This window comes from Hemitrygon akajei, chromosome 20 (genome assembly GCF_048418815.1).
Source record: "Hemitrygon akajei chromosome 20, sHemAka1.3, whole genome shotgun sequence".
NCBI classification, from domain to species: Eukaryota; Metazoa; Chordata; class Chondrichthyes; order Myliobatiformes; family Dasyatidae; genus Hemitrygon; species Hemitrygon akajei.
The window spans coordinates 56,357,343-56,501,521 of record NC_133143.1 but is presented as its reverse complement, the minus strand read 5'-3'; the positions used below and the strand labels follow the sequence as shown (position 1 = coordinate 56,501,521).

At 39.7% G+C, this 144,179-nt stretch overlaps 1 long non-coding RNA gene across 1 annotated transcript; it reads right to left on the bottom strand.

The window, feature by feature from the left end:
* Window positions 1-48,398: 48,398 nt before the first annotated feature.
* Window positions 48,399-139,478, bottom strand: LOC140713985 (uncharacterized). Its single transcript, XR_012095797.1, has 7 exons — window positions 139,366-139,478; window positions 107,988-108,142; window positions 91,500-91,561; window positions 73,001-73,122; window positions 68,082-68,177; window positions 52,195-52,291; window positions 48,399-48,925 (listed from the first exon to the last, which is right to left on the bottom strand). It is a non-coding gene; the product is annotated as an uncharacterized lncRNA (long non-coding RNA).
* Window positions 139,479-144,179: the final 4,701 nt, after the last annotated feature.

Below are 144,179 nucleotides of genomic sequence, written 5' to 3'. Positions count from 1 at the left end.
GAGTTGATTAAGACCCAGCTGTAATTTTTTAATAATCTTTTTGATTGTTTATGATACCACATTGTTTGGTGTGCTCTGCCACCATGCCTTTTGCATTTTCATCCAAATCGTTTATATAAATGTTAAATAGCACTACCCCCTCTGACCCACAACCAGTCACAGTGTTCCGCTCCAAGAAGTTGATGTCAGATCATTCACTGCAAGCCACCTGCATCTACTTTCTATAGTAATCATCAACATCACGGTTTCTGCTGTTCACTGAAGTTTTATAAACCAGAGGTGTGAAAGCATTTGATGAGATCCATGTCATGGGGCCAAACTGAGCAGGATGTGGCCAGCAATCAGCCATTTCCAGAGAAGTGAGTTAGGACCTTTGTAGACCTGCTGTACATTGGTCTTATGTTTGAGTAGCTGATGCTAATTCATCTGTCACGAGGCTCCATGTTGGTGGAAGTAGGGTGAGCTAGGCACCTCAGAATTCTGCTGGGGAATATGGGCCTCTGATTCCAAGACAACCCAGACCAGTAACCTTCAATAAGGTTCTTCATCTTGGGGACTGGAAGGGAAGTCTTATTGAAACAAATAATGTCTTTAATTATTTTTCATTCAGATTCATTTATCACGTGCACATCGAAGTACAAAGTGAAATGTGTCGCTTGCACTAGCATCCAACGGAACCAAAGGATGTGCTGGGGTCAGCCAGCAAATGTTGCCATACATCTCGGCACCAACATTAGCAGAATAACAGCAGCAAAAGAACAACAGCAAAACAATCCCCTTTTCCTCCCTCCCCCCCCCCCCCCCTCACCCAATCGCACACACAGACTGTTCTCCAAACCCAGGACAGGCCACCTCCAGGTTTCCAGCCTCCACTGGACTCACAGACATCGGACCTCCAATTTCCCCCGCAGACTCACAGATCCAGCACTATGGCCATCATGCTTCGTCCTCCAGACTGCATACTACAAGCTTTATGCACTTTTGTTACTTTATTTGCTTGCTATTTTTATTTATTTCAATATTGAAAGATATTAAAAATCTTCCAGCTTTGATTAGAGTGGGCCTGTGCTGTCTGCTTTTCTTTGTATCAAAGGTTGTTGAGGAGCATTGAGAACAGGTCATCAGGACCACGCGACTAAAGCCACTGTTGTGGTTTCATAAATGACTAGATTTGAGGAAGGAGAGTTTGTACCCAATCTTTACTGAGCAGCAGGACTTTCTTAACCATTAATGTCCTGGATCCAGATACCAGGACATACTTTCAAAGCTTGCAGATGATAGAGCATGTTCGCATAAAGAAGAAAAACAGGGATGTCAAAGTTTGGGAATATTGAGTGACAAAAGATGTTGCAAATATAGTCAAAAAGAAAAGGGAAGCTTCTTTAAGTTCAAAAAACTGAAAATGGACAGGGCTTTTGAAGATCATAAAGGAAGCAGGAAATTATATAAGCCAGATTCAGAGGAGTTAAAAGGATCCAGACAGACAGACAGACATACTTTATTGATTCCGGGGGAAATTGGGTTTCATTACAGTCGCACCAACCAAGAATAGTGTAGAAATATAGCAATATCAAACCATAAATAATTAAATAATAATAAGTAAATTATGACAAGTGGAAATAAGTCCAGGACCAGCCTATTGGCTCAGGGTGTCTGACCCTCCGAGGGAGGAGTTGTAAAGTTTGATGGCCACAGGCAGGAATGACTTCCTATGACGCTCAGTGTTACATCTCGGTGGAATGAGTCTCTGACTGAATGTACTCCTGTGCCTAACCAGTACATTATGGAGTGGATGGGAGACATTGTCCAAGATGGCAAGCAACTTGGACAGCATCCTCTTTTCCAACACCACCGTCAGAGAGTCCAGTTCCACACCCACAACATCACTGGCCTTACGAATGAGTCTGTTGATTCTGTTGGTGTCTGCTACCCTCAGCCTGCTGCCCCAGCACACAACAGCAAACATGATAGCACTGACCACCACAGAATCGTAGAACATCCTCAGCATCGTCCGGCAGATGTTAAAGGACCTCAGTCTCCTCAGGAAGTAGAGACGGCTCTGACTCTTCTTGTAGACAGCCTCAGTGTTCTTTGACCAGTCCAGTTTATTGTCAGTTGGTATCCCCAGGTATTTGTAATCCTCCACCATGTCCACACTGACCCCTTGGATGGAAACAGGGGTCACCGGTGCCTTGGCCCTCCTCAGGTCCACCATCAGCTCCTTAGTCTTTTTCACATTAAGCTGCAGATGATTCTGCTCACACCATGTGACAAAGTTTCCCACCGTAGCCCTGTACTCCACCTCATCTCCCTTGCTGATTCCATTAAATGACACCTTGCCCTACTGTCCTGTTTATTATTTATTGAAATGCCTGCACTGTTTTTGTGCACTTTATGTAGTCCAGTGTAGGTCTGTAGTCTAGTATAGCTTCCTCTGTATTTTTTTTAATTACATAGTTCAGTCTAGTTTTTTGTACTGTGTCATGTAAACCATGGTCCTGAAAAACGTTGTCTCATTTTTACTATGCACTGTACCAGCAGTTATGGTCGAAATGACAATAAAAGTTGACTTGACTTGACTAAAATGCTCTAGGTGTCCCAAGGTATTTCATGCATGCATTTAAAGAAAATGCTAACAAGGGAGATGAGAAAATCTGCAGATGCTGGAAATCCAAGCACAACACACAAAATGCTGGAGGAATCAGCAGACCAGGCAGAATCAACAGAAAAGTGTGAGCAGTTGACTTTTCGGGCTGAGAACCTTCATCAAGGCTGGAAAAAAAAGTTCTAGGGAGAGGGCTGGACCACTAATGACAAAGGAGGGAGCCAGAGCAAGTGTGCAAGGTACTAAATGAGTACTTTGCATTATTATTTATTATGAAAAAGAACATAGAGGATAGTGAGAACAGGGAAGGGCTCTGCTAATATTCTAGTCATGTTGATATCAAGAAGGAGGAGGCGTTGGTTCAGCTGAAGAACAATAAAGTAGATTAATTCCCAGCGCCTGATGGGACCTACCTCAGGTTATTGAGAGAAGATTGTTCTGCCTTGGCACAGATCCTCAGTAGCCACAGGCAAGGTCTCAGATGACTGGAAAATAGCCAGTGTTGTTGCTCTGTTTAACAAAGGCAACAGGAACAAACTTCCAGCCATAGGAGAGAAATTAATTGAGAAGATTCATAGAGACAGGATTTACTCACATCGGAAAAAAAATCATTGACTTGCTAGAAAAAAGTCGGTATGGCTTTGTGAGTGGGAGGCCATGTCTTACAACTTAATCGTGTTTTTTGCAGATTGATAAGGATAGGACTGTGGATGTTGCATTTATGGATTTTTGTAAAGCATTCAACAAGGTTACTCGTAGTAGGCTAAACCAGATTAAAGCATATGGAGTCTATGCTTTGGATTCAAAATTGGATAGGGATGGAAATGTGTTACTCTGACAGGGAGGTCAAACATAAAAGAAAAGTAAATGGTATATTTCATCTGTGCACTTCTCCCAATCTTCATATACAAATATGTGAAGAGCAAGAGGATGAGCCGTGTGAGAATAGGACCAATCAGGTGCGCTAGTGGAAACGTGCGTATGGAGTCGGATTAGGTAGTGGAGGTACTTAATTAATACTTTGCTTCAGTATTCACCAGGGAAAAGGGCCTTTCAGTTGTGGTGATGACTTACAGCTCACTGAAACGTTAGAACATATAGACATTATGAAAGAGGATATGCTGGAGCTTTTGAAAAGCAGTAAGTTAAATAAGTCGCCAGGACCGGACCAGATATACTCCAGATCACTGTGGGAAGCAAGGGAGGAGATTGTTAAGCCTCTGGAAATGATCTTTGCATCATCAATAGAGATGGGTGAAGTACCAGAGGAATGGAGGGATGCAAATGTTGTTCTCTTGTTCAAGAAAGGGAGTAGAGATAACCCAGGAAATTATAGACCTGTGAGCCTTACTTCAGTGGTGGGCAAGTTGTTGGAGAAGATCCTGGGGGGCATGATTTATGAGCGTTTGGAGAAACATATCTGATCAGGGATAGTCAGCATGGCTTTGTCAAAGGCAGGTTGTGCCTAACAAACCTGGCTGAATTATTTGAGGATGTAACGAAACACATTGCTGAAGGTAGAGCAGTGGATGTAGTGTATGTAGATTTCAGTAAGGCGTTTGATAGTGTTCACCTTGCAAGGCTCATTCAGAAAGTAAGGAGGAATGGGATCCAAAGAGACCTTGCTTCGTGGATCCAGAATTGACCTACCCACAGAAGGTAAAGTGTGGTTGTAAATGATTCATATTCTGCATGGAGATCAGTGACCAGTGTGTTCCGCAGGGATCTGTTCTGGGAACCACCCACCACCTCCCCCCCTCCCCCCCCCCCCCCCACGCCTTTGTGATTTTTATAAATGACCTGAATGAGGAAGTAGAAGGGTAGGTTAGTAAGTTTGCTGATGACATAAAATTTGGGAGTGTTGTGGATAGTCGGGAGGGTTGTCAGAGGTTACAGCAGGACGTTGATAGGATGCAGAACTGGGCTGAGAAGTGGCAGATGGAGTTCAACCCGGATAAGTATGAAGTGGTTCATTTTGGTAGGTCAAATGTGAAGACAGAATATAGTATTAATGGTAAGACTCTTGGCAGTGTGGAGGATTGGAGAGATCTTGGGGTCCATGTCAATAGGACATCTGAAGCTGCTGTGTAGGTTGACAGTGTTGTTAAGAAGGCATATGGTATGTTGGCATTCATCAACCCTGGGATTGATTTCAGGAACCGTGAGGTAATTTTACAGCTATATAAAACCTTGGTCAGACGCCACTTGTGCTACTGTGTTCAGCTCTGGTCACCTCACTAATGGAAAGATGTGGATACTACAGAAAGAGAGCAGAGGAAATTTACAAGGATGTTGCCTGGATTGGAGAGCGTGCCTTGTGGGAAAGCTAAGTGAACTTGGCCTTTTTCTCCTTGGAACAACGGAGGATGAGAGGTAACCTAATAGAGGTGTATAAGATGATGAGAGGCATTGATTGTGTAGATAGCCTGAGGCTTTTTCCCAGGGCCGAAATGTCTAACACGAGGGGGCATAGTTTTAAGGTGCTTGGAAATAGGTACTGAGGGGATGTCAGGGGTAAGTTTTTCACACAAAGAGTGGTGAGTGCATGGAATGCCCTGCTGGCAACAGTGCTGGAGACGGATACAACAGGGTCTTTTAAGAGACTCTTAGATAGATACATGGAGCTAAGAAAAATAGAGGGCTATGCGGTAGGGTAATTCTAGGCAGTTTCTAGAGTAGGTTGCATGTTTGGAACAACATTGTGGGCTGAAGGGCCTGTAATGTGCTGTAGATTTCTGTGTCTGTGTTCAGTAAATGGTAGCACCATTAAAAGCTCTGATGTACAGAAGAATCTTGGGATGCAAGTCCATAGCTCTCAGAAAGTGGCAACACAAGTAGATAAGAGCAAAGCAGTGGCAGATAGCAAACAATCAATAGAAAATCTGCAGGCATTGGAAAGTTAATACACACAAAATGCTGGAGGAACTCAGAAGGCCAGGCAGCATCTATGGAAAAGAGTACTCAAAACTGATGAAGGGTCTCAGCCTGAAATGTCAACTGTTTACTCTTTTCCACAGATGATGCAAGGCCTGCTGATTTCCTCCAGCATGTTCTGTGCATTAGATGGAATACAATGTCAGGAAGTGTATGGTCATGCACTTTGGTAGAAGAAATGAAAGCAAAGAATATTTTCAAAATGGAGAGAAAATTTAAAACATCTGAGGTGCGAAGGAACTTGGGAGTCCTTGTGCAGAATTCTCCAAAGGTTAATTTGAAGATTGAATTGGTGGTGAGGAAGGCAAATACAATGTTAGTATTCATTTCAAGAGGACTAGAATATAAAAGCAAGGATGTAATACTGAGGCTTTATGAGGCACTGGTGAGGTCTCACTTGGAGTATTGTGAGTAGTTTTGGGCCGCTTATTGAAGAAAGGATGTGCTGATATTGGAGAGGGTTCAAAGGAGGATCATGAAAATTATTCCGGGATTGTAAGACTTATCATTTGAGAAACATTTGATGGCTCTGGGCCCGTATTCACTGGCATTCAGAAGAATGAGGGAAGACTATAAGATATAGGGGCATAATTAAGTTATTTGGCCCATCAAGTCTGCTCTGCCATTCAATCATGTCCGATCCTTTTATCTCTCCCTCCTCAGCCGCACTCCCCGGTCTTCTCCTTGGAATATTTGATGCTGTGGCCAGTCAAGAACCTATCAATCTCTGCCTTAAATCCACCCAACGACATGGCCTCAACAGCTGCCTTTTCACACATTCACCACCCTCTGGCTAAAGAAATTTCTCTGCATCTCTGTTTTAAATGGACACCCCCTCTATCTTGGGGCTGTGTGCTCTTGCCCTAGACTCCCCTACCATGGGAAACATCTTTTCCACATCAACTCTTCCTAGACCTTTCAACATTCAAAAGATGTCAATGAGTCCCCACCCCCTCCACCATCCTTCTAAATTCCAGTGAGTACAGGCCCAGAACCATCAAACATACCTCATAAGATAACCCTTTCATTCCCAGAATTATCCTTGTGAACTTCCTCTGAACCCTCACCAATGCCAGAAGATCTTTTCTTAGATAAGGAGCCCAAAAACTGTTCACAATGTTCAAGATGAGGCCTCACTGGTGTCTTATAAAGTCTCAGTATTACATCCCTGCTCTTGTATTCTAGATCTCTTGAAATGAATGCCAACATTACATTTGCCTTCCTCACCATTGACTCAACCTGCCAGTTAACCTTTAGGGCTTTCTGCACAAGGACTCCCAAGGCCTTTGCATCTCAGATTTTTGGTTTTCTCCCCATTTAGAAAATGGTCTGCATATTTATTTATTCTACCAAAGTGCATGATCATGCATTTTCCAACATTATATTTCTTGCCCATTCTCTTGATCTGCTAATTCCTTCTGCAGCCTACCTGTTTCCTCAAACTACCTAACAATCTATGTATCATCTGCAAACCTATGAACAAAGCCATCTATTCCATCATCTAAACACATCTAGACAATTGCGCTAATGACACCACAATTGTAGGCCGTATCTTGGGTAATGATGAGTCTGAGTACAGAGAGGAAATTAAGAACCTGGTGGCATGGTGCAAAGACAATAACCTATCCCTCAACGCCAGCAAGACGAAGGAATTGGTTGTTGACTTCAAAAGGAGTAGCGGACCGCACGACCCCATCTACATCGGTGGTACACAGGTGGAAAAGGTCAAAAGCTTTAAGTTCCTTGGGGTGAATATCACAAATGACCTGACTTGATCTAACCAAGCAGAGTCCACTGCCAAGAAGGCCCATCAGTGCCTTTACTTCCTGAGAAAGCTGAAGAAATTTGGCCTGTCCCCTAAACCCCTCACTAATTTTTATAGATGCACTGTAGAAAGCATCCTTCTAGGGTGCATCACAACCTGGTATGGAAGTTGTCCTGTCCAAGACCAGAAGAAGCTGCAGAAGATCATGAACATAGCCCAGCACATCACACAAACCAATCTTCCATCCTTGGACTCACTTTACACCGCACGCTGTCGGAGCAGTGCTGCCAGGATAATCAAGGACACGACCCACCCAGCCAACACACTTTTTATCCCTCTTCCCTCTGGGAGAAGGTTCAGGAGCATGAAGATGCGTACGGCCAGATTTGGGAACAGCTTTTTTCCAACTGTGATAAGACTGCTGAACGGATCCTGACCCGGATCTGGGCCGTACCTTCCAAATATCCGGACCTGACTTACACTACCTTACTTTCCCTTTTCTATTTTCTAATTATGATTTATAATTTAAATTTTTATTATACTTACTTCGATTTGTACTTCAGGGAGCGCAAAGCGCAGAATCAAATATCGCTGTGATGATTGTACGCTCTAGAATCAATTGTTTGGTGACAATAAAGTAAAGTGAAGTAAGTAAATCACTGACCTACAGCATAAAAAGAAGTGGTCCCAAGACCGACCCCTGCAGAACACCACTGGTCACTGGCAGCCAACCAGAAAAGGATCCTTTTATTCCCACTTCCTGCCTCCTACCAATCAGCCAGTGCTCTAACCATGCTAGTAACTTTCCTGTAATACCATAGGCTCTTAACTTGGTAAGCACCCTCATGTGTGGCATCTTGTCAAAGACTCTTAGAAAATCCAAAAATACAACATCCACTGCATCTCCTTTATCTATCCTACTTGTAATCTCCTCAAAGAATCCTAACAGGTTCATCAGGCAAGATTTTTTCTTAAGGAAACTATGCTGACCTTGGTCTGTCTTCTCCTGTAGCACCAAGTATTCCATAACTTCACCCTTAACAATTGACTCCAACATCTTCCCAACCACTGAGGTCAGGCTAAATGGTCTATAATTTCTTTTCTGCTGCTTCCCTCCTTTCTTAAAGAGTGGAGTGACATTTGCAATTCCCCAGTCCTCTGGAACCATGCCAGGGTCCAATGATTCTTGAAAGATCATTACTAATGCCACTACAATGTCCACAGTCAAATGCCTCCATCACTGGCACAGCACCAATCCAGCAATTATTACCCTGGATGTCCTACTTCTCTGTTTTCTGCCTAATTCTCTAAATTCTCTCTTCAGGACCTCTTTGCTTTTCCTTGGTACCAATATGTACCAAAACATCTGGCTGCTCCCTCTCCCCCTGCAAAATGCTCCGGATGCGATCTAAGGCATTCCTAACCCTGACATCTGGGGGCAATATACCATCTGGGTGTCCCGTTCATGTCCACAGAATCTCCTGCCTGGTCCTCTGACTATTGAGTCCCCTAAAACTACCGCATCCCTCTTCTCCCTCTTCCCCTTCTGTTCTGCGGACCCATGCTCAGTGCCAGTAACATGGTCTCTGTGGCATTCCCTTGGGAGATAATCCCTCATAACAGTACCCAAAACAATCTACTTATTATTGGGGAGAACGTCCACACAGATGCTCTGCACTAACTGCCTATTCACCTTCCCATTCCTTCTCCTGACAGTCACCCAGCTACCTGCCTCCTGTAACTTAGGGGTGCTACTACCCTGTAACTCAGATCAATGATCTCCTCGTTCTCCCGTACAAGCTGAAGGCCATCCAGCTGCTGCTCCTGATCCCTAACACGGTCTTCAAGGAGTTGCAGCTAATTCCTCATTGCTGCAGCTTAGGTGTGGGCTGTGAGGGTTGATAGCTGGAGACGGAGAGACAGTAATGGTGTGCAGCAATGTTTCGTTCCACCCAGAGGCTCCTGAGCAGTTAGCAAAGTCACCCGAGCAGTTTCTGAAACGTGCGTGATGTGCACAAGTCATGTAATAGACAATAGACAATAGGTTCAGGAGTAGGCCATTCAGCCCTTCGACCCAGCACTGCCATTCACTGTGATCATAGCTGATCATCCACAATCAGTACCCCGTTCCTGCCCTCTCCCCATATGCCTTGACTCCACTATCTTTAAGAGCTCTATCTAACTCTTTCTTGAAAGCATCCAGAGAATTGGCCTCCACTGCCTTCTGAGGCAGAGCATTCCATATTTCCATAACTCTCTGAGTGAAAAAGTTTTTCCTCAACTCTGTTCTAAATGGCCTACCCCATATTCTTGAACTGTGGCCTCTGGTTCTGGACTCCCCCAACATCGGGATCATTTTTCCTGCCTCTAGCGTGTCCAATCCCTTAATAATCTTATATGTTTCAATCAGATCCCCTCTCATCCTTCTAAATTCCAGTGTATACAAGCCCAGTTGCTCTAATCTTTCAACATATGTGAGTCCCACCATCCCGGGAATTAACCTTGTGAACCTACGCTGCACTCCCTCAATAGCAAGAATGTCCTTCCTCAAATTTGGAGACCAAAACTGCACACAATACTCCAGGTGTGGTCTCGCCAGGGCCCTGTACAGCTGCAGAAGGGCCTCTTTGCTTCTTTGCTCCTATACTCAACTCCCCTTGCTATGAAGGCCAACATGCCATTAGCTTTCTTCACTGCCTGCTGTACCTACATGCTTACTTTCAGTGACTGAAAGTAATCTTCACGGAACTGCTGCATTCCTAACCTGGAGAAAATCTGTGGACCTGTATCCAGTTGGTGCACTATTCATTAGGAATCGTTCCAAATATTTAAAGAGAATGCAAGGGAGATTTAATAATCCAATACTTAGGTGGAGCCATTCAGTTATGAGGAGTGTCTGGGGAGGCTGTTTCCTTGAGTCTAGGCATTCTCAGAGAAGGATAAGGGAAAATGTAATAGAGGCATTCAGATGGGATTTTACAGAGGAAGGAAAGGAATTCTGTTTCTAATAATGGAAATATTGGTAACCGGAGGATACAATCCTGAGGTAATTGGTTAAAGAACTGGAGGCAGATCGAGGAGGTTTTTAATGCTTCATTGTAATGTGTTAGAATACACTGCCAAAAAGAATCAATAAAGCAGGCACAATAAAGAGTTTCAAAACTCCACAGTTGACATACTTTAGAGCTGTTCCAAATAAAACCCTGTGCTCAGGCAAAGAAAAATTCATAGGTTTATTTTGGGCTTTGAACAATTTTGTTTTGATAAGGCACCAGGTTTGCCCTGAAAGGCAATGCTTTTCAGATGAATTTTCATGCACTCCCCTACTTAATTTGCGAATTGAAACAGAAATTTGCCTAAGCTAGCTATATGAATATTCCATTTCTGTTTCTTATACCTTTTTGTTGTCCTTCTTCTCATCCCTGCTGGAAGGTGTGCTTAACCATGATGACTTGTGTTGTCATAACATGTCAGCACAGAGCTTCGCTTCATACTCAGAAAGAAAGCCTCAAGATTGGCATGAAAATGGCCTCCTGTCATTTCAACAACTATGCCTCCAAAGAGATACCATACTCTCTTGTGGTGAAGGGTAGATCTAGAAGAAAAAAGATCAAGATAATCTTCACAGAAATGCTGGAAGAACAGCAGGTCAGGTGGCCGGGAGAGGAATAAGCAGTTGATGCTTTGGGCCAAGAGCATTCATCAGATCCTGAAGGCTCCCGGACCAAATGCTAATCGTTCATTTCCTCCAACCAGTGCTGCTTGACCTGCTTCCCCCAGTATTTTATGTGATACTCTGGATTTCCAGCATCTGCAGAATCTCTTGTGTTTATATTAAGGATACTGTTCACCTTTGTTTTTGCTGACCAATTAAATTTTATAGTGACCTTGAAGAAAGGTCACTGCTTACACTTGAAAAAAGTCTCTGCAATTCTGCACACTGTTAGAGCAAATTACATTTATGTATGACTTTCTATGGCCCAAAGTAATTCACCGAAGTGTAACCAAAAAAAAAATGACTATGCCAAAGATTAATACATTCGGTCAAGACCAATTATTTGGCCTAGAGAGTAAAATTTAAGGCAAGATATTTAAAGGTGGAGCAAGTGATAGAGAGAAAGATGTTTAAGAAAGGAATTCTGGATATCAAGATTAAAACTTCTGAAGGTGAAATTACCATACTTACATAACTGTAGTTGCATAAGGTAATTATGCCTTAGTTGTCATTTAATTGTTTAATGCAGTAATACTATAAACAGGCACCATAAACATTGGTCACTGTTAAAACTGTTGTGACAATTATTTTTCCAGCAGTGTTGTGTTCTGATTGAAACAAATATGTTTCAAATTATATGAGGCAAAGAAACAGAACACAAGTAATTGATTACAGATTTATAACAGAAGTAGATGCATATTAAAATTAAGTTGAACATATTAGAACATATAAATAGACCAGGACCTAAACAGAATCTTTGTTTTCACCATTATTCTCAGTATTTGCAGTATCTGGTATCACTAAAACACACCAGTGTGCTATATTTTTAGAACTATAAAGATTAATAGGTTATTATAGGAGAATGTGTCACTGTGTCCAATACAACATTGACCTAGCATATAAGTCAAGCTCTTGCTTTATATCTCCTTCTACAATAAAGTAAATAATTGGGTCCTTCTCTACGATGACAAGAGGTCGAGCAATAAATAAAGAAAATGATGGTTATGAAAATATTTCACAATATAACAGACTGGGGGGTGTGGTTAGACCTAGTTCTCAGACAATCATTAATTATTCCTCATAAGAACAGAATTTTAAATTAATTCATATTTTAAGCAAGTGCATCTATTATGTATTTTACTAGAAGACCGTGACACAAATAAGTTTTAAATTGGCTGTTTTCAAGAAAAAAAATGATTAAAAGCTTAATACAATCTGAAACGCATCTCAAATCAATTTCCAGTTTTCCTATAGACTGAGTTCTTACCAGCCTTTCAAAAGCTGCAATAACATTTCTACACTGAAATCAAAACTGTGGTAGGATTACTTTGTTGTTTTTTTTTTAATTTCATGAATACAGTGCTTTTTATGACATAGTGTTTGGATATACGTTTACATTAACAACTCTCACCACCGATCACAGTTGTGGCTTGTAGAAGGTTGGGGGCGAGTTGTGGTGAATCATAGAATCACCAATCCCTGGGGTGGAATAACAATGTTCAGACCAATTGGGATAACTCTCACACTGCTCTGAGCAGGAGCATCGAACAGTATCATCAAAATCCTGTAAGATGGTCACCTGATCTACCTTCTCAATCATAGGATGTTGCCCTTTTACATCTGACGTCTCCCAGTTTATTCTGAGGAATCCTGGATCATTTGACTTGGCTGCTGAAAATTCTCGCGATGTTCTGTCATGCCTCCTGACTATACTGCTTAAATGCATTGTATAAAATAGGGTAGTTTGGGAATCATTTTGCAAAGCTACAGTGCAGTGCAAAAGACTTGGGCACTCTAGCTATATATACTGTGTGTGCCTAAAACTTTTGCACAGTACTGTAGGTCTTGGAGGTTAACAATGGTGAGGAAGGACCTTTCATAAATAATATACTATTATTCCCATATTGATTCCAATTAGAGTCTTCAAAAACACAATTATTACAAATATTATTAAAGAAACTTTACTTAAGGTTCAAGCTTCAAGATTCAAGTTTACTTACATGTACACCAAAGCATACAGTGAAATGTGTTGTTTGCATTAACAACCAACACACCTGAGAGCGTACTGGGAGTAGCTTGCAAGTGTCGCTGCATATTCGGGTGCCAACATGGCATACCCACAATTCTCGGCAGAACAGCACAGAACACAAGTAACAAGACAACAAGGTTTAAAAGATACCAGGTTTTTTTAAAACATAAAATATTTTCTCTAAATTTACTACTCACAATACAGAAAGAACCCACTGTTCACTGTTTTGTCTTCAGCAAAACTAATCCAAACAGCATCCTGCTTACAACTCATAGTGCTATACTTTCCTTTGTTTGAAATAGTTATGAACTTCTCTGATAGACTCCCATGCTTTCTGCTTACAGAGGAATACTTCATGGTCCAGCAACTCTCTACTGGAATCCCTATTAATCACAATATTAAATAGATGGCTTTTAGTTGCTCATTCACTGACCAGAGTTAATAACCTTCTTCATTTTTTCTATCTTTTCTGTCAGGCGGTAAATTAATAAAACATATTTCTCATCCTACCCATGTTCATTGGTGATACAAATGTCATGTAAGGTAATTGTGGTATCTGTAGCCTCGCCCTGTGATTTTAGCTTTCTTTTAACTTCTGCTAGAGAACCAGATGGTCACGGTGAAGCTCTGATGTTGTTTGGAATCATGGAGAGTCACATGACATGGGCTAGTCAGGTGATTAATGCGGACGGTCCACCATCAGGACCTGATTCTGGATTATGTTTGCTTCCTTTATCAGGTACCACTTGTCAACAGCAGAGATTTGCAAGACTCTGAGAGTTCCAATGGATAACCAAAAAGTGCTTCTGGATTTTAAGTGCTTGATTGGGTGCTTCAGCAGATCCCCCTTAGTTTTGTGGATTTAAGCTTAATAGACCTGGCTGACTGATAGCCCTGAGAAGTGATGGGAAGAAGTGTGCAAAGACAGGGAGCTAGATTGCAGATCTTCTTGCATCGTTCCTGTTATGATGTCATTTCCCCCCAACAAATACTCAAGGAACTGTGCCAGAGAAAATCTCAATGTCTTAAAGCAACTACAATAAGACCTTAAGACATAGGAGCAGAATTAGGCCAGTTGTCCCATCGAGTCTGCTCCACTATTCCATCATGGCTGATTTATTGTCCCTCTCAACCACATTCTCCTGCTTGCTCCCCATGACCTTTGACACCCTTGCTGACCAAAAATCTATCTACCTTCGCTTTAAATATACCCAATGACTTTGTCTCCACAGCTATCTGTGGCAATGAATTTCATAGACTAAACACCCTCTGGCTAAAGAAATTCCTCCTCATCTCTGTTCCAAAGGGACTTCCTTTTATTCTGAGGCTGTGCCCTCTGATCCTAGGCTCACCCATAATAGGAAATTTCATCTCTATATCCACTCTATCTAGGCCTTCAATATTCAATAGATTTCAAGGAGATCCCTATCATTATTCACCAGTGTGTATAGGCCCAGGGCCATCAAACACTCCTCATACGTTAACTATTTAATTCCTGGGATCATTCTCATTAACCTCCTCTGGATCCTTTCCAATGCCAGCACACCCTTGGTCCCAAAAACTGGTCCCAAAACTGTCCCAAATTTTTGGTCCCAAAACTGCTCAAAATGGTCCAAGTGTGGTCCGACCAGTGCCTTATAAAGCCTCAGTTACCTAATTAAGGAAGAAAACGAAGTGAATGAGATGTGATAGGAACAAGGGGAAAAGTTGGGTTTGTGTAGTCAGAACAGACTTAGACCAGTATGTGGTGAGTAGCATGCAGAGCTGACTAGGAGATAAGGGCAAGACATAGAACATAAACTTGAGTATTGGATAGTGTAATTCAATGAGGTGATAGAGCAACAGATTGTGTTGGTACTATATGTTGCCCTTAAGGTGGGAAAATATCCCAAAGTGCATCACAGGATCATTAAAGCATAGAGCCACAAGAAGAGATTCTGGGCAAATCTCAGTGGCAGGCTTTGAAAGACACATAAAGATGGTAAGATAGAGACAGAAAAACTTAAGAAAGGAATTCCAGAGCTAAGCACCTTGACAAATCAAGACATGCCTCAAAGAGTTGATTTGATTACATTTGGGAATGATAAGCAGTCAGAAATTAAAGGGGGAAAACATAGGTATATCAGAAAGTTGTACAGTTGGAGAATCCAGAAATACAGAGCAACAAGATCAAAAAAAAGTCTGAAAACATGTCTGTGCATTTTAATGTTGAAGCATGGCCTTTCTAGGAGTCAATGTAGCAAGTGTGATTGCTGAAAGAGATATAGTGCTCATTATGATATCAGCATGAAAACTTTGGTTGCTCTCAAGTTTATGGTAGATAGATGAAGGGAAGTTGTCTAAAAGTAATTTGAAATAATTGAATGTAAAAGTAAAGGAATAGACAGGAGTTTCAGCTGCAGATGAATCAAGACAGAGACAGGGATTGTAGGTAATAAGGAGGTAGAAATAGACATACCTACAATTGCACAGATAGGAAACAGCCTAAATAAATCTTGAAGTCAAACCACTCCATCATTAGAAAAGCAAGAGTTTACCTGTTTAACAATGCCAATGACGTATTAATCAACAAATCAAGTAAAAAACACCGCAGATACTGGAGCAATGAAAAATAAATGGGTAATCTCCCTCGAAGGACTTATACAATGAACATGCTAGGACTATAACCTTTCAATGGAACCTTAAGCTCTGTTTTGCTCTTCATCATATCTTCGACCTATGGAGTATTCCCAACATTTTCTGCATTTGCACCATTGTTAAAATAGCTTGTGCAGAATTATTTTTCCCTTAGATCTCTTTTTAGTCCCATTTGCATGACAAAACTATTTTGGTCCTCCCATCAAATGGTTACTGCATGTCTTTAGAACAGCAGACATTTTGGGGATTTGTTTGTTCGTTTCTTTGTGCCATGTTGTATGACATGGGTGATCATGGTCTTCCATGACCATGATTGTTCCTGGCAAATTTTTCTACAGAAGTGGTTTGCCATTGCCATCTTCTTGGCCGCATCTTCACAAGATGGGTGACCCTAGCCATTATCAATACTCTTCAGAAATTGTCTGCCTGGCGTCAGCAGTTGCATAATCAGCACTTGTTGATATGCACCAGCTGCACAATCGGCCATCCACCTCCTGCTCCCATAGCTTCACGTGATCCTGTTATGGAGAGGGGGCACTTAGCAGGTGCTACATGATGCCCAAGGGTGACCTGAAGGCTAGGAGAGGGAAGGAGCGCCTTACACCTCCTTTGGTAGAGACATATCTCCACCCCACCACCGGAATTTTGGGTATTGGGACTGAATATTTGTTCTTCAGCTCGAGAAGCCCAGTTCCCCATTAGACTGCGATGCTAGAGAAGGCTTGAACTATTCTATAAGTTGTAATTTATGAGAATGACATGCACAGTGAAACAGAAACATTCTGAGAGTTGTAGTCTGCCAATATAACACACGTAGAGTAACAGCAATATATTTGTCTAATGTACTACCTTATCACAGCTCTTCTCTCTGATTCCTGCAATACAGCTGAATTGGATCTTCAGTCTTCACAGGCAGTGAAAATTTCACAGCATAAATATTTATGGAGATATCTAATATTGTAAAAGCCTTCTCCACTGAATGAATGCTGTGTTGGTGAATTTGTGGGCAAGCCCTTCATTAAGCTGAGTCAAGTACGTAAGACAGCTGATGGTAACTCCAAATTTCTTGGGTGTCAAGGTCTCCATGCTTCAGGAAATAAAGAAAGACTTGTATTACTCTGACAAATTTAATTCCCCCAAATCACTTTAAAGACTATTAAGTACAAGTTAAAGTAAATAATATAAATGTAAGAGGTATGATTAATAAGTTTGTAAAGCTTAATTAGATTTAATAAGTTTTTAGACACATTGAGAGTTGGTGGCATTGTAGAAAAGTGATAAATGTGATAATAAATCAAGTTCAACTGTCTCTGGAGCAATACACACAAAATACTGGAGGAACTCTGCAGATCAAGCAGCATCCATGGAGAGGAATAAACTGTCAATGTTTCAGGACACGACCCTGATCAGGATCCAAATCTATCTGTCTTTTACTTCTAAGACTTGGGCAACGTTGAAGCAAAGAATGATAAATGCCAAGCAACATTGAGCACCAGGTAAACATAAACAGGAGAAATTCTGCAGATGCTGGAGCTCCAAAGTAATACACACAAAGTACTGGAGGAACTCAGCAGGTCAGGAAGCATCCATGGAAATGAGAAGGAGAAACTTTGATGAGGCCAATCGTAAAATGGAGGACTGCTTGGTCAAGCACCTCTGCACCATCCATCAAAAGTAGAACTACCCGGAGGACAAACATTTTAATTTCAATTCCCTTTCCAGTTCCAACATGTCTGTCCGTGGCCTCTTCTTGTGCCATGATGAGGCCACCCTCAGGGTGAAGGAACAACATCTTATATTCCGTTTGAGGTAGCCTTCAATTCTACATTTGGTAAAAAAAAATTCCCTCTCCTTATGTTCTTCTATTTCCTACTCACCTCTCCTGGGTTCCCTCTTCCTTTCCTTTCTCCTATTGTCCACACTCCTCTCCTAGCAGATGCTTTCTTCTCCAACCCTTTATCTTTCCCATCCACCTGGCATCAGCTATCACATTCTAACTATTCTACTCCTTCCCCACTTTTTTATTGTATCATCTTTCCCCTTCCCTTCCAGTCCTGATGAACAGTTTCAGCCCGAAACATTGTCTGATTTTTTTTCATTTTCATAGAAACTGGCTGACCTGCTGAGTTCCTGCAGCTTTTTGTGTGAATGCCAGGCCTTGCCCATATACTACTGTACAGAGTCTCACTGTCTTCCTTTGCCCGTCAATCGTACAAGCAAGCTCATCATCAAGCAGATCAGCAAACAAAACACTGCTGTGATACCAACAAATCAAGCAACCGCTACTGTTGTCTCACCTTATAACTCTGCAAAGATTTTCCGCTAGTTATATTGTACAAAAGAGGAGATATTTGAAAAATCTACTGCTACTTGGATGAACGCACAGTAGCTTCAATAACTTTTAAGAAGTACAACAGAGTATAGCCCACTGCATCTATGTTCACCATCATGCTTATTCACACTGAATAGTTTCCTTTAATTCTAGATCCATCTTTGCCTTGTTCTTTCAAGTTCTTGTCCACATGCTCCTGGTCCTGTTTGCAACATCTCCTCTGGCAGCTCATTTCAAATACTAACCACTGCTTGTGTGAAATCGTCTTTAAACCCTACCCTTCTCACCTTAAACAACGGTTTCTAGTTTTAGACACCCCCATCGTGGAAAGCAATTTCTGGCTTTCTAGCCTATCTGTGCAACTCACATCACATTTATATACCTCTGTCATATCACTGCTCGGCCTCCTTCACTCTAGGTTAAACAAACCTACCCTATCCGATCTCTCCTTATATCTCGTATCCTCCAAATTGAGACAACCACCTTGTGAATCTTTTCTGTACATTCTCCAGCTTGCTCGCACCTTTCCTGCATTGTGATGACCACAACTGCACACAATATTCCAAATGAGGCCTAATGAACATTTTGCACAACTGTAACATGATGTCTCAACTCCTTAGCCAATAAAGTCAAGAGTGCTCAGTGCCTTCTTCCCATCATTCAGGATAAAGCAGTCTTTTGACTGAAATACTATCCACCACTCCAAATATACATTTTTTTCCAAAGCTAGTGCACCATGGCTCTGGTATCTATGGAAACTCAGAAAGGCCACATCCTCCTCCAGCTAGATGAGAAGCCTTAATAGATGTATGGGAGAGCCACATTTTGGAAATTCCCCTCCCGCCATATCTCACTCTGCCCTCACTAGGTTGTGACACTCCCTGTACAATTGAACTGTGGGAGCAACCTCACTAAAAAGACCACTGAAGGGTTAAGTAGGTGGCTCACCAACTCATACTTAGAGATGGTCATGGAATTCGTGCTGTTGCATACATAGGGTGTGAATGAAAGATAAGTTATTCATTTGCACTTGATAGATACTTTACTACATGTTAGGACCTCCAAGAGGACCACAGCCTTGCTGTGGTTTGGAGGCTTGTGTGCCTCAATGACCTGGAGAGATATGTTGGCTGGAGTCAAGGTGTTATGCTCTGGCTCTTGGTAGGGTCACCTATGTCAAACAAGTTAAAGGGTAGAGGCCAGACTAAGAGAGGGGTCCAATGGTCCATGGTCAGTGGTTCAACTCAGCTGAAACAAAATTGTTACAGAAACAGCAATGAAGAATCCTTCTACACCTGTGGGTGTGATGGTGCTCTTGAGTCTCCACCTGGAATCTGCGTGACTAACAGTAGTGAAAACCAAGAAGAAGCTACTGACATGATGGAAATCCTGAACACCACTGGAGACGGAGGTGGAGGACCTTCATTGCTGCCCTAAATGCCAGCAGCGTAAAGAGCAGTAACACACAGTTTGGGAATACAAAAGGAAAAAGATTTTAATGCATATGATTCTTTTACTTTCAATGATAGCTCCATTCCAATTTTCTTTAAATATTATCAAAAATTTAGTTGTACCACTCTCGAAGAAATATTGAAAACGTGGACATTATCAGGCTCTTTTTTTTGCCTGCCGTCCTCCTTTGATAATAGTGAAATACAAACCACCTGGTTTTAATGTTAAAAGAAATATAAGGTCAGCAGCACTTTGAGACTGTTAGTCACTGTGATGAAGGACTGCTGGTTCATCAGAGAGCATGTTTGCTTACTATTTCCCAAGTCCTGATACCCTGGAGGTGTGGAGAGAAAATAAGCACATCAGTTGTCATTATGACAGGATAAAAATGGACCCATCATATTTCAATAACACAATGCAGTGAGTAGCCCATAGAGTGATGAATTATATACTCTCTGTTTCACACTAGACTATAAGTTAATATTATCTCCCCAGGATAATTATAGTGAAGTTCAATTACTGTCCCAGAATTACAGTGTGGACCGCACTATGGGTTTTTGACATAGCATTTTACACATTTATCTTTTCACCTAACATGCTAAATCTACATTGTGGTGGTGATTAATCTTCCCAGGGCTGTCCAACTCATACCATTATTCTTTCATGGATTGGACAGTCCCAGGAGTCCCCTTGAGCATAATGTAAGCAGGTCTATTACACAGTGTTTTTCAACCAATTTGTGTCTTTGTCTCCACGCTTCTGTTTTATTCCTTCATGAGATTCAGAATAGATAGTACCAGTAACTAAAACCAGATAGATAGATTAACAGCTGCTGGTCAGTCAGCGTTATGGGAGCATTAAAGGATTGGGTCGGTCAAGATACACAAGCTGATTTGGAGTGAAGAATGGGGTATAGTCAGCCTACGATGATGAGATGTGAAAGGGGTGGGTGGGAGAGGGGCGATGTATAATTGATTGTGAAGATTAGTACACATAAAGTGCCCATCTCTTTATAAAGTTCGCAGGAAGTGTTTACTGTCATTGGCACAGCTCTGTAGTGGCTCTGCCATTAGCGTTTCACTGTTCACAGAAAAGCTGACAAGGTTTTCTTTATACTCAAACAATGAGAGCTCAGAAGACTGCTGCAAATTAAGTATTTCAAAAACAGATAGTAAGAAATGGAAGAATACATTGCAACTACATAAATATCTCCACTGGACAGATACAGTACACTACACCTGGACTATTTTCTACTGAGGCTGCAATAGGGTTTTTCATTTTTTGGTGTCACATATGATGCAATCCAAATATGACAAAAATATACATGTAGAATTATTATTTGGATATGACAGTACTCTCTGAGTCAGTAAATGAATGGATGAGGGGTGTTAATGTGAAATATCACAACAGGATAAATAAATTTGCTAAATGTTCAGCGTCTAGCGGTGTCAACAGTAACATCTTGATGTGTCCTGTAACCAATTAGCCTTAAATGTATACTTGCTGAACTGCTAACTGGAAGTTCAAATACTGCGACTCATCTGATCTTAAAAAAAATCTGCCTTTAAAAAAAGTCATCATCCAATAAATCACACATATAACAGATCTTGACTCCACAATATCAATATTTTGTTAGTCTTTTAAATATTGCATTGCAGAACTTCTTCAGTCCTGAAGAAGGGTCTCAGCCTGAAACTTAGTTTATTCATCTGCATAGATGCTGCCAGACCTGCTGATTTTCTCCGGCATTTTGTGTGTGTTGCTTCTATTTCAATTGCTCCTTAGTATAAAAGTCTGTCACTAATCTTTTCCTAGTCACCTGTTTCTAGAGAAAAGGAATACATCTAAAAAGATTGAACATATCTATATTTCTTTATAGGTGCCAACCTAACTCATGTCTGATATTAGAACTTCTGTTTATCTTTGTAATCACTTGCCACTTGCTGAACCTCTCTTGTCAAACTTGTTAAAGTCTGAACTTGTTCGGTGTTCCTGCCCCTTGATTTCTGAATCAAGATGCAGTTTAAAATAAAGATTTTTTTAAAAATCTACTTTCCTGAAAGGCATTCACGGATCGGTGAATCCCAGGAACATCCTTCAAGTAGTTTGTGCCTCTCTACTATTATTTAATCTTTTCAGCAAGGCTAAGGAGAGAGTGTACCGGTAACTAAAAATAAGATTGTAACTCTTTCTATTATTTTGAATGGCCTTTAATTGTAAAGAATGGGTAAACAAAGGAAGCTTTGCCATCTCTAAATAAAAAAAATTAGTCAATTGTACCATCATTAAGCGACCTAGATTGAATGTGGACTGTGAGCCTTTACATATCTACTTTCATTTGTAACAGTGGTTATTCCACAAATCTTAATAATTTGGATCAAAAATTATTAATATTATATATCGTGGATTTTTTTCTATGTCACTATTATGGATTAAGCCATCATTAACAAAAATACTAAGCCATCAACTATCATTAACAAGACATTAAATAATTGAACTACCAAAAGAAAGGTTCTACAACATGAAAACTATGTTAATAGAATCTGAATAGAATTAATTCATTTCCTCGAATGACAAAGAATTTGGAACGCTTTTATTTCAAGAGTAAAAAATACAATTTCACATGAATCCATACTGTGCCTGATCCATGTCTGCTTCCTTTTCTTCACCAAATATGAATCTGGTACATTATGACCTTCAGTCTGTGATTATATTTTTCAGGCTATTTCAGACTGACATGCAATAAGTTCCAGGGCACACATTCTGAATTTGATGCCATTTTGCTCTGTGAAGCAAATTCCTCTGCTGCCATATTGGATTTTATTGGGTTAACCAATGACCTAAAGGTCTGGTTTCACATTAACCTGGTATGTACACCTTTTGTTCTGCAAAACAATTGACGGAAAATTTGTAGTCTTCTTCTTTCATTGTACTTAGCTTTGTCATTAATCATCTCTATCATTCAGCGCATCTCTCCGACAACTGATGATTACAAAAAAATTTGTTACCATGTTGCAAAATATATCTGCAAAACGTACAACCTGCTATAAGATGTCACTCATTAGTAAAATTAAAACTAAAAATTTTACTTTGAGTTGAGATACAATGAATGGCAGCCTACTTTGTCATATTAAAATAGCAAATCTAATTCCATTTTTATGAAACATATGTTAAGAGGCCATACACTTTCAATAATTGTTCAAGGTTTATGCAGAAACTAACTAGATATTACATTTGTTTAAAACTCAATCATACAAAATGAAGACTTGATTTTAAAATTTTAATAAAGATAACTTGTGTATCATTAAATCTTCAAATGCTAATCGGTACTTTCATTCTTCAGCTGTAGATAATGTCATGCTTGCTGGAGGCTCTTTATTTTGCAATAAAACATTTACATTCTAATGATTTTATTAAAACTATAGTAGCTGTCAGCAGGCTGACGATTCCTGGCAAATTGTATCAGTTATCAGCTCATATTGCCTTTATCAAAACTACCCAGTGGCGAGCTAGGCCTGCCACAATGAGATGTCTACTGCTTGAAGAGTCAGTATTTAATCATTTTTTTTCAGTATTGTTCTGCTTACAGTGCATAAATAAGTGCCTCAAATAACCCAGAGTGCCACTGACAATGAAACAAAGTATCTGTCCTATTTATCTTTTCACATTCTTTGGTCCCCCTTTGCTGCAGGCACTGTTTATATTCAGTAACCTAACATCATTCAACAGCTCTGTATACCTCTATGATGAGCATTAGGCCTCTCAGGTAGTCATTTTCAAATGAAAGGCTGCGCGGCCAGTGATAATGTTGGCTCGGGGAAGTGACAAAATAAAATTGCCAAACTAGTGGTGCAAGCAATGAAAGTTGAACTGTAAAACAACCTTGACCTCTTCTGATGAGAAAAAAAGTATAAGCTGGCTTTTACCATTAACCCATCTTTCCTGATAGACACTTTCTGCAGGGCAGTCAGATCAGTCTTCTTGTTTTCCATTGTCTATAGTTATTTCCTTGCTCTTTGTTCTTTCAGATCTAATTCTTTGTTGGGTGCTTATTATTAGCCAAACATTTGCTAGAGGGGAAAGTAATACGTTGACTGTACAAAGGATTTTTCTAAGTCTCATGGCTTTATTCTTTTAACTGACTGTTACTGCGTGACATGTTCAAAGCCATCTTTTGCTAATGCTTTGTACTTTAGAAGATGCACGTGATTTATGAATTGATTACAAATGATGGCTTAACAATTTAGTGCGGTTAATTAATCTGTGTTTAAAACTTAATTGGTGGTGTTGGTGGACCCATCTGCAGCGCCCAGATGCAGTGTTAAATGTGGCTGAAAAAATGTTTCCATCATTTTTTATTCCGTCTCTCTTTGAACATTAGAACCTCGGCTAGTATTAATAGAAAGAAAGCAGTATATAAATTATAAAAACAAAGTTCCACATTAAAGTCGACATTTTAATGAACTGCTCGTAGTTGTGGCTGTCTCTCTTTAGTTTATTAGACAGAAGGAGTGGAGATTTATTGTTGCTGGACAATATGTAATTCTCCTTATGTGGAAACAGGACTAATTTGACTCTGCAGTTCTCAAATTAACAGAGATTGTCTTGGAACTGTTCAACATAAGAGTGCTGTGTTTAGTATCCCTTTTATTGCATCCCTCTGCACCATCCCTAAGGAGTGACTTTATTTAATCCATCTGGAGCCCCAGTAACTAAGTCCCCACTCTCTGCGACCCAGGCGATTTATGCTTCATATTTCATGCTGTGGTTGGTCTTTAACCACTTACATTTTTCCCCTTTGGTCACATTTTTAGAGAAAATATTTGACAAGTGGACTGTTTATCATGCAGGCCTAAACACTGTTATGGGGGTAATTCAATCTGCCAGCCTTGCCAAAGATAGATCATTGGCTGCTGAGAGACTGGGGGTTGTGTCACTCATAATTTTTCTACTGATACAAGTCTGTTATAGAATATGACATACATCTTTAGGTACTAAATCATCCCTGTATAATTCATCTGTCAGGCATTGGAGCTAAAGGAAATAATACCACTGTGGAGTCATATTGATAAGCTCTAGATTCCACTGTGACCATGCCAGCCATGAGTATTTCAGAAATCAGTTTATTGGAGGAAATTTACATTCACAACATCAGTCTTGCAATCATTTTTGCCTTCATTCATTACATTACCGATGCTGTGTTCATATGCTGCTTATCAGATTTCATGTTTTATGTATTCTTCGACTCGACACAATAGCAGTGATAAAATGAAGGCAAATTTCTTCTATTAGTGACAGCCAGCTATTTGAGCTAAATTAAGTTGTACCCTGATATTCTGAAATACAAGGTGCAAATAACCTACTTTGAATAATCACTGCAAATATCCCTCTGTCCATTTAAATTATATCTCCTTTATAATAGTGGCTAAAACCTTTGATATGATAATATTTAATACCCTTGCAAGCTCAAAAGGATTGAAAACAGCAATTATAGCGGTGTGACTTGGTGTCTGGTGTCTGTATATGTATTTTTATAAGTTCTGATTGCAGACTGATGGCTCTGTAACAACCCATTCTCCATTGTTAGAAAATTTGTTAATGAAGCAGGCTAATGATATTGTAACGTTAAAGGGAAGGAGTAAGAAAAATGTTACAATTGTTGTCAAAAGAAGCATTTACACAAGGGTTATGGAGATTATCGTGCTGCTTGTATTAATTATATTATGTATGTGTTAAACAACTCCTCTTGTATTATTGCGAACATGCTGCGTTGCACTAAGTTTCATAGGTCTTTGTCAAGTTTACGCTATGAGATTGCATTTGGCTAGAACGAGACAGATCTGAAGTGAAGGCACTCTTGCAACCCTTGCACTGCCTCCTACTCAAAGTCAATGTGTGCACAAGGTAGCATTAAATTGCCAAACTGACACACGCTCTGAGCGAGCGGCTTCTTTGCAGCACCACCGGCCAGGAGATTGACATCAGATCATAAACGGCAGCCTGATTTGAGTTTGATTATTTACTGTTTGACTTTTATCCAGTGCGTATAAGTTTATATTCCAAACAAGATACGTGCAAAAAAATACTTTCCAACAGTTCTGCTTTGCATTTGGCTGAGAAGCAGCTGTAAGAATGCAACAAAAAATCATTTAATCCAGATGTCAGACCTCAAGTAAAATGAGGGGGAAAATGGAGAGCCTCTTGAATGCTATTCAAACTTTATCCTTTGTAAAACAAATTGATCCTGCCAGACTTACTTCAGAAACTCTGAAATCAACCATTTTACAGTCTAACATAATGAGTTTGCCTGGAATAACAGAAGAGTCCTTAGCAGGATCTGTCATTTCAGAAACAGCCCCCAATAGCTTCTTCTTTCTGGAATCATGGTTAGCAATGTGCTCACAAGAACAATTCCCATTCTTTTTAATTCTTCTTCATTGTACTTGTTCTCCCTATCTCCTTCCCGGTTCACTTGTGAGGACAGTTACTCTCTCACTTGCCATGGTTACATGAGCACTGATCACAATGAAAGTGAGATTAAAATTAAAATAAGGCCAAAACTCTTCAACAAAACAGATCTCAGGCCACCCAATTCAAATATGTTGCCAATTTCTAAGAACGATTTATGAAGATAAAGGGAACGAATTTGATTGATTGAAATTGATTTATTTTCAAGTATCAGGAATGTTTAAACTTCGGGATTTTCATTTATGAAATCTAGAAAGTTTTATAGAAATTACTTAAGTATAAACTTTATCAATTATCATACCTGCAATTGCTTAATAAGGCTCCTCTAATGTTCTAATCTTTGTTAACTAAATTGCTTTGCTCTCTTACTCAAACATAACCACAGTATAGTAGCAGCATACATTCAAGTTTTGCTTCTTGTGTAGCCGTTAATCTGGTTAATTTCAATTGAACTCAGATAAGTACAATTGCATCATATAAACCATATTTCACTTTGTATATTATTAGCTTATCAATCTTTAAAAAAGTCAGGAGGATGTCATGAGAATTTATAGCATAATATATTGTCGATCTTATAAATCTTGTAGCATTAAGCTATATTAATTTGTGGCAAACATTACTGAAAATGAGGATAAATCCAAATTAAATATCACTAGCAATGTGGCTTACATCAAGATAACTGGATTCATGGTAATACAAAGAATTTGTGTAAGGCTGTCTTTCTTTAGTTCTGTCCTTAAATGTCTACCCAACTATATTTTTATGACAAAATATTGCAGATTTATTTTATTTGTATTGAACAATGGGTTTCAGTTGTTTTAGCACGTTGTAGCTTTACGACCAATTTTCAAAACTTTGAAAGGGAGATGTTTGTATGCCTTGACTATTATACTTCATCTCCAGTATCACAATACGCTTCAAGAGGATTGTTTGAAAATTATAGCAAATAGCTCTGTTAAAATGCAGTGCTCAAATGCTAAGCAATGCAAAAAAGAACAAAACTCTGTCTATATTTCTATACTTGCCAGTGCATTGCTTGAAGTAAAAGAATACAAGTTGCTTAACAAGATTTATCCTTAATGTGAGTTTAACAGTAAAGAAATAAGCTGAAACTATTTCCTTGTTTGTCGTTCTCCACTACTTAGTTAATTTTTCCTTCTAAATGATGAATCAATCTTACTAAAGTTCTTGTGAAGAGAGTAATTTTCCTTCTCTTTGGCTACACGGTGGGACCTTTCTGTGTATTATCATTCAGTAAAGTGGCAAGGAGGCCTCACATCTGTCTTTGTTAAATGCCTGCTGCAGACCGGGCCTCCCATTATAGGTTCTCATGAGCAGTGAATCATTGCTGGCTACCGAGATGAACTGAAACCATTTATTTTCTTTCCTTGTAATTTCTTTATCATTAGGCTTATTATCAAAGAAGTGGAGATTAATATTTGGTTTCTTTTGATGGATTTGAATTTGTTATGAAAAGGCTCATATTACCATAGGGCATGGACTTATTTGCCTCAGATTCCCCATCTCTTGCTTAAAAACAAATGCTAATTGTAGAGTTTGGAGCATTATAGTACCCTCCCCTCCCCCTCAGCATCTGATCAAATGCCCTTTTTGATGTTAATATTTATAAATAATGTTTAGCATTTTTCTGACATCAGTTTCTCATTTACTGCAGCAATATCAGCTAACAATACAAGGCTCAGCAGTACAGAAAGAAATAATCCCTTGTGACCTCAGGGTCAGACGGCATATCAAAAAAGATGAAATGAAATGAGTTGTGGCTTAGCTCTTCAATTTAATCACACAAGGTAAGAATTGCTAAAACCACTTAACAACTTAATTTTGTTGAAAGTTCATTCCCAAGTGTGTACCCAATACCAAGAAATATGAAGGACAAAATCATTGTTTATATAAAAGAAGTCGAGCTCACAGTGTGGGCTTCTAGAAGGTAAATAAAAAGGGGTGAAAGTGAATATCTACAGGGACCTTGCTAGCAATGACAATTCACGATGCAGCTCTGGTGGAAACGATGTGCTTTATTCTTTTCCATTCTCGGGATAACAAGCAAATATAGAAACACACAAAATTCTGGAGGAACTCAGCAGGTCAGACAGCATCTATGGAAATAAATAAACAGTCGATGCTTCAGGCCGAGATCCTTCTTCAGCACTGAAGATGAAGGGGGAGGCGCCAGAATAAAAAGTGGGGGCAGGAAAGAGGCCTGCTAGAAGGTGAGAAGTGAAGCCGGGTGGGTGGGAGGGTGGGATATGTAAAGGGTTAGAGAAGAAGGAGTCTCATCGGAGAGGAGAGTGGATCTTAGGAGGAAGGGAAGGAGGAGGTGACACAGGAGGAAGTCATTAGCAGGAAAGAAAAGGTAAAAAGGCCAGAGTGGGGAATAGAGGGGAGGGGGGAAATTTTACCAGAAGGAGAAATCGATATTCATGCTGTTACCAAGCAAATATAGTGAGTGAAAATCAGATTCAGGTTTACTTGTCACAGAAACACTGTCAATTATATTGAAAGAGTGCAGAGAAAATTTACTAGGATGCTGCCAGGACTTGAGGACCTGAGCTATAGGGAAAGACGGAATAGGCTGTAACTTTATAGCCCAGAGTATGGGAGAATGAGGGGAGATTTGATATATGAAACTATGAGGGGTACAGACAGGGTAAATGCAAGCAGGCTTTTTCTACTGAGATCAGCTAAGACTAGAACTATAGGCCATGGGTTAAGGATGAAAGGTGAAATTATTAAGGGGAATCTAGGGGTGAGCTTTTCACTCAGAAGGTAATGCAAGTGTGGAGTGAATTGGCAGAGCAAGTGGTGGATGCAGGTTTGATTGCAATACTTAAGAGAAATTTGGATAAGTTTGTGGAGGGGTATGGTCCACGTGACTAGGTCGATAAGAGTAGGCAGAACAATAGAACAAAGCATAGTCTAGATGGGCCAAAGGGCCTGTTTGTTCACTTTAACAACCAGCACAGCCAAGAAAAACAAGCCCCTTTCCCATCCCTTCAATCCTCACACTCACACATGCAGACAGGGCTTGCATAAAATTCTCTTATAGTTCCAATTTTCAAGCACTGCTGTAACAAAAAAAGTACTATTGATATTGGCCAAGATTTTCTTGTTTAGTGATGAAGCAAGTTCTACTGCTTTTAAATTTGAAGGAGTTCTCCCTGTTCCACAACAATGCAGAACTGATGGTCCATACTTATCACTGATGATCAAAAAATGTTTGAACCTATTAATAGGAACAACTTCAGTCTCTCGCTACAAAACCCCACACATTGACAGGAACTTCAGGAGTTTAGTAATAGCACATCATGCAGAATGGGAGATGCTGAACAAGTCCAGCCTACAAAAAAGCTAAACATTCTTTGATATCCAGGTAACCTTCTGGGGCCTCCGTCGAGGTCCTGGCTTAGACTTAGTATCTTGGGGTCTCGGGAATGGTTTTGGGAAGCAGAGCAGGGATTTGAAGGTCAGGATGGGGTTTAGGGGCAGGAATAGGGAGGAGTTAGGTGTCAGGCTGGAGCACTGTATGGACTGAAGGTCAGCATTTCCTGTGGATGGATGTCACTGTGGACAAAGACCAGCAAGGATGAGAGATAGTGATACCCCCCCCCCCCACCAGTTCTACAAGTCCCAGGATCAAAAGTCACAAGGGCTTGTCACCCCCTAAAACAGAGAGCTGGTGAGTCCAGAGTTCGAGGCCTGGAGTTCGGCCTCCCATCATCAAGGAGCCTTGGATTCAATACCGAAGATCAAAGCCCGAATGTCAAAATCCAAAGTCATCAAATCCAGAAATTGAGATCCTAAAGACAAAGTCCTGGGTCTGCAAGTCTACTGGAATAGTCAGAGACCCAATATCTACTGGAGGCTGGAGGCTGGAGCTTGTCCTTGTGTTTGGAAGCATATATGTGTGAGTGGGAGGGAAAAATAGGGGTTTGTTTTACTGTTGTGCTTTTGTCATTATTGTTGTATTGTTGTTGGTGTTGCTTCTATTGTTTTTCTGAATGTTGTGTGCAAAAAATATTGGCACTAGAACATGTGACAACAATTGTGGGTTCCCCCAGCACATCCTTAGGTTGTGTCGGTAGTTAATGCCAATGATGCATTTCACTGTATGTTTCGATTTATATGTGATAAATAAATGAAACTAAACTTTAAACCATGGCCCTAAGCTTAGTCAACTGTCAACTCTAACAACATTTATAAATGTTATTTTTCTCCTGTCATTCCAAGGCATACACAAATCTTAAATTTATACAAATAAGCAGTTTCAGAACAAATAAAATCATAAAATAAGAAGAAATTTACAACAACATTTTAAATGACATTTCTGAACATTTGAATATATTCATTGAATTGAAATTAAATGTAATTAATGAACTTACGGGTGTTTCCAGTCCTGCTGAAGGGTTTTGGCTTAAAAGGTTGATTGTACTCTTTTCTGTAGATGCTGCCTAGCCTGCTAAGTTCCTTCAGCATTTTGAGAGTGTTGCAGGTGTTCTGTTCAAGTTCAATCAATGGGATTATAGAACCACAGCTTGTACTAGATTTAGATTTGATTATCTTTATTTATCACATCTACAGCGTAACATCAAGATATACACTGAAACATGCCATTTTGCATCAATGACCAAAATAGTCCGAGGATTCGCAAGTGTCACCATGCTTCTGACACCAACGTAAGACACCTACAACTCACTAACCCTTTGGAATTTGGGAGAAAACTGGAGCACCTTCAATAAATTTACACTGTTATAGGGAGAACCTACAAATTCCTGACAGACAGTGTCTGGAATCGTACCCCAGCCTGTGCTTGCTGGCTCTGTAAAGTAATTGTGCTAACTGCCATGCTACCATGCCACCCCCATACTCTACTATGTGTACAAAACTAGGCACTGAATATTCATGGGAATTCCTCATGCAGGGAACATACAGAATGTTATGCTCCTTCACTGAAATGCATAACTTTGACATATTGCTGACTACAACTTTCAGACTTCTGCACTTGTGTGGAATCCTTAAACTGCAGACAAAATTGAAAGCTCAATTTTGGTTTCAACAGACCATAGAATCTTCTTCCAGCTGACTTCAAAGTCTCCCACACGCCTTTTGTCAAACTCTAGCCAAGATTGCATGCAAATTTTTTTTCAACAGTGACTTTCCCTTTGCTATTCTCCTATAAAGCTGCGACTGGTGAAGCACCCGGGCAACAGTTGTTGTTTGCGCAGTCTCTCCCACCTCAGCCACTGAAGCTTGTAACTCCTCCAGAGTTGCCAAGGGTCTCCTGGTGGCCTCCCTCACTAGTCCTCTTCTTGCATGGTCACTCAGTTTTTGAGGTCGACCTGCTCGAGGCAAATTTACAGCTGTGCCATATTCTTTCCATTTCATGATGATTGACTTAACTGTACTCCAAGGAATATTCAGTGACCTGGAATTTTTCTTGTATGCATCTCCTGATTTCATTGAGTTTCCTGGAGTGTTCTTTTGCCTTCATTGTGTAGTTTTTGCCAGGACACTGACTCACCAGCAGTTGGACCTTCCAGATACAGGTGTATTTTTACTACAATCAATCGAAACACCTTGTCTGCACACAGGTCTCCAAAAACAGATCCCCATTTAACTAATTATGTGACTTCTGAAACCAACTGGCTGCACCAGTGATGATTTGGTGTGTCACATTAAAGGGGGTGAATACTTATGAAATCAATTATTTTATGTTTTATATTTGCAATTAATTTAGATCACTTTGTAGAGATCTGTTTTCACTTTGACACAAAAGAGCCTTTTTCTGTTGATCAGAGTCAGAAAAGCCCAATTAAATCCTTTGGGATTCAATGTTGTAAAACAATAAAACATGAAAACATCCAAGGGGAGTGAATATATTTTATAGGCACTGTATACAGTGCTTTGCAGATACATGCTGACATTTCCCTGCAAAATCTAGACCATTCATTTATTTTTATGGACCAATTGTAGGGAATTTTTGTTACCAATAATAATAATGTCATCACCAAGGTTTAGCAGTAATCACACTGAAGAACTCTTGCAGATTGCAAACCAGGAACAAAGCAGCTGATTTTTAAATAACATTTCAAATGTTTTAAAAGAATAATATAATGATTGAAAGTTACCTTAGAGGTTAAGGTAGAAGCTGAACTCTTGTAAATAAAATAATATAAAATATATAATTTTAAATTTGAAAGTTACCTGAGGGCATTAGACTCAGCAAAATAAAGTTAATGCTTTCTTGGCTAGTGATCGTGGCTTTAGCTATTATAAAAGCTCATTATTGAAGAAGGCCTTACGATATTAGATCGCTATGTGATCATTATAGTTTGTAAGTCGTTTGAAATTCCCTGCAACTTACAATTCATGCATCCTTGCACTGGAGAAGGACAGATAGTGAACTTCATAAACATGAGAAAGTCTACAGGTACTGGAAGTCTAGAGCAACCCACACAAATTGCTGGAAGAACTCAGCAGGTCAGGCAGCATCTATGGAAATAAATAAACTTTTGATGCTTTGGGCTAAGGCCCCTTTTCAGGACTGAAAAGGAAGGGGGAAGATGCCAGAGTAAGAAGGTGGGGAAAGGGAAGCAGATTAGCAAGAAGGTGATAGGTGAAGCCAGGTGGGTAGGAAAGGTAAAGGGATGGAGAAGACATTGACTGATAGGAGAGAAGAGTGGACCATAAGAGAAAAAGGGAAAGAGGAGGGGACAGGGGTAATTAATAGGCAAGTGAGACGAGGTAAGAGGGCAGAATGGGGAATAGAAGAAGGGAAGGGGGATTTTTTTATTATCAGAAGGAGAAATCAACATTCATGCCATCAGTTTGGAGGCTTCCCAGATGGAATGCAAGATTGCTCCTCCATCCTGAGGGTGGCCTCATCGTGGCACAAAAGGAGGCCGTGGACCAACATGTAGGGATAGGAATGAGAATTAAAATGTTTGGCTGCTGGGAAGTTCTGCTTGTGGCAGATGGAGAGGGGGTGCTCGACAAAGCAGTGCCCCAATTTAGTGAACCTTTTGCAGAAACACAATTCTCTGGTACCAACTTCTATCTTGTTAATTATTGAGACCCATTTTTAGCTACAATTTTGTAGCTAATTGGCACCAAGATTTTTATATGCTTGGGGCATTAACGTAGAAGCCTGCATGGTAAGTGCTAAACATTAGCCTCCTCATAAACCATTCCAATGAAGGTACGCAGTACGCCAGTCGAAAAACAACAACAAATATTAGCATGAATCAGATCCTGAGGCAGGAAAGTTACAGGTTTGCAATATTCAAATAATCACATTAGTAGAAAATAATTCCACATTAAATATACAGACTCACTGCTATCTGCAGTCCATTATTTTGCATTGAGTTTCAATTATGTGCGCTTAATAGAATGATAAATATTAATCATATATATTAAAGTAATTACGAATTCAAATGATTAACTGTTTTATGAAATAAAAATGCAGACAACTGAAAAAGGCAACTTGGAATATACTTCTGAGGAAACTTTTCTATAACCAATATGATTTACAGTATTAAACTCTAGGGATAGAAAAGGGGGTTGTGCTTAAAATTTTACCGGAGGAATTAGACAGATTTTTGTTATCATTTTTACTTGTCCAGGTAATAAATCTTACACTCAGGCTTGTGGCATAATAAAGGTGTATATATCTCAGTGTAATGATGAAAAATTGAAAGACACCCTGAATTGTGGTTTGTGGCTTCATTAGAATAAAGTTCTATTGATGTGCAAGCCAGTAATTACGTGATCATTCTGAGATGCTCACTCTCTATCTTTACGTTGATTGATTTCAGTCTGGCAGAATAACATTATAATTCTGTTAAAATGACATCTGTAATGGGGTTTGTCAATTTTTGGCCAGCTTGTTGGCAGCATAGAACTGCTCTAGAAAGAGTACACACTAGCCATTGTTAGTCGAGGCATTGAGTTCAGAAGTCAGGAGGTTAAGTTGCAGCTTTGTAAAACCCTAGTTAGGCTGCATTTGGAGTATTGCATACAGTTCTTGTTGGCCCATTATAGGAAGGATGTTTTGGAGAGGCTGCCGAAGAGGTTTATCAGGATGTTGCCTGGATTTGAGGGCATATGCTATAATGAGAGGTTGGGAAAACTTGTTGGAAAGAAGATTGATTTCTCTGGAGCCATTGATTCTGAGGGAAGATCTGATAGAGATTTATAAGATTATGAGAGGCATAGATAGAAGAGACAGACAGTATCATTTTCCCAGGGTTGAAATGTCTGTTATCAGAAGGCATGCATACAAGGTGAAAGGGAGTAATTTCAAAGGAGATATGATGGGTAAAAGAGTGGTGGATGTTTGGAATGCACCGCCTGGTGTGGTGGTAGAGACATTAGAAACTTTAAAGGCTGTAAGACCATAAGATACAGGAGCAGAATTAGGCCATTTGGCCCATCAAGCCTGCTCTACCATTTCATAATACTGCCCATTTCCCTCTCAGCCCCAATCTCCTGCCTTCTCCCCAGAACCCTTCATGCTCTGACTAATCAAGAATCTATCTGCCTTCAATACACCCAATGACCTGAACTTCATAGCTGCGTGTGTCAACAAATCCCACAGATTCACCAATCTTTGGCTAAAGAAATTCCTCCTCATCGCCGTTCTTAATGGATGTTTAGATAGGCACATGAATGTGAGGAAAATGGAAGGATGTGGACATTGTGTAAGCAGAAGAGATTAGTTTGGTTGGCCATTTGATTACCAACTCAATCAGTTGGACACAACATTGTGGGCTGAAGTGCCTGTTCTTGTGCTGTAGTATTTATTCTATGCTCTATGTTCCACATCGTCTGTCTCACTGTGCCATGATCTCTTAGCTATTAGCCAAATTGATTCACATATTATTGGTAGTCTGCATTAAAATGCTCATAATGTATGCAGCCTCTGTGGAGAGAGGAGCTATTGGTATTTTATGTTTATGACATTTACTCTATAAAGGTAAATTACAGTTGATCAATGCTGCTCCAAAAAAAAGTCTTGTATCATTTTTGATGGGGGATCAGTCATGTTTCCATTGACTGGATATATCACTATATTTTGGAATTAACTTCCTGGTATATTCGTATAAAATCACCCTACTTCCCTTAAGAATACCATTAGTAGAATTCTGCAAAATGTTACATGTGTGCTCTTTGAGCTTTTTTAAAGAGGCATAAAATAAATTAAGAGGAACGGGGAGGGACGAGTGCATGCAACAAAACACAAACACACAATACACACGAGATGCTGGAAATCCAGAAGAACAGACACAAAATACCTAAGGAACTCAGCAAATCCAGCTGCATCTTTGGAGGGGAACAGCCAATAGTTTGGGTTGAGACTTTCCATCAGAATTCAATTCAATTAGAATTCTGACAATCAAATTAATTAATGTAAAATCTAATATAAAGAAAAAAAGCAGTAAACGCTTTTATAACACAGGAGTCCTGATGAAAGGGTCGGCCCAAAACGTCATTATTTTTTTCCTGACCTGCTGAGTTCCTCCAGTATTTTCTGTGTGTTACTCTGGAGTTCCAGCATTTGCAGAATTGCTGTTTAATAAACATATTAAGTTTGAGATAAAATTCCAATAGATCACTGAGTCTTTTTATGGTGGACTCCAGTTCCAACAGATACAATGGGCTGGAAAGCTGGCCTTCCAGATTTTAGGCAACAAGCAAAACATGACCCAATTACAAACACAAGGCAGTACTAAAATTGGGCCAAAAATGTTTGAAAATAATGTTGCTGAACTATTGGAGATGCATTTCAGACCACAAAAAGAGAAAATCTGCAGATGCTGGAAATCAAGGTAATACACGCAAAATGCTGGAGGAACCAAGCAGGACAGGCAACATCAATGGACACGTCAACTGATTTTTCCATAGATCCTGCCTGGCTTGCTGAGTTCCTCCAGCAGTCTGTGTGCATTACATGTATTTCAGACCATTTGCATTAGCAGTAATTGCCATAGTTTGAAAAATAGGAACAGGGAACATATTCCAGCCTCAGCTGGATGTACGCTTGACAACGATTACATAAAATTTGACCACGTAATGTTATCCTGAACTTTAAGAATTTGCCACATTTCTATTATTGTCTTACCACTGAATAGTTTTCTATCAATCTTCTTTCTCCTGAAGTTTGCCATTAAACTCCATCTGTACAGCTTCATCATCTCACTATCCATTATCAACAGGACTTTGACCTATGTTTAAGCTCCACCGTTGTCTGTTCATTTGCCACTATTCCAAGTCACGCAATCATCTTTAACAGCTTCAACTCACTGTTAAGTATTCAATTCTGGCTAACACATTGTATGACATGTCAGGCAGACCATTGGAGAAAGGTATCATGGGGCTGCCTATAGCAGTAAAGGTCAAGTGCGCCATCCAGAAACTGTGACAGAAATCATCATCAGTGAGGGGCAAAAGCTGTTCCTAAAATGTTGATTACATGTCTTCAGGCTCCTGTACCACCTGCCTGATGGTAACAGTGAGAAGTGGGCATGTCCCAGATGGTTCCTCTTCCCTTTCTTCCATAGTCTTCTACCCTCTCCTATCAGATTCCCCCCTCCATCCCTTTATCTCTTTCACCAAATTCCCAACTCTTTACTTCACCTTTCCCCCTCCCCTAGTTGCACTCTTCTTCTACTACCTTATACTTCTTCCTCCCCTCCCTCCACTTTCTTACTCTAACTTCTCATCTTTTTTTTCCAGTCCTGATGAAAGGACTCGACCCTGTTTACTCTTGTCCAAACAAGCTCCCTGGCCGACTAAGTTCTTGTAGCATTTAGTGCGTGTTCCCAGAAGGTGTGTGTGCTTAGTTATGGACACTACTTTCTTGAGGAACTGCCTCACTGGTGGGAATGCTTGTGCCCATGATGGTGCTGAATGAGGCTACTACCTTCTGCATCCTCTTTTGATCCTGTGCATTGGAGACTCCCTACCAGGCAGTGATGCTACTAGTCAAAATTTTCCCCATGAAATATCTGTAGAAATTTGCTACAGTCTTTGGTGACGTACAAAATCTCTTCAGTCTCCTAATGAAGTATAACTCTTGGTGTGCCTTCCTCATGATTTCATCAATACAACAGGCCCCAGATAAATCCCCTGAGATGCTGACCTCTAAGAACCATAGAACCATAGAACACTACAGCACAGTACAGGCCCTTCAGCCCTCCATGTTGTGCCGACCCATATAATCCTTTACAAAAAAGTACTAACCCCACACTACCCCATAACCTTCCATTTTTCTTTCATCCATGTGCCTGTCCAAGAGGCTCTTAAATACCCCTAATGTTTTAGCCTCCACCACCATCCCTGGCAAGTCATTCCAGGCACTCACAACCCTCTGTGTAAAAAACTTACCCCTGATGTCTCCCCTAAACTTCCCTCCCTTAATTTTGTACATATGCCCTCTGGTGTTTGCTATTGGTGCCCTGGGAAACAGGTACTGACTATCCACCCTATCTATGCCTCTCATAATCTTGTAGACCTCTATCAAGTCCCAGCTCTGCTAACCTTGCTTCATATGCCTTGTTCTCCAAACCAGGCAACATCCTGGTAAATCTCCTCTGCACCCTCTCCATAGCTTCCACATCCTTCCTATAATGAGGTGACCAGAATTGAACACAATACTCTAAGTGCAGTCTCACCAGAGATTTGTAGAGTTGCAACATGACCTCTCTACTCTTGAACTCAATCCTCCTGTTTATGAAGCCTAGCATCCCGTAGGCCTTCTTAACTACCTTATCAACCTGTGCAGCGACCTTGAGGGATGTATGGATTTGAACCCCAAGGTCCCTTTATTCATCCACACTCTTAAGTAACTGACCATTAATCCTGTACTCAGTCTTCTGGTTTGTCCTTCCAAAATGCATCACCTCACACTTGTCTGGATTGAACTCCATCTGCCATTTTTCTGCCCAACTCTGCAGCCTGTCTATATCCTCTTGTAACCTTCAACAACCCACAGCTCCATCCACAACTCTCCAATCTTTGTGTCATCCGCAAACTTACTCACCTATCCTTCCGCCTCTACATCCAGGTCATTTATAAAAATCACAAATAGCAGGGGTCCCAGGACAGATCCCTGCGGCACTCCACTAGTCACCAACCTCCAGGCAGAATACTTTCCTTCCACAACTACCCTCTGCTTTCTTCCTTTAAGCCAATTTTTTATCCAAACAGCCAAGGTTACACTTATCCCATGCCTCATGACTTTCTGGATGAGTCTCTCATGAGGGATCTTGTCAAATGCTTTGCCAAAGTCCATGTAGACCACATCCACTGCCCTGCCCTCATCAATTTCTTTTGTTACCTCTTCAAAAAACTCAATCAGGCTCGTGAGGCACAATCTTCCCTTCACAAAGCCATGTTGACTATCCATGAGTAGACTATACTTCTTGTACATGAGTAGAACTTGACGCTACTCACCCTTTCCACTTCTGATCAGTATGTGTTCTCCCAACTTCCCTTCCTGAAATCCACAATCAATTTCTTATAACTAACCTTCCTTCTCACATTCCACTTCCGGCTCTACACACGATCTCTGCTGATTCAAAGGGTACGCCTTGTATCTCCATCTTCTCAATACATCAATGCTATCTGGACTCCACCTTCTCCATACACTCTACATCACACTGTTTACTTGAAATGCCATTTCACATAACCCCACTTCTGAGCTTTCCTCCCTTCAGATAAGCAAAGTCTCCCGAATGATATATCTGAGCTGACTAAGCATAGCAACAGTGCGTAGAAAAATGGCATGGTATCTCTTGATCTTTCTCCTGCTCAAATAATGATCCCCCCAATGAATTAAAGGTTAGGTGGACTTAGAGATGATTCCCAAAGCCAGAACAGCTGTAAGGGAAAAGTTTAGCTCATATAACAGCTCCCTGGATAGCAAGATTGTTTATATGTTGTGCAAGAGAGAGCTCAAATGAGGACCACAATAAAACTGCAGCAGAAGCATGTTAGTGGCTATGTACAATAAAACTCTGGACACTTACACGGGCATAGACCGTGTAAGTCTCTTACACTAGGCGTGCAGAGAAGTTGAGCTCAAATCTAGAATAAGATTTGTTCACGTACTGGAAAGGAACATTGTCGATTTGGGGGTGATGGCTATCTCCTCCTCAATGTCTGCAGAACCAGCTCACTCTTCCGTGACATTTACTCCCCTCTCCGTGGCACTGAGGCTGCTCCAGACTTCGTGTCTGTGAGCTTTGCAATTGCCCCGCGACGTGATGAACTGAGACTGCTCCAGGCTCCGGGTCTATGGACTCAATTCGGTTTAGAATGCTGTAGTTTGCGTTTATCATTTACATGATTTGTGTGTTTTTTTTATTTTTCTGTCTCTATGCATTGGGGTGTTGGTCTTTTTTTTTTACTGGGTTCTTTTGGGTTTCTTGCTTCATGGCTGCCTCTAAGCAATGATTCAGAAAGTTGTATAGTTTATACATACTTTGGTAATAAATGCAAATGTACTTAGACCCAATGTGTAAGTCTTGAAGGCCAATGTTTCCATTTCTTTTACAAACCATTCTCCAATGCAAGGGAGCAGCTCTAGACCCAGGCTACAAGAACTCAATATTCTTCCTCAGGAAGAGAATGATAAGGGTCCCATCTCCTCTTACCCGGCAGGGGGAAACCTGCAATCCGAAGGCTCTCCCCAGGACCCTTGGTTAGGATCAAGTTTACCGCTTGCTCCTGAGAAATGAGTTTTTGCCTTGGTAATGGAATAACTAGCTTCATGACAAAGGTAGCTTTGCACACCTTCCTATGTCAAGTGAGAATGGTCAGAAGATTCAAGAGAGGCCATATGCAATAGGTCAAAGAAGAGGGAAAAGTGGGAAGAAAATTCTCATTTGGAGAGCTGTGAGCCAGTGAAGTCTGAGTGAGCTGAATAGTCTGCATCGTAGTTATAAACAAATTTTTCATTTCCATTTGGAAGCAAATTCCTTACATCAGCTTCAATAGGAACAAAGTCTAAGAGTTTAAAGAATCCCAGACTGGGCACAATTAACTACTGCGGCTGAACATCTTCCATATCAGTTCAAGAAGGCAAATGGATCCTTGAGTTACCATTATGCAAAAGACAGTTCAGCATTCTCTCAGTTTAGTACTAAAGTGTCGCCCAGGATAAGGTGGTCAAGTCTGTCAATTTTGCCTTGTCCCATGAATAAAGAATGCCACAACTGACATAAAACAGTCCATTTTATATAGGCCAAATAATGGTGAGTTTAAATACATGTCTGGCATTGAGATGATTTACAAAGCTGCAGTTTATTCAGACTGCACCCACCAGCAAGAACACAGCTTCTTCAATTAAAAATATGTATAGTTTTCAGACTTTGCTATTATTTAATAAATATATCATTAATCTGTGACATATTTTCTGTGTGTATTGCAGACTGCTAATGAAGAGAGCTTGGGATATTCCTTCAGGCTGAAAACCGAACATTGTAAATGGAGTACTTCAAGTGATGCTCTGTTGCAAAAAAAAATCTAAATTCTTACTGCCAGAAGGGGATTTGTCCTTTTTTTTTCAAGTTCTGTTTTATCATGGTCACACCAGACTGGATTTGTTCAAAGTCTGAAATTTCCAATTCCCTAAGCTGACTGAGAAATCCAAAAATAAATTCAGCTTCCATACATTACTGGGCTGCCGTTTCAGTTTCACCGGCAATTGCTGAAGATGTCGCAATAGTCAGGATTTTGTGTAGAAAAGGGATTTTGAATATTGATTCTTTGAAGGTTCATTAGCTATATGCTGACATCATAGATTGATGTCTCTTTAAACTGGGTCTCAGACTTAACTATCGGGGGAATCAGAACTATTGACTTTGGATGTTTGTGCTGTGCATTCACTGGAGGATTTTTGCTGCTTTTAATGGGATCCATCAATTCAGCTCTGTTTTAATTATTATTGTTATACTACTCACCAAAGGAAGGATACTCTGATGTCAAATTTTTTTGGTCTGTGTTCGTACAGATCTCTCAGCTGTTATATTAGAAAGCATTTTTTTTAAACTGAGTGAATGACCTCTCAAGACCATCATTTCACCTTGGAGAAGGACAAATGGTCTCAATGTTTCTAGGGCAGTATCTGTTTTAAAAAAAAAGACAAGAACATTAAATGATCTCTGTAGATGATGAAAAGGAATGCAAATGTTAAGAACATTGATCACTGCACGTCTGTGTTCAACCTTCTGCCCTCTGTTATATCAATACATTGAAAACATAATTTGTATCAGCAGTTGTTTCTTTAATTAAGATCTCTCAAAAATCTTTTCCATTGATTTATGCCATTAACTTATTGATCGATCCTGTTGTGCTGAGCATGTACTTTTCAGTGAGAAGTAGCTCAGAGCAAGATACACGTACTGTTGTTTCTGTTCTCGGCCAACTTCTTCATCTAAAGAGACTGCCTGAAGAGGGAAGCATCTCCCGTTGACCTGTGAAGGTTTTGTCAGTGTTGTGAATGAGCAGATAAAATAAATGGCCCTGATTCATAAATAAGCTCATGTAGGCTTAAAAGTCAAAATAAAGAAAAGACAAAATATGTAATACATTTGTGCAACTATCAGAGATGATAAAATCGTATTAGACTTTCAGATATTATATGGTTAAAATTGTAAATAGGCAATTGATCCCTCTGTGTTTCTATTCTTTTTGGGAATTTTCCTGAAGAGATAAAATTGTATTTTTCTAACCAAATCAAGGTAACAACTGCTGAGAGTAAACTCAATAATGACAAACAAGAAACTACAGTATGTTCAATTTTTATACACCACCACACTTTGAACCCGAGTCTTGAAATATTTGGGCCAGAATGTTACTAATGGCAATTGTACTGCAAGGGAATTTTCATTTGGAAGGCAATGAAGAATTTCAGGATTCATATGACTTACACCAACAGGAAAGATCAATAAACATAAAGAAGAAGGAAGGAATTATAGGCAGGTTTCAGTTGTAGACATTGGAGTCCTTTATTAAGGAAGAGTTTTTAGGACACTTGTAGGCAGATGATAAAGTAGGCCAAAGTTAGCATGGTCTCCTTAAGAGGAAATCTTACCTGACAAATCAGTTGGACTTCTTTGAGGGAATAACAGGCAGGATAGACAAAGGAGAATTGGTGGATGTTGTTTCCTTGGATTTTCAGAAGGCCTTTGACAAGGTGCCACACATGAGGATGCTTAACAAGATAAGGGCCCATAGTATTGCAGGAAATATACAAGCATGGATAGAAGATTGGCTGACTGGCAGGAAGCAGAGTCAGAATAAAGGGGGCCTCTCCTGGTTGGCTGCCAGTGGCTAGTGGTGTTCCACAAGGGTATCCATTGGGAACACTTCTTTCACGTTACATGTCAATGATTTGGATGATGGTATTGTTGGTTTTATGGTGCTGCAAAAACTGATGAAAAACAATGAGCAACGTCACAGAACAGCAGCTACAATTATTACAACAACGGACTTCCATTGCCCCCATTGTGCTAGAACCTGCACTTCCAGACTGGGACTGCAGAGCCACCTCCGTATTCACAGATGAACAGCACAACACTGTGTCTTCTTCGAATCTGAAGGACTACCACTATCACTGTATCTAAGAAAAGATGCACTGGCATAGGAGAAGTTCCAGAGGAGTTTCTCAAGAATGATCCTAGGAGTGAAAGGATATGAGGAATGTTTGATCCCTCTAGGATTGTACCTACAGGAGTTTACAAGAATGAGAGGGGATCTCATTGAAACTTATCAAATATTGAAAGACCTAGACGGAGTGGATGTGGAGATGATGTTTCCTACAGTGAGTGAGTCTAGGACCATAGAGCGTTGGGCTTCAGAGTTTTCTCGAGCATCTGTACTTACTAATTGGTGGCTTAACAGCCAGCCTCAGCATAGAGGGATGTCCATTTAGAACAGAGATGAAGAGAAATTCTTTAAGCCAAAAGGTGGCAAATCTGTGGAATTCCTTGCCATGAATAGTGCTGAGGCCAATTCATTGAGTAGATTTACAGTGGAGATTGATAGAATCTTGATTAGTCAGGGTGTTAAAGATTATGGGGAGAAAGTAGGTAATAAATCAGCCATTATTGAATGGTAGAGAAGACTCAAAGGCCAAATGGCCTAATTCAGCTCCTATGTTTTTTGTTATGTATATTTTAACCTACTTCTTGGCAAATTGAACCATTTGTCTGATGCTGAAAATTACAACTCTGCCTGTTCCCTGAATACAGCACATTCTCATTTCAAAGTTACTGAAGAAACAGACAACAGTTTGAAACTGGCAACAATTTCAAATAAATTTGGAGATAAAGCCTGTTTAACACAATTAAATCATTTATAATATTTTTATCTCACCGTATGAATAACGTGAGTTCTCCTTGTCTGTATTTACATACACAGGTAAAATTATTCAATAATGAATTGAAGATAAAGCTCTCTTTCAATGTTTCAGCTCTGTTATCATTAAACGAATTGTTTGCTTTCTAAACTCTGCATTCTTGAGTTTTCCCAGTTCCAAATTTCTTCATTGCAATGATTTCAGTTCCTTAATTGACGTAAAATTATTGTAATAATGACATGAAATTATAGGATTTCATTCAGTCATTAAGTCTGCACCAGACCTTTTGTTACAGAAATATGGTTATTCCCATTTCCACAAATTTTCCCCACCATCCTATATTTTTGTCTCCTTCAAGCATATTTCCTATATGCTTTAAAAAGCGTCTATTGACTCTTTATCTGCAATCCCATCAGGCAGTATATTTGTGATCCTAATCAGATTGGAATGGCTTACTACCCCTGACGTGATTAAGAACTTCCTCAGAAATTTCACATCAAAACTTTCTTTGTATAATGCTTAGTTCTTGGATATGTTCATACCTACATTCTTGCCATTCCTATGTTCCTATTAAGTGCGGATATTATAAATAATGAACAGGTTGTGTTACATAAAAAAATAATAATTATGGACTTCCTAATAAAAGCTAGTTGGATCAACACTGTTTGCTATATAGTCCCTTGCCATTTCCTTTGTGGTGGGGCAAGAAAGCAATATAAAACACAATCACAAGAGATTCTGCAGATGCTGAAAATCCAAAGTAACACACACACACAATGCTGGAGGAACTCGGCAGGTCAGGCAATGTCTAGGGAAATGAATAAACAATGATGAAGATTCCTGGCCCGAAACATTGACCATTTGTTCATTTCCATAGATGCTACATAAAACACAGTTCTGAATCATTGGTTACTTGAATGCTACAGTTATCATTTTGTTTAAGGAACAATGCCCAATTGGCATGATTTTCCCCAGCCTTCACTTTGTTGAGGGAGTGATAAAGTCTACAGAAGGTAATGGATACCGCCCAGTCCATTACAGGCAAAGCCCTCCCTACCATTGAGCACATTTAGAAAGGGCACTGCCACAAGAAAGCAGCATTCATCAAAGGCACTCCACCATCCAGGCCAAGCTCTCTTCTTGCTACTACCACTGAGCAAGAAGAGTTATTACTCTACAACCATTAGGCTCCTGAACTTTCATGGATAACTTCACTCACCACAATTCTGAACTGATTCCAGCATGCATTGTCCAGAAACTTACAACTCATGCTCTCGGTATTATTTGCTCAATTTGTATTCTTTTGCACATTAGTTGTTTTTCTGTCTTTATTTATGTATGTTTTTCATAAATTCCATTGTATTTCTTTATTTGCCTGTACATGCCGTCAAGAAAATGCATCTGAGGTTCGTATATTGCGACATATATGGACTTTGATAATAAATTTGGTTTGACTTTAATGTGGACCTAACATTGTATGCAATGCATACAGATTTGTGCTATCATTCCACATGTAATCTTGATCTGGTAACATTTGTTTTGAAGCACAAAACCTTAAGTAATATTTCCCTAATATCGCACAGCTGAATATGTGGTACGAGACAGGAAAACTTGTGTTTTCAAATGTGCACTGCTTAAAAGAATTATCAATGAACTTTAGTTGTTGATTAATTTATAGCACATTGGGTGCTGTCATGATTTTGCAATTTTTTAGATATTTCTAGACTTACAGTTGTAAAGTCAAAGAAGCTGTACATGTGGCCATTAAGGGAGGCTGTAATCTTGCCTGTAAATCTTCAGTGATCATAGCAAGAGATTCTGCAGATGTTGGAAATTCAGAGCAAGTCCCGAGTCCTGATGAAGGAACTCGGCCAGAAATGTTGAACCTTCACTCTTTTCCATAGATGCTGCCTGACCTGCCGAGTTCCTTCAGCATTTTGTGTGTGTTACCCTAAATTTCATTGATGTTAGTTACTCCCAGGTGTTAGTAGGCTTTTCCCTTGAGGCCAAACTTACTATAAGTAGGAGTAAGGCATACAGAGAGCAAGGAAAGTATTGTAAGGAGGGAGAAAATAGCTTTAGGAAGGAGGATGTGTAAGCTTGTGCTCAAAGAGTGACTTTCCGCATCTGTATCCTTGGAGTAAGTTGTTTTTTTTATCACTACATAAGATCGTTCCTCTTTGCTGGTTTCATAATAAAGGATCAAGCATATTTTTTTCAACTTGGAACTTGGAACCTATTTGGAAGTGTGTCATGCAGTGTCAATTCCCAAACTCAGTTTCTCAGTGGTGGTTGTTTGTTTTCAAGCAACCGCAACATCAACGATCAACTCGTGAAGCTGGAATACATCCTCACTTTGCCAATCAACGACCATATTTTTCATCTACGTCTTATTTTCCCTCAGCATTGTAGAGCTCCCAGCAAAACACTGTTATATTAAACCACACCGTAAAGTAAACCATCAAAATCAACTTCATAATCAAAGTATGCCAGAATCCACAAAAAATGAAGGTTGAAATCCCTGGTGCATCTCTTCAGCATTATATTTTCCTCTAACCATTAGTTCAACCGAGTCTGTCCATGTGCTCTCCCCTTGGTCAATATGTAGCTGGTGGAAGACTTCTCACTTGCAGTGGAGTCAACTACTGATGGTCTTGTGGGATGATCTCCAATAGTTCTATGCTTAAAAATGTGACATCTGACTGCTGCATCACCATGAATGGCAGGTGTCACATGTGCACTGACAGACACTGATCCCAGGTGCGGAGGAGCAACAAACTCCCATGTTGAGACAGAAACAAGAGCTTATTGATCGGAACTCCAACTGAACTTCAGTGGCTTGACCACAATAAAATGAATTATTCTCAAAACACAGACAAGGACCCTGCGATAAGTGCCAATTGGGAGCCCGCTTTATATAATCACACAATGTGGAAACCCAATGCCAGTAACAATTGCCTTGACAAGATTAAACAGAAAGCACAGGAGCTTAACAACTCTAGTAAAGGCACCATTTAGTAAGTACAGATGCTTGAGAAACCCAGAAGCCCAATGCTCTATGGCACACTGTAGAGACATGGGGAAGACCGGGTTGCAAGGCAGACAAGCACTGGAGCGGGAGCACAGATGCTTTCACCCTGAGAGTGAACAACAGGTTTGTGCCTCATGAGACTACTGCTATTCTCCCAGGAGCACACCTTGGCCCTTCTATTAATACAGTGAAGGACAGATTATTGGCATCCTGCAAAATCATTTCAAACACTGGTAGCTGGTGCCAATATGGAAGATCTCAAACGGCAGCAAACTGAATATGTATGAAGGAAATATGAGATGCCACTGTAGTGTGCAAACATTGAGGCAGAGTCTACTCTGTTTTTTTTTGGAATGTGTCATTGATAAGATTATATTAAGATTGACTTCACAATAGACCTTCCCATTATCTCTAAAGTAGATATCAGAATCAGAATCAGGTATATCATCACAGGCGTATGTCATGAAATTTATTGTTTGCGGCAGAATTACACTGTCAAACATTTAAAAAATTACTATAAGTCACAGTAAGAAATGAAGTATATACCGGTATATTAAAAGTACCCCAATAGTGCAAAAAGGGAGAAATGTAGTGAGGTAGTCTTTATGGATTCATTGACCACTTAGAGATCTGATGGCAGAGGGGGAAAAGCTGCTGCTGAAGTGTGCATCTTCAAGCTCTTGTATCTCCTCCCTGATGGCATTAATTAGAAGAAGGCCTGTCCCAAATAGGATAGCAAGGGTTCCAGGCTACACAGACACTCCCGTCCAAGATTGCTGCAGGATTCATCCAGGCAGATTGATGTTCCTGCCAAAAATCCCAGCAAGCCAGGAATGGCAGATGAAATTTAACTCAGACAAGTGTGAACTGATGCATTTTGGGAAGTTAAACCCATACAGGATTTACCCAATAAATTGCAGTGTCCTGGGAACATTGTAGAAGAGAGAGGCTTAGGGGGTGTAAATATATAATTCCCTGAATGGGACAGCACAGGTAGACTGGGCAGTAAAGAAGGAAGACGTGTATTGAATAAAAGAACTGGGATGCCATGTTATATCTGTAAAGGACCGCACTTGGAGTATTGTGTGTAGTTCTGCTTGCCTGTCTGCAGGAAGGATGAGATTAGGGTACGGTTAGACTACGTGAGTTGTGGGCATACTATATCGGAGCTGGAAGGGAGCGACACTTGCAGGCTGCCCCAAGATCAATACCCTGATCACTAATGCAAAATGATGCATTTCACTGTCTGTTTCAATGTATCGATGTCCATGTTATAAATAAAGTTATTCTCTGTCTTTTATTTAAGGTGACAGATGAAAAATTTAAGGACTAAGACTTTCACCTGAGGTGTGATTACTACAATGAAGGATCTGCCAGCTGAAATGGGTAGAGGCAGCGACAATTGCAACATTTAAAAGATGTTTGGTCGGCTAGAAGAATGGAGAAATCTTAGAGGGATACAGGCCAAATGCAAGCAAATGCAACTAGCTTAGGTAGGCACCTTGATTGACATAGAGGAGTTTGGCCTGAGGGCATGTTTCTATATTGTATAACTCCATGACTCTGGGAAGTCTCGCAGAATTTACTCTTGATAGTAGACCATCAGCTGTTCTAATACACATTTGTGTTGTTCAGCACAAACTTTGCCATATATAGCTTATGAGCTGTATCTAGGAGAATATCTGCCCTCTTAACCTTTGGATAATCTGATGTATGTATAAACTAATGACACAGTATATTATTAATTAAATTAAAATATGGCACATAAATGAACAACTGATTTTTTCCAACTTGGTTCCTGAATTAATGGCATAATTATTTGTCATATATATAATTGAGAGGAAATATTTCCCTGAAAGTATTATAAATATGCATATCTTATTTATAATGCACATAATTAAAATAAAGTGCCCTGTTTACAATCAATGTCATACAAATTACAGATTCAGTTACATTTTAGTACACTACTAACAAGGAATAATCTAATATTGATAGCATATCTCTTTATTTATTATTTGCAAATAAAAAATTTAAGCATTTCATTATGAATAACACAGAGTTACTTAAATTGCACAAAAATTATGTTTTTAACATCATGGTGACAGGTTATAGCTATACACAGCTGGAACAGGGATCGATGTTCCTTGAAATGAGCCCTAGTAGTTACCAAGAGTGTAAAAGATTTTTTTCTCTAATGGGGCACCAGTGGACAAGTCAGAAATGTCACACAGAAACTTTGCCTCTAGCATTCTGTGCTTCCTTTTTGAATTGATATTATGCTGTGGAGCATCTGCAGCTCTTGTGTTCCTGGCATAAGAACAGAGATCTGCCTTAAATGCTAACATTTTGTGGTGCTGATCTGGTCCTGATGTTGTAGAAGACTCGTGCCCAACCGCAAGTCTTTGATGTTGAAGAAAATGGACTCTGGCATGAAGTATTCCATCATTCATCAAGTCTGCTAATTTGCATGTCTTTGGACTGAACTGTATCCAAGTGCAAAAGCTATTTATTTTTATTCAGCTTGTTAAACAGGGCAAAAATATTCCATGACTGCCTGGTTGCAGGTTTTGAAGTTGCCTTTAGTAAGAGATAAACAAAAACTCTCAGCAATTTTTACATCACTGAAATAACTCATCTATTCTTCTTCTGCATTAAATATGCTTATTTTCACTCTTTCCAGTGAATATACCTGGTTATTTTTCATTTATTCTCTATTAATTTCATTAATATAATTGAATCATTTTTAAAAACAATATTTAACAAAACAGGCACCTTAACTGTCAACGTGCCTAAGTCAAGTCAAAAGGGAAGAATATCTAACAGTTGCTGTTATATAGGTCTAAAGTGTTCCTGGGTTTAATAAAATAATATTTGATAACAACTCAAGTCAATGGTTCAACATGATACAGCAGAAATGACCTTCCTCTAAAAGCCCACTATAGTTCATTCCTCATTAGGGTGCTGTTAATTTGACATTGTCTGCTGGTTACCAAGAGTGGTTCACCTTATTGCTAATTTCTTAAATGCATCTCTTTATGTGCTCTGATTCTTCCATCTCCAATTTGAACATTTACAGTATAGTAACAGATAATTCTTGTAGATATGGGACATTGTTTAAGCAGAACTGTCCTCAAGAAATATGCTAGCAGTTAGTTTTGTACCTGGTTTTATCGTGAAACAGCATTACAAGACAGAATATTCCAGAATGCTTAATATGTGAAGGTTGACATATTGTGAGACTTCATGTAAGCGGACCCAAACTGAAACATGGAGTATCACCCTTGCCTGTGGCAATGCCCAAAAAGTTGATCATTCCTCCCAAGGAACTCCAAGTCAATTTGGGAAGATGGGCAACCTCTAATTCAATGCAGAACCTGCACCTTCTGTGCCAAACAACTGTACAGAAATCTAAAGATCTCTCTGTCTCAGCACTCCCTCTGGTAAATGCATTAACATTATTTTTTTTTCATTTCCTCTTCCTTCTTGAGCCCAAACCAGCAAGGGGATCATTAGCAGTCTTATTACTGATTTTCAATCAAAGCTATAGCAGAATGAGACAGTTTGTATTGCTGCACTATATGCCTAGGTAAAATTTATTAAGGAAATCGTAAGAAGATGTAGCACAAGACCAATCCTGACTTTTCAACTAACCACTTCCCCTTAACTCCTTTACAGTTTCAGCTTTAAGGTCTGTAATTTCTCAACAGTTTTCTTGAAGGTACATATATAATTTGCTGGTTGAATACTGGGGAGTTTTGCTTCACCAGGTATTCACAGCAGAAAGTATTTTTTCTAGAATTTACGGTGGAAACAATTGTGAACAGTGTACAATCTGACTTTATGAGTACTGAGCTTGAAACAAGTAAATCTCTGTATTGATTGCCAACTCCTTTGTTTCTTTTTTTTTGCATTTGAAAATCACCCTCCTGAAATTTTTCATATTTTCCTTTAAAAGTCTCACTGATACTTCAAATTTTGGTTACTGTTTTGATGTTTGAGCAGTTCAACAAACAATTCAAATGCGTGGAACGTGCACAAAATCATGCAGGAACTCAGCAGATCAGGCAGCATCTATGGAGGGGGATAATCAATCGACATTTTAGGCCAAAACCCTGACAAATTTCAACTGCTAATTCCCCTCCATCGATGCCTGACCTGCTGAGTTCCTCCAAATTTTTCTGTGTATTTCTCAAGATTTCCAGCATCTGCTGCAATGCTTATGTCATTTCAAATACTGTACATAGATCAGATGACTAAACTTGTGCCTTGTGCTTTGACACAAATACATCAGATCATAAGACCATAAGACATAGGAGCAGAATTAATCCATATGGCCCATCAAATCTGCTCCGCCATTCAACCTTGGCTGATCTATTATCCCTCTCAGCCCTATTCTCCTGCCTTCTTAACCTTTGATGCCCTTACTAATGAAGAACCTATCAACCTCCACTTTAGATATACCTCATCACTTGGGCTCCACGGCTATCCATGACAATGAACTCCACAGATACACCACCCTCTGGCTAAAGAAATTTCTCCAAGGTGTGTTCTAAAGGGATGCCTTTCTCGTTTGAGGCTGTGCCCTCTGGTCCTCCACTCACCCACGTTAGGAAACACCCTCTCCACATCCACTCTATCTAGGCCTTTCAATACAGTCTCTCCTGATGGGGTCTGCTGGATGGCAGTCAGGAATGCAAGCCAAAAGCTGATATGGTTTTGTTACTTTGAGGGGCCAGGCAATCAGCCCCCATGTGGATATAGCCTCTGGTTAAAATGACCTTAAGCCACCCTTTAACCCAATGCACGTTCTGTATTACCTGCAATGTTCTTTCTTCTCCATTTCCAGAATAGCAGACTAAACAGTATTTTCAAAATGCTGGTTTACCAGGAAACAAATAAATAACATTCAGACTCAGTCCAAGCCTATTCTCATTGCTACCATCAGGTAGGAGGTACAGGAGCCTGAAGACACACATTCAACAGTTCAGGAACAGCTTCTTACCCTCTGCCATCTGATATTCTGAATGGACATTGAACCCATGAACACTACCTCACTACTTCTTAATTTTTTTTAATTTTTGCACTACTTATTTAATTTCTATTTAACATATATATACACACACACATACATATATATACACCTAATGTAATTCGTGTTTTTTTCTCTATCCAGGCCATGTTCTCTTCTCACTGTTGCTGTCAGGACAATGACACTGGAGGCTCCAGACCCACGCCATTAAGTTCAAGAACAGTTATTACCCCTCAACCAACAAGCTCTTGAACCCGTGGGGATGACTTCACTCACCCCATCACTGAAATGTCCCCACAACCTATGGACTCACTTTCAAGGACTCTTTATTTCATGTTCTCGATATTTATTGCTTATTTATTTATTATTAGTAGTAGTCAGAATGCCTGATGGAAGACTGCCCAGGGACATCTTGTACGGCCAACTGTCCAGTGGTACCCGAAAGCGAGGAGGCCAGTGACTACAGTACAAGGATGTTCTGCACAGGAGTCTCAAGAAAGCTGACGTTGCCCCATCAGCATGGGAGAATCTGGCTCAAGATCGCTCACAGTGGAGGGACGCAATCAGAAAAGGTGTGGACGCTGCTGAGAACAAGCTCAAAGAGGCAACAGAGGAAAGGCACAGGAAGTGCCACAACAGAGCTTCTGCCCCTGCTGCCCTTCCAGGCCTCACCTGCCAAGTACGTGGCAAGCAGTGCCTGCCAAGGATCGGCCTGTACAGCCACTCCAGGACGCACATATTAAACCCCACTAACTGACTGAAAGGAACCATCATCATCGCATGGGATGGATAGCCAGAAGAAGAAGAGTATTATTACTTCTTTTTTTTTGTCTTTGCAGATTGGTTGTTTGTCCATCCTGTTGGGTGTGGTCTTTCATTGATTCTGTTATTTTCCTTGGATTTACTGAGTATGCCTGCAAGAAAATGAATCTCAGGTTTGATTATGGTAACAAATATATACTTCGATAATAAATTTACTTTGAACTTTGAGTAAAACTATCCAAATGCAAAGAACAATTCCAGCTCAACTCGAACCACTGAGTCAGAAGCAAAATGCTTGCACTACTCTATTTTTTTTGCCACATTCCTTATTTAGGGTATGACAGCACTACTGGGGCTGAGACAGGAGTACATAACAGATGGACAATCCATGCGGAAAAGATTCATGAAAGTGCAGTCAAACTGCCTGGCTGTTAATGGGGGAGAGACCTTGTTGAATGGTAGATGGGTCCCTCTTTGCCTTTCACCCCGTGATAACTACAGTGTGTCCAACAGTCACAATCAATCAGCCCATCTGATAAGTTGTCAGAATCTCTGAAGTGTTAAATTCCCCTTCTCAGAAGACTTTAAATGGGTGAAAGGATAGAGAGAAAAGAGAATGTATTTAGTCTCCATGGGCTCTGGTCTAGGCCTGCTCCAGTCAGATTGTGCTACCGCTAACAAATCCAATAGCTTTTAATCTGATCATCTGTACTCCAGTTTTCATGCTGTGTTTTCTTCATAGTCACCCGTACTAGTTCCAGCCTGTGACTGTGTGATAAGATGCTGGAAATTTAGTCATCATCTGTGGCGTTAGAGAGCCCAGGGAACAGCTTATGATATTCCCATAACCTTAACATTAGATATGGACTGTTCCAACCACTATAACGATTACATCCTGGATATTGCTAGATTTTTTTTTTAAGAAAGGTTAGCTTTAAGAGATTATTTTAAATCAAGAGCATTGCAACTCGGTGATTTACAATGAGTTGCAAGATCCACACAGCTTGGATGAATCTAAGAATATACAAGCAGAAATAAGTTGAGTCACATTACAAACCTAGTTGATCTGTGGCTTGTACAGCAGTAAATAATGGAGCTGTGATTTTCTGAAATGGATGGGACTATCTGGATAACATAACATGTTATTACCTATTCTGTTCAGCAACACGGTTACTATTCATATAATGCTATGCCACAGATTCATTTTTTCACTTTGAAGTCCTAAGGTTAGCAGATGAGATTGTATTTAAATCCTCATACTTAATTGAACCCACAGACAATTTGAAACCTTTAAAATAGTTAATGCAATATACAGTATTGTGCAAAATTCTTAGGCACATATGTAGAGCTAAGGTGCCTAAGACTTTACACAGTACTGTAGTAATTTTATGTATTGCACAGTACCACTGCCTCAAAACAAAGAAACAGATTTCATGACATATGTGAGTGATGATAAACCTAATTCTGATATGGGTCTCTATTATGGATTTAGAGTGGGTAGGGGCAGGGAGAGGGGAATCATGGTTGGGAAAAGGAGAAGGGAGAAGGGAGGGGGTGAGAAGCACCAGAGCGACATTCTGTAATGATCACTAAACCAGTGGTTTGGAATCAAATTACCTTGCCTGGTGTCTGAGGGCTGGGTATGTCTGCACCTGCACCACCCCCAGCCTGATCCTGGCACTCCTTCGCTGCCACCTGTTCCACACTCTCCCGTGGCACTCCACCCTCACCATTCTCAACATCCTTTGCTCCTGCCAGATTTACAGACTCACTCTCCACTCCATGTTGACAAATACAGTACTGTGCAGAAGTCTTATTCACCCTAGCTATATATGTGTGCCGAAGACTTTTGCAAAGTAGTCTGAGCACTTTTATTTTCAACACTCATCCAAAATTTGAGACAGGCGGATATAAGGTCAGGTGACAAAAAGAGGTCAGTATTAAGGACTACACAAAAGGAGTAAAGAAAGGTGAAATGCTTTTTGAATGGGGGCAGAGAGGATAGGAGAATTCATAGTTAATGGCCTTGACAAAAGAAGGCACAGCCGCTTAAATTGCTTTGAACTTAAATGGTACCCTTAGCATAATGAAATGACCCATTGTATTTCCCATGCAACAACTACGAGGAAGAGTGCATCACAGTGAGAGAAGAAAATAACATCATAGAAGTTCATCTAAGTGAACACATTCTCCATGAGGGCCAATGAGGCTGCAACTACACAGATGGGGACAGGGTGGAACAAATGCATCACTACTCTTCCACCTCCAGATGCGAAGTCTCAGAGAAAACTATACCCCAAGATACACCCATAGGCGTATCAGTCTTTCACCATTCTAGCTTAGGCTTTGGCAATCTTTTACTTGGATGCGTCTACAAATGCCCTTGCTGAGCCCCGTGCAGAATCGGAGAGCTTGGTTACAGGCTGGATCAAGGCAGTGGTGTACTGGCTCCAGAGCGTATCAAAGCAAGTGAGTTTGATGTTTGGTCAAAGATTCAGGCACCAGGCCGGATTGAAAAGGTCAGGGTATCAGGTCCCGAGGCAAGGGGCAGGCCGGTTCACATTGCTGCTCCGTGACTCAGCTCTGTCGAACTATGGGGCTCCCTGGACTTCCGCTCAGAATGCTATTTGCTTGCGGTTATTGTTGGCGTAATGTTTTTTTCTCTCTCTGCACACTGTGTTCAATGGTCTTTTTATAATGAGTTATTTTATCTGTTAATGGATTCTTTTTTGATGGGCATGATATGTTTCTATTCTAGGCACATTTGACCGTCTTATATTTTATATTTCTTTTGGGTTTGTTTGTTTCGTTAGGAGACAAATCTTATACTGTATAATATATACCTACTTTGATAATAAATGTACTTTTTGAATTTTACAATCAAACTGTTCAGGCATAGTGTGATTATGTGGTGGCATCATGAGGTTGGATCCAACAGTATTTTTCATGCAAGTTACATTCTTTGGGAGGTAGACATTATCGTCGCTATGTGCCACGTCATATGATGTGGGTGATCATGGTCTTTCCATGACCATGATCGTTCTTGACAATTTTTTCTACAGAAGTGGTTTGCCACTGCCTTCTTCTGGGTTGTATCTTTACAAGATGGGTGACCCCAACCATAATCAATATTCTTCAGAGATTGTCTACCTGGCTTCAGTAGTCACATCACCAGGACTTGCAATATGCGACCATCTGCCACCTGCTCCCAGGGCTTCACATGACTCTGATTGGGGAGCTAAACACATGCTGCACCTCGTCTAAGGGTGACCAAGGGAGGTAATCTCAAAATAAATGCATCATATTTGTATAAATTTGCATGATCCTGTTTCAAAGATCAACCACATATTGAATGATTGGTAACCCTTACCAATTGTGCCTTGGTGATAGCAGTCAATAACAAAAAATCAACAACACCTGAAACAGTAAGGGAACCTGGTCTCCATGTTAAATTGTTGAACTTTATCTTCCTGGCTGTTGACCTCAGAAGGGAAGATTTTGGATTGATCACACGCGCGAAGAAGGTACTTGAAATCTGTCTCCTGGAGATGTGGGATGTAGACTATGAAATCCGTGTGGCCCATATTTGATCACTTGGAAGGGACTTCTGAGGCTTGTTATGGCTTTGACATCACTAGTTCAGATCTACTTGTGATAAGTATGATCTCCTATGACCAACTTTCCCATTATGCCTTGAGAGAAGCAATATTCTGTGAGGTCTATTTGAGTTGCTCAGTCCCCTAAAGCTCCTCTTACTCCAATTATTCATCCATGTGGAAATGACTGAAAATAATATCACCTTTAATGACAAGCGAAAGAATTCTGAGTTTCAATTGTTGCCCTTTTCGTATTTAATCAGAATAGTCTCACATGAATCAATATATTGAGGTGGTTGCAATCCAGAAGGTAGATGTCAGATGCATATCCTTTTACAGCATCCTAGGTCTGAGAGTCAAACATCTGCTTAGACATAACTGGTGGTTTCAGTGATTCTGGGCCTCCTCTTTCAATGGCTTAAAATGGTACTGCAGCACAAATATTGTGAATAGACTGCCCATGACAGAATGTCACTGTGGACAAATTATCACCATCTAAAATAGTTTCCAGTGAAAATGCACTGAGAATATGGCATGCATGCTCTTTATTAACAACTTGCCAGCTCAATTCACACCAATAGGCTGGATTGAAAAGGGCTGTAAGGGATAGATTAAAGAGTAACATTTGAAAAGAAAATCACTTGCCTAGGTTTCAAGGGGTACACAGAAGTTAACTACCATTGGAAGTAAGTGGTTAAATTTCTTTAGGGGTTCTCTGAGTTAACCACTGGATCTTCAGAAGATACATGGTAAAGGAGCTTCCTGTTGAAATTTTAGTGGCAAGACAGAAGAATGCTTGAAGAAGTTCACCCATTTTGTACAGAACCAGCAAGATGCAGACTGACAATTTTAATAGGTATCTTCATTCTCACTTTCTGCAAACTTTCAGTTCTCAATTTAAGCACACCTGCATTCATTTTGACATGATAATGCTACATTTTTATTACTCACTTTCGGTTATTCACATTTCCTTTCACTTCCACACACAAAAAAAATCTCTTTATTCTCAATTTCTTATCACTTTGTGTTAACTACAGATCAAAGAACATGAAAAGATAGGCAAACAGGAATTTTCTCAATCCATCAATTCTACTTAATTTCAAGGAAATACCCCATTTTATTGACCATTCAGAGATTCGGAAATCGTGCGATCAAGTAATATGCAAATGAAAAGGAGTAGCATTCAAAACAGTCCATATCAAAGAGTGTCAAAGATCTAAAAATGAGCATTTTTTTCTTAGTTTTCAAAGATTTCTTTCAATGTGTCATCATGTAAGTTGGCTCAGAAAGAAATTCAGTCTGATAAACAATGTTCAATTAAATAAATTATATTACTGAGGAAATGTTCCACTGAAATTAATATGAACAATATTTGCTTGTAGCACTGATGTGCAATCTCATTGGAATAAGGCTAATAGCTGTTAGCCATACAAACATGTAAAATTACAAAGGTTATGCAACAATTAGCTCAAGTCTGAGGAAGGTTGTCTAAGGCAGGGGTGTCAAACTCATTTTAGGTCACGGGCCGGATTGAGAAAATTGCAGCTTCATGCGGGCCGGATCAGTCGGACGCGTGCGAACACAGCTTTCGTTGCCTCCGTTTTTTCAGCTTGCTCTCATGTGTCTCAGTCTCTGCTATAACTACAAAGTGTTTCACTTTACAAATTCCGTTTCTTATGAAGAAGACTGCCGAATAAACACTAAAAACCCTGAAAACCTGGTACCTGAATAAACTCAGCATTAGCCATATCATACGCCATAGGCGCTTCGATTACTGGGGCCAGCTTTAATAGTAATTAGATATTATCTCGCGGGCCAAAGATAATTCCACCACGGGCCAGATTTGGCCCACGGGCCTTGAGTTTGACATATATGGTCTAAGGCAAAAGCAGGATCTAGATCAACCAGGAAATTGGACTACGAAATGCAGGTGGAGCTTAACTTGGACAAATCTGAAATGTGATGCAGAAATTAAACCAGTGCCAGACATATACAGTGAAAGGCAGAGCCTTTGGAGGTGGTGCAGAACAAAAAAACCTAGGGGTACAAATATATAGTTGCAATGCAGATAGACAAGGTGGAGAAAAAGTCATATAGCATGCTTACCTTTATTGGTCAGGACATTGGGTAGAAGAGCTAAAATGTCATATTACACCCATGCAAGACCAAACACTGGGAGGACCAAGGCCAATACTTTCAAATCCTGATTGAGAAGTCTGTACCTCCCTCTGCAATTGGATCCTGACTGGAAAACCACAATCTGTGTGGATTGGTGATAACATATCCTCCTCACTGATGATTAACACTGTCGCACCTCAGGGGTGTGTGCTTAGTCCACTAGCTACACATGACTGCATTTGCCTGCATAGTTCAAACACCATTTATAAATTTTCTGACAATACAATCATTGTTGGTAGAATCTCAGGTGGTGACAAGAGGGCGTACAGGAGTGAGATATGCCAACTAGTGGAGTGGTGCTGCAGCAACAACCTGGCACTCAACGTCAGTAAGACAAAAGAGCTGATTGTGGACTTCAGGAAGGGTAAGTCGAAGGAACACATACCAATCCCCATACAGGGATCAGAAGTGGAGAGAGTGAGCAGTTTCAAGTTCCTGGCTGTCAAGATCTCTGAGGATCTAACTTGGTCCCAACATATCGATGTAGTTATAAAGAAAGCAAGACAGTGGCTATACTTCATTAGGAATTTGAAGAGATTTGGCATGTCAACAAATACGCTCAAAAATGTCTATAGATGTACTGTGGAGAGCATTCTGACAGGCTGCATCACTATCTGGTATGGGGGGGTGGGGTGGCTACTGCACAGGACCGAAAGAAGCTGCAGAGGGTTGCAAATCTAGTCAGCTCCATCTTGGGTACTAGCCTACAAAGTATCCAAGACATCTTTAGGGAGCGGTGTCTCAGAAAGGTAGTGTCCATTATTAAAGACCTCCAGCACCCAGGGCATGCCCTTTTCTCACTGTTACCATCAGGTAGGAGGTACAGAAGCCAGAAGGCATGCACTCAGTGATTCAAGAACAGCTTCTTCCTCTCTGCCATCCGATTCGTTGGCCAGCTGGTGGCACAATAGCATCAGCGACGGACTCCGAAGTGAAGGCTCCCGAGTTTGAATCCAAGTCGGGCCACCCCCGAGCACGCTTTCCATCCGTGCCGGGTTGAGTGTCGAGCTAGCCACTCGGCCTCGTAAAAAAAACAAGGGTCAAGTCAGGAACGTTCATACTGTGACCCAGTTAGTCCGAAAGGAGACCAATCCTGACACCACGCACCTGACAAGAATAGCTGACTGTCTGGTGCGACACGCTAAAAAATGAAAAATCTGATTCCTAAATGGAAATTGAACCCTTGGACACTAACTCACTTTTTTAACAGACAGTATTTTTGATTTTTGCACGTTTTTTAATCTATTCAATATACGTATGCTGTAACTGATTTAGGGATTTTTTTTTGTCTTCTATATTATGTATTGCATTGAACTGCTGCTGCTAAGTTAACAAGTTTCACGTCCCATCCCAGTGATAATAAACCTGATTCCAATTCTGACCTCCTTCATTAACGCCATGAAAAGAATACCAGCTACTTCTTCCTTTCCAGCCAAAGGAAATCTCAGGTTGTATGAGAATGTGGTACTAATGCTCTTCCCAAAACAGGATAAACATAGTGAACATAAGGTCAAAAAGGGGGAATTACCTATAGTCGAAACAAATGTGGAAATATTGGGAAAGAACCAGGGGTTTCAAAATAACAGGACACATTGATGGGCAGAAGAAAAATTAAATGCCTTGAGAACATGTTTTGGAGAGATAGTCAAAAGAAATCATCCAAAGCAACACACAGAAAATGCAGAGGAACTCAGCAGGTCAGGCAGCATCCACGATAATGAGTAATTAGTTGGCATTTCAGGCCCAGATGTTTCTTCAGGTCTGGAAAGGAGGGGGGAATATGGCAGAATAAAAAGATGGGATACTGACTGACCTGCTGAGTTCCTCCAGCATTTTGTTTGTGTTACTTTGGATATCCAACATCTGCAAACTTCCATGTGCTTAAGAAATGATTATGTCCAATATCTAGAATTTCTAACAAGAGCACCAAAATTATTTAATTGGTTACTTGCATTACATCACAATCTGTGACCTTAGGCTTACATTCATTAGCTGATAACTCTGCCTTCGTTACAATGGGAACTTTATTTCAAAATATTTTTTTGCTAATTACACTTAAAAAAAAATCTGTGGAAATAAAGGCAGTATGTTAAATTCATCTTCTTCCCTTTCTTATAAAAACACTGGGGGCTGGAATACCCCTTAAAATAAGATTGAGTTAATTCTCCTGCTTGCTTCTCTCTTTTTCCATTCTCCACTTTGATGCCCTCTCCAACTCTTCTCCTCTCATTATCTGCCCATCACCTCTATCTGGTTCCCCTTCTCCTTCCCTTTCTTCCATGATCCACTGTCCCCTCCCATGAGATTCCTACTTCTTCTTCCACCTATCCCCTCCCAGTTTCTTACTTCATCCACCCCCCAACTACCATCCTCCCCTTCAACTGATCTCATCTATCCTCTGCCAGCTTGTATTCCAGCCCAACCCCTACCACTACTACCACCAATGTCTCATTCTGGCTTCTGCCCCTTTCCTTTTCAGTCTCGTTGAAGCATCTTGGACTGAGTCATTGACTGTTTATTCCCCTCCGTTAATGCTGCCTGACTTGCTGAGTGTCTCCAGCATTTTGAGTGTGTTGTTGTAGTATATTTTTAGCATTCACTGAATCTCTTGAAGTCAAGAGATTGAAGTTTATGAAGTCAATTCTTTTTCATATAGAGTATCAAGCTCCAGTGTGCCAAGTCCTCCACCTTGTGCTCCTTTCCCTGAGCGAGATGCAAAATACCTCAAAGTGAAACACACAATTCTATGACAGGTAGAAATCTCTATTTTCATGTTTATATATATTCCAGATGCCAAAGGCAAGTATATTCTCACTGAGGAAATTAAGCACTGAGTCAGTGTCAGCTGTGTGGTCCCTCTACAGCATCTTAGTTATTATAGCTCATATGCCTTGATGCAAGTTAGTCCAAACTAAAAACATACAAAATATGTCTTCTAGTATTAAGTACAGTATATAGTCAGCATAATTTTTAAAAAATGATAAATCTACTAAAATACATATGTGCCGCAGGTAAGGATTCCTAAGGGGAACTCCCTACCTAGCTTCACCATTATTGAGTCAGATGAGAATTGCTAGAAACAAATAAGCTACATGTGTCAATCTGTCAATACATCAGAAATATCTGTCAATCTGGCTGGGAAGACTAGGATCCATGAGTGAGTCAATTCAAGTCAATTAAATCAAGTTCTTTCATTTACGTAGACCATTAATTGAAACACATTTAGGTTTTAGGCTATAACACTATAAGACAGAATTGGGCTAATCAGCCCAACAAGTCTGCTCCACCTTCTGTCATAATAGTTCATTTATTAGCCCTCGTCAACCACATTCTCCTAGCTTCTCCCCATACCCTTTGACACCCTTACTAATGAAGAACCTATCAACTTCTGCTTTAAATATAACCAATGACTTGGCCTCCACAACCATCTGCAATGAGTTCCACAGATTGACCACCTCCTGGCTAAGAAACCTCTCCTCACCTCTGTTCTCAAGGAACATCTTATTCTGGGGCTCTACCATCTTATCCAAGAATCCCCCACTACAGGAAACATCCTCGCCAAGTCCAGTATAAGTAGGCCTTTTAATATTCAATAGATTTCAATGCAATTCCTCCTTATTCTTCTATACTAGTGTACAAAAGTCCTAGGCACATATATACAGCTAAGGTGCCTAGGACTTTTCTGCAGTACTGTAATAATATGTGAGTGATAATAAACCCGATTCTGATATGGGTTTCTATTGTCAACTGACAGTGGGAAGGGGGCAGGGAGAAGGGAATCATGGTAATCATGGTTGGGAAAAGGAGAAGGGAGAGAGGAGGGAGCGAAATGCACCTGAGTGACATTTTGTAATGATCAATAAACCAATTATTTGGAATCAAATTACCTTGCCTGGTGTCTCAGACCTGGGTGTGTCTGCACCTATGCCACCCCCTGCCCCTGGCTCTCCTTCTTTGCCACCAGTCCTACACCCCTCCTGTGGAGCTCCACCATTGCCATTCAAAGCAGCGTTTACTCCCTCTCCCCCCTCCCCCTCCCCTCCCTCTCTCTCCATCTCTCTCTCTCTATGTCTCTCTATCTCTCTCTCTCTCTATACATATACACACACCTAAGACTGTTGCACAGTACTCTAACTTCCCCCAAGCATAGGCCAGGAGCTTTCTGAAGTGAAAAGTTGTAAGGCTGTTAATAATACTTTTAACATTCAGTTAACATTTGCAAATGAATATTGGTTTGCAAGTAATTCTGCCCTCTGTGAGAATGCTACCTTAATTAGAACATGAAAACTGTTCAAAAAAAAACCTTCCTTACTACAGTTTTGATAAACATTGCAGAAACCATGTATTTCCATTTTATCACAGCCAATGCTACATTTAAAATAGAACTCAAAGAATGATAACATGGGACAGTTAACTTCAGAAAATCCTATAATTTTAAATGTTTTAACCAATAAGTTGTTTCATCTTCCTTCATAAAAAATGTATAACAGTGTGATTTGCAATGATTTTCTGTCTTTGCCTATTTTCACATTGTGAAGTCAGTTCACTATTTCCTTCAATTCGCACACAATCAAAGTCAGATGAAATTAGGCCAGAGCTGTCTCATTTGTACCCAGAGTGACAGCGACAAGCCTAGCTCCGGGAGTTTACAGTGAAAACAGCTCCAGTTCCTTTTTTCACCATCAATTTTTCATTAACTACCAAAAGCAGAAAAATTAAAACATCTTAGCATCTATACCCTACCTGCTTCAGAAAGGAACACCAGAAAATATTAACACTGTTGAGTGATTTCTAACTATATATCAATTTTATTTTGGAAATCTCAGCCTTTTCTTAAACTTGTGTTTGGCAGACAATATTACTGTATGTTAACTAATGGTGTACATATCTGTTTAGTATGATAACTTTGTTACTTCCTGTATTTTTTTAAAATATAAAATTTGGTGTAGCACGGTAGCGTAACGCTTTTCAGTGCCAACGAGTAGGGTTTATTTCCTGCCCTGTTTGTAAGGAGTTTGCATGTTCTTCCCATGACCACGTGGGTTTCCTCTGGGTGCTCTAGTTTCCTCCAAATTCCCAAAGTTGTACGAGGCAGTAGGTTAATTGATCACATGTGTGTAATCGGTCGGCATATACCTGTGGGCCAGAACAGCTTGTTACTGTGCTCTCTCTCTAAATATAAATAAATATACAAACTGCATTCACAGCTCACTAAATGGTTTCCAGTGAAGGATCTTGCCCTAAAATATCAATCATTTTGTTCCTCTCCATAGATCCTGCTTGATCTACTGAGTTCCTCCTGTTATGAAACCAGTAACTGGTTTCACTTACCAGCAAAGATAGATATGTCAGTTGAAGTCCAATGGTACTATTTTCAAAAGTTTTATTAACAAAGGGGCACAAAAATTAAGGTTAATACAAACATTCAGATAACATGCGTCAATACTCAATCTAAAACGCAGGTACATTAATAATCACTCAGAAATAAGCTCTTTCGTTGTCTAGGGTATAATACTGAGTCCAATTGGAAATATAAAGAGTCACTCTGAAGTCTGCAGGCTTTTCCCTTTTGGTTTCACGTGTTGGAGAGAGAGAGAGAGATTGTTAGGAAAAGAGAACACTTGCCGTTGTCTTTATGAATCAAATCCTCAGCCTCAGAGGATTTGGCTTCCCTGGTGTTAAATAAAAGCGGTTTTCCGTTGGTTCTAGCCACAAACTCCGCATTCGGAATTTAACGCACGTGGCTTCCTTCAAAATGGCTTCCCGTTCCCACGGGAAGCGGTATCGTGCTTCTCGGTGTCTCCTTGGTGCGTCTGAGGGTCGTCCTCTTTCAGACCCTTCTTTATACTGTCTCACGGGATCTCAGGTGTCAATCAGGTTGCAGGTGATGCAATCTCTCTCTCAACCAGCCCACTTTGCCCGAGGGCTTTACAATGTCCCTGCGAGTTGGCACGTCTGCAGTTCCCAGGTGTCTCCTGAGAACAATGCCACAGTCGCCAGCTTTTGTCCCAGTGGAATGTGGTATCCAGCACGTCGCTGTCTTTCCATTTCCTGTGTCCATTCGGCATCTCTCTCTCTCTCTCTTGCTCTCTCTCGGGTCATTGACCCCCCTTTCACTAGGGCTCTTGCAATTCTCACAACGGAGGGGGCTGGTATCATAACACTCCAACATTTTGTGTGTGTTTCTCACTAAATGATTCCTTTAGGTGGTCATAGCCAGGAGACATAGTGGGGATAAGCTCCTACTATCTATTACATGTTCTCAATTGTGTGAGCCTCAGTTAGCCTCTGACAGCCAAGTGCAACTCCTGGCCTTCACGTGTAGGTTAGCTAATCAACCTGATGGAACCACTTCTACCATCAGGAGAAGGGACAAAGACAGGTTACTGGCACCTGCAAACCAATCGCTTTGGACAGATGGGGCTTGTCAGCTTATCTAGGTGAAGGAAAACTCTGATTTCAAACCACCGCTGACTTGCAGCAATACTCACTCAGGGGTATTGTTATGAATCCACAGGTTTTGTTTATTGTGGACTGTGGCTTTAAGCACCTGAGTGAGGCGGGACTATGACGTCAGTCACAGGCTGTCGCGGTCTGTGTGGATTAAAATACAGAGACACACACGGTAAGAGAGTTAGAAAGAAGCTTGGCACAGCTGGGGCTTGGAACTCTCCTATGCCCACAAGGGTGGGTTGATCATCGGCACACGGTGCACAATGAATGTATGACAGTCACTTCGTATAATCCATAGGAGTGGATTTTTGGGATATCCTGTGGGACCACTCATGTGTTAGCCCTTGCCTGGGTGTGTTGTGTGGTAACCTCTGGAAGACGATATTCCTGTGACAAGTCACTTTTGGTGATGACTCGTATGTGGATTTGGAACGATACGATGGACAAGGTCTACGGCAACTGTTATCTCATTTTACCAGTGTGGAACCTGTGGAATACTTTGTACTGACCTTCTCTCTCCAGTACAACGTGGATTACAAATATCTCTTTCCCATCATTTATTATGTGGATGACTTAACCTTCCTACTTTACCACCTCAAGATTCTAAGCCTTATTCCCCCAAGCTCAATACTTACACACACATATACACATAACACTGTTAACTTCTGTTTATCTTGGTTTAAGTTACTATATGATAAGTAGTTACAAATAAAGATAATGGTTTTAACATCAAAACCAGAATCCATGTGTAATCTATTACTGCTGGTTCATTTCTAAAATGTTGCATTTCGTAACAGTATACTCACTCGTAGGTAGTCCTACGTTGAGTTCAATGCTCAAAGAACAGCTTCTGCGAGCCGTTGGTGTAAGACTGTATCAATCGCTGCCGTTCCTTTGGATTCATTAGCTGTGCTAAGTGGGGAACTGGCTGCCTGGACAACAGCTTGCTCTCCGTATTGTACTGCCCTGGCTTGCGTATCATGTAAACAGCTAAGATGCAAAATTCATGGTTGACCCCAACCAACTGAGAGCCTCAACTCACTATTTTTGTTTTTGTTTTTAGGATAAGGAGCAGCTTATTAGACTAGAGCAGTTAAAATGGAATACAAATCACTCATAACATGTATTGGTTCTGCTGGTATTCACCAGTACTTTCCCAGCTCTAGCAAAAAGTATTTGTCAAACTTTTCAACTTTCCCTCCCTGCATGTTGCAATATGACTCCACAAGTTGAATATCTACAACTGGTGTCATCCCAAAGGCACAACACAATAGCATCAAATAATTAGGGTTACACAGTCATATCTATCTAAATCTTCAGAAATCATAATACTAAACACCACTAGAATAGTCCAAAAGTTCCTAGCAATTGACGAATGAGCATGTTTGGATATGCCCGTACCTCAGGTTTTACCAGCTCGAGCTGTGAGAAAATAAATAAAATTAATAATAATAATATTAATAACTCTTAATTCTAAATCAAGCCCAGCAGAAAAGTAAAAATCTTTCATGTCGTTATATTGACATTCAAAAAGCATTTGACTCTGCCCCATAATCATGGTTAATAGAAGCTCTTTATATACTGTACAAACTATACCCCATACTTGTGAAATTCCTTCAACATCCAATGAAGGATTGGCATACTGTTATGTCCCATCTATTAACATGCAAAAAAAGAACAAGCACTGTTATCAAAAAAACTGAGTTATTTTCCAGGGCAACTCTCCAAGCCCACTATGGTTCTGTCCAGCTTTAAACCTGCTCTCTAATTTACAGTTATGAGCTGGCATTTATAAGTGTCAATTGAGTCTGTACCTCTAATAGTTCTAAATATTGAGGTAAGTTAGGGTAAGTTGGGCATTGCGTAATAAACCAGATTTGATTAGGAAGCTTGAGGCAAAAGAACCCTTAGGAAGCAGTGATTATAATATGAATAAATTTTTCAGCATCATTACAGAAACAGGTGCACCATTGAAGTATTTCTTAAATAAAGAAATGCTGCTCTGTTCACTTCATTTATGTGGCATTTAAAATTCCAATCAAGGATTGTTACTTCTGATTTAACAAGTTCCCAAGTTTATCAAGAAGTTCATCTGTTTCGACTTTAGGACCAGGTAAAATTATTTCAGTATTATTTTCATTTAGTTTTAAGAAATTAAGTTTATGCTCTTTAATGATGTCTCTTAAGGGAAGCAATGTATAAGAAGAGCAGGGGACCAGGACAGCTTCCCTGAGCAACATCAACAGGTTCATTGTCTCTCGTAGAAAAACAGTCTGCAAGACTGACAAAAAAATTTCTTTCTGAGATATATGAGCAAAACCTAGTGTGCCAAAGAGGTCTACTCAGTTCTTAAGGTGATCAATGAGAATGTGGTGGTCAATTGCGTCAAAGGCAGCATTTAGATCTAGGAGAATTATAAGTGTGACCCTATAGGCATCAGTGCTGGGCCAAAGGTCACTGACAATTTTGGTAGTTGCTATGGTTTGCTCTAAAGTCTGACTGTAATTTTTCTAGGGTATTGTCTCATCCAGAAAGTTGCTGAGTTGGTTAAAAATGACTCTCTCAAGAACTTTGCCCAAGAAGGGAAGATGTGATATAGGCCTGTAGTTAGCTGGGACGTCACTATCAGGGGTTGGCTTTTTCATAGGGGTTTGACGGCTGTAGCTTTGAAGGCATCTGGAAAAACTCCAGTTCCAAGGGATATGTCCATCAATTTTTTTTTAACAGAATTGAAAACAGTATTAAAAATGTTCTTAAAAATTGTGGTAGGGACAGTGTAGAGACAGCAAGTAGACGGTTTAATCTTTGTTACAAACTTATAGATATGTGCATCGGAAATACTTGTAAATTTTGACATGGTTTATTTCTTTTTACGAGGTTGGCTATAGCAATTGCCAATATCTGTAGCAATAGTCTTCCAAATGGAAGCACTTCTGTTGTTAAAAAATATTGCACATTCTTCACATTCTATGGCAGATTCTTGATTGGGGACATTATAGGTTGGGGCAGGGTTCAACAGTTGGTTTATAGTTGAGAACAATATTCCTGAATCGCCGCTATTCTCAGTAATAATCTTGGGAAAATATAGCCCTTTTCTTGCAGACCATATAACAGTGTTAAAAGAGGAAAACTTTTCCTTGAAAATATTACAGTGGACTTCTAGCCCAGTTTTCTTTTATTTTCAAGTTTACAATATTAAGTGTGATGTCAAGTCATTTGAAAAATAAATTATTTGATTCCATCACACTTTTCTGGGGTTTGATCAAAGCTTATCAACAAAGTGTTAAATGCACAACATAGATCCCATTCTGGCATGTCTGAACACAACCTGCTCTACTCCCAGACAGAGGAGGCATAAGAGGTTCTTGCCAAACCTGGCTACTGTGTTCTACCCCTTTAGCTCATTATTTCAAATCAGGAAGAAATGACACAAGACAAAACAGTACGAGGTAGCTTTCCAAAAGGTAAATAGTAATGTCAGACGCTGTATTCACATATTATGATCCACATCATCTAGTGAAGCTTGTCTGTGATACCTCAACTTATGATATAGTTGCAATCATATTGCATGTTATGAGTGGTGGAAGTGAATGGCCCATAGCTTTTCCATCACATTCCCTTACCACAGCAGAGAAAAATTATGCACAGATTGACAGAGAGAATTTGAGTCAAGTGTAAAAAGTTTCAACCAGTACTTGTATGGGAGAGATTTTACCTTCATTACTGATCATCAACTCCAGTGTCCATTTTCAATCCACAGAAAGACGTTCCACTAACAGCAGCATCACAAATGCAGAGGTGGGTTTCGCTTCTTTGAAGACACAATTACAACATAAAATTCAAGAAGACAACTAATCATGCAAATACAGATGGATTGGACCATTTACCCTTGGAAAAGAAAATAACCAAACAATTTACAGAAGTGGACTCTCCTCTTCACGTATTCTCCCTAATGCAAATTGGAAGTCTCCCCATTACAGCAGAGATAATCCAAAGGGAAATCAGAAAAGACCACACACTGTCTCAGGTCTACGTTTACCCAAAATGGCTGGAATGTGCAGCAGAAATTCCAATTTCCAAATTTTTACCAGTGTCAGGATGATCCCAGGATTAACCTTGATGGGGATTGAGAGTTGTTGTACCATCCAACTGAGAGCTAAAGTGTTGGAGAAGCTACATGCTGGTCATCCGGGCATGATAAAAATGAAAGCATTAGCTCAAAGCTTTGTCTGGTGGCCTGGGATAGACCAGCAGATCGATTAGCTTGCCATGCAATCTTCTGGGATGCCAACATGTCCAGAAGATGCCAACAGCAATGCCCTGGGAAAGGCCTGACAGAGGATTCATGTGGATTTTGCTGGACCATTCATGGACACAAATTTCCTGGTAGCAGCTGATCCAGTTATAACGTGGCCAGACAGTGTTCCCATAGATTCCATGACAGCCTCACAGACTGTTGATGTGTTGAGAAGTCTGATCTGAAGGACTGGTGTTCCAGAACACGTAGTCAGTGACAATGGCAGTGGCAGTGACAATGTAGACACACTACACTGACACTGAAGAGACAGGGGTGGAGGGCACATTCGTAGCCTACAGGGGTGTGATGCAGAGCTTTTGCTGGCTGCTCACTCTTCAGAATCTACTCTCTCCTTGGCATAATGGGGGCTGCAAAGAGAAGCATCATCAGGACTCTCACAACGGCTGCTGATCTTGCCTCCAGATGGCTATGGATCAGGAGATGTGAACCATGGACTAATGCTGCTGGGTCACAAGCCAGGGCCTGATCAACCCTAGCTTGGTCATCTGGGGGAGGGTGCCTGATGCTGAAAGACACAAAACGTCCGATGTGCCCGGGTTACTGTTTATGTGTCTCAGTGCATCCAGGAATGTATTTCAGAATCAGAAGCTTGCTGGTTCCCTCCAAATTCTGATAATTCCCCCCCCCTTCTTCATTTCCCTTTTCTCCTCATCATGGTGCCCCTCCTTCTCCTTTTCTCCCATGGTTCATTCTCCTTTCCTACCGGTTTCCTTCTTCTCCAGCCCTTTTCCTTTCCACCTATCACCTCCCAGTCTCTTACTTCATCCCCCTCTCCCACCCATCTGCCTTCACCTATCACCTTCTAGTTTGTACTGCTTCTCCTCTTCCCATCTACATACTATGGCTTCTTCCCCTTCCTTTCCTGTCCTGATGATAGGTGTCGGCCTGAAGCGTCAACTGTTTATTCTCCTCCATAGATGCTGACTGACCAGATGAGTTCCTCCAGCATTTTTTGTGTGTTGCCCTCATGGTATCCCTGGCTATTCCCTGGTAATATCCAAGGTTGGCATGAAAAAATTGCAACAATATTTGCTATATACACATACAGAGCAATGTTTCTCTTTAATAAGAAAAAAAATTCCTTAACAACTTTGTATGACATTGAAGTGACATACTGTCACTAAACACTCCCCTCCATAATCTGCATCCTGAGACATCATCCTGTATCATGGGACCCATATTTTGTGTGGTCAAAGTTATAGCACCATCTACAAGAACATAAGAAGTCAGGGCAGGAGTCAGCTATCTGACCCATCGAGCCTGCGCCGCCATTCATGGCTGATCTGGCATGGACTCATCGCCACCTACTTGCCTTTTCCCCATAGCCTTTAATTCCCCTAAGGAAGAAATCAGGAGTGTGATGAGTTCTTCTTGCTTCCCTGGATGACGGCGTTTTCGACAACACGCAGATCAATGTGTCCAGGACAAATATCCGGGCAGGAAAATGCATTGCAGGCACTACCCACCCTGCAAACTGCCTATTCCAAAAGCTCCTTTCCGGAAAGCACTAAAGGGCTATTAAAACAAAAAAAAACTTCATGCTCTTAGACACAAAAGAAAATCTGCAGATGCTGGAAATCCAGGCAACACACACAAAATGCTGGAGGAACTCAGCAGGCCAGGCAGCATCTATGGGGAAAGAGTACAGTCGACGTTTCAGGCCAGGAGGCCTCATCAGAACTGGAAAATAAGATGAGGAGCCAGAGTAAGAAAAGCAAGAGTAAAGTTTCTTCCCCCCGGCAATTAATCTGATCAACCATTCTAGTTACTTCCCCTCCCCCCATCCTCCTCTATCAATAACCTCTGTCACTGCATGGTAGACACCTTAAATCACTTATTATAATTGTTTTTATATTGTAAATACCTGCTGGTTTTTATTTATTTATGCACATTATGTTCCATATCTATCCTTTAACTTCAAACTTTATAATCTTTTTAAATATATACATATATAATCCTTTCTAGTTTCAATAATTCTTTATTCTTTATGTAACGCTCTGGTTCACATTTTTACTGCTATGCTGTAGGTCATATATGTCAAACTCAAGGCCCGCGGGCCAAATGCGGCCCGCTGTGGAATTATCTTTGGCCCGCAAGATAATATCTAATTACTATTAAAGCTGGCCCCAGTAATCGAAGCGCCTATGGCGTATGATATGGCTAATGCTGAGTTTATTCAGGTACCAGGTTTTCAGGGTTTTTAGTGTTTATTCGGCATTCTTGCTCGGCAGTCTTCTTCATAAGAAACGGAATTTGTAAAGTGAAACACTTTGTAGTTATAGCAGAGACTGAGACACATGAGAGCAGGCTGAAAAAATGGAGGCAATGAAAGCTGCGTTCGCACGCGTCCGACTGATCTGGCCCGCATGAAGCTGCATTTTGCTCAATCTGGCCCGTGACCTAAAATGAGTTTGACACTCCTGCTGTAGGTATTTCACTTAGCAGTTCTGTAAGAGCTGTCTGTTCTGTTTTCAGCCTGTTTGGGTTATTGTGGAAGATAAGGGTTGATGAGGAATGTTCTATCCAATTAGAAAGGTGGAACTGGGGGGGAGGTTTGGTGAGGGACACTAAGGTTGGTCTTGGGGCTTTTGTTCAGCAGAAGATGAAGAGAGAAGGCACGGGAGAGAACAGGTCCTAGGCTTCAACCCAGTACGGGGCCATGGATTGATGGAGCCAGGTGCTGAGATCGATTGAGTTTCTGTGAATATTGGTGAAACATTGAGCTCCAATTTGTGCACATTTGACTATTGGCCCTTTCCTTTTTTGCTTTTCTTTACTAACCCTTTAGTTAAATTAAGATTCATAAATATAAACCCTTTAATCGTATGCGGTGTACTGTCTGTTATTTCTTGGCACTGATTTGTAACAGGGTAGAAAATTACAGAGCATTCACACCATCTGGGGTTTGGGGTAGGTGAGCCGTCTCAATCTCACGGGTTTGGTGGAAATGGAGAGTGTCCTCCCTAGATTTACGCAACCGGGGGTTTCATTTATAATTGTTGAATGGTGACTGTGAAGAGTAAACTTTCTCTGATAGTAAATGAAACGATTTGAACCATTTGTTGTTTTTTTGTTGCATGTTGTGCACTGACCAATACACTACACCAAGTTCTAATACAGGTAAAGTTATAGAGCAAATAAAGTCATTCATTGATGTTTGATGTGATCTCTATGACTGGCAAGTAAGCAGCTACCCTAAACACTCATTTTCTCGACTAATGAACCACTATGATTGACCAGAAGACTATAAGACATAGGAACAGAATTAGGCCACTGCAGTTACTCCACAACATGCTCTGCCAGTATCTTCCAAAATAATGATGCTAACCCCCATGTTGAGCAAGAGCAGCAGGTGAATTGCAATGCCAATGGCAGGTTACCATGCAAAGCACATTCCATCCAGACTGAGAAGCATGTTGCCTTACCTTCAATATCACTGGGTTAAAATTCTGGAATTCCCTGCTCAATTCTAATACCTCTACCAGAAGGACTGTGCAAGTTTGAGCAGGCAGTTATCTCCAACTTTTCAAGTGCAGTAAGGAATGAATAACAGTTGTTGGCCTAGGAGCGTTCAGATGATAAAAATACTGGTTAAAAGTTATTTCCAAAATCTTTTATCTGTTCATTGTCTTTTAGGTTGCAAATGACCTCTTTGTCTTTATTTCAAATGCAGATCTCCCAAGTGGTGCTTATAATGCTGGTTCAACAATAATTAATGTTTTTTTTTCAAATCTTTAGTTTGAAAGTTTTAATCTACAATTATTGCAGATTTGCAACATATATAACAAAGAAACTGAAAGAAACAAAATCTCTAATATGTTTGATATTTCCCCGGTATTTTATTCTTTCATCATTGGATTTTATCCATAGTGTACTCCACAAGCCAAACTATTTCCAAAGGAGAACCCATAAATAAAGGGAGATTAAAGGCAAAATAGTGAGACAATGTGTAGAAGGATGTAAGAATGATCGCTTTTCACTAGGTGGATAAGGGGAGATTGAGAGGGAGAAGAAAACAAAGTCAGGGACAGCTGAAGAAAGGCTTCTGCAGCATTAATATGACATTTCCAATGACAACCTGACTGATACATAAAACTGTACGATAGATAATTACAAAGAATCGCATGAAGAGGCGCACAGCAAGTTGAATGTCTCTCAGTTCTTCAGGTTCTAAGAACACTAAAGGGTCCCAGAAAATGTTAAGTTTTACTGCTGCATTTAAAACAGAAGGAATGTCATCTTCAGCTATACGTGTCATGACATTTTTTTTTTATCTCTTCTACCTTAACTTTTTATATAGGATTAGCAATGCGCACCTCTGCATCCTTAACTGGAAAGGTTTTGCCTGTAGTACCTCCTCAGGCAATGTGCTGGATTCTGCAGTATGCTCAGAGCAATCCTCACAGTCTCACGGGCATGTACAGGATGGAGAAGAGATCTGTATTTTATATATAAAATATAATTTTGAAAAGCATCATGTAGTGGATAAAGGACAATTTCAACTCTAACAGGAACAATGGTTTGCCACAGTCAAGGAGAAAAATCCATGCTAACAGTAATCTTAGCCCCAATATGTTTAATAATTTCCCAAAAATCATGGAACTCTCTCCACAGAGTCTCGTTCCCCAGGTTTCTGCCATGAGATTGGGATGGCTAAATTGATCCTCATATTTAGAAATGTTCATAATCCATCTCAAGAGTTGAAATGGATCTGTTTTAAATATATTTGAATGAAGAATGAGGACATAAAATATATTAAAATATGGATGAATTAAATTAAAATATCTAAATATGTATCACTGTTAACAAAACAGTCGAAATGCGGATTAGAGATTTAAGTATATCTGGATGAGAATCAGATGTTAAATATCTAAATGAGGATCAATGATTTATGTCTAACTGAGGATATTAAATACGTATCAATGAAGACCAGTGATATTAATTTTATCTAAATGAGGACCAGTGGTATTCAACATATCTAAATGAAGTTGATTTGCATTAAATACACACAATGAGCATTGGAATGTGAATGAATGTCATTAAATACATCTATATTAGGATTATGTTATTAAATATACCTAAATGAAGACCTTTTACAAGAACAACTGTATATTTAAATAAGTATCATTGCACCTAAATTTATCTAATTGCTGATCAATGATATTAAAAACATTTATCTGATTATTATTATTATTAAATACATTCTGCACAAATGTCTTAGACACACGTGTATATATATATATATATATATATATATATAGCTAGGGTACCGAAGACTTTTGCACAGTATTGTATTTGTCACCGTGGAGCGAAGAGTGAGTTTGTAAATCTGGCAAGAGCAAAGGATGTTGGGAATGACGGGTGTTGCCGTGGGAGGAGTGTGGCACAGATGGCAGAGAAAGAGAGCCAGAGCCAGGGGTTGGCATGGGTGTCGACACACCCAGCCCTGAGACAATAGGCAAGGTCATTTGATTCCATTGATCATTACAGAATGCTTCTCGTTCTCTCCCCTCTCCCCTCTTCCTGCCCCCTTCCCATCCTTAGACCACAATAGAGACCCACATCAGAATCAGGTTTTTCATCACTCACATTTTTTTTTTGCGGCAGCAGTACAGTGCAGTACATAAAATTTCTATAGTATTATGCGAGTCTGAGACACCCGAGTTTTATATATGTGCCTAAGACTGTGGAACAGTACCATAGTAATTTTATGAAGAACAGTGAAATTAAATATGCCTGTAAGAGGACAAACAATATTAAGTACATCTATGTGAATTCCAGTGATATATGGATCAATAATTCCATGCGAGAAGCACTTACAGCATGGCATTCATAGCAAAAGGATTTGAGTACAGGAGCAGGGAGGTTCTACTGCAGTTGTACAAGGCCTTGGTGAGACCGCACCTAGAATATTGTGTGCAGTTTTGGTCCCCTAATCTGAGGAAAGACATTCTTGCCATAGAGGGAGTACAGAGAAGGTTCACCAGATTGATTCCTGGGATGGCAGGACTTTCATATGAAGAAAGACTTGATCGACTAGGCTTATACTCACTGGAATTTAGAAGATTGAGGGAGGATCTTATTGAAACGTATAAAATTGTAAAGGGATTGGACAGGCTAGATGCAGGAAGATTGTTTCCGATGTTGGGGAAGTCCAGAATGAGGGGTCACAGTTTATGGATAAAGGGGAAACCTTTTAGGACCGAGATGAGGAAAAACTTCTTCACACAGAGAGTGGTGAATCTGTTGAAATCTCTGCCACAGGAAACAGTTGAGGGGGGTTCATTGGCTATATTTAAGAGGAAGTTAGATATGGCCCTTGTGGCTAAAGGGATCGGGGGTATGGAGAGAAAGCAGGTGCAGGGTTCTGAGTTGGATGATCAGCCATGATCATACTGAATGGTGGTGCAGGCTCAAAGGGCCGAATGGCCTACTCCTGCACCTATTTTCAATGTTGCAATGTTTCTATGACATCGAGCTTACATCATTGGCGATCAACTGGAGCTCAAGAAAAGCAGCTACGATCTGCACAAAGCTATCAAGGCTGCAAAACAACAATACAGGGAGAAGACTGAGTCAAGATTCACAACGAATAGCCCATGTGACTTGTGGCGAGGGCTGCATACCATCGCAGACCTGAAAGCCAATCGTTGTGGTGCCACCAACATCGCTGCCTCTCTCCCAGTTGAACTCAATCGCTTTTACGCTCGGTTCGATGTCGCTAACTCTGAGCCTCCGAGGAAAACCACCGCTACAACCTGCAACCTGGTCAACTCGGAGGCTGAGGTACGCAGGTGTTTCCAACAAGTGAACAGTCGCAAGGCCGCAGGACTGGACGGCATCCCAGGGCGAGTACTCAGGATGTGCACGGCACAATTGGCAGGTGAGTTTACTGACATTTTTAATCTCTCCCTCTCCCAGTTCAGGGTGCCCCCCTGCTTCAAATTATCCACCATTGTCCCTGTACCAAAAAAAACAAGTTAACATGACTGAACGACTGGCGTCCTGTCGCACTCACCTCAATAATAAGCAAATGCTTTGAGAGGCTGATCAAGGATTACTTCTGCAGCTTGCTACCACCCAAACTGTACCCCCTACAATTCGCTTACCGACACAACCGATTGACAGATGACGCAATAGCCACAGCTCTACATATTCTCCTTACACATCTGATGAAGAAGGATGCTTATGTGAGAATGCTGCTCTTGGACAACAGTTCAGCATTCAACACCATAGTTCCATTCAGGCTCGACAATAAGCTCGGAGACTTCGGCCTTGACCCTGTCTTGTGCAGCTGGATCCTGGACTTCCTGTCAGATCGCCAGCAGGTGGTAAGAGTGATCTCCCTCACCTCCAAACCTCTGACTCTCTGTACAGGAGCTCATCAGGTCTGCGTACTGAGACCCTCCTTTACTCCCTGTATACCCACGACTGTATCGCCACCCAGACCTCCAATCTGCTAATTAAATTTGCCGACGACACTACATTGATTGGCCTTATCTCAAACAACATCGAGGTTGCCTACAGGGAAGAAGTCATCTCTCTGACACAGTGGTGTCAAGAAAACAACCTCTCCCTCAATGTTGCAGAAACAAAGGAAATGGTTGTGGATTACAGGGGGAATGGAGATGGGCTAACCCTTATTGGCATTAATGGATCTGGAGTTGAGAGGGTGAACCACTATTAGTTCCTCGCACCCACATCACCGAGGACCTCACTTGGTCTGTACATACCAGCACCTTTCTCGCCTCAGCTGGATGAGGAAGTTTGGCATGGGCCTCCAAATCCTAAGAACTTTCTGCAGGGGCACAATTGAGAGCATCCTGACTGGCTGCATCACTGCCTGGTTTGGGAACTGTACTTCTCTCAATCGCAGGACTCTGCAGAGAGTGGTGCGGACAGCTCAGCGCATCTTAAATTGTGAACTTCCCATGATTCAGGACATTTACAAGGACAGGTGTGTAAAAAGAGCCCGTGGGATTATTGGGGACCCAAACCATCCCAACCACAATTTATTTCAGCAGCTACATCCGGGAAAAGGTACCGCAGCATAAAAGCCAGGACCAACAGGCTCCAGTGCAGTTTCTTCCACCAGGCCATCAGACTGATGAACTCACACTGATTTGAGTGTGCTCTATATTATATGGACTGTTCCATTTATTATAAATTACTATAATTTAGATGGAGACATAACATAAAGTTTTTTACTCCTCGTATATGTGAAGGATATAAGAAATAAAGTCAATTCAATGCAATAAAGATGCATTGGTGATATTAAAAACATATTTTCTAGGGGAACTAGATACAACCACACACTTTATGAATATGAATGGGAAACTGGAGTTGTGGTAAAGGCACAGAGGATGCCATGCTTCTCAAAGAGAAACGTACGAGAGCAGGTGTACATTTGCATCCCAGGAACAATGTTGCCTCTAATTTGTAATGACCAGTGGGCTCAAAAATCTTGTGCTGTGCAACTTTTGCTCAGTGACAGCAACATGTGTGTACCAAATACTTCCTTCAATAAAAACAGTACAAGTAAGCCAGTTCTAAAATCTGCAGACTAATCATTGCAAACACCACATTATCAATACCGACTGCATCAGAAACCAGAAAATGAAATGCACTTGTCTATGATTGTGAAACATACTTAATATGCCAATGAGGTACAGGGTGACAACCTTTTGTGTGCAGTTTAAATTACTTTGTGCACTGGAAACAAAATATGTGCAATTGAGTAATGCTGGAAAGAATACTTTGCCACAGTGTATGTGAAGATAATTTCTACAGCAATATCAATATCACTGTCAGGCTAAGCTACATTCATACACACACACACACACACACACACACACACACACACACACACACACACACACACACACACACACACACACACACACACACACACACACACACACACACACACACACACACACGTCTGTCTTGTCAGGATGGGAATTTGAATTAAAATGCTTGGTCACCAGGAAGTTCTGCTTTTAGCAGATGGAGAGGAGATCCTCAACATGCACCCCGTAAATGTAGAGTAAAAATATTAATGGTTTCATATCCTCTACAGAAATTGTTGGTGGTGATCGGGATGTTTTGGGAGTGGTTGGGTCTGTGCAAGCAGCTACACAGGAGGAAAAGACCACATCTTGAGTATACTACCTCACCAGACAGGCACTTACTCAGTAAGTTCCTCATGAATTAATTTCTCCAGGAAATACTTATTTGTTCCCTTCAGCACATTCTGAACACATGTCTGAGCAGTTAATAATCAGTTTGGACCTGCTTCATGACTTGTCCAGAATAAAGATTTTAAAAATGCAGAAATTCTGCATCTAACCCTAATTCTTATTAATTTTCATTTGGGACACTTCAGGATTCTAATATTTCCCAGTTCTGAAGAAGGGTCTTCAAATTGAAACCTTCACTCCATTTCTTTTCCCTCATGTTGCCTGATCTGTTGAACCTTTGAAGCATTTTTTGGTTTTATATCTTAAGGTGTCCCTTTGTGAACCGAGCGGCCCTTTTAATAATATCTAAGCAGGAATGAGAACAGGTGGTTTTCATATTTTACTGCTTCTGCCAAAGACAATGGTCTGACAATGAATGCTGGGAAGAGTTGAAACAGGAACGTGGAATGACTGACACGAAGAGGGTGTACAGCTGATCCTTGGTAAATGCAATGTGGATTACAACCATATGTGCCAGGTCAATTTTGCAGCTGGCACAATTTAATCTGGAAATGTTTGATAACAGGATTTGCTCTGGGTTACATTTGAGCTGTTTTCTAGGCAAATGATATTGCAGAGGTGAAGAGTAGAATGGTTGTAATTCCCTGCATTAATGCCCCCAGTATCATGAGAACTGCGAAGAAATATATGTGGAGCTGTTAATTTTAGACGTGAAAACTTTATTGTTACTTATTGTGCAGAAATGAAAAGAAAACAGATTGAAAATGAATGCAATCCTTCCCTGTTTTCATCAGGACATGCACACTCTTCCAATGCTGACTGACTGTGGTGGGAGAGTTGGCACTCAGTGCAAGATGAATTGTTGAGGTTTGCATGAAATCATTTTCACTTTGTGTGCTTCTCATACTCAGGGGGACTTGATAGGAATTTTTAATCTGTTCTACAATGCATCTCTATGATACCCTGCCCCCCTTTACTGCTGACTCTGCCAAGGCCGACCTGAAAGAAGGAACAAAATTACACATAATTCTTCTAAAAATATCTTCACTCACTCTAATCAGAAAAGGGTTTCTTACAATCCACTGAACTTGGGTTCTGTTGAAAACTGTGGAAATCTCCAGCTTTTTAAAGGCTGTTCTACTGTCCCCTTGTCCAACATACTGTTTTCCAATGAACCATAAGACTAAGGAGCAAAATTAGGCCATTTCACCATACTATTATGGATGACTTATTAACCCTCTCAACCCCATTCTCCTGTCTTCACCCCATAACCTTTGAGCACCCTTACTAATCAAGAACCTATCAAACTCGGCTTAAGTATACCCAATGTCTTGGCCTCCACAGACATCAGTGCCAATTACTTCCAAAGATTCATCAACCTCTTGCTAAAGAAATTCCTCCATTTCCCTGTTCTAAAGGGATATCCCTCTATTCTGATCACCCCCACCCCCACCATTCTTCTAAACTTCAACAAGTGCAGGCCCAGAGCCATCAAATGCTCCTCATGCGTTAACCCTTGCATTCCTGGAATACTTCTTGCGAACCTGTTCCAGACTGTCTCCAACTTCAGCACATCTTTATCTAAGCATTTTAAGATCAGACTGTCTTGCATCACAAATAATAATAAAATTTCATTGTTTATTTAGCAATACAGCATGGAGTAGCTACTCCAAGCCACGACGACACAGCAACCCCTGACAACCCTGATTAACCGTTCACAGGACAACTTACAATGAACAATTAACCTACTAACCAGTACATCTTTGGACTGTCGGAGGAAACCAGTACACCCAGGGAAAATCCATGCATTCCATGGGGAGGGCGCACAGACTCCTGAAAGGTCGTGTCAGAATTGAACTCTGAACGCTGGAATGTCCCAAGCTGTAATGGCATTGCGCTAACTACCAAGCTACCATTGAACTCTATCATTAACGTGTTAATGTTGGAGAGCTTGGCATCATTCTTTCCTTCGCATTTTGTATCCTTCCAAAAAGGAAACAATTGTTTTAATCATTTGTCTCTTTGAACTGAAATATATTAATGTTAAGACCATCATTAAGTCTGATTTAAAAATTTTTAATGTGACTGCTACCTGTAATTAGCAGCCTACTCAGACTAAATTCTGATTCTTCCTTTTATCAGCAATGCTTAATAATAGTTGAACAGAAAGTCTTTCTGGACCATAATAGCTGTCATGAAGGACTAGATGGAAAGTACAAAAAATAAATTTGTTGCGTGTTTCATTGAAGAGTACTACAACAAGTTAAAGACTTGTAATTTTTTATCTTAATATATCTGCCCGTATACTAACTACAAACTAATTTCTCCATTTGGTAGAATTATCAAAAATATGTGAACAAAATTATTACCTTTATTCATATTTATTTTTCTTTAGAATGAGCAAACAATAAAGATTTAAAGGCTGGTAATCCATTCATTCAGTATAACCCAGTAGGTACCGTAGAGCCAAGCAATGTGGTCTGCAAATTTCTGACCGTATGCTAGTCCAACGGTTTATGCTTCTGCCTTACAACCCACCCTGTAACTTATTCTTCGGTACTTAACTAATTTGCAAACATGCAAATGGTAAAATAAATTAAATATTAGAATTTTACAGATCAATAGTTTGAGTATGGAAATCACCAGCATTTGCTCTTCATTGAAGGTTTAAGTAGTAAAATATGAGTAATGCTCAAAAGTGGATAAGAAACTATTTTCAGAATTGCTCAGCTGTACTTGGAGTCACAGCAGCAATCAAATCTCCACTAAAAATGAACAATGGCTTTTGAACATACACCCTGACAGCCTGCTGTCTGGCAGCAATCTACAACAGCCTTGCAGGCAGCCGCCAGCAAATAATTGGCAGCCATCTGTATCAAGTGCAGGACTGGTGTGCTTTCAGAGCAGAGTCAGATTCTACAAAATACACTAAGAACCCTAAGAAAAAAAAATCTGAATGGACCCAATACCTCTGGGTATATCCTGACTTTATGTGAAAGTGTAAGATCGATGACAAAACCCCTCCAATTCTGTTCCCCTCTCGAAAAGGTTGTAGGACAGACTGCCAGCTTGTGATCAGTCCTGAACTATCACACAAAGTTAAGATCTAGCTCATGGAGAATTATGAGGAACATTTATCTTGAATGATCCACTTGAGCACTCTGTGAATAGGATTAAACTGGAAGAAATATGGAATTAAAAAAATAACCTAATATGTGTTTAGATCTTCATCTCTTTACCATTTTTGCAATACCCTCTTTCTTCTGATAATGTTTTTAAACAATAAGTTGGTAAGGGATAGAATAAACCTGTTGTGTATTATTTCAAAAATATTTGAGTAATTTTGTGTGTATATATATATAGTCTGATTAAGCATTTTTGTTTGCTTAATTAATTATGGGTTATGTGTATAAATATGTAAATAGCATACATCATCATGCTGCTTAAAGATTAAGTTACACACATATTTCGGACTCCCCGTGTTTTCTTTTCAATTTGTTTCATTTTTTGAAGTTGTAAAACATAAGAGAACTCACCTTTTGCCTAGCAAAACTACTTCAATGAACGCATCCCAGAATTTGTGACTACATTAATTCATGACTTAATGGATGACTCTACAGTAGGTCAAAGCTCAGATCCGTGCTTAATCTGGAAGTACAGGCATAGAAAGTGAGAACAAAGCTGTAAAGAGAGTTTTTAACTGAAATCCCATAGCCTGTAGCTGCTATAGAAGCTGATGATGAGAATCAGAGGTCAAATATGCTGCCGAATCTGTGCGCAGTGGTGCTGCACTGACATAGTACACCAAAAAGGAGGATTCAAATTTTTTGATCCATCCGTTGCTATTTTGAAATGTGAAGAGGCAGAAAATGCTTTCACATAAACATGGCTAACCACATGCTTAGAAGCAGAGCTGAAACTCCAGTCGTGCTACTGACATTGAACCATCAATAGTTACATGAAAGCTGTTGGTTGATTTCTGCCTGTTGTTGCAATTTTACAAGCACACAGTACTTCTGATAATCCTTTTAAGTTACAAAACTCTACAAGGATTTGAATGATACGCACTGAGTTATTAGTAGTTCCCTCAGAAATCCATTGGCCCCAAGATTATATTAGCAGGAATGATTATTGACTATTGTAGATTGGGGAAATGAGTAGAGGTCACATCAAACAGGATAATCTACAAGAGGAGGAAGAAGGAAGGGGAGTATAGATGTTCAGCAGAGAATATGTCTGCCTAGAATATCGAGAGTGCGAGTCCCCTAATGGAATCTCAGTGAGGAAAAACTTTATGAGGTGTTTGTACTTCAGTGCAGTTGTCCTCACTGAAACCTGCCTCTAGCTGCAGCCATGAGTGTAACTTTAGACTAGGCTGGGACAAAGTTGTCTTTGTTTTGTCAAAATAACCTGACAATGAATCAACGTTCTCTTTCTTTTCAGGCTGGAGCTGGAGATATCAGAATCAGAATTATGTCTTTTGTCACTGACATAGCCATGATGTTTGTTGTTCTGTGGCAGCAGTACAGTGCAATACATAAAAAAATTACTATAAGCTACAATATAAATAGATAGATAGATAGTGCAAAAGGGAATAGCAAGGTAGTATTCATGGGTCATGGACTATTTAGAAACCTGATTGCAGAGGGGATAGAATTGATCCTGAAATGTTGAGTGTAGGTCTTCAGGTTCCTGTACCTACTTCCTGATGGAAGTAATGAGAAGAGAGCATGTCTCAAATGGTGGGTGTACTTCATGATGAATGCCATAATGATGGATATTTGAAACAGTTAACAAATTAGGATAACTCACTCCATAAGGGACATCAGTAATGCTATTCAAAGAGAGATGATTGTGTTAGATTATCCCTTGCCAGCTAGTAGTTGATTGAGAAAACACAGGAGATTACAAAGACTAGGTAATTTCCCATGGTGCAGGTTCTCATTGACTTTGAGAAAAATGCAACTAAACTCTATGGAAAACCAAAATCGCTGGCAATAGGCAATGCTTCTTTATTTCATAACAGAACAGTGTCCAGTTCTGTTCATCACCATTAATTTCTCAGTGTGTTTCAGAGCTCCACTACATGACTGCAGCAGCAATGAACGTAAAATTATGAGCACCTGTTATGGGCAAAATCCACATGGAGATACTTTTTATTCAAATAGCTGGCCAGTACCTGCTAAAATCTTCATTATGAAACTCTACCAAAATAGGGAGACACAGTGGACTGCAGAGGCTGCAAATTGGAATTTCTGGAAGAAATCAGCAAGTCATACAACATCTCGAGAAGCAAAGGACCTAAGTCAAAGGACCAATATCAATCCTGATAGGCTTTCAACCCAAATTATTAAGCGGCATGTTGTCTCGACAGATGCTTCTTGAACCATTGAGTTCTTCCAGCAGTTGTGTGACCTCATTAATAAACAGTAGGAGGCAGTTATATATTTTAAAAAAATCTTTTGGATGACCATTCCTGCAATTGGCCTCAACCTCATCACTTGACTACTTGCTGAGAAATGGAGTATACATAGCACTTGGCTTTAAATATTGATTCAAACACAGGTATTTCATTATTGATATGGTGCTCTGATCACTCTTTCAATACTGCCTATCATTCTTTACTGAGAAGGAATACTGACTAGCTGCTCTTTATTGTACTCAATAGTTTGTTAAATGAGCCACATGGAAGAGAGTGACAATCTTTGGGCAAAAGTGAGAGCCAGCAGATAAACATTGGTTGTGCACTCAAAATGTGCAGGAAATATATCATTCTGAGTGTCAGGCTTTGACTCTTGTGTGATACAATTTCATAAAACTAATCAGTGCTGTTATGCATAGTTCCACTTAAACATACCTTTTCAGGCACTGCACAATTTCTAGCTAGTTAATAATTAACCTTGCCAAACATTCTCGCCACATTAAATCTCTTTCCCATCCATATTGTTATTGCAATTCCCTTGTTGCTGCAGTTAGATAATGTTGTGGAATTCAGCCTGCAATATCAAGGACTCAAGTTATGCAAAAGATAACCCAATCAGGTATGATTGAGGTTCTTCAGTTGAAGTGAAAATAGAGCATTTCATGATGTTACAAATGATACTTTTTAAATTCATCTCACACTGTTTACTAGAAGCAGCTCCTCAAAGGCTAACTGCAAAGTTAAGTTGAATAACTTTACATTCAGAGAGACCAAGTTCTATTTGAAGAGACAAGGTTACATCACTAATTCACAGTTTCGATGATCTTCAATCTTTGTTTAATTTTTGCTTGTTCAAGTTCTGACAACCACTCGAACTGCACAGGATAATTAACATTTTGAACCTGGATGAGAATCCAAAAATGTTAAGTATACACGGAATGCTTCCATCTACCAAAAATGGAGTATGCATAAAATAATTAGAATGTGATATCTAAAGAGAAGAAAATCAAAAATGATGGATGTTTGAAAGTGTCATTTTCCTATCACTGTTTGTGCTTTTTTCCAGTTCTCAGAATAGTTTTATTTTTCTTTCTAAGAGTTGTAAGGTGCATTGAAGATGATAAGGTCCAAAGATGCTCGTTCATTCACTTCCTTAATTCATGTTAGTTCAAAATTGTTTTTCACAATATCAAACACGCATGGAGATAGACAAGAACCATAAGAATGTAGATTTGATTTAAACATTAAAGTTAATGAGAAGGAGGATGAGAGGGGTATTGAGGATACTATTTTCAGACTGGTTGGAAAGAATACCTGAAACATTGTCTGAAAAGATGGTGAGACAAAATGTGATTCATATTTCAAAGTTACCAAGTTGAGCATTTCGTAAGTCATTACCTACAAGCTTATAGAAAAGTTGGGAAGTTAGAGCAATCTAAATAACTTTGTTTATTTTAGGATTTAATGAAACAAACTGTATCCTTTTGCTCCCTGAATATCAATAATTTAACTATTCTGTTATAATTGATCTCTATTTAAACTCCAGTGCCCACCATCAACCCTTACTACTTACACTTCTTTCGCAATATTTTATCAGTCTCACATTTGACATTTTCCAGTAACCCAAACTTGACAATCTTCCTTTGATGGAGAAAGTCCCGAGTGTCTACTAGATTTGGTGAGAAGATTTAATTTACATCACACATTAATATGGCTCCAATTTTAAGGTTCTGGCCCCATGTCTAGAATGTCCCCCCAGAGGAGGCAGTTCGTTTCTCTATGCAAATAATTTAATCATTTTTGACAATTCTAACTTCCAGCAACTCTTAATCTTACATTGAAAAACACACTTGACCATTGTGCGAACTCTCTTTGTAATTTGATCCATTTAAACCCATCATCATTTCAATGAAACTGGAGAGTCCCCCTCTCCAAGGCCAATATGTTTTTGCTGGGTCATGTAACAGAAGTGAACGCTAATCGAGATAAATAATAATCAAAGTTCAAAGTTCAAAGTAAATTTATTATTTAAGTACTGTACATAAATGTCACTATATACAGCCCTAAGTTTTGTTTTCTTGCAGGCATACTCAGTAAATTCCAAGAACCATATTAGAATCAATGAAAAACTGTTCTGATGTGCAAGAAGCGACCAACTGTGCAAACACAAAAGAGATGATAATAATATTAAATAAGCAATAAGTATCAGAAGCATGAGATGAAGAGTCCTTGAAGTTAAGTCCATTGGTGTGGGAACCATTTAGTGCTGGGAGGAATAAAGTTGAATGGTTATCCCCATTAGTTCAAGAATCTAATGGTTAAGGGGTAATAACTGTTCCTGATGCTGATCCTATGAGTTCTGAGGGTGGTGTCCCTTTTTCCTGATGGCAGCAATGAGAACAGAGCATGTTCTGGGTGGTGGGGGTCCCTGAAGATGATACTGCTTTCCTGTGACAGTGCTCCATGTACTCAAAGGTGGAGAAGACTTTATCCTTGATGGACTAGGCCAAATCCACTTGATTTTGTAGGACTATCTGTTCAAAGGCATTGGTGTTTCTATGCCAGGCTATGGTGCATCCAGTCAATATATTCTCCACAATGCATCTATTAATTTTTCAATGTATGAGATGTCATGTCTAATGTTTACAAACTTCTAAGGAAGTTTAGTGCACGATGATACTTAGAGCACTGCCTGATTTATTTGTAATTGGACTTGCATGCCGGGCTCAGGACAGGTCCTTTGAAATGGTAACACCGAGGAATTTGCAGTTGCTGACCCTCTCCACCTCTGATCTCCTGATGTCCTCATGGACTTCCTGTTTCCTCCTCCTGAAGTCAATCGTCATCTCCTTGATCTTGCTCACATTGAGTAGGAGGTTGTTGTTGTGGCACCACTCAGCCAGATTTTCAATCTCCTTCCTATCAGTTTATAAGTTTTTGCAAATTGCCACTCTCTTTTAAAATATTTCTTTCATGATAAAGTCTAATATTCTTCTTTGTGATTTCCATAATTAACTTGGATAATTACGTGGAGAGGTTTGCAGATGACATGACGGTTGGAGGTGTTGTGGATAGTGGAGAAGTTTGTCATACATTACTACAGGATATAGACAGGATGCAGAGTTGGGCAGAGAAGTGTTTGGTGGTGTTCAATCCATAAACAAATGTGAACTGATACAGTTTGGAAGATTGAGACTGAAGGCAGAATGCAAGGGTAATGGCAGGATGCTTAGCAGTACAGAGGAATCTTGGGATCCAAATCCATAGATCACCCAAAGTTGCCGTGCAAGTTGATAAGGTAGTTAAAAATGCAAGTGGACTGTTAGACTTCATTCATTGGGGAATTGAATTAAGGAGCCATGAGCTAATGTTGCAGCTCTATAAAATATTGTTTAGACAACACTTGGAGTATTTATTCAGTTCTGGTCATCTCATTGTAGGAAAGATGTGGAAGCTTTAAAGACGGTGCAAAGAGGTTTACCAATATGACCCCTGGATTAGAGAACATGTCTTATGAAGAAAGATTGGGGGAGCTAAGGTGATGATAGAGGCAGAGACTTTTTGGATGAATAGTTAAACCACCAAGGCATAGAAGCTTAGGGCCAAGTGTTGGAAATGGGTTTAGTAGAGATGGGTACTCATAATAGTCATACAGTATAGACTAATGCCCTTCCCTTGGACAACATTGGTGCCGTGGAAAGGGGAGACTTGCAGCTTGGGCAACTGCCTGTCTTCCATTAAAAAAAACCTTACCCAGGCTTGCGCTCCAAGGTGCAAATCCATGGTCTATCAGGACTAATGGAGGCCTGCACAGGATAGAACATAGAAGAGTGCAGCATAGCACAGGCAGTTTGGCCCACAATGTTGTGCCATCCCTTTAACCTATTCCAAAATCAATCTAACCCTTCCCTTCCACGTAGGTCTCCATTTCTCCTTCTGGCCACATGGTGGACTGAAGGGCCTGTTTCTGTGCTCTGTGACTCCAGTTCCTCAACGTTAAATGTCACAAGGTGAGAGACGAAAAGGAATATAAAATTCACCTCACTGAATGTCAGAATCCGTCTAGGTGTATTAAATCATCTCATTCATGATAAGGTGCTCATAAGCACATGGCAGCCAATGGAAAGCAATTAGTACTATTTAAACATAATTAGAACATGCAGATGAAGAACAAGCTCTTTCTGAAAATATGACGGAGTATTCTTAGCCCTTATATTATCAGTTTTGTGGAAGCAATTTTCTTTTATCATTAGAGACATACAATTTTAAAACTATGACATACTGTATACATAGAGTTCCAAGCACTAAATTTAGACTAAATTCCAACTCAATACTTAGTCAGAATAAGCAGTACAGTCATGACTTCCAATGATTGCAGTTATGATGATTAATAATATTTTTAGAATCATGTTTTGATAATACAAGAGTGATAATCTTTCCAGACCAGGAGTACTCAATTTTAGCTTACAAGCTTTGGTGTCTGAAACTTGTGTGATATTGACAATGTACTTCATAGTTCCACAGACAACTTATAAAGAATAAATGTGAACTGACACTGGGGTCCACATCAAACTCACCATATCAATCAAAATCATTTTGTCCTAAATTGAATTTCAGAACAACAGTACTCATACAAGCTGAGGCATTGTGAGATTCTTACAAATTGATATTATGTTCCCAGTAACAGGAAGCCACTGTGCTTGCAATTATAATTGAGGTACTGACAGTGGCACAGTTGTGGGTCTCTTGAGTCAGATAATTGCAGGTTCGAAGCCCACTCCAAGGAGTTAAGTTCACTAGTGTGGGCTGACTGACTGATTTAACAGGGACAAACTCAAGGGTGGTAGCACTACTGGAGATAATTTCATTTACTGCAATGTTAAACCAGGGCCCCACCGTCATACTGTGGCACAGTAGCTTTGCAGTCTATGCAGTTGTTTTACGATGTCCATAATCACTGCTCAGGGTTCAATTCCTGCTGCTGTCTGTAAGGAGTTTCTATGATTGCATGGGTTTCCTCCCGCATTCCAAAGATGTATGCATAGGGTTAGTGAGTGGTGAGCTATGCTTGCACCAGAAGTGTGGTGACACTTATACAATCCTCGGATTTGGTCACTGATGCATAACAATGCATTTGACTGTGTGTTTCAATGTTTTAATATATATGTGACATATAAGGTTACATATCAGTTGGAACAAAGTGTGTGTGGATGTGGGAGAGGGAAAAGGAAGGGGTGAGTGTTATCTTTGGTGTACAAATCAATATTTATCATAGTCAATGTATTTCAAACTGGTTGAATAAGTGATCTGGGGATCTTTCTGTGATTTTTCTCAATTAAAATAGTGACTAGATTGCAAACATACTTTAATTGCTTTAATGCATTATAGAATTTACTCAAAGAGACATGGGGCATCACTTTAGAGATATGTTTCTTTCATTACTTGAAGATTGGTACACACAATGCATAGTGCTGCCAGTGGTGTTTTTTCAAATGCTCAGATGATAATTTCATTTGTGATATAAGGACTAGACCCAATCCTTGGACTGTGCTGAATTGGTTAAGTTTAAGAGAAGATGACTAAAAACAGCATGAAAAACAGCATTAGTACTTTTCTGCTAAAGATGTCAAAGTCATTCAAAATAAGTATTTTGAAGAAAGCAGGTCACTAAACTGATTTTGTGTCAATAACACTAAACAAAACAGCAGCAAAAGTCAAGTTGAGACGCTAATGTCCCCACAGTTGAATAATCATTGAACAGCCATTATGAAGAAATGACACTTGGATAATATTCTCAATAGTTTCTAGCACTGAATGAAACATTACTTCTCCATCCTCTTCTACAAGAAAACAAATATAAAACAAGAATTTTTTAAGAAAAAAATTCTCTTCATTGCAATTTGCATATGTCGGAAGCAGCTCAAGAGTTTAGAAAGATTATATACATTTCCTCCTATTGACACCAATGAAATTTGTTATATATCAATGTTTAAATGCTTATTGCACACCATAACTGTTTTGTCTCTGGAGCTTGGAAACTGCATTACTTTGAATTACAAAAATCAAAAGTTTATGCAAGCCATTTCCCCCATGAGGGCTCAGCATTTTCTATATCATAATCTCTCCATTATCCCCCACAAACCTTATAACCATTAAGTTATTGAAATTTCTCAACAGATGTCATTTGAAGATGAATGTTAGCACTCTGCTGGATGCTTAGAATGGGATTTTGCTGTAACCACTTTGATTTAAACTGTCATAAGGAGAATATTCAGCTGCATAGAAACAAGAAAGTCAATGCTGCTAGTGTCTTAACCCTTAAATAACTGACATTCTAAAAATTGACAACTTTTTGCCACTTCATTGAGCTGTCATATGTGTCAAAAAGCAAATAAAAATTGTGCTCTTGAACATTTACAAACAACAAAAGAATGCAAATCATCTTTCTCAAACTGTATTAATATTTCTCCTGATGGTTTGAAGAGATAGACCAAAGCCATTGCTGTTGTTTGGAGGGAGTACAGGCTGAACTGTTTTACCTCTGACAGAGAATCTTTTCAGCAGTGAGGATTCATCTCTAATGAATGCAAGGTTAGTTCCCCTGGGCTATTGAGAAGACCTTTGAATCTTCAAAATGTGATTCTTTATCCTAAGAAGTGCCCAAAGCTGATTATTAACCAAGATTCATAAATTCTTTGGATGGCATTCGAGTTAAATTCATAAATTCAATCCATGATGGAACACAGTCCCTATCACAGTTTATTATGGAAGGGGAGGATGGTTCGTTCAGAGTTGAATGATAAATAGACTGATTTCTCTAAACACTACAGATCGGCCGTCTGGGAGGCAAAACTTAGGTAATAAAGGAAAATTAAGTGCTTATATCATTCACTGAAATCCACATGCCATCAGCCTTTCCTGATCCACTTTGAGCATGGAAAGGCTCTGTGTGAATAATTCCTGAAGCTTTCAGTTTCCCACTGCCATTTTTCAACTTTCTATTGGTATTCGGATTTCTGAAGCCGTATGTGAACAGACTTAATAGATATTTTTTGGAGTACATTTTTATCTTCATTTACATCTCAAGCCTGGACATTAATTAATGTTACTAATTAAGGTATTGCACCACTGGAACAAGAAATGGTTGACATCTTTACACTGATTCATGTATTTTATTGACACTCCACTGTGTTAATTTTAGCACTATTGGCAGGTTTACCAATTTAATCCCCAATGAACATGTTAAAAAGGATCTATCTGTTGTTGTGGAAAATACTCCTGATCTCTGACAGCTGTATATTAACAATAGTTGTGTAAATTTTGAAATTTTATATGTTACAGAGACTAACATTTTATGAAATACCCCAGAGCAATTCTCAATCTATTTTCCCATCTCATTGCATCATACTGTTAATATTATCTTCTCCCCAATTTTTTTTATTCATTGACTAAACAAAGAGTCAGGCCAGGATAGAGAGCCTATGGAGGGTGGTACAGACCAGACAATGAATAATCAACAGATTTGTTACATTCTGATGTGATGTATTTGGAGCAGGAAGAATCATGCATAAATAATATACACCTGTTTCAGTCTAGAGCTGGGGTTCCCAACCCAGGGTCCGTGAACCCCTTGCTTGCCATCCAGAGACAGAGAAGCAGTTTCAGCGACAGGTTACTATCGATACAATGCTCCTCAGACAGGATGAAGAGGTCAATACTCCCCAATGCCATTAGGCTTTACAATTCTACCGCCAGGACTTAAGAACTTTTTAAAAGCTATTATTAATGCTTTTTGAGATAGTGATTTAGATGCATATCATATTTTTTACTGAGTTAAGTATTGTATGTAATTAGTTTTGCTACAACAAGTGTATGGGACATTGGAAAAAAAGTTGAATTTCCCCATGGGGATGAATAAAGTATCTATCTATCTATCTATCTATCTAAAAAAGGTTGTGAACCCCTGCTCTAGAGAGAGGTGAATCAGATAATGTGGATGTGAATACTTTTTACCTTTATTACTCTTGTTGTTGTTCCTTTCCATGCCTTGTGGCAAACCAGGAGGCAACCGTGCTTTTCTTTAGCATTTTTGCCTGATTTTATCAAAAGGCCTAATTGCTAGCTCAATGCTCGACCCAGCATGGTTGGAAAGCATGCAAGGAACAGGACAGATTAGATCCCGGGACCACTCACCTCGAAGTCCAGTGCGGATGCCACTACAACACTGACCGGCTTTTATTAGTCTTGAGCAGTTTCTATTGGGGGAGAAAGAACAAATGGATCAGTAAAATGCAACAGCAAACAAAATAATCCTTCAAGGGAAGAGTATTAACATATCTCTGTCTTTCCCTTCATGCTAATCTCCTCCCACTGCCTTCTCAACTTTTCTATCCAAGCTTCATAATTCTGAAAAAAAATGATGAGGGATGAAAGTTGTGGTGGCTGGTGAGAGGAATTATATATGGGTCAGACTGGGTGAGGACAAAAATTTCATCCCTGGAGGACATTAGTGCATTGGATGTGAATTAACCACCATCTGGTGATTTCATGGATACAATTACTGATGCTAGCTTTATGTTCCAGATGGGTTATCTTAAATTTTTGTCTTCTTTACACTTCATCTTAAACTCCTCAGCTGCCATGGTGGAATTCAAGCTCATGCCTCTGAGTACAAATCCATACTTTAAACATTATGCTGCCACATAGTGAAAAGAGGCACGCATGTAACACATGTCATTTTGAAAGCTTTGGACTTGACTCTACCGAGTTCCGGAGTTCAGAGTTACTGTGCATTCATGTTTGCCTCAGATAATTTGACAAGCCCAGAAGATTAGACTGTATCGATAAGCTTTTGTCTATTAACTCTGCGGAGGAATTAACTCTTAGAGTGTTAGTGTTTGCTGAACGTGAGCAATGTTTTCTCCGAGTCAGACAAGAAACTTTGCTGCAGAGGGAGTACGTGCACAACATGGGCTGACCATCAAACACTGAACTGCAAGATAGCTGCTGAATTAGAAAAGTTTAATTAGAAGAGAAAGATAGAAGAGCCTCAGGACCCACACCATTGGGTTCAGGAAGGGTTTTACCTCTCAAACATCAGGCTCTTGAACCAGAGAGGATAACTTCACTTAACATCACTCAACTTCACTTGGAGTTAACATGGCGCCAAGTGGCTGCCTCTTTGAGCTCATCTGCAGAAACAGCTTAAAATCCTCTCTTCACTATCTCTCTTATTTTTTCTCAAGGTGGTCAGGGTTCTATCAAGGTCTTCATCTACAAGCGGCACTCAAACTGCATTTTTTTTGTACGGTGCATCAGTTTACATTTCTGGAGCTCGCCAGTCGGCTCTTTTCCAACATTCTCTGGGGTGTGGCCCTGCATGGCCCTGTGGATGACCAATTCCAGGCTACTGTTGCCGACTGAGATGGAATATCAGGATTTCACCGCGGCGGATGTGTGGAAAAGCAATGCAGCAGACTGTAATATTGTACCAGCGACTGTCATTCTCCCCTTTCACTGAGAAAATGGGTGATATCTCTCTGTGCCTTGTGTGTGTGTGTGTGTGTGTGTGTGTGAGAGAGAGAGAGAGAGAGAGAGAGAGAGAGAAAGAGAGACTGACTGTGTCATGTCGAACTGTTGGGTAAACAATAGTTTTTGTTGACTGCAGATCATGGTCTCTCTTTGAGTGCTGTTGCTTGGTGGGTGGAGGACACTGACTGTTTTTTGATGAAATGGGTGGGGGGGAGGTTGATGCTTGCTTCTGCTTGCAAGAGTGAGGTGGGAGAGGGGCTTTGGGGTTCGAACGTTTTTCTGTCATTCATTATTTTGGGGCTCTTCTATTTTTCGTGGATGCCTGTGAAGCCGAGTATTTCAGATTGTATACTGTATACATTCTCTGATAATAAACAGAACCATTTGAACCAATGAATCCAACACTAAACTGTTCCCACAATGTATGGACTCACTTTCAAGGACTCTTCACCTCATGTTCTCGATCTTTATTGCTTATTTATTATTATTATTATTATTATTATTATTATTATTATTATTATTATTATTATTATTATTATTATCATCATCATCATTTTCTTTTTGCATTTGCACAATTTAGTGTATTTTGAACATTGATAGTTTGTTCATCCTGTTGGGGGCAGTCATTCATTGATCCTATTTTGTTCCTTATATTAAAAGTGAATGCCCACAAGAAAATGAATCTCAGGGTTGAATATGGTGTACCTTGTGTATGTGTACTTTGATAATAAATTTACTCTGAATTTTGAACTTTGCAACAATAGATGTTGGACCAAAACCCTTTTTGCTCTTTCAGGTGAACATAGATGTTTTATTGTGAAAATGGCAAACCATTCTCCTCTTGACTTGTCCAAATATTAGCTGTTAAACCAACCAAATTTAATTCAGCATCTATTATTATAGATGTGTATCTTATATGCCATGAATAAGATGATGAGAGACATTGATCGTGTGGATAGCCAGAGGCATTTTCCCAGGGCTGAAATGGCTAACACAAGGGGACATAGTTTTAAGGTGCTTGGAAGTAGGTACAGAGGGGTTGTCAGGGGTAAGTTTTTCACTCAGAGAGTGGTGGGTGCATGGAATACACTGCTGGTGACAGTGGTGGAGACAGATACAATAGGGTCTTTTAAGAGGCTCTTAGATAGGTATACAGAGCTTAGAAGAGTAGAGGGCTATGCGGTAGGGTAATTCTAGGCAGTTTCTAGAGTAGGTTACATGGTCGGAACAACATTGTGGCCCAATATGTTCTCTGTTCCATAATAATTAGTGTGGGATCTGAATGTGCACCAATCAGTTGTCATATTTTTCCATGTTACTATAGTTACAATATTTTCATTGTCTATAAAACACTTTGGGCATCCAACTGTTACCTAAAGCAACATGCTGCAGTTGTTGGAAATCTAAAGTAAAAAGCAAAAACACTGAAACACTGATAATATTGCTCGACCTGGTGATCATTTGCAGTATTTTCTGTATTTTAACTTCAGTGGTCCACATAGCTACAAAATAGTTTTGATTCTGATTAATGTGCGAACACTATAAAAATGGGCAAATTTTAGTGATATGATTCCCTATAAGGAAAAAATAAATTGAACTGAATATCAGGAAAGTTATGATTTATAGTAAGTTTATTTGCATTTATGACCTGCACCTGCATTTATTTAGCTTCGGCAAATTTTATCACTCTAAAATGTTAAATCGCTTCTGCATTTGTGTTACTAAGGGAAGTATATCACTTTCCTCTCTACTACAAAATCTGCAGAATGTTGTCAACTGATATCAGTGTCACATCACATAACAGCGGGGTTATCAATCCAGGAAAGTGCTTTTCCATGACATTATGATATGTTCCCCATCACTCACTATTTGAATTGCAAGTTGATGACTCAAAGTTTAAGGTGTAGAAAGACCAGTTCTCCCACACTAACTGAGGCAGGTTATCAGGATTACTCTCCAAAATAACTCTCATTATGCATGCCGATATTTTCATCTGCATGAAAAGGTTCTGAGGACATTTTAAATTACTTCAGCAAGAAATCCATGATGACATAATTATTTATTTTATTTTCAGTTTATTGAGATTCAGCGTGGAATAGACCCTTCTGTTCCTTTAAGCCATGCTAGCCAGCAATCCCCTAATTTGATTCCAGCCTAATCACGAGACAATTTACAATGACCTGCTAACCTACCAATCGGTACATCTTTGGACTGTGGGAGGAAACTGGAGCACCCAGAGGAAACCTATGCGGTCACAAAGCGAAGGTACAGACTCCTTACAGGCTGTGGTGGGAACTGAAACCCAATCACCTGGACTGCAAAACGTTGTGCTAACCACTACGCTACTGTGCTGCCCCTGTGTTGGTTGTTCATGCAGACAACACATTTCACTGCATGTTTTGGTGTACGTATAAATGAACTTGAATCTTGAGTCTTGAACCTTAAGTAATGTTACATGCCAAAATAAAGAAATTTAGTGCTTCATTGAATAAGTTACTGTTTCGACTAAGTATGACAGGTTCACGGATGCAAATAATTTCAACTATTTGTATGTTATGGCCACATCCTTTGCTCTGTGACATTTGGTGGAGACCGCACATGAAGTAAATTGGTTCTAATATGGAATGCAGTCCGTATAAACATTTCTAGCACATTTTATATTGATTATTGCTTCAAACTGTGCAAAGTTCTTCACTCAACCACCTCAGTCAGTGGTTAATGTTACCCTGCCAATCTAAGTAAAGTCCCTCAAGTTTGCATGCAGACTGCATGCTGTGCCCTTACTACTCTTTGTGCTTCCACCAAATGGTGCTCATCAGAATCAGTATCATGATCAATATCGTAGGCACATGTCATGAAATTTGTTAGCATGCAAGACTATTCTTTGTGAGCCAGAGAAGCATGGTTACCAAGCTAATGGTTTCTTTTCCACATTTCTCCACATAGTCTGGAGTCAGTGTTGAAGACTCCTGCGAACAATTACTGCTGATTATACCTTGACTATCATCTTTGATAGGTTTGCCACAAAGGTGCAGAAAGTGCAATGTTGACTACAAGTTAAGATTCTCCAAGCATAGGTTGATTAGTCATTGGAACACCTCTTTCAGTTTAGGCACACCCTTAATTGATAGGAGATGGTCTTTGTAAAATCAAATGGTTGTATTATGACCTTACAATGCACAGGAATACAAGAGGCTGCAGAGAGTTGTGGCATAGCAGACACAACCCTCCTCACCTTTGACATTAGAGGCTGCATCAAAAAAGTAGCATCTATCATCAAAGACTCCAATGATCTGGGTCAAGCACTCTTCCACTCAGGCAGAAAGTAGCGAAACCAGAGTCCCACAACACCAGGTTCAGGAAGAGCTACTTTTCTACAACAAAGCACATAGCCTTTGATGCCCTCCAAATCGCATTCTCTTTCATATAGTGTTTTATTAAAGTGCTGTGCAGCTTGTAGGCAGTATAAAACATTACTGTTCAGAGCAATGGTGGGTCCATGCAGCTGTTAAAAAAAATTAGATGAAATGTTGCTTGTGAGCAAAACTCAGTTCAGAAAGATGAATCACTCATGCCCAACCTTCTGCTCATTGCAAATATGTCATCCTTGTAGACCACCCAATTTACAGTATTTTTCCATCAATTTTATGAATTGAATTTCAAAATATTCACATCTAATACAAAAGGATACAGTACTTCAGAATAGTGAACTCCCTTGAGTCCCGATGAAGTGTCTTCGCCCGAAACGACAACTGTTTATTTATTTTCATAGATGCTGCCTGACCTGCTAAGTTCCTCCAGCATTTGTGTGTGTTGCTAAGGATGCAGTTAGTTATTCCCATGGTTCATGGTGATGAATGTACACATTCTATAATATAAAGTCATATTTTGTGACCCTGAGCATGGTATTTAACATGGTATTTACATGGTATTTAACCATTATATTTCTAAGCTTGAACACTGAACCATTATATTTCTAAGCTCTCTTATGATCTGTGTTAAAACTATTGCAGCAGGCCAGCACAATATGCCATGGGATGAAAACCTTAAATAAGAGCTTAGACGTCACTGAAGAATCTGTTCTGTTAGTTGTAAATACTATACCACATTTTGTGGTATGTACTGAAAGTGTTTATTTTATATTTTTGAATGGCAAGTATGTAACCAAGATATCTTAAACCCTCATCAGATGGAAGGTGCTGACAGATATCAAACACTGACTGTCTAGTTTGCTTATCTTATGTCCAAGCACCCAATCACTATAAAATGCAACATACTTTGAAGTGTAATAACATTAGCAGCATTAAGAAATGAAACAGATAAATCTACAAAATTCTTAATTTTAAAACCCTGTGATAAATGTTGAAGACCTGTATTATAGTTGTAGATTTTTCAAGATTAAGTACTTTATGCACAATGATTCATAAGGACCCCAGACAGGAAATAAAGCATATGCAGCAAGCATTTGATACAGAGTCACTCCCTGTCAGGTTTCCATTAGTATACTGACAGACATAAAAAAGCATATGAAACAATAGATCAGAAACAAAACCCATGGCATTGATTTTCTTTTAGAAAGAACCCTGTAACATTTGCAGTAATATTCTTCCATTTTCTTCATTTTATTTTGCCATTGCATGGTTTCTTTTTCATTTCCATGTTCTTCACTTTTTAATTTAATGTTTGAAGTTTTTTTTTACCTTGAACAGTGCAAACGTAAGGGATGAAAAAGAATGAAAGGGCCTTTACAAAACTAATGTCATCCCTCAATAATGAAAGTGCAGCTTTTTTATTTCACTGTGATCCATTTCACATTTCAATATGCCTCAAAAAGGTGGTGTCTAAGGAGACCCACTGCCCAAATCATGCCTTATTCTCATTGCTACTATTAGGAAGGAAGTGCAGAAGTGTGAAGGCACACATTCAATGATTCAGGAACAGCTTTCCTGTCATGCATTCTTTGAGGTTTTTCACTCTGTTTTATGGGTGTCTGTGAAGAATAAGAATTTCAGGTTTTATGCTGTATACACTCTCTGACATTAATTAAACCATTGAATCATTGAACAGCTTTTTCCTCTCTGCCATCTGATTTCTGCATGGAAGTTGAGCCCATGAACAGTACCTCACTACTTTTTTATTTCTATTTTTGTACTTCTTATTTAACTGTTAATATATATTAGATATATAATTCACATTTTTTCTATTATTATGTATTGCATTGTACTGCAGTGCAAACGTACAAGTTTCACAACAAATGCTGGTGATATTAAACGTAATTCTTAATCTGATTCTTTTGTCACACGTCCATTTCTTCTCACATAATCATTATCAATCTCCTTTTTTATTTGACATTGACTTTATGCTAGGGTAGGAAAAAAGAACTTTGGACTGTTGTCACTGTAGCATTTTGGCTAAATGGCCTTTGACTTGTTTGAAGAGGAGGGTGAAGAGGCGATGGGGAAGTACAAATTTTAAACATGTTCTAGACGTTTGTCATGTGATGATGCAGGTTAATTGGAGTTGCACCATCATCTCCGTCGACTTGAACAGAAGTCATGTAAGATAATCTGGAGATGATTCTGGTCTTCTACAACTCTCTTCACTCAACAATGCAGGCATTGTGAAATAAAATGATGGTAAGTGTTATTTTTATGACAGCAAATAATAAAAATGACAGCAGATTTGTGCTCAGAAACCACCTGACCATTAATGAAGTTTTTTGGGTTCCTATACACACAGTGGCCACTTTATTAGGTACACCTGCACATTAATATAAATATCTAATCAGCCAACCACGTGGCAACAACTCAATGCATAAAAGCATGCAGACGTGGTCAAAAGGTTCGGTTATTGTTCGGACAAAACATCAGAATGAGGAAGAAATGTGATCTAAGTGACTGACAATGTAATGATTGTTGATGCCAGATGGACCAAAACACGGAATGCTAGAGGAACTCAGCAAGCCAGGCAGCATCTATGGAAAAAAGTTGATGCCAGAAGGGATGGTTTGTGTATCTCAGAAACTGCGGATCTTCTGGGATTCTCACACATGGCTGCCTCTCGAATTTGCAGAGAATGTGCAAAAAGAAAAAAATTCCGCGGGTGAAAACAGCTCGTTACTGGGAGAGGTCAGGGAAGAATGGTCAAGCTGCTTCAAGCTGACAGGAAGGTGACAGTAGCTCAAGCAACCACGCGCTAGAACAGTGGTGTGCAGATCATCTTTGAACACACAACACGCCGAATCTGGAAGTGGATGGGCTACAGCAGCAGGAGACCACACCTGGTTCCCGTCCTGTACCTAATAAAGTGGCCACTGAGTGCACGTACTAGTATTGCTGTAGCATTGTGCTGGGAGTCCTGCTGGCTACATCAGTATTGTCTATCATCCGCAGTATACTTGGAAAACATGCTAGGTTATATGATTATATGGCCTTTCCCCCCGGTACTTCCTACCCCTTGGGAAGACGATAAAGATGCTTCTCCTGTCAAACATGGGCTCAGTCATTCCAGTGCAAGATTGAATTGCAGATCTTTTCCAACACAAAGATGTCCCTTGTGATGGGCTGGAAGGATCTTGTTGCATAGATGCTTAATATAGAGGTGACCTTGATATTAAAGGACTGCCACCATTGTTGGCTTTGGCAGATGACTATGTTTATTTATTTATTTAGAGAACCATCGAGGAACAAGCCCTTCCAGCCCTCTGAGCTGTGCCACAGAGCAAACTACTGATTTAATGCTGGCTTAGTCAAGGGGCAAATTACAATGACAAATTAACCTGCTAACCGGTACATCTTTGGACTGTGGAAGGAAAGCCAAACACCTGGAAGAAACCCACGCACGCACATGGAAAGGAATGTTCATACTCGCTTGTAGCTGAAATTGAACTCCGAAAACTCATGCCCTGAGCTGTAATAGCATCGTGCAAAAGGCTATGCTACTTAGTCACAGCTTGTGCAAAGAAGTTAGAATAAAATAGCCAGTCTCCTCCGATGTGGACAGATAAGATCTTTGAGGTCAATAACCATGGAGTCTGGGTAGAACAGGTCATATAGCTCTATCGCCGATTTTATCTGAGATGTGTTTGGATTTGCTGCAAGCATACATCAGAAAAGACAACAGGGTCAGTCTCGTTTGTCCAACCTTTATCGATGCAACAGCTCAGAAAATGGATTGTACAGAGCTTGTTACGTTCGATCAGGCCTGCTCAGCAGAAAGTTAACCATCTGGCCTGCCCCAGCGTTAGAGTCCTGTCTGTGTGTGTAAGTGGATGGGTAGGTGGCAGGGTGGGAAAGGCATTTTTTTTTATACGTTTGTTGTTTTGTTGTTGTTGATGCTTGTTTTGTTCTGCTGAACATTGTAAGCGTTGCTAAAGCCAACAATGCATTTCACTGTGCATGAGTTACGAAAATAAATCTGAAATCTGATCCCGAATCTCGTCGCATGTCCACACTAGCCTCACTTTGAAAGCAGCCAAGGCCCTCACCTGAGTCCTCTGAAGCAGGGTGAATGCATGGATATGCCCTCTGCTGAGCTCATGTACCAGGGGGTTGATTGGGTCTTCTATAACATGTGTGTCCCTTGACTTACTTTGATTTTTCTTTGCAGTGTCCGGATCTGAGATGGTTTTACATGATGTCATGCATAGTCTGTGCACCTGTGGCCCCTTGACCCAAGAGGGACGTTACCTGCTCAAACATGGAGAGACAATGAAGTCATGACAACCCAATTTTTCATGTTGTTTTAGCCTTAAAGGAGAGTAAACATTTTGTCTCCTACCCAATGGCATTAATGCACCATCAATAACTCTAGGAGACTGGAAGTGAATGATAGGCTTTTATTAACAGCGAAAAAGGGATCACGACCATGTCGAGACTGAGGGAGGAGCAGTGCCCCCAATTGCCTTTATACAGGGGTCTGTGGGAGGAGCCACAGGAGCAGTCAGCAGGGGGGGGGGGGGGGGGCATGTCCAGCCATGTATACATAGTTTACCACAGGCATGAATATCGATTTCTCCTTCCGGTAAAAAAAACCTCTCCATCTTTCTTCTATTCCCACTCTGACCTTTCACCTCTTCTCATTTACCTGTCACTTCCCCTGGATCCCCTGCTCCTTCCCTTTCTCCTAAGGTCCACTCTACTCTCCTATGAGATTCCTCCTTCTTCAGCACGGCTTTTCACACCCACTTGGCTTCACCTTTCGCCTTCCAGCTAGCTTACTTCCCCTCCCTCCATATTTTTACGCTGGCATCTTCCCTGTTCTTTCTCAGTCCTGAAGAAGGGTCTCAGCCCAAAATGTCAACTGTATATTGTTCTCCATAAATGCTGCCTGACTTGCTGATTTCCTAAAGCATTTTGTGTGTGTTGCTTAAAGACTTTGAATAACACTTACGTGTGTGCAAGACATGTGTGTGTGTGTGTGTGTGTGGGGGGCAAAAGGCACCAAAGCATTCGGGCTCTCACAACCAGACTGTGCAACAGTTTCTTCCCCCAGGCCATCAGACTCCTCAATACCCAGAGTCTAGACTGACATCTACATCATTTATTATTATATTGTAAATTGTCCTCTACTGTGCCTATTGTCTTGTTTACATAATTATTGTACTGCCCTGCACTATTTTGTGCACTTTATGTAGTCCTGTGCAGATCTGTAGTCTAGTGTAGTTTTGTGTTTCATGTAGTACCAGGGTCCTGGAGGAACGTTGTTTCGATTTTACTGTGTACTGTACCAGCAGTTATGGTTGAAATGACAATAAACTTGACTTGTATGTGTGATGTATGTACATCAAGTCAAGTCAAGTCAAGTCAATTTTTATTGTCATCTTGGCCATAACAGCTGGTACAGTGCATAGTAAAAATGAGACAACGTTTTTCAGGACCATGGTTTACATGACGCAGTACAAAAAACTAGACTGAACTACGTAATAAAAAAAACACAGAGAAAGCTACACTAGACCACAGACCTACACTGGACTGTATAAAACGCACAAAAACAGTGCAGGCATTACAATAAATAATAAACAGGACAATAGGGCAAGGTGTCAGTCCAGGTTTCGGGTATTGAGGAGTGTGATAGCTTGGGGGAAGAAACTGTTACATATACATCTGTGTGAACCTGAGTTTGCATGTTTGTATGTTAGAAGTCTCTTCACCAAAGTACAGTTTACTTGGCGTAACTAGTGAGATAATGAAATTTTTGCAGCTTTGACATTGATTGTGCAGGTGAGAGTTAGAATCCCAGTGAAGGGTCTCGGCCCGAAACATCAACTGTTTATTCCTCTCCATTGATGCTGCCTGACCTGCTGAGTTCCTCCAGCTCTTTATGCAAGTTAGTCTGGTGAGAGTTAATGAGAATGTGGGGAGAAGAATTACAAGGGAAAGTAGTCGGGAATGGGATATGCTGTTGTAGTCTCGTTGGGCTGAAGTGGTCTCCTAAGTGGAAATAAAGTACTGGATGAAAATACATTGCATATTTAGGATTGAGGTCCTACTTTGAAGTAGTTCAGTATCTGGTAATCCAATGCCAAAATATTTTGAAAATCTCATGACACACCATTGCATCCACGCAGCTTTGGAGAGTGTTCGGCTCAGAATAAGCTCCGCTCTGCACACAGCTCAGTTTATTTGGAGAAAGCATTGCCAATGCTCTGTGGGAATCCTATCACTGTTTGTAAAATGAAGGATTCAGCAGACCATTAAAAACAAAACAGATCAAACCACCTTCTACATTCCTGATGACTGCTTTTGTAGTGATCACCAGGATATTGTTGATCATTCACAAATCTTTCATGATCACGGCTAAATCGCAAGTGTAATTAAAATTCATCTGTACCTTTGTTATTGCCTCAACATATCTAATGCCAAAACTGAGATTAATTCCAAAAACTGAATAGTGATTAACGGGAAATCTTGTACTGGCTCTTTGCTATTGTTTGAAATAAAGAATTTTTCATTTTTAAAACATAGTTTGGAAGTGCTGTGTAATACTATTAATTTTAGATTGTGCATAACTATATTGTTAGTGAAAGCACTGCAGAATGTTGATATGGATTCATCTAATTCATTGTAGAATAGTTTTCATAAGCTATCTTTTTCATGGGTGGCAAATTGAACCAAATAGGCTTTTTTTTTAAGTCAGTGAATTGAAGGCTAAATGGAATTGGTACAGAAGATGCTATGTGGCCAGAAGTATTGTGGGTCATTTGGGAACAAATTGAACAGCAGACCAGTCATGATAGTGTCAATGGTCTACTCCTCCAATTTTCTGAATTCTTATGGTCAGTCAGAAGTCGAGTCCTGACACTTGCGGGCTGCTCTCAGCACAGTGTGTGAATTGTAACACAAACGGTGCATTTCACTGTTCAGTGTATATGTGATAAATAAATCAAAATATGAATCTATATTTTAATTAAAGAAGTGAACAGAATTGGACACAATATTTATTTTATATCCAACAATCAAATAAAAGATCAGTAGACTGTCATATTTGCATTTATATCCCATTGATACTCTCCCACCGTATCAACTTAAACTTATCATTATAGTTGTTCTACAGGTAAGAGATTTATGAATGCTACACTCCAGTGCCTTTTGCAAAGGTAGATAAAACCTTCCTTTATGTAAAAAAAAACACCCTTCTTGTTATTTCTATTGCTGTCAGAACTCATTTAATAATTCTTTCCAAGTTTATCCAATGGTTGTAAAGGAATGACACTCAGTTTCTAACCTGTTCTGGAGCTGTTACAGTAGTGTGATCATTCACTACCACCATACCTCTGTAGTTTTGGTGACCAGAGCAATACATTGCTGTAGCTGTGGCATGCCTATAATACATCACCGCACTTTATGCCTATCAAGAGATGAACACAGTATTAAAAGTATAATTGTTTTATCATTTTTATTTATTTTCATACATTTTTTCCATCCAGAACATCTTTCTCGGGAAGATTTGATGGGCATCAAACGCCCATTGATTTTTACCCTGTGTGGCAGAGCACGAATCCCCACTATCCTTTATTTTGTGGAGTATAAGAAAATGTGTTTAAACCTAATTTTCACCAACTACCCATAAATTCACACCTCCAGAGGGGGGTATTAGACCTTGAATAAAATTAGAAAATCTAATTGCTTCCCTTCTACTCACGTAAGTAATGGTAATACCTTTACCATCATTTTGGAAGAGGTGAACTCTACGTAGATTGGTGATGATAGTTCATTGGTTTCCTTGGCTCGGGATCCTACCTTCTTGCATGTGTCAGAAATGGTAGATCCTCTGCCATTGTAGTTGAGAAACTCAATGGTATTTTTCTGATCTTTACTCCTGACGAACCAGATATTCAGCATAAATTAGGATTCATAAAATCTAGCTTATTCAGGTACAGCCATTGGCTATGTTAACTTCATTAGGAGTTTTAGGAGATGTAGTATCTCCAAAGGAACAAGTGCTACACCTGCCCTTACACTTCCTCCCTCACCACCGTTCAGGGCCCCAGACAGTCCTTCCAGGTGAGGCGACACTTCACCTGTGAGTCGGCTGGTGTGGTATACTGTGTCCGGTGCTCCCGGTGTGGCCTTTTATATATTGGCGAGACCCGATGCAGACTGGGAGACCGTTTCGTGGAACACCTACGCTCGGTCCGCCAGAAAAAGCAGGATCTCCCAGTGGCCACGCATTTTAATTCCACATCCCATTCCCGTTCCGATATGTCTATCCATGACCTCCTCTATTGTCAAAATGAATCCAAACTCAGGTTGGAGGAACAACACCCTATATACCGGCTGGGTAGCCTTCAACCTGATGGCATGGACATTGACTTCTCTAACTTCCATTAATGCCCCTCCTCCCCTTCTTACCCCATCCCTGACATATTTAGTTGTTTGCCTGTTCTCCATCTCCCTCTGGTGCTCCCCCCCCCTCCTTTCTTTCTCCTGAGGCCTCCAATCCCATGATCCTTTCCCTTCTCCGGCTCTGTATCACTTTCACCAATCACCTTTCCAGCTCTTAGCTTCATCCCACCCCCTCCGGTCTACTCCTATCATTTTGCATTTCCCCCTCCCCCCACTACTTTCAAATCTCTTACTATCTTTCCTTTCGGTTAGTCCTGACAAAGGGTCTCGGCCCGAAACGTCAACATTGCTTCTCCCTATAGATGCTGCCTAGCCTGCTGTGTTCTACCAGCATTTTGTATGTATTGTTGTTTGAATTTCCAGCATCTGCAGATTTCCTCATGTTTGTTCTATATATGTATGGTGGAAATCATTCTTCCTGGCTGCATCACAACCTAGTATGGAATCAGAGGATCGCAGGAGAGATGTAGACTCAACCAGCATATTCATGACAACAGCTCTTCTCACTGTTGAGGACATCTTCAAGAGGCAATGCCTCAAGAAAACATCACCCATAATTAATTAATATATTTATTGAGATAAAGCATAGAATAGATCCTTCCAGCCCTTTGAACAGTGCCACTCAGCAATTTAACCTTAGGCTAATAACTGTACAATTTACAATGACCAATTAAACTACCAAATGGTACGTCATTGGATGATGGGAGGAAGCCAGAGCATCGAGAGGAAACCCACATGGTGACAGGGAGAATGTGAAAGCTCCTTACAGACAGCGGTGGGAAATAAAGACCCTTATCACCAAGGACATACCACTGTTGAAAGAAGGACATACAGGAGCCTGGAGACTCGTACAATGATTCAGTAACAGCTTTTTACCCCTCCACCGTCAGATTGCTGAACATTTCATAAACCATGAGGTTTGTTTTTGCATGACTTATTAGTTTTGTAATTACAGTAAGTTTTTTTGCACTGTACTGCTGCTCAAAAATACAAATTATGCATCAGTGATATTGTGTCAATTATAAGTCAGCGATTCTGACTCTGATTTGTTCAAAGTGTTGCATTTTGCCTGCTTTAAAATCTCATCTAAGCCTGTAGTTTTTCTTTTACCGGAAAACATAGTATTTCAAGAACATATATTAGAAACACCGACAGCTGTTGCACATGATTTAACTATCCTTAGATAATTTTTCATGCTGGACTTGGGGGATTAACCTCAGCTGTACTTCCCACCACAAGTAAAAACCACTCCTTGAATCTGCAATGTTCACAGTTGATACTATTTCCCATTACAATTGCAGAGTTCTAAAATCAACACCTAAATAAACTAATAATACTGTACAAATGTCAAGTTGCCATACACTTGCTTATTACTGTTTTCCTCTTCCATGACAGGAAAAAGGTCCAGGGATACATTAATGTTCAAAGTTAAAGTTCAAAATAAATTTATTATCAAAATATTACCCTGAAATACTTTTTCTTGCAGGCATTCAAAGTAGAACAAAGAAGTACGAAAGAATCAATGAAATAGAAAGACTGGCAAACAACTAAAGTGCAAAAGACAAACTGTGAAAATACTAAGAATAATAATAAGTGAACAATTAATGCTGAGAACATGAGTTGTAGAGTCCTAGAAAGTGATATTTCCACACATTACAACTTCATTAACTTAGCTTTAATCATTCTCAAATGTGCTTAACGACCATTTCCATCAACAGTCAATAAATGTTGAGCTCTTCTCTTAGGTCTTATTGACTCTTTAGTATAGATATATTGAAACCATGACAACATCTCATGTGGAAAGCTACAGTGCTAATGATCTTCCCACTGTTAACTCAGTAATGCATTATCCATTGTGTGCACTTCACAACAGTGTGAATTGATAGAGAATCTTTGATGTGTTAAAGTGATCCTAGGTTCATCATGGGATACCTAGAAGCAAAATTTGTTATTTAGTCATTTGGGTAAATGCAGAAAAGTTTGGACAAAATGGTAGGTGTTGAGGAGTGTGTTAAGCTCAAAGGGAAGTTGAGAAGTACAGGAATTTTAAAAAGAAAGTCCATGCTTCTGGTGAGAGGATCTCCTGAGACGGAGTGTTAAACGTTATGACTGCATGAGAAACTGGAACTGAAGGATCATGGCTTTAGAATCATAGGGTCATGGAGCACAGAAACAGAATCTTCAGCCCATCGAGCAGCCAGTCCTGTATCTAAGGTATCGAAGGCTGAAGATTTCGAGCGGGAGGGAGAAAAGTGGCTTGTTTCGCAGTTCTTGTTTTATTTTGTGACTGTTGTTCCTGTTTTGGTTGCTTGTGCTGTTCTGCTGAACATTGTGGGCATATAGTGGGGCAACACTGTCCCCAGCACATTCCTCAGTTGTATTGGTTGTTAACAGAAATGATGCATTTCGAAGTCTGTTTCGACGTACACGTGATAAATAAATGAATCTGAAATCTGAAGTTATAGAGTTAGTGCGGGGTAAGTCATTAGAGGATTAAATAAAAGGGCAAGTATTTTAATAATGAGATATTGCTGTTTCGTTGCAAGTCAGTGAGCATAGATAATAGATATGAGTTAGAATACTTGTAACCAAGTCAGTGATCAGCTTAAGTTTAAAAAATATATAAAAGGATGTAGAAGGGACTTCAATAGTCAACTCAAAAGTTAACAATGACATGAACAAGCTTTTCAGCAGCTCATAAACTGAAGCTGGGTTGGGGTTAAGGATTATAACCTTTGAATTGGGCACTTAAGACAAGATTAAAAATAATGCTCCTTATTATGGTGTTTCTCTTTTGCTCTCCATTCACCACAGCAGTATTTTAGTAACTAGATTGCGATGATGTTAACAATTTATAAAGGAGCTAGTTCTTTTCATGCTCAAAATAAATCCTTTGAGACATAATAATTTAGAGATTAATAAGAAGTCCACAGTCTATAGGCAAAGCCAAAGGTTTGTCTTGTATTGAAGGGAGAAGTAGGGATTATTTTCCTCCCAATACTATTAAATTTGAATGTCTATATAGCAATAATTAAAAACACAAGAAAATCTGCAGATGCTGGAAATCTAAAGCAACACACACACACACACACACACACACACACACACACACACACACACACACACACACACACACACACACACACACACACACACACACACACACACACACACACACACACACACACACACACACACACAATGCTGGGGGAGCTCAGCAGGTCAGGAAACAGCTATGGAAATGAATAAACTGTCGACATTTTGGCTGACACCCTCCTGAAGAATGTAGATGATATTCGCTCACTTCCTTTGATGAATCTTGTGTTAAGAAAGGAAAAGATTTCACTTAGCATTGCATTAGCATATTCAAGGCTACAACGTCCAAGATTCTTCATGTTGCCAGTGAACAAACTCCTTCCAGATAGCGGTGGGGATTGAACTTCATCCTCCCAGCTGGTTCTGGAAAGCAAAGTACAAACCATTTAAACCATTTAGTGTAGATGCAGTGAGCAGAAGAGCCAGCCATCATATCGTATGACCCTGTCTAAGATGGAAAACAGCTTAATAAAGTTATACCCTCCTGAGAAGATAATCTTAGAACAAGAGCTCTTCCAGGTTGATGGTGGAGTTGTGAATTCAAGATTTTCAGACATGATGTTCATATTCCATGTAATCTTCAAAAGGAAAGAGTTGGGAAATGAAAGCCCTGAAGAAGGGTCTCGGCCCAAACCGAGACTGTTTTCCATAGATGCTGCCTGACCTGCTGCGGTCGTCAGAGCTGTGTGTGTGCATTGCACTTACAATAATGTTTTGATGCTGCTCTAAAAAGGAGATTAAATTGCTGAAAATATCTATAAACCGGTTAGCCAAGTTAGAGAAATGGAATTCCCTGTCCATCTCTCTCCTAAACACAAGAGATTCAAGAAATCCAGAACAACAAACAAAATGCTGGAGGAACTCAGCAGGTCAGGCAGCACCTATGGAAATGAATTAACAGTTGACATTTCGAGCCGAGAACCTTCATCTGGACTGATGAACGGTCTTGGCCCAAAATGTCAACTGTTTTTTTATCTCCCAGCCATCTTTCTGTAATCATTAAGAAAATAAAATATAAGATTATGACACCAATATAATATATATCAAAAATCGCAATGATGTGAAGGTATTGTCTTAGTATAGTAGTGTGATCAATCAAGTTGAATATGATGTTTTATTGAAGGATTATCTATTGGTGGGGCATCAGTTGGCTGCAGAGGTCAATTCAGAATCCACATTCACCGGTGCAGTGTGGGCAGCAGTGAGTGGTGGCTTTGGTTAGTGGTTGGGTCTATGGTTGCTCATTCTTTCTTTTCACAGTTGCCACTTGTTCTCTGTGACACATGTTGTTCTCGTGTAGCACAGCTCCTTCTTAAACAAATTTCCTCTGAGTTGATCTATCGAGTGTAACGCCTCCTCAGTTTTTTTTTGACCTAACGTTGAACTCTCTTAGGCTGATGTTGATGTTAAAGGGCATGGATAGGGACAGTGCAGCAGCAATGCCTCAGCGAACCAGTTCAACATGACGTTTCGTTGCGTGGTGTGAAACCTTTGGTATCACGATTGGCCCTATTTTGCTTGCAGTTCCTCTTGCCCGTGTCCCAGCATACCAAACCAAACAACATCATCCAGACTTCATGACATGAACAACACACCACACAGCCATAGGAGCGTCTTTATCCTTCTATTTAACGCATTATGTCACCATTTTGCAGACGTCTCATTGACTTCCCACTGACGTCCCATTGCTGACTCATCATCAGCGCCACCTTCTCTGTCTGCCACATAGACACTTACTTCCTTGCTTTTTCAGTTGCGATGAAGGATCTTTGACCAAAAACACCAGCAGTTTCTCTTCGTGCAGATTCTAACAGATCTGCTGAGTTTTTACAGCATTTTCTGTTTGTATTCCATTACCTTTGCAGAATTTGAGGATTTAAATGCACAGTTGAATAGCTGGTTAGCAACAAAATGAAATATAATTTAACATATCTGATTTACAGGCTGTAACCACTAATTATCCATTATATTAAGAGTGTAATTTCAAGAATTGGCTGGGTTTAGAGAATATTAACTTGCTAAAAATCTCCAAAAAATGCAATGTTGGCGTTCATTTCAAGAGGACTAGAATATAAAAGCACAGTTGTAATGCTAAGGCTTTTTAAGGCATTGATCAGTCTCATTTGGAGTACTATGAACAGTTTGCGTTTCTTATCTAAGAAAGGATGTACTGGCACTAGAGAGGTTCCAGAGGAGGTTTACAAGAATGAAAGGGTTAGTGAATGAGGAATGCCTGTACTCAGTGGAGTTTACAAGAATGAGGGGGTGGGGATTTCATTGAAACCTACGGAATATTGAAGGGCCTAGGAGGAATTAATATAGGTGGAGACGATGTATCCAATAGTGGAAGAATGTAGGACAGAGCCTTAGAATGGAAGGATATCCCTTCAGAAAACAAGGTTGAGGATAAATTTCTTTAGCCAGAGGGGGTAAATCTGTGAAATCCATGGCAACAACTGGCTGTGGAGGCCACATCATAGGCTACACAAAAAATGGGGTTTGATAAGGCATCAAATTCCATCTGCCTTTTCTCGGCTCATTTTTCCAGCTGATGCAGATCCGCCTGCAGGCCATGATAGCTTTCCTCACTGTCCACTACACCCTCAATTTTGGTGTCATCTGCAAATTTGCTGACCCACTTGGCCACATCTGACAACCAATCTTATCCATCTCCAGTCAGGACATAAATATTACATTGAGGCTGGGTGACATAAACTTCATTTGCATTCTTGGACTAAATCTTTTGTCTCAGTGGCCCGAGTGCAGCCAGCTGAACCAGAACTAATGTGGTAGAAATCTGAACCAAAATATTGCAAAGAAACAAACTGTAAATACTTAACACATGAGGAAACTACTAAAAGAGAAAAGATTAATATTTTGAAAGGAAACAACCCTCATTCTTTTAAGATATGAATCAAGGACACCAGTATCATGAAATAAATGGTACTCAATTTATTTCTAGATTGCATTTTCAGTTTTATACAATTTGGTTGGTACAACTTTTGGATTTTGTTGGAATGACAACATCTTAGATATTTTATATATTGTAAACAAATCATATATCCTTATACTTTAAATGCCTTTAGTGTTTTACAGAACTAACTAAATATTTCTTGTATGCTGCTTAAATCAATAGCATTTAATAGATTATAACTGTCAGAATTCTAACTCATTGTATGCATTTTGTTCACAGCCAAATATCAAAACAAAAGCTTGAGTCACTCTAAAGACAAATCAACAAAAATAAGACGAGGATGAGAAATGCCTTTTCATTCACCTTGATTCACATGTTAAATTTCTCCTTCTAACCCTACAAAGTCTATTATTGGCCAATCTTTAGCAACATGAGCTGCAGCCCCAAGGGATCCAGGCTCAATGAAACTGCATTCATTAAGAGTCAAGTGGCAACAAATGATTGTCTGATTAGAAAAGAAAGAATTGAAAATCAAAACTGATTCTTCGACATTGGAAAGTATAATGACCATTCTCCGATAGATACAACTCACTTATTTATAAGTTGCATATCTACCTAAAACAAACGATAACTACTGTAAATATTGGATCCAAACACTGCAGATCCTGGAAATCTGAAATAAAGCAATGAAAGCAGGAAACACTTTAATCAGGCAACATCTATGGAGGGTGAAACAGATGAACTTACACAAGTAACATTGAATGCTTATTATTGGGGTGTTTCCTTAATTTTAAAACACTTTGCTTTAAGTGCATTTATGGTTGTGAGAGTCTGAGTAAATCTAGCTTTAAATTATTCAGCAGCTCCTCCACTTCCTAAGATAATTGAGGCAAGCAAGGCTCCCCTCACAATCTTAACTGCTTTGACAGGAGCACTATTGAGAGCATCCTGACCAGTTGCATCTCCATCTGGTATGGGAGCAGTTGAGTATTGGACCAGAAATTCCCCCACAAGACTTTGAGAACAGCTGAGGGAATCATAGGGGTCTCCCTACCATCTATCAGGGACATTTATCAGGTGCACTGCATACACAGGACCCTTAATATTATTAACAATCTCACCCATCCACCCAGCATGCTCTTTGACGTTCTACCATCAGGCAGGAAACTACAATACATAAAAATACAAACAGTCAGGATGAAAACAGTTTCTTCCCCCAGGCCATTAGGCTTCTGAACTCCCTGCTGCATCGTATTCAAAGTATCACTAGTTAATCTATTCTGTATATTACAACATTTAATATTAATGCACTTTGGTTTGTTATTTATGTGTGATTCATCTGTAGATTTCATCCTACCCTTCAAAAGTTATTGTGTGTTATGTGCTTTAAGCCCCGGTTTGAAGAAACGTTATCTCCATTCTACATACATTATAGGGTTATATACGTGTGTATAGTTAAATGACAATAAACTTGACTTCAAAGGAAGATTGAGTTTGCCAACCATATTATGATATGTTTATGTTGATTCTAGCTCATGTTGTACATTAAGACCAAAGATGGACTCTCTGAAGAAGGGTTGAAGTCAGATTTAGTTTTTTTTTGCTCCCCTACTCCCCTGCTCAGCAGTTTTGGGTTTGCGGGACCTGGAAGGTCAAATAGGGAGTGGTAGAGAGGAGGTATCGGATGGCATTTTTCAAAACAGGGTAGAAATCAACAAAACTGTACTTACAAAATGAACAAATGAGCAAAACTCTGGAGAGTATACAGGTCCACAACAGAAGAATTGATCTCTACAGCACCTTCACTACGAAAAATAGCTATGGTACTTTAGTTATACCTTTATTGCTAACATGCAAGAGATATTTTAAGAACAGCACCAATCTGTCTATTGGCCAGCTGATTTAACTTTATTTGCAATGTACATTTTCAGAGATAATTTTATAATGATATCATCTGTCAAAACAGAGATTTTTTATGGTGTCCATTGAAGCGGGAAACAGATATTAATGTTTCAGCGGAAATATTTGATTAAAGTGTTATCAATCTTCACTTAAAAATGTATTTATCCAAAATATTAACCTCTCTTATATCTACAGCTGTTATTTTCAGCATCCTTTTAGTTACTATTCCCATATCTAAGGTTTGCACTTTGTATCATTTTATAAACACTTTGCATATGCACACGTTCTATTTTCCATAACAAAGGCAGACTGGATCTATGTTTTATTTTTATAGGATATATTTAATGGTTCATCAAGTTCCTATCTAATTTCTGCTAAATTTTCAATGATTGGACATGGGTTTGGTTGCTAAGACAGAATGGTTTTAAAGGTCAAAGGGGTTAAATGTTGCTTGATTAAAGTGGCTGTCACAAGTACCATTTCTGGATGTGTCACTAAAAAATGTGAGATGTCAAAATTGCCAAGAATAAACCATGTTGTTTTCTAATCTAAATGTTACAAAAAAAAATCAAGGATTATATGTATTTTTTTCTGGATATTGTTCTTTCAATGTTTATCAAGCCCAGACAAATCCAATTAGCCTGCGGCCTGCCTCCCAACCTTTTTAACCTCCTGAGGTGTGACAAATTCAACGACTCCTGCCAATATCTCATTTCTGTGGCAGCAGATAAGATCAGCTTGAGATATTCAATGGTCTCACTTCAGCTTCATCATAGCGATCATTTCTGTACTGCAGTAGCTGGATCTTATTTTCTCTCATTTACTACATAAAATGGGACAGTAGCTCCTAGCCCAATGGTTTGTTCAAATGAACACAGATCAAGCCTTCACACCGTCTGACAGGAGGAACTGATTTTTCTTATCATTGCTTGTCCACAAAGGCATAGGCCGGGTTGGGATTATTAACATTCCTTGGCAAGATGTGTCAGGACTATTTCTGTCAGAGAGACAGATTGAGCCTTTCACTCAGACCGGCGAGTGAGTGACACATGGCCTGACCGGGAGGACAACATTGTTATTTGAGTTAAGAAATCAATTTGTATCAAATGTACACTATAATTTATTTGTTGGCTTTGAAGGGAACCTGGCTGAGATAAATGGGAATGGACTTCTTTTACCAAGCTGATAAAGTTCTTGTGAAGCTTCAGATAGTTATAGTCAGGGAAAGTGACAAACATGTTTAAAGTTGCGCAGTGATCTTTAAATCTCAAAAAGAACACCTTGTTGGACATGATAGAACATTTTTTACCTTTCCCTCTATCTGACAGAAAGCTATTGCGACACGCTGCTTTAGTATTTTTACTGACATTTTCTTTATCACCAGCATCTGTCTGGAAAGAATATTCGCTTGCAGAGTCCAGGGCTGCAAGTCAGAGAACTCCTGTGTATGTTCATATAGGCAAACACTTAAATGTACAGCAATATATTTTATGGAAAAGTTTAAAGAACTTCTAATTGTTTATTAAATGTGTAGGCTGAGATTTTTTAATCACAATATATAATATTCTAGTGCACCATGTGAATAGATTTTTATGCAAAACATTCTTGCTAAATATAAATAGTTCAAAGATTCAAAATATATTTATTATCAAAGACAAGCTGTATGGGTCCTTCCCTTGGACAACATTGGTGGCGTAGAGAGGGGAGTCTTGCAGCTTGGACAACTGCCGGTCTTCCATTAAAAAAACCTTGCCCAGGCGTGCGCCCTGGAAACTTCCCAAGGTGCAAACTCATGGTCTATCGAGACTAACGGAGGCCTACACACACATTATCAAAGAATGCATAAATTATACAACCCTGAGATTTGTCCGCTTACAGGCAGCGCCAAAGCGAGATACCTGAAAGAACCCGATTAAAAAAACATAGAAACCAATACCCAACGCGCAGAGAAAGAGGGGAAAAAACACAAATCATGCAAGCAATAGAAGCAAGCAACAACAACAGCATCCCGAACCAAATCGAGTCCTTAAATCCAAGTCCCTGGACTAGGCCCAAAGCCTTCGTATTCAATTCATATTAGCAGGACAAGTTGTTGCAAAATACGTTCAGTCATTCTGTCATAAAGTTGCTCAATGCATTAGCTATATCCTTCATGAAGTTTACTCCTGGTCCGTTATGGGCACGATGCATATACTAAGTGAGACCATTGGATATGTGCACTGCACTTGATTTTTCTGTGCACTGCACTTTTTGACAGACCTTATGCAAAATTCTTCTGCATATATAAAACTTCATACCAGTTTTGGTTATAGCTGGAGACATGAGGCCCTGCATCAGCATTAACAAACTGATACACAACTTACTAGAACCTTCAAGAAAACCAGAAGTATCCAAAATCTCTCCTCTGTGTTTGCTCCCACCTCTTCATCCCATCCATCATGACTGTCAAATGATCTCTGATTGTCAGTTGCTCAAGCTTCACCCTGATCATTATAGCCTCAGCCACCCCGTTCCCAAGGCAACTGCCCCTAATCCGTTAATGTAAGTTAGACCAAACTACAGTCTGATTTGCAGTTGCCAATTTGCCTCACCCCATGTTGTGTTTATGTATAGTTCTGTAAGTAAGATGTAGAATCCTTGTGGATAGAATTAAAACATAGAAAAGGTAAAAAGACCCTGAATGGAGCTACGTACTGGTCTCTGAGTAGTAGCCAAGATGTGATGGGCAAATTACCAGAGGAGATAGAAAAGGTATGTAAGAGCAATGTTATGATGGCCATGGAGGATTTCAATACACAGGTAGATTGGGCAAATCAAGTTGGTGGTGGATCCTAAGAGAAGGAAGTGGTAAAATGACTGCAAGATGGATTTTTAAGAGTAACTTGCGGTTGATTGCACTAGAGAAAAGGCAATCCTGGATTTGTGTTGTGCTATGAACCAGATTTGTATTGGTAACATCATTCATATTTAATTAATATATAGATAAAGCTAGATTTGCTGTTAGAAGTCTTACAACAATCCTTGCTTGAGTCTCCTGCTTCCTACAACATCTATTGTTATTAGAACCTACCAGAACTGCCACGATTGTCAAAGCCTTGAGTGAGGTACATTACAGTCCATGCCCTGTACTCTGTCCCCTAAAAGATGTTGTGACTAACCGATAGATAGATAGATAGATAGATAGATACTTTATTGATCCCAAAGGGAATTACAGTGTCACAGTAGTATTACAAGTGCACAGATATAAATATTAGAAGAGAAGTAGAAAGAATCAGAATCAGGTTTATTATCACCGGTATGTGATGTGAAATTTGTTAACTTAGCAGCAGCAGTTCAATGCAATTCATAATCTAGCAGAGAGAAAAAATAATAAGTAAAATAAAAGTAATAAAAATAAACAGGTAAATCAATTACGTATATTGAATAGATTTTTAAAAAGTGCAAAAACAGAAATACTGTATATTAAAAAAAGTGAGGTAGTGACCAAAGATTCAAAGAAAAGTTACCACAAACAGGCTAACATCATTTCCCTATTTATACAGCAGAATGGCTGAGGGTAAGAATGACCTCATATAGCACTCTTTGGAGCAGCACAGTTATCTTGGTCTATTGCTAAAAGTGCTCCTCTGTTCAGCCAAGAAGGCATGCAGAGGTTGAGATATATTGTCCAGAATTGCCAGGATTTTCTGTAGGGTCCTTTGTTCTACCACAGCCTCCAGTGTGTCCAATTTGACTCCCGTAACAGAGCCATCCTTTCTTATTAGTTTATTGAGCCTGTTAGCATCACCTGTTTTGATGTCGTTACCCCAGCACACCACCGCATAGAAGATTGCACTGGCGACAACAGACTGGTAGGCAGGCCTCTCCTCCAACAACTATGAAGGAGAGGCCTGCCTACTCCAAAGGACCTCATTCTCCTCAAGAAGTAGAGACAACTCTGACCCTTCTTGTACACAGCCTCTGTGTTGATGCTCCATTCAATTCTGTTATCCAGGTGCACCTCCAGGTACTTATAGGTCCTCACCATCAATAGTAACAGGAAGCAATGCAGGCTTAGACTTCCTAAACTCCATCACAATCTTCTTTTATTTGCTAATGTTGAGCAGCGGATAATTCAGTTTGCACCATATGACAAAGTCCTCCACCAGGGCCCTGTATTCATCCTCCTATCCTCCCTTTATACACCCAACTATTGTTGAGTCATCAGAGAATTTCTGCAGTTGACATTACTTGGTGTTGTATCTGATGTCCAAGGTATACTGGGTAAACAGGAAAGGAGCCAGTACAGTCCCCTGTGCTGCTTATAACTATGTCTGGTTTATCAGTCAGGTAGTCCATTATACAGGATACGATGGAAGCACCAATTTGCATTGAATGGAGCTTTACCCCTAGCAATGAGGGTTGTATGGTACTGAAGGCACTTGAGAAATAAAAAAAAACACGATCCTCCCTTACGTCAATGTCAATTTCCTGATAACTTGTTGGAGAGTCTGGCTGTTTATGTCCCTTGATCATTCCTCACATCAGCTTTCAAGTCTATCCATTATCCTCACCACTGCCTCATCCTGTCTGTATCCAGCTGCCGCTCCTCCCTGCCCTCAACCGTCTCAGCCTCTGCAGGTAGGAGCTGGACTGCAATGGAGCAAGCTATAATTATACTGCTGTTGAAAACACACTGATTGTATAGGAGTTGTGTATAATTCTGACCCCCTTATCTGAGACGGGATGTACTTTCCATGGTGGAAGTGCAGCAGAGGTTCAACAGACTAATGCCTGGCATGGTAGAACTGTCAACTAGGTCATTTTTCACTCAAAGTTAGAATGAGAAAGGATCTCATTAAAATGTGTAAAATCCTGACCTTTCCAGTCAGACTGAATGTGAGGAGCACATTTCCTGGCTGGATGAGTGAACAAGAGGGGAGGTCAAGGCGGCTAGGACTCAAATAAGGAATACTTTCTTCGCTCACTGATGTAGAAATTGTGGAATCCATTACCACAGAGGATTGTAGAGGGTAAATCTCTGAATGCATTGAAGAAAGAAATACATAAGTAATTTTTAGATGCGAAAAAACCATCAAAGGTAATAAAGGAAAGAGAGATTCAATTGGATCCTGGATTTCTTTACTTTTAGATGCCAGTCAGATCCTCCACGATCTCCATCGACACCGGTGCACCACAGGGCTGTGTGTGCTTAGCCCCCCTGCTCTACTCACCTTAAACCTATGACTACATGGCTATGTCACGACGTGCGCGTGAGTTTGATTAAAGTGAGGGAGAGTTGCGCAGGTCATCGACCTCACTCTCTCGTCCTAGTCTATCTGGATCCAGTGGCAAGATGAGAGTCGAGACAACTGGAGGTACAACCAGAGGTCATCAGTTAAGGGTGAAAGGTGAGAAGTTTAAGGGGAACATGAGGGGAAACTTCTTCACTCAGAGGGTCGAGAGAGTGTGGAATGAGCTGCCAGCACAACTGGTGCATGTGAGCTCAATTTCAATACTTAAGAGAAGTTTGGATAGGTGCATGGATGGTAGAAACATAGAGGGACTTGGTCCTGGTGCAGGTCGATGGTTTTTACATGGACCAGATGGGCTGAAGGGCTCAACTTCTCTTTGACTCTATGTTTGCTGATGACACCACTGTTGTGGGCCATATCAAAGATGGTGGTGAATCAGCAGACAGGATGGACGTTGAAAATCTGCCTGAGTGATGTCATAACAGCAACCTCCCACTCAGTGTCAGCAAGAACAAGGAACTGATTGTAGACTTCAGGAGAGGTCCTTGTGTCAGTCCTCATTGGAGGATCAGAAGGTGGAGAGGGTTAGCAGCTTCAAATTCCTGGGTGTTACTATTTTAGGTACAGAGAAGATGTCAGGTGTAAGTTTTTTACTCAGAGAGTGGTGAGTGTGTGGAATGGGCTGCCGGCGGCGGTGGTGGAGGCGGACACGATAGGGTCTTTTAAGAGGCTCCTGGATGGCTACATGGAGCTTAGAAAAATAGAGGGCTATGGGTAAAGCCTAGGTAGGTCTAGGGACATGTTCGGCATAGCTTTGTGTTGTGCTGTAGGTTTTCTATGGTTCTGTTTCTATGACCATCTGTCCTGGACCCAGCACGTGAATGCAATTCTGAAGAAACCACGGCAGCACCTCCACTTTCTTAGAAGCCTGTGGAGATTCGGGATGACATTAAAATCCTTGACAAATTTCTATAGATGTGTGATGGATAATGTATTGACCGTCAGCATCATGGCCTGCTATGGAAACACCAACGCCTTTAGTGGATTTGACCCAGTAGATCACGGGTGAAGGCCTCCCAACTATTGAGTACATCTATATGAAACGCTGTCATAGAAAAGCAGCATTCATCATCAGAGATCCCCATCACCCAGGCCATGCACTTTTCTTGCTGCTACCATCAGGTAGAAGGTGTAAGTCCCTCAGGCCTCATGCCAACAGGTTCAAGAACCGTTATTTTCCCTCAGCAATCGGGCCTGTGAACAAAAGTGGATAGCAACACTCACTTGCCTGTCCACTGAGATGGTATCAGGTATGCAGAAAGTATGAAGTTAATAACTCATCAGTTAATAACACATCAGGGGATTGGTAAGTTCCTGGCCTAAGGTAGAAGGAGATGGGTTATTGACTTCAAACTTTCTGCATGATCACTCAAAGAGTTGAACTGCATGTGCATGTAACAAGAGTTATATAACTCATCTCCTTCTACCTTAGGCCACAAATTTATCAATCACCCATGCTGTGGACACTTTCTGCAGGTCCAAGATCTGTATGCTCTACGACCGCTGGAGTAAGTGTGTAAATGTAGGAGGGGACTATGTTGAAAAATAAATGTGTTAGGTTTTCTAAAATTGACTCCTTCTACCTTATTTTAGATGCATATCATATTATACTGAGTTAAGTATTGTATGTAATTAGTTTTGCTACAATAAGTGTATGGGACATTGGAAAAAATGTTGAATTTCCCCATGGGGATGAATAAAGTATCTATCTATCTATCTATCTTAGGCCATGATCTTATCAATCACCCCTCGTATATGTACTCCGATTATAAAATTTACTTTGAGCTTTGAACTTTGTACACTTATGGCATTGAGACAGATGATCATTTAACGTATTGACTGTCAGCATTGGTTCAAAGGGTTGCTGTGGGAGGGGTGTGGGACATGTGACAGAGAAGGATTACCGGGGTGGGGGGATGGTGCGGGTGCAGACACATCCAGCCCTGAGACAAAAGGCAAGGTCATTTGATTTCAAACAGTTGGTTTATTGATCATTATAGGATGTCTCTCTGGTACTTCCCTTTCCATTCCCCTTTTCTCAACCATGATTCCTCTCCCTCAACCCCTTCCTATTCTCAATCCACAATAGAGACCCACATCAGAATCAGGTTTATCATCACTCTGGTTTCGTGAAATTTTGGGGGTTTTTGCAGCGGTATTAGAAAGCAATTCATAGAATTACTACAGTATTGTGCAAAAGTCTTAGGCTCCCTAGCTATGCATATATGCCTAAGACTTTTTCACAGTACTGTATGTTCTATGTTTTAAGGAGAAGAATGTTTTTATGAACACAAAATATACAAGATATGTTTCGGCATACCTGGTGTCTTGGCACTTACTTACTTGTTTCAGGGGACCATGGACTAAACCAGAATAGATCACTGAGCATCAATTTAACTTTCCTTTTCGGCTCCATACAATTTATATCCGAGATAGTTTCTTGTTCTCTGAAAGCCACATGTACAGATGTACATCTATATATGTAAATCACAAGACTCACAGAAGGAGAAACACAGCCCATCAAGCCTGTTTGTGTTTGTTTTTAAGCCCTACAGATTTTTCCTTCCTCACTGCAGTTGACCGGTTGTGACACCTTGTGTTCTTTTGTGTATTCCTCATAATTCATATTACAGCACTGAATGATTCATTGCCTTTTTATATAAATCCATACAATTCTAATTAAGACAAAACAAAGTACCACTTCATGGGTGAGGAGGAGAAGGGGGAAGAAACTTTTCCCTCCTATTTCACTAAGCTCTATGCAACTAATTTAACTTTTAGTCCTTAGAGTCTGATGCTCTTTTTGGAACAGAGATTGTGACCTAACATGCCAAAAGCAAAATGCTGCATGTAATGGAAAATTGAAATAAAAACAAGCAGAATAGACTGGGAAAAACTCACCAGATCAGGCAAAGTTAATGCTTTATATGTTTTACCAGTACTTACTGATCCTATTGTTTAGAGTCAGAAGTATTACAAATGTATTGCAATTAAATCATCACCCAGTACAAAGTAATAGCTAATCTGCTATGCCAGTAATGTTGTTAAATTATCCCAGAATTAACCAAATTGGCAAGTGTCTTCTGTAAAAAAAAATGTATGTATCACAATTATTCAGATAGGAAGCACATGGACTTGAACAGCCATTGAGAGATGTATTTGGCCAAAACCAAATACTTTGATGAGCCTGCAGATTATTCTGGATGTTAGAACACGTAGAAAGTATAGAAGAAAACATATTCCATATATGGAGATACAAGGGATTTGCAGATGCTGGAATCTGGAACAAGCCATCAAAATGCTGGAGGAGCTCAGCAGATCAGGTAGTATCCATGGAAATGAACAAAGAGTTGACATTTCGGGATGAGACCCTTCGTCAGGACTGGAAAGGGAGGGGGAAGATGCCAGAATAAAAAGGTGTTGGGTAGGGGAAGGAGGATCGCTCGAAGGTGATAAATAAAGCCATTCTGGCTAAGAAAGGTAAAGGGCTGGAAAGGAGAGAAGAGGAGAGTGGACCATAGGAGAAAAGGAAGGAGGAGGAGACCTAGGGGGTGATAGGCTAGAATGGGGAACAGAAGAAGAGGGAAGGTCCCAGTAGCATTTAGTGAACACCATTACAGCGCCAATGACCAGTTCCAGTTCTGCTGTTGTCTGTGAGGAATTTGCATGTTCTCCCTGTGACCATGTGGGTTTCCTCCAGGTGCTCTGGTTATTCCAAAGATGTATGGGTTAGTGGGTTTATTGGTCACCTGGGCAGTGCATGCTCTTTGGGCTGGGAAGGCCTATTACCATGCTGTATCTCTAAGCAAATTAATATAAATAAAAACTCGGTAATATCAGCTCTACTTACCAAGTTTTTTTCAGCAGATTGTGCATGTTGTTCCTGTTAATGGTGAACTGTGTGAAAAATACAATGTCCCTAACTGCAGAGAGAGGTTTTGAAAATGGACTGCCTTACATCCTTACAAGAGCACTATCCCCATCTTATGTAATCTCACCAGTTTCACACCTCACCCAGCTTACTCCCAGATGGCCCTGGCTTTGTGAGCTGGGAAAGATGGTCAAAGGGCTCTTTCAAGTCCTTAACTCACTCTATTCCCAATGTGCCTCAAAGGCAAGATAAAAAGACCTGGTTATTTCCAGCAGTCCTTGTTTGCTTTAGATTTCTTCGCTCAGTTGCATCAGTCACCTGATCCACACTGTCATCTGCGCATCATCACCCATAACCAAAAACCCAACCCTGTGCTATTGCCCTATCAAATATCCAAGAGCTCCAAACTTACCAGGTGGATGGAAGCTCAGACTACTGTGTTCATGACTTTGGATATTAGTGTTTAGAGGGACTTTGATGGTATGAACACTCCAGCAAATGCTCCCTAACAGATTGCTGAGAGACTGTGGTTTTCTGAAGATAGTCTTCTCACCTCAGCCAAAATTGCTAAACATGTTAAAGAGTTAAAAAGCTTTATATTAATATACTTATTTTCATAAAAATACATTTTTGATACACATTAATTCTTCAAGATCCCTAGGAAAACTGCTGTCGAACACAGCAGCATTTTTAAGCAAGGTTACAAAGATATAAATGTATGATATATGTTTGAAGCATTACATTAGTTAGATACATTTTAACTGTATTGGTATCAACCTTTGTCAGTCAACAAGAGACATTAGCTAAAACAATTCTTTTCACTAGTGAATAAAAAAGGCAATCCAAGCTTAACTAAAAATTAAAAAAAAGAAAATGCTGGAAATATGAAATAAAGACAGAAATGCTGGAATCATTCAGCAGGTCAGACAGCATGTTTGGAAAGAAATAGAGTTAGCATTTCAGGTCAAAGACCCTTTGTCATGCCTAATTATTTTGCAACAAGGAAATACTCGGATATTTCCTTTGTGCTATTAATCCAACAAGAATATTTGGAAATACAGCCTATTTTAGGACTTAACCTATTGTTATAAGGGGATGTATAGGTCAGGTAATTAAAGAAATCTCATTTAGCCAGCAATAGACTGCCTCTAAGGAATTACCTGATGCCATACAAAGATGTGAATTGTTCCTGTTGTATAAAAATTAAAATTTGCCATGGCTTGCAGGAAACTGGCAAGTTCCCAAGCAACAGGAACCATAGATTCTCCACTTACTCTGCCCTCAAGTCAACCATAATTAGCACCAGGGAGGTAATGTGTACTGTAGCTTCTCTTCTTGTAAATACTGGGAATGATCAGGAGATCCAAAAGCTAATAAAGCATAAATACAATACACTCTTTGACAGCAAAAAAACTGTGCTAAGTGAAAAAAAGAAAAAGATTCAAACAAATCCTACAGAAAGTATTGGATATGGCCCAGTCTGTTGTGTCTGTGCACAACTAGATATATATGAAATAAAAGCATGCATGTGGGAGATGTTCACAGGTTCAATGTCCATTTAGGAATCGGATGACAAAGGGGAAGAAGCTGTTCCTGAATCATTATTGTGTAGTGGCTTTGGGATGGCACCAGTTGTAGATATTACTATCGGGACAATGTATACCTGGTTCAAGTTCCAAACTCTTTCAGTTTCCTCTTGTAGTTCAACATATTTCTGGCATTTTTCACTTATTGATTTCTGTAAGTTTTGTATGTATGGAATGGCTGCATCTATTAAATAAGTTTTCCTTGCTTGTTTATCCTGTACTATTATGTCCAGATGGTTTGTCCTATCTGTAATAAATGATTGGTCATAATATAATTTGTGTTATTCTGATTCTAAAACTGGATCAGGTTTGTATTTATAGTAGCTGTAATTCCATTTCTGAGATTATATTTTAAAGCAAGATTTTGATGAATGATGTTTACCACTTGATTGTGCCTGCATAAGTAATCAGATTGTGTTAAACTGCTACAGGATCCTGTAATGTGTTGGATTGTTTCTGGTTTTTCTCAGTATTTTTACATAAATTATCTTGAATTTGTTGGATATTTTGTTATGTAATTCTGATCTTTTTTTTTATGTTAACCACCTGGTCCTGCGTTGCCAGAAGGAACACTTCTGTTTCAGGTAAAAGGTCTCCAACTCTAAGCCTTCTTGTCAACGTCCAGTCTGGTCAGATCATGGGGATGCCTTCCACAGAGGTCATGCTCTTCCATTGGTTAACTTTTTCTGCAATAGTGATAATGTCTTCATCTTTTCTGGGCTGTGCTCTCATTTAAGTTTAGTGATGCATACTTCTTATTGGAATTGAAATGCTTGTGTGGAGTGCTGAATCCTGTTTTCATTGATGCAAGTATATCCTTAGACTGTTATGTAATAAGCTGACTATTGTGTAGATTTATAAAGTCTGTTATTCATCTTCCCCTTTCTGTCCTAGACAGTGTTAATCTAAGTGCATTCAAATGTGCATAATGTTTCTGAAATTTGTTCTTATTTTTCTTTGTAAATTTCCAGATCAGTTTCGGACAAAGATATTATGCCAAAAGTACATTAATATTGATATAGCAAAAGTATTTCTTACTTTTGTTACATTTTTACTGTTAAGCTCTGTTTGGCAGATTTTCTTAACCTTTGAAGTAAATTCCGTCAAAAGCTTTTCCATTATCATGCTATGCACTATTTTCTTTCCTTGTTGATTCCCAGAGACTTTACATTTTTCTTATTCATCCACCTATTGTATTGTATTGTATCCTGCTGCTCTGTTTTGTATTCTATTAGCTCTATTGCACCTTTTTTTATGTTTAATTTTCTGCACTTATCCAGTCCAAAGTTATTATTATTTTCCATTTTTTCTTTCTTTCTTTTGTATTTGCAGTTTGTTGCCTTTTGCACATTGGTTGTCCGCCCTGTTGGTGCGGTCTTTCATTGATTCTATTATGGATATTGGATTTATTGAGTATGTCTGCAAAAAAATGAATCTCAGGGTTGTATGTGGTGACTTCTGCGTACTTTGATAATAAATTTACTTTGGACTTTGAGCATTGAATTACTTGAAGAGCAAAGTCTAACTGCTTTTGATCTGAAGATCAGACAGCTTGTGAAACGAGGGTAGGAAATTCAGTAAGATTATAACAATAGAGGCATTCATAAACATTCTTGTAGTGTTGAGACATCAATCATCCAAGCACCAAAGAGAGCAGAAGATGGGCAGTTGTTCGGCACCATCTGACCAGTAATCCTTTCCTTCTTGCTAGCTGCTGTCAGTGGAAAGTGCAGGAGCCTTGGGATCAACATTTCAAACCTTGATCAGTGAGGTTGAGGACACGTGGGGTCTTTGAGGTTCATGTTCATGTGTTTCTGGATTCCGGTTACTTTTTTTTACTATTTTTGAGTAGTTTGATTAATGCGGACTAGGGAGCTTCAGTGAATAATAGTACTGTGGCCTGCAATGGGCAAGCACTGCTGTACTGAACTGAATACTACTGGACTCCTGGTTTGATGTTTGATATTCTATGTGCTGTCTGCTTGCTTTTTGCTATTGACACTATTTGTTTTTTCTTCGCATGACTGTGCCCTCATATCCCACCAGGAGAACCAGCTGCAGATGATTGTCGACAAGTTCAATGCAGCCTCAAAGCTGTTTGGCCTGACAGTCAGCCTCGGTAAGACTGAAGCTCTCTTACAACCTACACCAAACAGTCACCCTCCTCAGCCATGCATCACCATCAACGGCACTGTCCTGAAGAATGTGGAGAGCTTCAAGTATCTAGGAAGCACCATCACCAATGACGGATCCCTTGACAAAGAGACCATAGCAAGGATCCAGAAAGCCAGCCAGGCACTCGGGAAACTCCGTGTCAAAGTTCCGGAGCACAAGGACATTCGGCTTTCAACCAAGCTCAAGGTGTACAAGGCTGTGGTCCTCACCTCCCTCCTGTATGGCTGTGAAAACCAGACCCTGTACCGCAGGCACATCAATCAGCTGGAGCAGTTTCAATTGCGCTCTCTGCGGTCAATCATGAGGATTCGATGGCAGGACCGAATCACCAACCAGGAAGTCCTTGACAGAGCCAACAGCCCAAGCACTGAGGCAAGGATCCCCCAGGCCCAGCTACGCTGGACTGGCCATGTAATCGGCATGGGTGAAACAAGAATCCCCAGGCAGCTGCTCTACAGTGAGCTTGAGCATGGCAGTCGCAATTAGGGCCGCCCCAAGAAAAGATTCAAAGACAATCTGAAATTGTACATCAAATGGACAGACCTCCAGCTTCGACAGCTTGAGGAGTCCGCAGCCGACAGGGCTGCACGGCGCGCCCTGGCCAGGAAAGCCTGCATCTGACTTTGAAGATGACCGAAATCAGCACCTTGCAGCAGTAGAAGACCGACGCCACAAAGCTGTGTGTGCACCTGTTCCAACAACCTCCATTCCATGTCCAACCTGCAACCATTCGTGTGCTTCGGCCTTCGGCCTGCGAAGCCACATGTGTATCCACAGATGACTGCACACTGTTTAGTCTTCCTCGGACCCCGAGAGACAACCACCCCCACAGGGTGCTTGATATTTTCTTGGACGGGTTTCATGGTGTTTATTCGTTTCATAGCTGCCTGTTAAGGGATGAATTTCAGAGTTGTATTTGGTATACATATTTTGATAATAAATGTACTTTGAATCTTTGAATCGTAGAAAGGACCTACCCCTCTTAAAGCCAAAAACACAAGAAAACTTCTCAAAGTCTGCAAGGAAATCACTAGCAAAGACAGACTTTGATGATGAGATCCCTCATTGCACCCTCCACACTAGCAGAACCTTTGGTTGTTCTAAGAGAAGAGGCATTCAAACTTCAAGACCTCAAACCATGGCTGCTCATATTCTCCTGAGAGACAGTAATCCCAATACTTCTGCATGCCATGAAAACACAGACAACCTACAGTCTGAAAGCTGTGATGAAGTGCAAGCAATGTTACCCTCACAAAATCCTTCAATCACTTTGACAAGAGCACACTCATTTAGGGCTAGTGAGAGAATCATGTCATCCATGAGCTTAATACATGACTCCCGAAAGAAGCACTCACGTTCCAATCTTCCTCATGGAAAGAGATCCCCAGAGGGACTGGGGGCATTCGTCAAAGACTTGGTCAAAATCACCTTGAAGAAATACAACATGCATCACAACTCCTGGCTAACACTGGCCCAGGATTGCTTAAAATGAAGAAGAAATATATTGAGCACCTCGATTCTCTATGATATGAGCGTGCCAAAGTGATAAGGAAAACAAATCAAGAAAAAGTACTCTCCCACATCCTACCAAATACCGTTTGCCCCATTCATGGTAGATTCAGAATCCTATATCAAACACTTCAATCAACTCTAAACCATGGAACTGGAGTGAAAATGAGTCATCCATTATACCAAGGAGAGAGATTTACCATCTCAAATATACACCAGCACTTGAAAGTGTAGTCAACATCCATATAATTTTAGAAAGGGTAGGATGAGAGAACACACACCATCCCATCGAGGGATCAAAAGTGGAAAGGGTGAACAGTTTCAAGTTCTTGTGTGTCAACATCTCTGCGAATCTATCCTGGGCCCACGGATACAAAGAAGGCATGACAGTGGCTCTATTTCATTAAGAGCTTGAGGAAATTTGGTATGTCACCAAGGACACTCACAAGTCTCTACAAGTGTACCATGGAGCCTATTTTAACTGACTGTATCGCCATCTGGTATGGGGGAGGGGGCGCTGCACAGGATCGAAACAAGCTGCAAGAAGTTGTAAACTCCGTCAGCTCCATCATGGACACAAGCCTCCATTTTCAAGCAGCAATGCTCAAAAAGGTGGCATCCATTATTACGGGCCCCCATCATCCAGGACAAACCCTCTTCTCATTGCTACCATCAGTGAGGAGGTAAAGGAGCCTAAAAGTGCACACTCAGGGATTCAGGAACAGCTTCTTCCTCTTTGCTATTAGATTTCTGAATGGACTTTGAGCCTATGAACACTACCTCACTACTTTTTCTCTTTTTGCACTGCTTATTTAACTTTTTTAACATACGGTATACTTCTTACTGTAATTTATACAGCAACAAATTTCTCAACAGGTGCTGGTGATATTAAACCTGATTCTGATTCTGACACTACACAAGTGGATTACCCATAAGTTTTCTCACTTATTTCTTTCCCAAATTGGCCGTGTTTGAAGAAGTGACAGCACCCACCAGCAGAAGACATAATCCAGGAAAGTAAAGTGATGTAATAGTAAACATAATATCTTTCAGCTGGTTTGAATTGTGTAGGCAAGACCGTATAAGAATATATCAACTGTAATATTATTGATAAAAATACACTTACTGTAGGAGGCATTAGACAGAATACAAATTCGGTAGACCCACATTAGTAACCAACTGTTTGTATGAGAAAACGTTGCTTGAACATTTTCTTCTTTCGTGTTTAAATTTTTCTCAGCAATATATTTCACGGAAGGGTACAATAGCTTTGTGGTATAGTTACTAGATTGGCCCCCAGATTTTTCAACTGTTAAAGCAGAACTGCAAGCTTATTCTCTCTATGGCAACTGAGGACTTTAAACACAAATAATTAAATTAACTTGACATATTCTTTTTTTAAAAAAAGTATGCTTCAGTAATAATAACTATGAGATTACCAGATTGTTGTAAAAAGAAATTTCCTTCCGGGAATTAAATATGAGTTGGTTTTATGTGTGATCCCAGGCCCACTATTGTGGTTGATTACTTACTGTCAAGGAAGAATGAGGTGAACTGTGCTCTTCTGGAATAGTGTGTGTGTGTGCCATGGTAATCTCACTGTTACTTCTGTGTGCTGCAAGCTGTGAAATGGTGCTTCATTCTGTCTAAGTACTAATGTCCACTATAATCTTAACAAGCACTGGCAACATGGTTCCAGCCCTAGGTTGTGCCAACATTATGTGATGTTTTTATGTAGGGGCTCTTTCCTGAACAGATTCACCTCATGCATCCTTATTAAGTTTCCCATTGGAAAATTGTCCTGTGGCCATCTTCAGTCAGAGGCAATTGCTATTCACCTGCTTAGGACCTTTGTCCAATACTCTACTTCCCTCTAATTCTCTGCACACACTTCCCTCATTTTCAGACCAATAGGAAAACCATACTGTTCTTATAAGAGAATGGAACAACCATCCAGGCTGGGTATTACTAAATCCTGGAAATGGAGACAAACTGTCCTCTTGACACATCACTTGTTAAAGCCTTCATATACCACCAGATGTTCTGCAGATACTAAAAGCATTTTTGTTTCAAACACCATAGTGAGCATAAGGATTTCCTCTTCCTATTTTCAGTTTCCTACCACAAGCAGCTGTGGGTGAATATTTAATCTAAGGTGTGTTATTGGAAACGTGAAACATATAAGCAAATATGGAATTAGTATAGGATTAACATAAGTGAGTGGTCAATATCAGCATGTACTCTGTGTACATGCTGTGAGTCATAGAAAATGACTGCATAACACTTTAAAAGGACCCACAGAATAAACAACAATCCCTTTGAGTAATACAGGTGGGGGGGGGGGGAATGTGGGGAAGGGTTCCTTCATGCTGATGAATGCTGGATCCTTCTTTTCCAGTTTAGCAACTGTGTTGGTAAATTGTGTGGTGTTGGATTTTTAATAAACTTCCTGTTTCCAAGAGCATCAGGCATATTGAAGCTTTTCCTAATACAGTATAATAAACAGGAATAAAATGTGCAAGTGCGTAAAATGTCATATTAATACCAAAGCAGACGTTCAAAATGCTGGAGGAAATCAGTAGATCAGGCAGCATCTATGAAAATGAATAGATAGTTGATTTTTCAGGCCGAGACCCTTCTTCAGGATAGTTTTGGGCTGAGACACGTCTTCAGGACTCCTGAAGAAGAGTCTCAGCCCCATACGACAACTGTCTATTCATTTCTATTGGTGCTGCCTGGATCTGCTGAGTTCCTCCAGCATCTTATGTGTTTTGCTTTGTATTTCCAGTATCTGCAGACTTTCTCATCTTCATATTAATATCAATTTAGCAACAATTACAACTAAACATTAGGTCTTATACAACTAAAATCTGTGACCTAAATATGATCTGCAAACTAATCAAAGGTTTAAATCAATTTTGCCACAATATATGGTGCTTAGCTTCCTGAGTTTTATTGTTATATTGTTTGAGTGTCTCAATGCAGTTCCTCAGAAGAATCTATAGCTGATATAATCCAGATCAAACATCTTCTTACCCATTTCAGTTTCCCTGACATCTTAGCCAGAGAGCTGGTATTCTTCAGAGCTTGAAAAGTATCTGTTCCCTTTTTGAATCTTTATGAATGCTCCAAATCTTGAAGTATATTTGCTGTAATTATTCTTGGATTGCAATTTATTTATCTCATGCTGCAAGGCTCAGCAACATCTTGTGAAGTCTTATAATGTCAAACAATATCTTCTTCAAGTGCCACTTTCCTGATATATTCTTCAATAAAGAGTGATGGATGTTAATCTGTCTGCAGCTTTGAACAGAACGAGCTTCTAATGTCAGAAGTATTGTTTAAAGTATTTGCCTGGAAGTGTGTCAAGCAATACCGATTAGAGAGAGAAAAAAAGTAAACAAAAAATATAAAAGGTAATAATTCTTTAAACTGGTTCAGTTTTAAAAAGAACCTTTCAATCTATAATGTCTTTGACCAGATAAAGAGCAGGTGAGAGACTAGATATTTGGAATGCGTGAGGAAACTGGAGCACATAGAGGATCCACACGGTCATGGGAAGAACGTACAAAGTCCTTACAGGACAGTGGCGAGATCTGAACTTGGGTCGCCTGCGCTGTAGTGGCATTGTGCTTACCACTATGCGACTGTTCCACCCCAATAGACTCGCAGTTGAACATCTTAGCAGGCCAATGAGCTGTCAGAAATATATAAGTAACTTGAGAACATATTGCGATCCTGACAACAAATCTCACAAGCTGAATTCTGAAATAAGCTCTACCGTACGTAAAGGAATAGACTTACATTTGGAGCAATTAAATAAGAAAGGCAGCAACACTAGGTCACTAAATCACCAACCCCACTCTGCACCTTGTCTTCTTCGTAAAAAGGACTACTCCTAAGGTAACTAAAATTCAGCATTAAATTAAGCAAGACAAATTAGAAAATTGCTAGAATACTTACTATAATTCCCAGTTCACAATCCTGGGAAGTGAGACTCCACGCCAGATTTGGTGCTTGCAAGTCAGCTCTTTAATTGTTTTAAGATAATTTAGAATAACTTTTAAGTATCTCAAATATGTTTGGCACAGCTATTCAAGTAAACAGTTCCAAGTATTTTATTTATTAAAAGCTGATTTTTCCAAGATCTGTTTTCAACTTACTTTCATATAATTATCATTATTTATCTACGCATATTGCTTCACTTCAAGTGTATATAATTCATTTTTAGTATCCTATGAAGTCTCTCACTCATTCTCCTCTTTATACAATATTGACCTCATTTAGATAGATGGATAGAAAGATAGATAGAATAGTACAGCACAGTACAGGCCCTTCGGCCCACAATGTTGTGCCGACCCTTAAACCCTGCCTCCCATATAACCCCCCACCTTAAATTCTTCCATATACCTGTCTAATAGTCTCTTAAATTTCACTAGTGTATCTGCCTCCACCACTGACTCAGGCAGTGCATTCCACGCACCAACCACTCTCTGAGTAAAAAACCTTCCTCCAATATCCCCCTTGAACTTCCCACCCCTTACTTTAGAGCCACATCCTCTTGTATTGAGCACTGGTGCCCTGGGGAAGAGGTGCTGGCTGTTCACTCTATCTATTCCTCTTAATATCTTGTATACCTCTATCATGTCTCCTCTCATCCTCCTCCTCTCCAGAGAGTAAAGCCTTAACTCCCTTAATCTCTGATCATAATGCATACTCTCGAAACCAGGCAACATCCATGTACTTTTCTTTACAGTGTACCCCTTTTACACTTGAGAACAATCTTACAATTTTTCACTCACTAAACTACTCTCAGTGGGTATTTTATTAGGAACACCTGAATACCTGCTCGTTAAAAGCATTAAAGCATGCAAAACATGGTCAAGAGGTTCAGTTGTTCAGACCAAACATCAGAATATGGCTGGAATGTTCTACCTCAAGCTTGAAGGACCACTTCAAAAACATGGACTGGAGCACATTCAGGGAGGCTACCAACCGTCATTATGTCAACACTGATTAATATGCAGGATGAGTAAATGGCTACATAGGAAAGTACATTGGAGATGTTACCGTGATTAAGCACGATAACATTAATCGTGCCAGGACGAACCAGAAACCACAGCTCAGTGCAAAGCTTTCTACATTGCTTAGGGCCTGGGACTTTGCCTTCAGGTCAGGGCCCGGATAACTCCAAGATCAGCAAGAGCCCTGCTGTCCCCTGCCACGATCCATTTGCAGAGAGGGCAAAGGATAAGTACACACAGAAGCCTTTGTGACACCTGGGGCGCATGATGCATCTGGCAAGGTATAAAAACCATATGCGATTGCAAGTCCACCTTAGCGACGCCTCCCTTCCAGATAGGTTCTATGCACAATTGACGCATTGAATGATGTCATATCAAAGAAAGCCCCCTCTTCCTTGAGGAACAAGCACTCTTTCTGGCCACGGCTGAGGTGAGGGTTATCCTAGTCAGGGTAAACCCATGCATATCTGCAGGACTGGACAACACACCTGGTCAGGTGCTGAGGGAGTGTGTGACCCAGCTAGCAGATGTCTTAATGGACATCCTTAATACCTCTTTGAAATAGTCCACTGTCCCTGCCAGCGTCAAGGCAGCCACCATCATTCTAGTGCCCAAGAGAGCAACGGTAACTGGCCTAAACGATTACTGCCCAATGACACTGTTTGCAACAATCATAAAGTGTTTTGACAGGCTAGTAAAGGATTGTATAAAATCCCATCTTCCAGCTACATTGGACCCTTTTCAGTTCACCTTCTGCTCAAACTAGTCCACTGATGATGCCATAGCCTTGGCCCTCCGCTCCATCCAGTCCTACCCAAGGAATGATGCCTCATACACCAAGACATTCATCATTGACTTCAGCTCAACTTTTAACATGACCATCCCTCAGAGGCTGATGGGTTAACTGTCCTTGTTGGGACTCAGCGTCCCTCTCTGTAACTGGATCTTGGACTTCTTGATGGAAAGACCCCAATCAGTCCAAGTTAGCAACAACAACTCAAGCTCCGTCACGCTGAGCACTGTTGACACCCCACTCCCCTCAAGGCTACCTGCTCAGCCTGCTGCTGTTCACACCGTTGACTCACATCCGTACTGCCAGATCCAGCTCAAACCGTATCATCAGATTCACTGATGATACTACAGTAGCTGTCCTTATCAGCAACAATCATGAATCGACATACAGGGAGGAGGTAGGAAAGCTTGTCAGATGGTGTGAGTACAGCAACCTGAGACTCAACATGGGCAAGACAAGAGAGATCATTGTGGACTTCAGGAAGGCACAGGTCGACAACTCCCCATTGCACATCACTCCTACAAAACCCTACCTTGGCGCCTCACCGTGGTGTAGGAGTGACACTGGCTGAACATCAGCGAAGTACGGCGGAGATTCGTTCTCTGGCAGGTCTAACCTAGCGGTGAAGGTGATGTTCCATCAGTATACTACTAGACTAGATCTAGTAGTAGGATCGTGGCTGGCTAAGTCAAGGAGGTAGGCATGCCTTCGCTACTTGGTAGGTTATGCCTCTTCAGGCAAAGGCTGCATCCAGTGAGGATACCAGCAGCAGGGCATCTGATGGTGTCTGTGGCAGATGAATCCAAACGGGTCAATAGTACAGCCACCTTGGTGGCATGCGGAGGAACCGGAGTGCTGGTCAACAGATGGCATCACTAGACTAGTCAGTTGTCACTGTGGGGCAGCTTCCTTATCCGCTAAGTCTGATACACTCCTGTGTACCACTTAGCATCAGATTTGGAAGCCCAGAAGGACTGTATGGTGGGGGCACGACACCGTCTGTCTTATTACTGTGCAAGGCGTGTTGCAGTAGAGTTTCTGGCCAGTGCTGATCTAGTGCTGGTCTTGTGGCCCATAAACGTGCCTGCAGAGACTAAACTCTCAGCACAGTCAACATCAAAATCAGGGACAGCAGAAGAAGAAGAAGAAGAAGAAGAAGAAGAAGAAGAAGAAGAAGAAGAAGATAGCACATCAATAGATCTGCAGTGGAAAGACTAAGGAGCACGAAGTTCCTTGGTGTGCACATAACAGACGATCAGACCTGGACCCACAACAGCTCTTCAATAGTCACGAAGGCACAGCAGCGTCTACACTTCCTGAGGAGACTGAGGCATGCAAGGCTCCTCGCCTCCATTCTAATAACTTTCCACAGGAGCACCGCCAAGAGTGTCCTGTCTGGCTGCATCATTGCGTGGTATGGACGCTGCAAGGCACTGGACTTCAAGATCCTACAGAGGATGGTAAAAATCCGAGAGGATTTCTGGGTTCTCCCTGCCTCATATTTATGACATTTACTAGAAGCAGCGCAGATGAAAGGCCCAAAGCATTTTTGGACATCCATCCCACCCATTCCACAACCCCTTTTATCCACTACCCTCGGGATGGAGGTACAGAAGCATCAGGACTAGAACAGCCAGACTGAGTAGTGGCTTCTTTCCTCGGGCTGTGAGACTAATGAATACCCGGCCACCACCAAGATCTTGTCACTAGGCCAGTGAGATGCTTACCGTTGGCTGTGCTGTTTATTGCTTACCTGTGCTGCTCACTACGTGTACTTTGAATGATATTTTATTAACATAATTTTTGGTTTATGTGCTGTGTGTGGTATAGGTATTGTGGGTGCACCATTGTCCAGAGGAACGTTGTTTCATTTGGTTTGATATACTGCATGTACAGTCAGATGGCAATAAACTTGAACTGGTGGTTGGAGTATGTCGGAAACTTCTGATCTCCTGTGATTTTCACGCACAATATTCCTTAAAGAGAATGGTGCAAAAAACAAAACAAAAAAATCCAGTGAGTGACAGTTCTGTGGATGAAAAGATCTTATTAATGAGAGAGCTCAGAAAAGAATGGCCAGACTAGTCCAAGCTGGCAGGAAAGCAGCACTAATGCAGAAAACCATGCCTTACAATAGTGGCGTGCGGAAGAGCACTGCTGAACGTGCAGCACGTCAAACCTTGAAGTGAATAAGAGAAGACCATGGACATACAGTCAGTAGTCACTTCATTAGGGATAGGTGGTACAGAAAAATGTGACCACTGAGTGTAATAATTCACTTATTATGTAGGGAAGAACTTGAAGGGCTCTTTTGCATTGGTATGTATTAATGACTTCCTGGGGACCACTGAAGACCAAGCCGTGGAATATGGATTAAAGCCCGTAGACGTTAGGATAACAATTATTTTCTACCACCTTGAGCAGTGATCTCTAAAGCAAGGACTATGTTAGGTCCATTAGCAATATGCGTTCCTGATAGATGAAACATTATCATTGAATAGGTTCAGCTTTAATGATCATTGACCTCAAAGTACAACAGGTGTTGAACATATTTAGCAAAGACTAAGAATAAGCACAACTTAATGTAGAACTGCTCAAGATATTTCACATTGAATCAATATTGAAATAACGGGTTTGAACACAATAATTAGACTTACATAATAGAGCTTTGTACCTCGACGTCAGATTTTGATATATTTCTCCGGCAGTTCTATGGGAAGCTGCCAACATTTCTCAGATACTTGCCATTAAAATGCTGGAGTCTCATGTGAAAGTGAAGTTGTGAACTTAACCAGCTGAAGTTGCTGATTGCACTCCACAGCTAGACTTCTTAGAGGTTCGAACACAGGGTTCTCCAGCCGTTACACTGGGCCATTTGCTCTCAGATCCAGATTCTTGTTAAAACTGGAGCAAAACCACAAGCCTGTCTTGAATGGGGTTTGTAGCATTGTTGAAAATAATAAGGTAAGCAATATTTTATATGTTTTATCTCAGATCACATTTAATTATGTGTTTTTGTTGATGTTCCTTCATTCATTCAAAATATGAATAATTTTAATTTTTCTGACAATTTACTGTAATAGTTTTTAAATGTTCTTGAATGCAGATACGTCAACAACATCCAAAGGCTTCTAGATAGGTTTTCCGGGTAACATTTTTGTTGCCCCACTCACCACCCAATCACTCTGTTCAGACTGTGTTGCCATTCTGTGCCTAGCATCTTTGATTTGGACTCCATGGTCAGACAAGTTTGACTTTGGGTTTCAACTAACCTCAAGGGCCTGTGGATTATGGGTTGTGGCTGCAGGTGGCAGGCCCATGTTAATAAAATCTGGGCCATTGAATATGTGGTTTAACAATACTAAAGGTTAATATCGCTTATGGACATGCTTTCCTTTCAGCCAGTTATTGGAAAAGATTTTCTGACAATTTTATTTAATGATTTTTTTTATGCATATCAGTATTTTTTTACCTATTCTTCAATTCATCCGGAAAACTTTGGCAGGCTTTCAAGCTGTTGTATATTAGCTTGTGAAACGTTGTCTTACACATCCCTTCCCCAAATTCTGCTGCTATGTTTATTAAGTTTAAGGCTTGGCTCATGCAAAATTCCTTTCTACTTTTCCTGAAAAACAGTGTGATTCAACAGTATTATTCATCTGTAATTTTGGTGTTTTAATTGTTAAACTGATATAATCCCTACTTTATAAGTTACAGCTCATCAGAGCAAATTTGGATTTGTATTCCAAAAATGTATGCACTATAAATAACCTAAATATGTTCGTAATATTAGACAACAAATACTGAATATTTAATAAAACAACTTATGTTGACCCATCTCCTGAATGTTGATGCATTTGAAATTTTCAATTGATCAAGAAAATAACCATCACTTTCCAGTCACTATCTTGTTACATGTAAAGTATCCCACAATGATGTGAACAGTTCAGAATCAATTCAGAGCACTTAGAACTTTAATTAATTAAAAACCTTCATGACATCATTAGCATTGCTTCTCAGTTCCCCTGTGCTATACATAATTAGCCCAAAGTGAAATATATGAAGTTATTTCATCAACTTCAATTGGAACAAACAAAAAAAAATGCTTGTTTTCGGTAATAGAGATATGCCAGCCTTGCATACCATTGTCAGAATATCAATTAGCAACTTTCACAATTACTTTACATTTTGTACATTTAGGCTTTCCACTTGGTTAATGAGATACCTTTGGAGCCATTAAAAAGTTGTCTTGAACAGTTTTTTTCTCAATTAGTGCAGTATAATAATGCAATTGACATGTTAGGGTGATATTTTACAGAGACCAGCAAAATTACCTTTAAATTAACAGCCACAAAAAAATGTCCAAACAAAATTTTCTTTAGTGAGCTCAAACACACAAAGTGAATTAAGAGAGCACAAAGATTTCTTTGCTAAGAGTACATTTGTTTTATTTATCAGTATTTGGCTTGATGGTGTCCACATATCGGTTATTTTTAAGCTGACAGAAATATTTCCAGAGCAGAATTTTTATGCCAAAAATGTGTTAAGCTCTGTTAAATGCTTTAGGAGAGCAGGTCCAGAAATAACTTCAGCTGATTTGAATTATATTGATCCAAATGATATTACTTATTTCATAAATGATACTTAATTAACTTAGTACTTACTGCTTATCATAGATGATAAATAAAATTTGAAACATTTTTCAAATGATAAGAGATATAAAAAAATTTATAACAAGGTTACACTCCCCACTGTGTTATAGCGGAAATATGATTTAATTCAGTCCATTTGCGCAACACTGAACCCCAATAGTATGCAAACTTTGGCTTCCATGGATGAACGCGTGCAATGGAAAATTCTAGAAACAGTTTACAAAAATTCATAACATTATTCTTTTAAAACCATCTCATTAATATGTACTCAGGTTGTAAATTAAAAGAAATAATCTTCCTTAAAAAAAAATCAAAGAAAGGCCTTGATCACCCCTCTGTTGAGCTACTGTACTTCAATGATTGGCAGAGCGTTAAATAAGGCTTTGTGTTGGCTGCAGATTGGCTCCAGGATCACCAGGATGTCGAATTACATCCTGCAGACATAGTGACTCCACACGGCCCCTATGATAAATTTTGCAATATTTGGGAGAAAACTTACATTAAGTCGAACCTTAACCTTTCATGAGGTTTTACGCCAAGTAAAATGTCCATCAACTGACCTAGAATATTAGGTAACCAGCAGTAAATGAGCTCCTTTGTGAGAAACAGCACAAACATTTCAAACACAAAAGCTTTACAAGTAATAAAGCTTCAAAAGTAATATAGGGCTGCCCGAGAAAGCAGATGTGTGAATCCTACGTCTGTATTAAGCAAGCATCAGTAATGAATACAGAAGAGTCAATGAAATCGAGTAAAACTCATTTAATGGAAGATGACAAATGGTGATATCTTCCTAAATGCTTGATCATGTTTTGAAATAATAATGGTCTTGCATGTGTTTACTTCCATGATAATCCTTTTTAGCACATGTCATAGAAGACGATATGGTTATAGCATTCAACTATTCATATTTAATGGAAATGTTACAAACTGAAGCAAAGATTAAGCCATGTGTTAAATATAATGAAGTCAGTGATGTTTTTTGCTCCACAGTAAATCCTGCTTATCATGATAGTCCAGTGTTGGTTGCAATCTTTGTGAGTTCATTTTAAAATTCACCAGCTGATGTAATTTTAATTGCTGCTGATAATCCAATCAGAAAACAAAAATAGCCCGCATCTAAAATGCATTGTGCTCACTGCAATGTATTCCAAAGATTTATATGTGGCAAATTATCAGGACAAATAATATGATTTGTCTTTAGCTTTATAATGCATTTTACAGAAATAGTTCTTTCGTTTATCTCCATACCATTTATATTGACTGAAATCTTCCAGTCTGCATTATTAGATTAAAACAAGCACCTATTCACAAAAAAATTGTAGAAATTTAATTTCCAAATGTATTTCATTGCCACATCTAATTAACTAAAACTTAGCATTTCCTTCATACTTCAGTTTGTATCAGTAAGCAGTAATAATATTTTTTGTTTAAAAAGCACTTTCAAACTTCAGCAAGTACATCATATTTGATTGAGTATATGTATTAGGGCATTCTGTATATTTGTGATTTTAGATTTTGTTTTGTAATGCAACAAACTAATTTTAACATTGAATGATGCCCTATCCTTTCTGCACCTGCAGATACTGAAATATCCGTTACAGTAATTCTTCTCATTTGAACTATAAAGGTGCTGTTCTGTGGACTAGAATCTGCTGACATTGTTTTAAGGGGGAAAACATAATTTCTATATTTTCCTCCACAGGATCATGAGTTACCCAGTCCTTTGGTTTATTTAGCTAATGGAAGGAGCTTTGTGTGTAAAGGAAAAGAAATGAAAAGTATGAAAGGTGGAGCAATGCACTTACTTTCATCAAAGTATCACTTTCCAGCCTCACTGAATTTATGCATTATTGTATTACGTACCTTATGTAAGTAGCTCTTGTTTCCCCATCTCACCATTTACACTGCAGATGAACAGATCTTTCAAACTGAGCTTCCAGGCAAATTCTTCAGTAGCCCAACAGAAATAGTGACAAATACTTCTTGTCAAGAGTTATAGGCTCTCCTCTGTTGGCAGTTTTCTCTTAGTTGGATGCCTGGTTGAATTAAAGTGTTGCTGCAACTTAAGGTAAAGCCTTTAGTTTCGACCTCCAATCACCCAATACTCTTTATCTGTTAAGCTAGAATAAATCATTGTAGCTTTTCATAGGAAACCTTATTTTGACCCTTACAGGCATTTTATTTTAAGGATGAGGTTTCTATGAATATTTTGTATATATTTTAAGGATAGTCACTTTTTAAAATAAAATACGTTACCTTTATCATATTTAGATTGGTTTTAATATAACTTTGATGACTCCTGGAAAATAGATGTCATGTTATTCCCTTTGATGATGATTTATTGACATACTAAAATTAAATTTCATGGCGCCTTTAACAGTGCAAATTTTATACTTTGCTGGTTAATTATTGCATTTACCAGATTAACTGTGCAAGACGTTAACATTATACAGTTGTGATAGTACAATGATATGAAGTGGGTAAGTGATTTTGGATGATAATTTGAAATGAGAATCATCGATTCAGTGACTCCTTACTCATTCTCCTGATATTCACTTCCAATTCCTTCGGTAAGAATACAGATCTTGAGGAATATATTGAGGGCAGCTGAATCGATATCACCTGCTTTATATTATCACCCAAAGTCAAAATTACTTACAATAAAATAATCTTTGGATGGCAGGAGTTTATTATTACCAAGATGTTTGACATATTATTAGCAGCATGTTTGACACATTTCATACTTATTTCAGACCTTCTTTTCTTTAATCTTATTTAGAATTGTTCTCCTGTTAAGTCAACCATTACCATGAGATATATGAGATATAACTAAAACTAAGGGAAATCAAATTATAAAATTTTTTAAAAACGTATGTAGCAATGTTTTTGTTGAAAGTCAGAACATATTTTGGCATAAATATTTTATTTAATGGCCATGCAGAACTCACAAGAAATTATTTAATAGCTAGCCAGTTTTAGGAATAATTTCTCATTCAATACAAGTGAAAATGTCAGTTCATCAACAAAGTTATTCCAATTTGTTTGGAAATGCTACATATCACAGCTCCTTGTTCATTCTGTAAACCAATTAATCAATTATTTAACTAACTGCTACTAGACAATGTAGTGTGCTAATGGAACTTAAATTGCAGAGGTTTTTCTGTATTTAGGTCATGCTGTAAGAAGGTTCTTGGGAGCAAAAAGATGTTGTCATGAACATTCTAAAATGTCATTAGAACGAATAATTACTGTATGACCTCTCAGAGGTACAGAAGGTTTTGCATATAAAAAGTTCCTCTGACATTTCAGTGGTTAGGCGAGTAAACACAACAGCCATCTTGTGTACAACAAAATCCAATAACCAGCAATGAAGTGAATCACCAGTTAATCTCTCAAGCAAAACATTGGGGATCTTGCCAAACTACTCAGAAACTTCACTGATACCAACAACATTGAGGTGATTGTTCCCAGCAGGCTTTCCTCCAATGCGGTCATTGCAAAATAAAGATTAAATATGTGTTGCTTTATGACTACACAGAAAGAGGCAGTAAACTTTGCTGATGTAACAATATTCAAATGCTGAACTTAACGCTGCGCTAAACCACCTTTCTTGTTCAGCAGCCTTCTCTGTTCTCAGTTTATTCCATTACAATTTTGTACTGAGATACAGACTTTTGCTCTCCTCACAGGGCTGTTAACTTTAAGGAACATTTTTGTTAACTGCCAAGTGCACCCCTCAAATAAATATCTTCTGAATAGTTTGACTTAATTCATTTTACATAGAATATATTTTGTTTCTTTGTCAACTATTCAATAATTGTTTAATTTTATAATTAGTTTCATTTTATTTTCAAACTTATTATATGTAAAAAAAATTGTGCATAATTCGGGAATTCCTCAGGATTATTGCTATTGACTTCAAACAGTACAATGTAGTATTGAATAGATTAATAATACCAGATCACTTTGTTGAGATTAACATGCAGATGAACATTATGTGGCTGCTTGCAACAACAGATAAACAGAGGGACAGTTTCAGATTTATTTATCACGTGTACATCAAAACTCACGGTGAAATGTGTTGTTGGTGTTATCAACCAACACAACCTAAGGATGTGCTGGGGGCAGCTGAGTCACATTCTGGCGCCATTCTAGCGTGCCCACAATATTCAGCAGAACAACATTGAAGACAGCAAACACTAATACTATAACAGGACAATGAGCCCCTTTCCTCTCTCCCACCCACACACGGACAATGCTCCAACTCCAGGACCAGTCTTGGGCCACTGGGCCGCTAGGCCTCCGGGCTTTGGTCAGCCCGCTATAGCTTCTGGACTTCAGATCAAGGTAGAGTTCTTTTAAAGTAGTAATGCTGTTCTAATCTGTAAAACCTGCATGCAAAAACATATTACAATTCATGAGAACTATTTCTTCATGATAACTACAGTATGCACTTACATAGTATGTACTGTATATGCAAACTACATATATACACACACACATTTCACAGCAATAGTTCTTCAGTAATATTCTCTAGCTGAAATATCCATGTGTTTTAGTACTTTGGTTGAAACATGTTTTGGATCACAGATTATTATTACTAATTTGTTACTTTTTATGAAGCAGCATAAGTTGATAATATGTCTACTATGTTAGGTCTTGCTGGTTTCTCTTTGTTTTCGTGCTTTTATTCAAAGGCAAAAAGAATGATATACATCAGGGCAAAAAAAAAGCTTGATTAGACAAGTAGCTTGTATCTCCTTGAAGATACAAGATTGATGTCTGTGCCTTCAAGGTTGATTATTCAATCTGCATTTGCCTTCTTACACAATTGCTATTGCTTTCTTGCCCATCATTAGGTATTTCCTGTATTAGCCTGAGGTTATTTATAGCTTTGTATAGACATAGAAGAGCGTTGTCACAACACAGAGGAAAGAATCAAAAACAAATGAGCTTGGATGGATTTGCCAAAATCAATAGTTGTTTTGTATGTTACAGTGTAAAATTCAAACAGCTGGATAAATCATTAGTCTGTTGTGTCAAAAGCTGATGTGGCAGCAGGGTATGATGAAACCCTTTCTTCAGGTACCTTGATTTCTCAGGCTTTTAAGTTAACTTTTGGTTTCAAAAGCTCTTTGAATTGCCTTTATTTCTGATTAATTTGTTTTGATGTACTGCATGCGCTTCTGCATAACTAGCTGCACAAAGGTTATGCGATGGGAATAGAATTGAATATCCTAAGCACATTTCTTTTGTGAATTCTGGTTCTGAATAACAAGATATTAATGAACAAATGTGCCTTTTAAGCAAAGAGGAGGAACTCTAGCCTTACGATCACATTATTTTGAAATGAAATAGCATTTAGAATAACTTCAACTTAGTGTTTCTTAGAGCATGAATACATTTCTGAAGATTATGTGCATAGTATTTTCACTGACAATAATATCATTATATGAGTACAGGAAACTGAACTTCACATTCTACTAATTTTCTTTACCCTGTTGTTTCCATTTTATGTTATCAACTGATTGATTATAAATTTGAAGCTCAGAAAGTAGACTTAGGTTGTCTTTTTGTTAGAGAGATGGAGCTCAGTAACAGGCCCTTCCAACCCAATCAGTGTGCACCGCCCAATTACACCCATGTGACCAATTAATCTACCAATCAGTAAGTCTCTGGAATGTAGTTAGTGCTCGGAGGAAACCACAGAGAACGTACAAACTCCTTACAGACAGCAGCGGGAACCTGGTTAATAGGGTTATGCTACTGTGTAACCTAATATGAACATAAACTTATTTACCGGTGGCAACATTTAAAACATGTTTTTAAAGAGAAGTATGTTATAAAACAAAGAAATGGCAAGCACAAGTATTTTGTACAATTAGCTATATAAAGTTCTTAATCGGTACTGTTACTTGCAAATCAAAGATAAACATTTGAATTTTCAAAGAAGCTTGTTACTTTAATATTTATGAACCTGCAACCTTTTACTAAATGCTGGAGTTTATTAGATGCTTTCCATGGTGAAAATGTATCAGGTCTTTCTGGAATAGCATATACCATTGAACAAGATTTCTTGTCTCGTAGAAAATATACGTGCTTACCTATTCTGCTGCTTTCCTTCCTGCCTCCCTGCTCTGTGCTATGTCCACTTAATCACACTCAAAGTCTATGCAGGGTTCTCAGATGTCAAGATAGTGTGAGTCTTAATTATGATCCTAATAAATGGTAGGAGCAGGACAAAGTAACGTTTTCACAGATCAACAACTGTACAAACATGCTTCTAATTCCAGCTGCACCCTGCATAGTCAGACCATTTGAATTGCATAAGGCACCACCAAAATGGTTTATTTTATAAAAATGTATAGAATTAGGACTTAGAAAATAATTTTACTCTAGAGCCTTTATTATTCAAGCCACATGCCCAATGTTGATGACATAGCTTAGCACACACAAGTTCACTCTTGTCTCCAATGTATCCATTCTATGCAACATTTTTATAAGAGGTCACGTTTCTTTAAGCCGCATAGATGAAACAGAATGCACCACTCTTTGCAACCCCTTGCCTCTCATAACTAATCAAACCATACATTATTTTATTATTTCATATGATTTTCCTTCTTATTTGAACAAGTAGCCTTAAGTCTGAAGCAGTCGCCTGGGGACACAACAGTGAA